This window comes from Pleurodeles waltl, chromosome 2_1 (genome assembly GCF_031143425.1).
Source record: "Pleurodeles waltl isolate 20211129_DDA chromosome 2_1, aPleWal1.hap1.20221129, whole genome shotgun sequence".
Taxonomy (NCBI): domain Eukaryota; kingdom Metazoa; phylum Chordata; class Amphibia; order Caudata; family Salamandridae; genus Pleurodeles; species Pleurodeles waltl.
In genome coordinates, this window is record NC_090438.1 from 880,541,527 (window position 1) to 880,685,705 (window position 144,179).

Below are 144,179 nucleotides of genomic sequence, written 5' to 3' on the forward strand. Positions count from 1 at the left end.
AGGCTATGATGTTTCATGATACATTACCATCCACAGAGGCCAACAGGAGTACAAATGTGGCAATGACACATGCCGGATCCAGACACCTGAGACAGTCTCTCACTCAGCACAAAAATGTAGTTCATTTGAAAGTCTCATTACACGTGTTCAGTGACAGGGTGGGACCATCCATGTGTGCGTGACCATGTCCTCAATGGCATGTATCAATTTTTTATATAAACAATACCCAATTGCAACAAGATTAGCTGCCACTAACTCATGAGGAGACCTTGAAGTTACAGTGACAACACACACCCAGACAGTTGATAGTGGATCCACATTCGCCCACACATATAAACATATGTCATCCAATCAACCAAATATTTGTAAGCAGCCGATCACAGTAGTGTCCCAGTTTGAACCTAGCAGGAAGAATGTAACATGCCACTAAACCAGGTAATGCATAAAGGGCCACATACATCAACAACCTATTTGTCATCAGCACATGAGGAACGCCGAGATTTAGCAAACATAGTCAGTGCAAAATGGTATGTCAGATTGCTCCAAATAATCAATAGGGCAAACGTCAAATGGGCTAATGGGATGATTGAATGGCTAACAGTGAATCATACCCTATGGCCTTCCATTAGCCTGCTGCTGCAGGTTTAGCATAACAGCATAAATGAAAGACCTGGATAAATTAGCAAATCTGGAAGGGCAAAACCTAGGGTGCTGGGGGCCTAAGTCCACCTCTACCGCCCCCCAAATATACAAGAATTAGGTAGATTTGAAGTAAACACATGCATAAGGCGCATGTGTGGCCTACATGTCAAAAGTCAAACACAAATCAGATACACAAAATCATTATTAGGACATGGTTAGCCCCATAAAAAGTGTAAGTGACTATTGCACTCCCTGTTTGGACTATAGATAAATGCATTACTGTGATAAATGTGGACACATTTTTGAGAAGGAATAAATCCTGGTATCCCATTCATCATTTCCAAATAGCCATCAGCAATTACCCAAAATATGTGTACAAATATGGTTAATAAACATTTTGAGCAATCATAAATATTACAGTGTGAATGCCTTCTATACATCCAATAAGGGACATGTGTCATAGCTAACCACAAATGTGTATCACATAGCACGTTTGGCCATGACAAAGTTCCTTTCACAACTTGAAAAAATGTAGACATTTTTGTCAAAAAGCGTCATTTTTTCACGCATACAGCATGGGCGTCATAATTTTGTGATGTACAGGAGTGCACAGAATGCCGAGTCAAAAAATATGATATGAAAAATAATAAAATAATAAGGTACATTACATGTACACCATATTGTCTTTGAAGCGTCATATTTCCACGCATACAGCATGGGTGTCATAATTTTTTGACGTACAGGAGTGCACAGAATGCAAAGTCAAAAAATATTATATGAAAAATAATAAAATAATAAGATATATTACATGTCCACCATATTGTCTCTGAAGCGTCATATTTCCACGCATACAGCAAGGGTGTCATAATTTTTTGACGTACAGGAGTGCACAGAATGCAGAGTCAAAAAAAATTATATGAAAAGTAATAAAATAATAAGGTACATTACATGTCCACCATATTGTCTATGAAGCGTCATATTTCCACGCATACAGCATGGGCGTCATAATTTTTTGACGTACAGGAGTGCACAGAATGCCGAGTCAAAAAATATTATATGAAAAATAATAAAACAATAAGGTACATTACATGTCCACCATATTGTCTATGAAGCGTCATATTTCCACGCATACAGCATGGGCGTCATCATTTTTTGACGTACAGGAGTGCACAGAATGCCGAGTCAAAAAATATTATATGAAAAATAATAAAACAATAAGGTACATTACATGTCCACCATATTGTCTATGAAGCGTCATATTTCCACGCATACAGCATGGGCGTCATAATTTTTTGACGTACAGGAGTGCACAGAATGCCGAGTCAAAAAATATTATATGAAAAATAATAAAACAATAAGGTACATTACATGTCCACCATATTGTCTATGGAGCGTTATATTTCCACGCATACAGCATGGGCGTCATAATTCTTTGACGTACAGGAGTGCACAGAATGCTGAGTCAAAAAATATTATATGAAAAATAATAAATTAATAAGGTACATTACATGTCCACCATATTGTCTATGAAGCGTCATATTTCCACGCATACAGCATGGGCGTCATAATTTTTTGACGTACAGGAGTGCACAGAATGCAGAGTCAAATATAATTTTCATATTTGGTTCTCATATTTGCCAGCAAATTACAATTCTACTGTAGAACTGTAAACTCAGCCTCACACAAATGTAAGGGAACAATGAAGAAATTAGTTTTGACTCTGCATTATGTGCAATGTGATGCGTCAAAAAATATGACGCACAATCTGTATGCGTAAAAATATGACGCATAACGGAAAAATTCAAACGGCGACCATTTTCTGCAGGAAGTGATGTCATAGGATATCCTGTTTACATAATCTGTACTGTGAGTTTACTTTCACTTTCATTTTGCAGTCTCAGATTCTTCTAGACTGTGTGGCTGTGTGAAAAGTGTTGTCCTGTGTTTTATTGCTTTTGTGTCCTGTGTACCTTGTATATTGTGCTTTTGTGATCATAGTCTTGTTGTCTAATATTGTCTTAGTCTGTTTTGTATACTTTTGTCAAATCCTGTGTTTGTTTGTTTTGTCTGTGGGAGTCTGTTCTGGGTAGTTTAAATTTGGGGTTAGTTGGGCTATTTTTCTTAAGTTTTCTTTTTCCTTCACTACTCTACCTTTCCCCATTTCCCACTTTTACTTTTTTGTCTAATTTTTCACCTTTCAATTTGTAAATATGTCAGGTAGGCCTTGGCTTGCCAGGATGGTTGAGGAGGAATTGGGGGGATTCATTTGGCTTGTTTGCCATTTCCTCCCACTCATGCTGGAGGCTGGGGGCCGTGTGATACAGGGGTATCACATGGAGGCACGTAAAGTCCGGTGGGGGAAGGTGCGGCATCACCTGGGCCGGGTCTACGGTAGCATTAGGAATGAGCATCAACTCAAGCACCGCTGGGCCGATCTGATATCCAGGGAGCAGGATCTGCTAGACCACCTGGGAATCAGGATTGGTGGCCATGTTGGTGAGTACAAATCAATTACAAGTGAATAATTGAAAGCTCTGTGGGTACATGTGATGATTGTTACCCAATCTGCTAGATAAGTAGCTGACTGTGTGTAATGCTAGGGAAACCTAATGTGTATTTGTTGCACAATGTGTAGGAAGACCAATGCTAGCAGTCAGATGGCTCATGTTTTCAACACATACCGGATGCCTGTAGCTGTATGTAATGTGTTGTTGCCTTTGTGTCAGACAAGCGACACGTTAATGCCTCTATTTGAACTCTACAGGTCATAATTGCCAGTGAAAAAGTGATGTTGAAACATCATACCTACATATGTAGACGCCATAGCTAGACAGAAAATTGTAAACCCATGATGATGCTATAAATGTGTGGTGCCTTCACGTCACATGAAGTTAGCTATGTTGTCCACACATATGTCACATGTGTGTCTGGTTGGTGTTTGTTGAAAATGTCCACATAGCCTGTTTGAGTATGAGGGGTCATGCAGTCCTCAAGTAACCAGCTTTTGGATGTCTCTCTGGGATGCACATGATGAGATGAATGCAACCCTATATTTTTGGGGTATACTAATGGAGGTGTATCTTTGACACCACATGACTGTCCTGGCCACTGCATGTGTGTAGTAGGGTGTGTAACTGTAGCAGGAGACTCATCCAATGTAAATGTTGCTTAAAAATACATCCATGCAGTATGAGCATGTGTGAAAGTGTATCATTACGCATGTCATATTCACACAGTGTCATAGTAACTGCAATTATTTGTCAGTGCACGGAGTCTGAGTATATTCTTCCTTTCATGCTTTACAGGTGGACCTGCACCGTACAACGTGGGAGAGGTGGCACATTTTGAGGACCCCGATACCTACAGTGAGTGTGGCCTGAGTGCTATTTTTATTGTTTGCTAGTGATGCATGATGGACTACTGTGTGTTCAACAGAATTCAAGATTTGATGCGCTGCCCGTTCATTGCCATTGTTGCTTTAGTGGGATTTCAAATATCACTTCTGTTTCTGTAGACCAATACTTAGCCATCTCTCAGATTTAGGGGCTGTAGGTCATTCCAGTCGTCCCGCTATGGGGAGTGGGATGAGTCATGTGGAATACACTGGTTAATGTAAGAGTTGCTCTGGGACTTGGCTTGGACTGAGTCTGCATATCAGACTGACATTCTCCCAGATAGCTTTGGCAAAAGGCTTGTATAAAATATGCAGCTTCATAGTTGAGGATGGACTGTGTACACTGTAGGTTGGATCTTCCGGGGGCATGTACTTCCACAAGTTGAACTAGAAGTGTGTGTGACTAGAGTGCAATGGCCTAGGTGTTCAGTTGACTCATGATCATGGGTGTTATTGCTCCTCTGTGTGTGTGGTAAAACATGCCTCACTGGTAGTATGTGATGTTGGCCTGAGTCAGTGCATTTTGACATGTGTGGACCTTGGATAGGACAATGTTTGGCTGACTCCAAAGTGTTGCTAGCCCTTCATTGGTGTTGTGTGTGGAGCCAAATACTTGTTGACCTTTCTATACACTCCTGGGTGTGCATTGAATCTGGGATTGTTGGTTGTTCTTCCCACCCCACCCTCAAAGAGTGCCATGTGATTGGGAATAGGGTACCTAGGACTGTAGCAACCAGTATGTTACACATACTTGTGACCTTTTGCAACTTTGTTTAGAACCTAGTGTACACATTCGGTTATGGCCCATGGGTTCAATATTTGCAAACAACAATTTACAAATGGCATTGAGTGAGGGTTGTGATAGTTATCACATAGAGTGACATATGTAGTGAAGTCAGTATGCGGAAGAGGTTCAGCCATAATGTCAGCTGCATTAGGCATTATTTGGATGAGAAGTTGAGGCTGATGTCACCCATCATGTAGAGACATGGATATGCTAGGTGTGAGATGGCCTTATGTATGCAGGCTTCACATGTACTTCCTCTGAGACTTTCAATGAACTATGTTGTGACAATTGCTGGAACAAATACGGTACAAGTAATGTGCAAATGACCCATTGTGCTATTCCACCCAATGCATTTCCCATGGTAAATATTTGCCATATCTCTTCACAGCTGCAAACATGAGTGCCGCAGATAGACACCAGTTTGAGAGGAGTGCCATGCGATACCGGCACATCCTGCAGGTGCAGTCGGGGTACAGGAGGATGGCCCGCAAATACCAAGCAGATCGGGCCTCCGGGGCATGGTGGGCCTCACCACAGGGTGGCCCTACATTGCCCACAACAGCCACCACATCCACCAGGTCTCCCCAAGTGGCCCCAGCAACGGCGGGGACAGTTGACCCTGCCTCATCATCAAGACCTGGACCCAGCCATGTTCAACATCCAGGACAGTCCAGTGGGCATTCAACTACTGGCACAAGGTCCACCTCGGCCAGCACACAGACTGCAGCAGCCCCTCCTTTGGACCAAGCCGCATTCCTGGCATTAAGCCGTAAATTGGACAAAGTTTTTACAAAGGTGGACAAGCTAAGCCAGGATGTGGCATATATCAAGAAAAGGGTTTGTTCCATCAGGCGGACCCTACGGAGGGCCAACCTCTAGGACTTTTGCCATGTTTTACTTTTACCCCTCCCCTCTCTCCTCTTTCCTATTTTGTACTGATAGTTGGGTTTTGGGGATTAGTATTAGGTTAGTATAGGTTGTTAGCTTAGTTAGTGTTAGGGAAGAGGGTGGGGGGTCCTTATTCTTTCTATTTTTCTTTTTTGTGTGGGTGGGTGGGGGTCAATGTTGGGATTCCTGTTTGTTTAAAAAAAAAAAAATAATAATTAAAAAAAAGCATTTAAAAAATACAAAAAAATATATGATTGTTTAGGATAGTATAGTATGTGTGTAGGTTAGTATGTGTTGTCCTGCATGTGTCCTGTCACATAATGGTGGGTGGGGGGTTAATGTTTAGATCGTTTCGTTATATGTGTAGAGTAAGTTTAGCTTAGGTTAGTTAGGGACAGTTGTGGGTTAGTAGTAGTCAGATTAGATTAGTGTAGGTATTACTTTTCCCTTAGTTGCCTCTTGTGTGAATAAATAGTAATAAATATATAGTTAACCCTTTGCATGATGCGTTAGGTGCTACTTTATCATGGCCTTGACATCAGTGTAGGTGGATGTTTTTCTATGACATTAGTGTCCTATGCTACCCACCACAGAAAATTGAGGTTTAACATGCCAGCTACCCGTGTGCTAACTTGGTAAGTATCCACCATTTGGGAGACCCACCATTGGTAGTTTGCATCGATCACCAAGGTTTTGTGTTGATGAGTAGGTATTCTACTTCACAAAGTGTGCTTCCAGACTTGTTATTGTGGGTAATTTAATAGGTCGGACTGCAGTGTGATGTTCAGGGAGATCTTTGTAGATGAGGTGTTGTTAACACTCTTGTCTTGTTGCCTTCATTGCTGACCTAGATCATGTGTGTAATAATTCAGCATGACTTTCCTTCATGGAAGTATACTCAGAAAGGGTGATTGATGCAGTGTTTTCTTTTTTTGTTTGCTTAGATTTTGCTGCATAATTTCATGTTTTAGTATTGCATGGTGCCTACATTTCTCAGCCACCACTAGTTGACTAGAATTGCTATAGATGGAGCATTATTCTGTCCAACACAGCATGATTGTGTGTGGTTTGTCCCTTCATCAGTTATTCTCCTCAGGATGGTAAGGCTATGATGCAATCCTGGCCACTGCACAGATGTATCAGACTACATGATGTCAGGACAGTTGTATTGACAAGCTACATGGTTGCCACACAGGCACTTTAGAGTTATCTACTGCACAGTTGATGTGTCAAATCACACAGAGACATATTGGGTGTGCAAGTGCTATTTATTGATAGGTGCTGTAGTGCAAAATTTCCATTGTCCATGTTTGCTGAGTCCGTTCTGGTGCATTCTTACATGGTGATCCTTCAGAAGGGGTGTGGATGATGCTCCCGACATGCTGGGGTGACATCACAGACAGTGCAGAGGGACAGGAATTGGCAAATAGTAGGAGAGAGAAATTCACTGGCAATGGTGACAAGTCATACAGTGGATTGCAGAACAGTCATTGAGTGTAGTTGTAGTGAGACTGGCATTTGACAAAACGTAGGACCTTGGTCAAAGTAGGCCATGGTGCAGGGACTAGTGCTTCCGGGTACTCTTCCATGAGAATGTGATCTGTTCCATGTCTTCTTCTTCTGATGTGTGTGTTGCCTGGTTTGTCCTTGTTGTTGTTGGTTGTGAAGGGGCAAAACACCCCTCAGTGTTAGAAGACGTGGAGGCAGACATCCCGGGGGCTGCTCCCTGTGAAGTTCTTAAGGGCAGTACTGCTGCAAGGAGGGCCTGCTGGTTTTTGAGAATAGCAGCCACATCACGATGGTAGGCAGCCAGGTCGGCCCTGAGGGGTTCAATGTTGCATTCGTGCAGACGTTGACTGGATTGCAGTTGTAGGTGTTGTGTCAACTGGATGACAGCTTTGCTGATTTCCTTCTGTGTTTTAGCAAGTTCCTGCAAGAGAGATGTTAGGGCTTGCATTGCAGCTTCCTGATCTGCAAATGACGTCATGCACGAACGCATCCCCTCAAGGCTGGCTGCCATGTTTTGCATCCCCACCCGCACCTCCTTGGCCAGCTCCCGCTGGACACCAACTACAGTTCTTTCAAAGCTGGTGCCAGTGTCGTCAGAGTCCTCAGCTGTGTAGGAGCTGGCAGGTCTTACAATTGGGGTGGTGGGTGGGTCTTCTGTAATGGCTGCTTGTTCTCTGCTCCTCCTTGTGACTGAAGGTGGGGTCTGGAGGGTTTCAAGGACCTTTTGGATGGTCTCCTGGGAAATGTTTATGGGCTCGTCATCCATGTCATCAGGGAAATCAGGGACAGGCATATCGGCAGGAGATCCATGTTCCTGTGCAATGAAACAGGGTACAATTAGTGTGTCTGTGTTGTGACAATTTTGCCATAACATGCAAGCCTTTTGTTGAGTTTACTTTGTGCTCTGGTTTGGTTTTGGTATCTGCTGTCCTTCATATGAGCATTGTTATAGGCCTATGGCCCACCTGTGTGTCACACGTATAATATATAGTTATCAGACTTGTCTGCCTAATCGCCTCTAGGTGTTGCTTTGTACCAAATAGGGAATTGCCATCTTTTTTTCCTACTCGTCCCTCCGTGTATATCTATTCTTATGGAGAGACATTTTGTTGCGTGGGCTCTCATTATCCTAAATGAGACTAATGGATTTCTAGGCAGCAGGATCGATAATGGTGTGGGGGCCTGAGTCTGACCCACTTGTAAAGAACTCTGTCACCCTAAATCTTTTTTATGGCTCTGGCTAACTAGCAGTGCCTCATGTCTCCCACGGGGAATAAATGATTAGGCAGCCGAGCGCATGACATTTTTGCAACTTCTCAGGGAAGTGGTGGTCACTCAGATCCAAACCAACTCTCTCATTTCCAGTATGATCTCATATACAAATGACAAAGACAGTATGAGTTTTATATGATGATTTCATTAAACAACTGTATTTTAGATAATAAGGCTTTAGCCGCAATAACCAGAACAATACAACATAGTAGAATTGAAATAGTCACCAGGAGAGTAAAACTTAAGAACAAAGCTATCATAGTGCCTAACAGTTTCTACTCTCCCTCTGCTTGTTCTATTTAGAGCACAGCATGTTCAGCTTCTAGCTTGCCTTTCCGAATCACTGGGGAGACATCAGCCCTCATACCTGAGCAAAGGCCTGTGATCTGGTTCAGCATCTGCAACAAGGCAGGCAGCGTCTAGTTGTGGTTCTCTGTTCGGAAACTCCCTCTTGTGTGTATTGGAACAAGGAAGTGTTTTTATAACTAACATGTCATCGTGATCACAAAATGTCCCTACGTAGGAATGCGACATCTAAACTCCTACCACGTCTATCAGCAATGTACCAGACTGTATCCTTGACTGAAACACAGAGTGAATATGTTATGGAGAACTCCAGTGCTGAAGTAGGCAAAACAGTGTGAAATGAATACAAAACAAGACCGTAGAACTGGCTATTTGAAAATAACAGTACGATGCCTAATAAAAAGCATTTAGTGCAAAGTGCACAGAGGCTCTAAGCTGTCAGCAAATGAATAAAATACATTCAGGACAAAGTGCACAAAGGCCTAAAGCCTGAAGCTAATGCGCAAAGGATAGGTAAAACTTACCACACTACACTTTCACTGGCTGTGGGTGTTGTGATTGCCCTGCCAGCACACCTGCCTCTCAGGACCTGCCCCAAAATCTTTTTATTCACATTGACCTAAATGTAATTGTTATGTGACATATCCTATGCATGGCAATGTTAGGATGTGATATGGATTTAAATATTGTTGATGTTTCCAGCTGATGTTGGGTAATGTGTGTTTAATTGGATTGCCCTGTTTATCGTATCAATGTCCTATTTGGTTCTCAGACTGTGCAGGTGTGTTTCAGTGACCAGTTGCATGTGTCCCCTCCTCAATGTTGTTGTCTGAGCAGTATGACATTAGTGATGTTGCCTTGTTAGCCAGGCACGTGAGGGACCCTGACGTATGCAGCATGTGTGTGTCCTTAGTGCTGTGTGGCTCCTATTGCTGTTTACTTTGGCTGATGTATGTGTCAACTATGGGCATTGGCATTTGAGTGTACTGGTGCCTTTGTCTTATTTCTAGAAATAGTTGCAGAAGTCATCCTCACCCCCTAATTTAGGTAGGTATGTTCCATGGGGAGGTTCCTGCCATTTACTACTATAGCTGCACAGAGATCAGAGGTGTTAGTGTCAACTGTTGTTGCAGTTACATTGCAGTTGTTGTTTTGGCTACTGGATTACTGATAGGGACCTAGTTGATGTAGGATACATTTTGACTGTCGAGTGCCTGGATGTAAGTTTGACGTAGTGGCCTTCCCACCTGTCGCTGCTTTCCCTTAGCTCCATTGTTGTCAGGACAGGAAGGCCCCATGGGACTGGTGTTGGTGCTGTGCTTTGTCGTGCCCCAGCTTCTGTCTGTGCTGGGCATGCCCCCATGCCGTGCCCCTTTACCCATGCCACTTCATATATATGCTGACTTACATGCATTGTGTAGTTGGTATTCCCCACCCCGGTTGCAGTTATCATTATTGCATTATAATTCCCCATGTGACTTACCCTGCATGTGCGTTGTGTCCTGGTAGTCTGCGCTGTCCTGTCCTTGAATCCCTGTGACGATCTCCTCAGGGATGACGGCTGCGACCATCTCCTCCATGTGGTCCAGGGCCTCCTGTTGTGCTGGACTCCCCTCTCCAGTCTGCAGTGCTGCCTTCCTGTTTCTGGCCATTTTTTCCTTTGTCCTACGTTTGCAGTCATACCAGCGTTTCTTACACTCGGTAACTGTTCTGCGTTCTTCAGCCACACTGTTGATCTTGTCCACAATTTGTTTCCATATGGCCTCTCTCCTGCTGATTGGCAACTTAGAGGTGATGAACAGTTGGTGCTGGTGTTCCGTCACCTCTTTAACCAGGATTTCCTGCTCCTCTGCACTGAAGCGACACTTTCTTTTTTTTCTAAAAATGTCCTGGTTCCTGTATGGATTATCCTGGCTGGTTCCTGGTCTGCTGTCATCTTCCTGGGGTATGTTGGGGCATCTGGGATCCATTTTGGCTCTCCTCTGCTGAAAGGGCAGTGTTTGCGGGTCAATTTGACGCTATTGCGTCAAAATTTACGGCACTTTCCGGGTTGCGCTGTCGTAAATCGACCCACAGTCATTTGCGTCGTGTTAACGTTGGTTTCCTTTGCGACTTGACGCCGCTGTGTGCGTCACGAAATAATGACTCCCACCTGTTGGTTGCGCCGCCATGCGTCTAAGTATAAATTTGACACCCGCACAGCGCATCGAAATGGCGTTAGCCGGCGGTAATTGTTTTGATGCAAAACTGCGACGGCGCAGCTTTGCGTCAAAAAGTATAAATATGGCCCCAAGTCTAGAAATGTTCACCTCTACATAAGCGTGCCTTTTCTCCCATCATCGGAACATGTAGGGGGAGATCAGGGGCCATTTCTCAATGTTTTCCGATGGCTCAACTACCTCTATCCAACTAGACTTGTACAAACGAACCTACCCCCAAAGCACACTTCCTCCAACAGAAGTACATCGTTCAAACAAGCATTCAGCAGGGGCATACCACGAAGCACATTTAGGTCCGTGCTTCCTCCTGCAGCCCACTGAGTCTACCAAGCAACCTAGACAACCCACATATATGTTGCTCTCATATACTATAGGTTACACAATAGTCTACATTGATCAGTTAATTTAACAACTGAAAAAATATGAGCAGATTCTCATGATTCAGTATATGTGAAAACATCAACTACTTGAAATGGCTGTACCCCTATGCCTTGACAGTGAGTGTCTAATGCAACACTCTTCTGTTAGCCATTTTTAAGGTCTCTCATACCTACGTGGAAGCCTCCTGTGGAACATACCAAAAATATTCATTGGGCTTAGAGTCCACCCATCACGTGTATTGGTTATTAAGTGTTTTTGTCACCCTCATTTCCTCACTTTTTATTTGGTGTCTGGTGCTTTTTCTCTCCCTTACAGCCGACTTGTATCCTTACAATGCTATCGTTCGGGGAATCTTTTGTCTGTTTTCAATCTGCACTCCATAAGACTGCATATGTTTTCTAACAATCGCCACTGTGTGTTGCTTCTCCCCAAACACTGCTTCCCCACCTGGTGGTTACACCTTCATCCCTCCTCAGTGCTAAATGCACTTTCGTGCCATGATTTTTTATTTTATTTTTTGTTTTACCAATTGAAGTGACATCAGACATCTTGGATTGATAAATGAAAAATTAGAGCCCATGTCATTCCCTAGGGGCTCCCAGGTTTGAAAATGAATGAGCGTGTATAGGTCACACGTGCATGCCTCTGAAATGATGTGGCCATTAGAGAGGCTGTCTTAGTGTGCCTTTTTTCTTTTTTCTTTCTGCTGTTTTGCTGCTGTTGCACAGCGTTGGCAAAAAATATTGGCAACACCAGTGGGTCGGCAAGGCCTATTGGCATTGCCAATGCTTGTTTATAAAGCACATAGCATCACTTTGGAGCACGGTTGGTCTGTGTTTGTGGGTTTGACCGTGAAGAGGGCGCACCGTGGAGCATGTTTTGTGGACAGACCCTTACCCAATGAGTAAGTGTGGTTTAAAGTAGGTGAGGGTTTCTTTCTGCAGAAGGGTTGCGTTCTTGTGACCTGCTGTCCAAACCTGTCTGGAGCTGATCTGGTTGGGAGTTCCCTCCGTAGATACGTCGTAGGAGAAATGAGGGCCTTCCGACCTCACATATAGTGCGTGGGATCATTTTCTACCTGCAAGTTCTCTCATTTCCCCACAGACTGCTGCAAAAATATTCCCAAGCATAATTTTGGCAAACTAGTCCTTGACGCCATTTCCACGTCCAAAGAGTGTAATTATTCCAGTCAGTAGGAGAAAAAGAAAGTGCACTCTATTCTCCAAGTGCCTCTGAAACATGGCGTTGTGCACTGTAGTAATTTCTGCGCCTTAAGAGAGGAATACGCTCCATTACGAAATGTACAGCTTTTTTACTTCAAAGTACAATAGCTTCTCATCAGGCACACATCTAAAAAGCTGCATTAAAGCAAGGGACCATTTTGTAAGGGCCACAGGCCTTGTTTAGAAATAAAAATTACTTCACATTGAGGAGTATGGGCAGCATCTATTACATACTTCTGAGGAGTTACTGTGCTAAGAGGCGGTAGTGAACATGGGCTTCATGATGGAGCTGACCAACCAGCTGGATTATGGACCCACCCAGTAACTCCGAGAGGGAGTGGGAATATGCATGCGGCCACAGAATTAAGGGAGACATGGTGGGAACCGCATAATGAGCACGATTATCGCTTAATTATCAGTGCCAATACAGATATTATCCTTAGTCTATTTAATACCTACTAGCTTGAGACCTCTGCACAGCTTTGGTGCTGGTTCCCAGTGACTCATTCCTACCCTCTCTTTGTCCTTACCCACTTTATTCTACCCTCAAGTCCATGCTGAAGTCTTTCATTGTCAATCTGCAAACATTCATTGTCATGCCAGAAAAGCATTTTTATTAATAATATGAAGACAACCATTTCTTGAGGTATGCGGGTTGAGTAGGTTTTAGTTGAAATCTGGAAGTTGATGCAAAGTCTTACTTATGTTTTGCAATCTTCCAAAAGGCTCTGGGTGGGCCTGCATCATTCTCGCCATCTGAGACACATTGCTGTATTTACTTATTTGTGTTCAAAATTGATGAAATTCCCCACGCCCCCTTCAGTCTGTTTATGATTCTGTCGGGAAACAGAGACTTGCAGGCTAGGAGGGACGGCTGCACTTGGGAACTGGAGAAGCTCCGTCGCAAGTCAGTGACACCTTGTTGTCTCGCATATGTTTTGAGCCGCTGATGAGTTGTTGCTAGGTAACCATGAGATGTCCATGTAAGCCAGGTACCTGGGTTATAACAGCAGCGCCTCTCTCATTAATCCAGCTCAGAAGAATAAAAGTTTAGGTAATACCTTCAGGGCTTGTGATTCATGCCCTAAAAGTTACCTACAGATCTTTGTAAAGACTGCCCAATTCCACCCTGCACTCTGCTGTCTTGTCAGGGGTGGAAGCTTCAGATTTTACTGGGTCATCTGTAGCAAATTCATTAACACTTATAGTTTCCTGGGACATTAAACCCTACATTCAATAGATCGAACACAGCAAAAGCCCTAACTCAATGAACAGAGCAACCCACTTGTGAGCATGCATAGACACCAAATAAAATTGTTAAGGGAGCTCAGTCAGTTAATATTCTTACCACATTGATATTTCAGGTGACTTATATTTGTACATTTATGTGGTCATTTAAGAGTACCATTATATGAGGTAATAGTATCTATTAAAAGTGCTAACACACAGCAAAACTGACAGCCAGGCACCTGTTAAGAATGGATTACAAATATTTATATATTCACAATTGCACAAGTATGTATGACTTCAACATGTCTGAAGCTTAAAGTGCCCTTGTGAGCGGGATTGGATCTCGAGGATTTTCAATTTTAGGCGTAGGCATCTCGTTAGGGCTATAACATGGGGTACACAGGGAGGGGGTTGGTGGAGTGAAGCGAAGCATCTTCTTTCCCTGCAGGCTTTAGGCGTGTGGTGCTGGCCCTCAATGTGGGATAAGGTGATAAGTGGGTTTAGGCAGGTACACCGATTCGCTGGGGGTTATTTCTTAGGTTTAGGTAAGAGAAGCTTCTAGCACTTTCTTGACGGATCGTTCACTCCTATTGGTAGGAAGGTTGGAGGTCTTTTCACCCCCCCATCCCCTTGGTAGTTAGGGCATTCTATTTTCTTTTGGTTAGGCTAACTTTAGTGGGAAGGCAGCTAGTTTATTTTTAGCTTCAGGGGGACAGTGAAACTGATGAAAACTGCTTGGGTTATCCAGCTACTTTTGTAAAGGATGACAGTGGTGTTTTCTCTGCTTCTACGAATTTTTAGGAACAATTGTAGCAAAGTTTTGAATTTTTCACTGAAGTGATATCCTTGTCAGGGGTTCTAAGTGCTATATAAATGCAAATTTAAAAAGGATGCGTTTTAATCGCAACCGCAGAGAGGAGCGCACCTACCAATTATTTTTATTTAAAAATTGCCAAAAAAAACCTTGAAGCACATTTGGTCAAGCACATCATTTACATTACCATGATCTTCAAAGCTAATTCTAGGGTAACTAGAGCAATATTGGTCAATTAATGCTCTAACACCTGACCCTCGCGGGAGAACCCATAATCCATAATAGTAGCTATGCGCACAGATTACCAGGACACACTGCTCTAAGTTATGTATATAAAATATGAAAAATGCTTAATTACCGTAGTAAGGCACATTTTGTCCAGTCTCTACATTTATGAAATAATACATGTCCAGCGACTTCAAGGCTCCTGCAGTATGCACTGTCATCCTAACCTTCATAACGCACAGGATTTCATTGTTTCAACAGTGCTGCACTAATGCACATTTTGTCCAGCTTGCTTTAAGGTTCTTCTTTTTAACCATAGAAGCCTGCAGATACTGAGCATTGTAGTGGAAGTACATTTATTCTAGAGGGTGTCCATCTACGTACAAGAGGTTTGACTTGTGTGCTGTTGGTCCGCAGCAATGCTAGGCCTTACTAGTGGCAGATGTACACTATTCATAGCATCACGCCAATCACTTGGTCAGACCACCATTTGATAACTTTCCGACATACAACTCCACAAATCAACACACCCCACAACTACTTACATACATACACCTAACGACCATGGAGCAAACTCAATTTGGATGACTAAGAAACACAACTAACAGCCAACACAGATCTAGATACAAATAATTCTGTGCCAAAACTTTATGAGTGGCTACAGGAAGCTTTTGATATCCTAATACCACTCAGAAAAACTAAACACAACAAAAGAAAACCAACACCTTGGAGAAACACAGAACTTAAAAAGATAAAGCAACAAATCAGAAAGTTGCAGCGGACCTGGCTCAAAATAAACAACAGTCAAGACAAACTGCAGCTACACAAACTTAACAGGATATACAAATCATCAATCAAAAAATCTAAAAAAGGTACTACTCAGACAGAATTCAAAATGTTCAATCTACAACCAAGGAATTTTATAAAATTCTCAATGAATTTCGAAAACCTACATGCATGGAAGGAAGGCATCCCACTACTCAAGATTTCACAAACAAATTGGCAACTCACTACACAACCAAGGCAGACACATTGGACTCCTATTTAAAACTGAAGAAAACCATCAGCACCAACCCCTTTCCTAAAATACCCTCTAAGAATAAACCAACCCTACCTCTACAGTCCTTCAAATAAATATCCCAGGATGAATTTATGGATTTGGTCAAAGCAAGCAGACCGTTCGGTTGCCCTTCTGACCCTTGCCCACCACAAATCTTCAAGAACATTCTTCTATCTACTTCTGCTGCCACACCTGTAAAAAGAATCATCAACAACTCTTTAACTTCAGGAACCTTTCCTGTAGACCTGAAAAAAGCATACATACGACCATTATTAAAGAAAACAAACCTAAACCCGCAAGACCCCAACAACTACAGACCAATCACAAATGGACCTTTCCTGGGCAAATTGATAGAAAGAGCAGCATTCGCCCAGATGTCACAATTCATTGAAGACAATTCTATACTTTCAGACTTCCAAACTGGTTTCCGCCCAGGAAGAAGCACTGTATCGGCACTCATAGCAATCTGGAATGATCTTAAAAACACAGTCGACCTAAATGGAGTTGCTGCACTACTTATCTTGGACCTCTCAGCTGCCTTTGATACGGTTGACCATGACACCCTAATTCAAAGACTCCACGAAGCCGGCATACAAGGGATTGCTCTCAACAGGATTACTAACTATCTCCAAAAAAGATTTAATATCATCCACTCGCCCCCCTTCTCGTCCGAACCCTACCTCACAAAAGCAGGGGTCCCCCAAGGATCAATCATCTCATCTTTGTTTTTCAACATCTACATGATATCTTTACCAGAACTGATCAATGATTTCCATCTCAACATGCTACAACTATGCAGATGACACACAAATACTACTTAAATTAGAATGCCCCAAAAACATTGAAAACTCAGAAATCTTCAGTTGCCTCAGAGCCGTTGATCAGTGGATGACCTGGAGCCATCTCAAACTAAATACCTCCAAAACAGAAATACTCATATGTGGTGACTGGAAAAATTATGACCCTCTCGCCGTCTGGCCTGACGATCTCGGACCGCCTCCTCAATTATCCAAGGAAGTTAAAAACCTAGGAATCATCATGGATTCCAAGTTAACTATGAATGCCCAAGTGGACAAATTAGCACGAACAAGCCTCATCACCTTGAAAACTTTACAACGCATCTTCCCCCACCTCGAATTTCCACACAAGGTGCAAGCTACTATCTCGCTTGTACTATCCAAACTGGATTATGCCAATGGCCTCTACCATGGATCATCTCTATCTATTATGAAAAAACTACAACGTATCCAGAATTCCTCAGCCAGGCTACTATTACATGTAAAGCCGCAAGCCCACAGCTCCCCTGCCTTGAGAGCACTACACTGGTTACCCATTGCCAGAAGATGCACTTTCAAGCTGCTTTGTATCACGCACAAAGCTATCCAACAAAGAAACCTCCGCTCAGGATTGGCACCCCGCCTTAGAACACCTCCATACAAGAAAAATACTATAGGTGGTACATCCTTCTCCGTTCAAGCAGCCAAACTATGGAATTCATTACCCCCAACTATAAGAGCAACAGATAACTTTCTTGTCTTCAGAAAACTACTCAAGAGTTGGCTCTTTCCTTCATAACCACCATATTCAAACAACTATGGACTGCATATGCCTATGTTGATAAATATTTTTTCAGATTATGTGTATATTTCTAGTTCTGTATATTTCTTTAGAAAATATGTATCGCTACTATGTCATAGCAATAAAATACACACACACTCTTTAAACCTGTTTGACTAAGTATATTTTACCCATGGTTCTAATTATGTATTGTATGTGCATATGTGTGTGTATTCATGTGTGTTTGTATGTGTATGTGTATGTGTATGTGTGTATGTATATGTATATATATATATGTATATGTTGCTTCTGTGCTTGGCATGTTCGTAGGTCATTGCATGGCTCCTGGGTGGGTTGTTATACTAGATATCTATGAATTCCTGCTCTCATCTTATCACACTTATCTACCCATCATCATATGTCATGTCTCTATCAAACTATCCTCCATTCTCATTGACTCATCCCAAATCCTTTCTACTACTTTCATCTCCTAAATAACTCTGCCTAAACTCTTCCCTCCGCTTCCACGTCTAACTCACCAAACCTCACTCTAATACCGTGACCTCCCACACAACCCTACTCAATTCTCCTGCATTTATCTCACCCTGCTACTATGCTCTCCCTAACCCTTCCACATACTCTTCCCTCCTCCATCCCCCTTTACTCATCCCAAGCCTTTGGGTTGAGTAAATTAAGGATATACTCCCAATTAGCACTTCTGGATTTCTTTCCTCCTCCACCCCTCCATTACTCCAGTCAATCTAACTTACAAACTCTCATATCTGTGGCTCAAATTAACTCATAATAATACTAAAACTGTACTCATTATTTCCCGATACGAATCCATCACTAATTCTTGTTGGGTTCCAGAGTAGCGTGCTACTCACCGAAAAGTGCTTCGACGCCTCATCAGGGGTAGTAAGCGCTATATAAATACGATTACAATACAATACAATACAATAAGCATCTGATTTGAACGGTATCTCTGCCCGCCTAGAATTTGGTTAATAGTCGTGAGCACAGAGATTTATCTGACAATGATGTCTACATATTTGAGTCTGATGTTTAATTTGGAATTGAGCTTGTGAATATTATGTGAGGTTTCATAGAAACGGCTATACGATTGAAACATAGTTCACTAAGTGTTCTTTCAATTGCTTTATATGAATGTATAAACATCACATACTTCATATTGTGATATGGCATTTTTGGCCATGGATATTTTTGTATTGTATTGACATTTTGATCTTCTTTTTTTTTGTTGTGAAATTTTAATAGAAAATACTTCAAGATGTAAATTTAGCCTGTTAGTTCTCTTTCTTCTTATACTAATATACAGGTTCAATATTTTACAGTTTTGATATAGGAATTTTCATATGTATCTTGCTGTTTTACAAAGGCATATTTTTGGTATTTTATCGGTAGGGATTATGAAAACAGTTATAATAGAGAAGTAAGTATTTCTTCCATTTCTCTTGTGTGTGAGTTTCATTTGCAGGTCGGACGCATGGTGTTGATCAGGCAGGAGGTTTGACTAAGTATAAATAGATGAGAAAAAATGGCATTAGTTGTTGTTGCGAACAGGAAGTGAGGAGGCTAAATGTAGATGAGCTGATATGGCAGGACAGTTCGTAGGAGGCCCTTAATTTGTAGAGTGTTTTGTGTTTCTGAAGAAGGATTTTGGATTGGATTCTAAATTTGAAGGATATCTTCCTAATATTCAGATACATAAGTATTTCAAAGTTTTCATGTTTACTTTTATTCTTTTTGGGGTGTGTCATAGATGTCTTCTTTTTCTTGATTTTTTTGCTGTTGTGAGGTAGGCATAATTTGAAATCTTTTTAAAAGTGATCTGATTCATGTATATAAATGACAACAATATTATTGGTATACTAATTATACTAGTTGGAAGGAAGAGAATTATTTAGAATTGAAACTATTATTAATATCATTATCATGACTGATTAATAATTGTGTGGAAAGTTGATGTTATATTGGTACCGTGTTATTGTGTCTATAGATACTGGCACTGGACAATTCTTCATAAACTAAAATTGGATTGTGCAACACAATGGATATTTTCTATGCACAATTTGATAAGGTAGTATCAATTCAAGTTGTCTAGTATTTCAAAGAGATAGCTTCCCTCTAAATATTTCATTTTCAAATAGTTATTTTTGAGTAGGACCTTAACAATCGGAAAGACCTTCATGTGTCATAATTTAATTAAATTGGGACAGTTTTCTGAAATTTTATGAATTTTATGTGTATGAAATGAATATGGGGAACGTACCAATATGAAGGATCACTGTGTGTCACCATCTTTACCACTGATTAATGATGTTTACAAATTGACTTTTATGGTGGAATTGTGAAATTTCAAATGATGTTTCATGTTTGAAATAGATATTGACAACTAATATTTTTTAGTGTAGAATTTGAAAGGGTGTATTGCATGATCCCCTGTGTTGCTTGATTTTAACCTTAGACTTTTTAATCATCTCCCTTTTTTTCTTTAAGTGTATGGTTTTCATTTTTGTCTAACTAATGTTACAGCTCTTAAGAAGAGGCTCATACCTTGAAATATGTGTTGGCTGTTTGTATGATGATCTCAATAAAGATTAAGGGCCAAATTTATACTTTATGATGCAAAACTGCCTTTGTGCAGTTTTGCATCAAAAAGTATTGTGCCAGCTTGTGCCATTCCAGGGTGCCAGCTGGCTGACATATTAATGTAATGGCGCAATCAGGCACAAAGGGTGGGCTAGCGTAAAAAAGAAAAAATGATGTTAGCCGGGTGGGGGTGGCGGTATGGGAGAAGAGAATTTTCCACCAAAAAATGATGTTAGGCTGATTAGAGTAAAAAAAAAATATCTCTAACCAGGCTAGCGTCATTTCTTGACACAAAACCATCCATACCATATGCCTCCTGTCTTAGAAAAGATAGGAGTAATGCCCGCCACCCCAATGACCAGCACAGGCGACAAGGGTCCCCTGGGCATGGCCATTGCACCCAGTGGCATTTGGGGGGGCCCATTTCAGGGCACATTGAAATATAAATACAAATACTTACCTCTACTTACCTTTACTTACCTGGGATGGGCTCCCCCACCCTCTGGTGTCCTTCTTGTGTGGGTGGTGGTGTTCCTGGGGCTTGGGGAGGGCACCTGTTGGCTATTTTCATGGTGTTTGACTATGAATATGGGTCCACAGGTCCCCTAACTGCTGCCCCTATCTCAGGCGTTAAATAATAGCACTAAGCAGACTTAGAGACATTATTTAGGCCGCCTCCCTCCTTTGCACAATTTTTGCACAAGAGGATAAAAAAGGCGCTAGGGTCTTAAAGTTACTTTTTGGATGGAAATGCCCACCCTGCCACCATTCATACAAGGTGGGTTCATGCAGCTAAAAAATGACTCTGACTCCAATATTTTGACGTTAGACTGGTTTAGCAGCAAAATATAAATATGGAGTTAAGTTTACGCTGAATTAGCATAAAAAATACTCTAATTCAGCACAAACAGAGCAGAAATCTGGGCCCAATTTTGCTAAAGCACCAGGATTTGGATCAAATTGGACTTAATTTTGCTAGCAGGAAAATAGTTCAATGTTATTTGCACAGCAAACCACATTGGCTTTCTGTGGCTTAGTAAAGATATAAATATTATATTTGGAATGGCCCGCAAACATTACGCAACCCCAATGAAGAACCATAATACATTTTGCTCAATGTCTACATATTTAATATGAAAAGTATTATCATATAATAACACATGCAGGTAGGTTTTACATAGCTTTGCAGTAAAAAACAATATGAAATTATATTAACTGTGGATGTGTGCTTCTCACATCAGCCTTACACTAGAAAACATCATAATGCTTAGTGTTAGTATGTTGGTACTTGTAAATAAGTAATCAACCACTCCTAGTAATAGTGAAATAAAGTCAATAACAGTGATCAAGTAGAACTTAAGAAGAATGAGTTGAAAATTATAATGTATTCATTTTCCTTGCTAAAGTAAATGTGCTTTTATGCCAGTGTTAGGTGCATCTGAATTTGAATGCCTCTCATGTGGTGCCCTGTGTCTGGCTCCCAGACAGTGGACAAAGGGCATGGGTTGAGAAGGTGCTTTTCTCCCTTACAGTATGCCACTCTGGTTTGAGCTAAGGAAGTTAAGTTCTATCTGTGACTATCCTGTAATAGCCATTTGTACTTACACCTGTACCTGCTACCTCTATTGTCCTGCGACCTAGCCTTATGCCGATTCTAGTAAGAGATTGGCTGCTCCCAGGACCGATGTTGATTAAGCAAAATGAGTGCACTGAGCTTTGTACATGGGATGTGATTCAGTGCCTTCTTGGTGTGATGCACAGAAGGTTATAGTGAAAGACATTATTGTAAAACACACAGGAAGTGCTTGAAAATTGTTTAGGGTAACCTGTGTGAATGTTTGGCTCATTAGGTGGTCAGCGGCTGGAGTTCTGAGCCCCCCCAGAGCCTAACATTAGGTAAAAATGTGTCAACTCGTTCCCATTTAAAGAATCTTTAGGACATGTGGAAAACTGAAGAAGGACTGCATCTGCCACTGTAGACTTTAAAGAAACCTCTGGAGTCTGGATAACTTCCCTCTTGCACCCTGGACCGAGAAGTATACCCCATGGGTCACGTGTGTGACCTCCTGTTAATGTTAATATAGAGTAAGACAAATGCTGAAATATAACTTTAGAAAATTCTCTACCTGACCAGCTTCTTCTGGACCTGGCTTAGACCCTGCTGCTAGCTTCTACTGGAACGAGACCAAACCCCTAAGTGGTGTTTCCGAGATCCTGATGTCCCTAAATAACGGTCAGGCTGTACTTCTCATATCCAAACTGCTAAATCTGGAAGATATTAATTGAATGCAAAATGATCTAAGAAGAGCTGATGGGAGACCAGTACTGGTTGTGATACAATTGTTGTTTGCACTTACCTTGCTGCTTTATGACACAGAAGGAGATCTTACTTCCAGATTACTATAATCATCAAAATGTAGAGTGCTTTGCCAACAGTGATGCCAATGCTACGGAAACCAAAGTCAAGAATTTCCATGCATGGAGGCAAGACTTTGTGTGATCTGAGTATTTCACTGTAAATGGCAAATGTATGGTCAGACTGCTCATCATCAATCCAGCATTGTATAATAACATCTAGGATCAAGTGTGCCACTATGGCCACAATCAGTCGTACATTTTCACATTTTCTACTTAAAAGTTTGTATGTCAAAAGGTAAACATTATACCATTACCAACCTCGCCCCTTTATCCAACATGCTTAATAGTAGACTTGGACCTGGTCTAGCATGACCAGTTGTCTTCAGTAGGTGTTTTTTAGGATCTAACACTTCTAAATTAAAATTTTCCTTTGTATGTGTCTCCATGTTGGATTGTGTAGGTTAGCTATATTTTTGCTCATTGAAAATAAGTAGGCTTGTGTGAATTACAGTGGGTTTGTTAGTTGGTTGTGTTATGCATTTGTGAAATGTTTAGGTAGCATACCTAACACCCAGTTAACTTATGAACAATTTAATGTAACTTTAACAGGACCTAACTATCACAGTAAAAAATTACTGTGTGAAGTTCGATTCATCCCCACAACGATATGTCAGTTTTTCACATTAAACATTACTGCTCAAGGGCCTGACAACAAACTAGGACTACACCTGCTCTACCAATGACAGCTGCTACTCTGAATAAGTGTATGTATCCAATGGCCATTTATTAAAATATTCTACTCTGCTCATAATACTACAATCACGTGTCACATTAATTCTATCATTCATACATCTTCTTATGTCCACTAGAGCTTTCTCATATTTTTCACATACTACTGTAATGTATTAAAACACACCATCTCATCCAGTTACAATCTGTTCCAATAACTCTCAAGGACATTCACTATCACAGAGCTACACAGGTACTGGGAGACTTTATTCTACAGTAAACAGCACATACGTTTTGATAATATGATATGCTTATCATCAGCTTTCCAATATGGTACAGTAAGAAAATCATCAACTGTCAACTAAATATGTTAGATTTAATGATGTAAATTATTTGCCTTTTATGAATAGATATTATTACTACTGATGATCAGAAAAACAATACTGAAGGAGCCTCTGAAAATGTCAAAATGTTCTTATCATTTACAGATGCAGAAAACCTGTATGTGCTGCTGCTTATTGCTGAAACCAAAACTTCCATACAACCAACTCTGACTGAGTTTGAAGTAAAGACCCTACAATAAAGCTATCATTTTAGATCTTGGTCTTCAAGAACAAGCAACCAGGAGTCTCATGCTCATGTTTAGTTAGAGGAATTCAAATCATGTATCACAAAACATGGTAGTAAACTGTGGATAGTGAAAGAAGGACTTTCTACACTACATGCTTATATGCAGGAAGCTAATGCATCTTTAAAGGTTATCATGTCACCGCCAGGCAACATAGATGGGCTACATTAATGTTCCCATGGTATGGATTCCTCACTTGCGGGCATTCATGTGAAAATGCTTAAGATAGTAAAACTTAAGGAGAAAAAATGTGTACCTCCTACAGCTTCATTAGGTGATCAAAGGGCACATATCTGTGCTTCTACAAACAATGCAGAAGCTACATATGCATTGCAACAATTATTGGATTCTGTAAATGGCTGAAGAAAATATTTCATAACTATTAACAATTTAATGTTGCATTATCAGGATAGAATTACATCAGTCGTAGAGAATATTGCATTAGCACATGAGTCACACTATGTTACTACCAATATGTCTGAATCCCAATATATACCTATTAATATTGATCACAATAAGTGTATGCTTTCTAATATGGACACAAATGTTTTGTCTGAGGAAGAGGAAGCATCTAATAGAACAGTGCGAAAACTATGAAGAAGAAACCACATTTAATACATATCTTATTTTTCTAGCGTGGATACCATGATTTCATTTCATGTTCCATTGTTTTCACTCACATATCAATTTGCAGCAACTTTGTTTGAATTATTGAGTATAGATGGAATGACACAAAATATGTAGTATGGTGCGTAAAGCAACTTTGTTAATTTACATAATGTGCCAAGTGGGAGTTTATATAACTGAAACAGTGGAAACCATGATTTTGACCCAAAGCTTTCACTTTTGTTAGATACAATGCAGACAAATCAAGGAACAAAACCTTTTTAAAGTCTTGTTACCCATGGCTTGCAAATATTTCTAATTGTTTAATGGTCTGAATATGTAACTGTATAGAGAAATATCATATAAAACTCTCAGTTTTTACAAATATTTACACACATCACACTCAGTGTTTTTTTAATGATTTTCTTAAATATCTTTGGTGCATTCTTATTTTTTTTCAAAATTGTTCAAAACAATTGATTATTTTTTCCATTAAAGCAGACACTTATAATGGTTCAACAGCAGTTCAGGCAGAGGCTGGAGGACACATTTATTCCCTGTTATGCAATACAGTGATTTTTGAAGAATGTGTCTGTGGTTCAGTTTCCATGGCACTTTGTAACATAAGCATCTCCTATTTTTGTTTCTCTTTTCTGTATAATACGGTCAACCATTCCCTGGAAGTGTTTAGCTATTTCCTCCATATACTTGTGCCTTTTCTTCTTTATATGCAGTGTTCTCTTTATAGCAGCATCAATAGTAACATAATGCAAGGTGCACAGTTAAAAAATCTTTCAAAATATGGTCAAAATAATATATACATACACATTTCAAATATCAAAAATCATTGTTGTCTTTTAAAACATTGCTGAATAGTACATGTATTATAGTTTGTTAAAAAACATACATCATTAAAATATAAATACAAACATGTGTAGTTCAACTTTCATTACACACACTCACATACATTGTAAACTAAAATAGCATTCCCGCTTCTTAACTTCCTGAACAATCAAGTCTACAACATAAAAAACATAATGTCAAACTAAATTATATAGGTTCCTTTACAATCTACATGCACATGAGGACCATAGGTATGAAAGGATTTAGCATTTCTTAACATACTGAATCACAATTTTGGTCCGTTAGCAAATGCTCAATTGCTTTTCGAAGGCTGATCAGCAATCACAAAATATGATTTCTACCCTAAATATAACATCACAAATAGGGATTTCCTCTTTGTGATTTCCTAAGGTTATGTACAAAGAATGTGCTAAATACGAAAAGGCCATTCAGGAAATGCTATTACCATCAATTCCAAGTCAATGGTAACCAAGTGCAATTTTGAAAAAATGCACCCAAAATGCATTTATGAAAGTGCTACGTAGTACATACATGCCCTTAGGACATTTGTGTGCTTTACATGTGCACCACTTACTTTTTTGGCATATCAAATGAGGAAGTAGGCCCATAGGCACGATTGGATTTGCATTTCCTAATTTGCGATTTCCTATTAGGAAATCGCAAATTTGGAAACACAAACCCACTCGCATCTGTGGGCCTTTAGGCGCACAGGAAAGAATGGTGTAGCACTTCCTAAACAGCAATTTCCTAATAGCGATTCCTACCCTGTAGGAATCACTATCAGAAAATCTCTATTTTTGTGGATTCCATTTTGCATTTCATAAGTAACGATTTATTAGGATTTGTTATTTAGGACCTTCAAAAACATAATTCCTTACATAGGACCCTTAGATTCTAATATCTATCTAATAACAATAGTGGGTACACATTTTGTTGACACACAGTATTCCCAATGTTGCTCTTTAAGTGGGACTCACAAAGCCTAACTTACATAAATGTGCTATATGCTGATATTGATACATACTGGGATTTTACATGTGTTTGTTTTCAAGCACACCTGTGTGTAAAAATATATAAACATTGTTAGAAATGGGGTTTTTGGTTGGCAGTCAGGTTACCCTCTGTCCAAGCAAGAACCCTCCCTCTAGTCAGGGTAAGTCACACACAATCCAAAATTATCCTGTGCCCACCCTCTGGTAGCTTGGCACAAGCAGTCAGGCTTAACTTAGAAGGCAATGTGTGAAGTATTTGTGCAATAATTCATACAATAACACAATATAGCACTACAAAAATACACCACACAGTGTTTAGAAAAATATATAATATTTATCAGGTTAATTGTAGGTCAAAACGAATAAAGATGCAATGTGAAATTGTAGAGATATCACTGAATAGTGATATAAAGTGTCTTAAGTCTTTAAAAAGCAAACAAAGTCTCTTTCAAGCACAAAGAGTCTCTTTCAAGCACTGGTTTAAAGTGGAAAATCTCCGCAAAGGGCCGCAGAAGAAGAGAAACGTGGAAAAATTGAGTATGCGTCGATTTCTCCTCTACACACACGGACTTGCGTTGTTATTTTTCACGCGGAGAAGTCGGGCGATGTTTTCCGGCCGCTGAAAGTCTCTTTCTGAGGTTCGCAGGATTACCAGATTTTCCGGGGTCTGTGCGTGGATTCTTCGGCTTGTTTTCCGGCTGCACGTCTTTCTGGGAGGCTGTGTGTGGAATTTCCGTTCTCACAGCAGGCGTCGCGGCGATTTCCCCTCTGGAAGTCGGGTGGCGTTGTCCTTGCGTGGCCGTCCGTCGAAGTTCCGGTCGCCCCGAAGGCGTCGCGTCGATCAGCGTCGGTGTGCGGCAATTTTCTCGCCGCGGAGCAAGCTGTGCGTCAAAATTTTTGCCGCACGAAGAGTCCAAATGAAAAAGAGAGTCTTTTTGGTCCTGAGACTTCAGGGAACAGGAGGCAAGCTCTATCCAAGCCCTTGGAGAGCACTTTTACTTCCAGACAAGAGTTCAGCAAGGCAGCAGGACAACAGCAGGGCAGCAGTCCTTTGTAGAAAGCAGACAAGTGAGTCCTTTGAGCAGCCAGGCAGTTCTTCTTGACAGGATGTAGTTTCTGGTTCAGGTTTCTTCTCCAGCAAGTGTCTGATGAGGTAGGGCAGAGGCCCTGTTTTATACCCAAATGTGCCTTTGAAGTGGGGGATACTTCAAAGAGCGGCTTAGAAGTACACCAGGTCCCCTTTCAGTGCAATTCTGTTTGTCAGGGTCCCAGTAGGGGGTGTGGCAGTCCTTTGTGTGAGAGCATGCCCTCCACCCTCCCAGCCCAGGAAGACCCATTCAAAATGCAGATGTATGCAAGTGAGGCTGAGTACCCTGTGTTTGGGGTGTGTCTGAGTGAATGCACAAGGAGCTGTCAACCAAGCCCAGCCAGACGTGGATTGTAAGGCACTGAAAGATTTAAGTGCAAAGAAATGCTCACTTTCTAAAAGTGGCATTTCTAGGATAGTAATATTAAATCCAACTTCACCAGTCAGCAGGACTTGGTATTGACATTCTGGCCATACTAATTATTACCTTCCTACTCCTTTCAGATCAGCAGCTACCACTTCAATACTGTAGGAGGGCAGCCCCAATGTTAGCCTATGAAGGGAGCAGGCCTCACAGTAGTGCAAACACAAATTTAGGAGTTTTACACTACCAGGACATGTAAACTACAAGGTACATGTCCTGCCTTTCACCCACACAGCACCCTGCTCTAGGGGTTACCTAGGGCACACATTAGAGGTGACTTATGTGTGGAGAAAGGGGAGGTTTAGGCTTGGCAAGTACTTTTAAATGCCAAGTCGAGGTGACAGTGAAATTGCACACACAGGCCTTGCAATGGCAGGCCTGAGACAAGGTAAAGGGGCTACTTAAGTGGGTGGCACAACCAGTGCTGCAGGCCCACTAGTAGCATTTAATCTACAGGCCCTAGGCACATATAGTGCACATTACTAGGGACTTATAAGTAAATTAAATAGTCCAATCAGGTATGATCCAAGGTTACCATGTTTAAAGGGAGAGAGCATATGCACTTTAGCACTGGTTAGCAGTGGTAAAGTGCTCAGAGTCCAAAAGCCAGCAAAACAGAGTCCAAAAAGTGGAGGGAGGCAGGCAAAAAGTTAGGGGTGACCGCCCTAAGGCATGTCAGGTCTAACAAACAGATGTTAGAAATTAGGTCTCTGGTTGGCAGGCACTTTGTATTCTGATTGTATTCTGTCAAATCAGGGACCATCACTCTAGTCAGGGTAAAGGAGATAAACACTTGGATATCCCCTGCTGATCCCCCTACTATCTTGGCACATGCAGTCAGGCTTATCCCAGAGGCAATTGGTAAAGTATTTGTATCAACATATTCAGTAATACAGGGCAAACGCTACAAAATGGACAACACACCAGTTTAGGATAGTAGCCAGTATTTAACTAAATCAAACAAAACCAAAATGACAAGAATACAACATATACACGTAAAGTTATGAATTTTTAAAACAATTGAAACATACTCCATATAAAATAATATAAAACAAGCGTGCATCAAAATAGTCAGTGATGTATCGATTCCTTACTCGCGAGTGAAGCCATGTGACATTTCTTCTCCAGTTGGGTACGCAATGAGTCATTTTTTTCTCCTGCAAGAGGGTGATATGTCGATTTTCGGATGGGGCACCTTGGATCCATGCAGGTTCAAATTGATTTTGATGCTCATCAATGATGCCTACAAATTCCAGCCACACAGTGATGGAAAACCACACTGCATTGGGTTTGCATTGTTTTCAGCAGCCAAAAGTGGGCGTTGTGTTGTTTTCCCAGCCGTGATGCAGGTGATGCCCCAGCGTTGACTTCCCAGAGGCAAGGCAGGTAGCGCTTCATTTTCACAGCCGTGTTGGAGGCGGAGCGTCGAACTTTTCCGTGCAAGGCTCCTGTGCGTGGACTTCCACCTGGGTTTCCACCTTGGTTCACCTTCCAAGGGCCCAGGGACTGTATAGGGCACTATTTGGCAGGGGAGGAGTCTCAATAGAGAGTCCAAGTGCTGGCAGAGGAAGTCTTTGATGGCCCTGAGGCTTCAAAAAAGGAGGCAAGCTCAGTCCAAGCCCATGGAGACACTTCACAAGCAGGAATATAACACAATGTCCTCTTTCAGAAAGAAGCAGAAGCAGCAACTGCAGGCCAACCCAGCAAAGCACAGTGACAGGCAAAGGGGCAGTACTCCTTCTCAAGCTCTTCAGCTATTCTCTTTGGCAGAGGTTCCTCTTGAGTCCAGAAGTAATCTTAAAAATCTGGGGTTTTGGGTCCACACTTATACCCCTTTCTGCCTTTAAAGTTGGCAATCTTTAAATGAAAGACTCTCTTGTTGACAAGATCCTGCCTTGTGCAGGCCTGGCTCCAGACTAACACCAGGGGGTTGGAGACTACATTGTGTGAGGGCAAGCACAGTCCTTTCAGGTGTAAGGGACCACTCCTCCCTCCACTCTAGCCCAGATGGCCCATAAGGATGTGCAGGCAACATCCTAGCTCCCTTTGTGACTCTGTCTAGTGGCGACAGCCCAACTGTGAGTCTGACCTAGACAGGGAATACACAAAGAGGCAAAGTCACAGAATGGTTTGAGTCACAAAATGCTCACTTTCTAAAAGGGGCATTTCAAACTGACAATTTAAAAAACAACTGTGCTAAAAGATGTATTTTTAAATTGTGAGTTCAGAGACACCAAACTTCTAATCTCTATCTATTCCCAAAGGGAAGCTACAATTAAAAGTTATTTAAAGGCAGCCCTCATGTAAACCTATAAGAGATAGGCCTTGCAACAATGAAAACCAAATTTAGCAGTATTGCACTGTCAGGACATGGAAACACATCAGGATATGCCCCACTTTAAGATACACTGCACCCTGCCAATGGGGCTACCTAGGACCTACCTTAGGGGTTCTTACATGTGGGGAAGGCTTGGGCCTGGCAAGTGGGCATACTTGCCAGGTTGAATTGGCAGTTTAAAACTGCACACACAGACACTGCAGAGGCAGGTCTGAGACACATTTACAAGGCTACTCATGTGGGGGGCACAATCATTGTTGCAGGCCTACTAGTAGCATGTGATTTACAGGCCCTGGGCACCTCTAGTGCACTTTACTGGGGACTTACTAGTAAATAAAATATGCCAATCATGGAAATGTCACAGACTACTCGTCGTCTATGTCTGTGGCCCACAGGAGCTGCAGAGAGGTCTTGATTTTTGTAGGTTCTGCCTTGACCCAGGTAGGGGCGGCCCTTTCTGGTAGCCACAGTGCTGCCGAAGGAGAGAACGGCAAAAGCAGTCTGTGCCCTCCAGAAGGAGTCCCAGAGGGAAAAAACAAAAAGGGAAAAAACCTCTAAGCAGGAACTCCCTGGAACAAGAACAAAAGTAAAAAGGTAAGTCTTTTCAACAGGACCAAAAATAGTACTGAAAAAAGCTAGAACAGGCTAGAAAAAAATGTAACTGACGAAGAAAGAACCAGGAGCAAAGATCACCACCAAGGGAAGTGTTGCAGCCCAAGGAGAACAGGAATCACTACCCTTATATACCCAAGAACAGGAAGTGACCAACAGGAAGTAAAAAGGCACCATATTGGATTGGGAATACATCATAGAAACATATAGAGAAAGACACCATGTTAAAAATGGTTCCTAAAGCATGCAGGGAAAAGGAAGGCATGCTGGGAAGAAGAAAGAACAACGCAGCTAGAAAAGAGCATAAGTACAGGAGAAAATGAAGAAAGAAGAAAAGAAGAAAAGAAAAAAAGGATAGACTATGAGATAAGTGAGGGTGTGTGGGGGGGAAGTGTTCAAGAAATGAGTGAGGGTGCGCCACACCTGCAACTCGTCGAGGCCCCATGCCCAATTTGGGGCCTCAAGAAAAAGAAAGAATGGCAGGGGCATGGCACGCCCGGCCGCCACTGACCGTGGCCGCCCCCTGAGTTAAATGTTCTGCTCGCACCAGGGTCCGCTGTGGCACAACAGGAATAGCCAATTGCACATGCAATTGACATGGGGAGCACGTGCACTTTAAGACTGAGCAGCAGAGGTAAAGTGCCCAAATTATCAAAAACAGCAAAATCAAAGTTAAGCACACAGTCAGAACATAGGAAGAAGAGGCAGAAAGACATGGTGGACTACACCAATGATGCCAGGTCTAACAACAGATAATATATATCACATTATCTTCTCATGCTGAGTCATTTATTGTGTTTTAAGTAAGTTGTTCCTCAGAAAAACATCCTCATATGCACTTATCCCCATTATTTGTAACGTACGAGGACAATACATGTGGTTGAGATATAAGTAAATGTATGTCATACCCTGAATACACTTCATTTATAGCAAAATGTACAAATGAAGTTGCAGGTTTCTTCATGATAGAATGTGATGGTTATGTCTCTTACAGCATCAGAATTTAGGTAGAAGCCAGGGGGTGCAGCATCATAGCTACTCTTTGTAGATTGAATGCAACAAGTCAACTTGGTTCCTAGGTAACAGGTTATTTTATGTATTGGTGGTGTTGGTGAGAAGTTCTCACAAAGAACAGGGTGCTGGCACAAGTCTTTATACTCATGTGTTTAACATTTAACATGGCTATTGCCATGCTGACAACAGACTGCCCAAAACGACGGATGGGCCACATCAACTGGACATTGACGCAACACATGCCAGCACACAACTTTGCTGTGCTGAGTTGCATGAGAGGACTAAAAAAGAAAATGGTGTTATCTACAGAGATATGCCACTGTCCTGCTTTCTTCCTAGTCCTGGTGTACTAGTAGGCTGCCAATTGCAAATAGAACACCTTGGGCACATTGTTATTTTATTAAGTTATTGGTGCATGTGAATGGCCATGTACCATCAATGGAACAGTCCCTAGGTCCATAGCAGGTTTGTTTTCCTTTCATCCAACTTTCTACAACAAAACAAGGTTTTTATTGGTAAAAATAATATTAACTAGTTTTTGTTGTGCAAGTTGTTGTCACTTCTGTGACACATTCTGTGTGCATTATTTAATTGCAAAATGTGTGGTCATATGACCCTTCATATCTGGGAACACATGTACTACTTTTACTAAGATAACTTATAGCCATCAGTGCCATGCTCAAACACATCCTCACCACCTCTCACAAATCATGCATTATCCAAGACAATTCATAGCACACAACACTCCTCATTTTCTACAATTATCTGCACACAACTCTATATTTGGTACATTTGGTATGGTCAGAAACAGTCCCACCATTCCAAGGCCATAAAGGAACTACAAGAATTGTCAGACAAAGGCCTCACTCACTATTTCAAGCTTCACTAACTCTTTTCCAATATTAGGAGCCAGTGACCAGATGTATGAAAAAAACAGACTGCAATTTCCTAATAGTGAATTTCTGCGATTCGCTATTAGAACATCGGAAACTGCAATGTACAACAGAGTGTTTAACACTGTTTGCGATTCCAAAATGGGTCACAAGAGATCTGCCTCTTCAAAATTCATGAGGAAGGTTGCAATCTTTGACTCATTGGCAACAGCCTGCCATTACACAGATGGTGGCTTGCTGGGGTCAGCTGACAACCATGTCTGTGACTTAATTTTGAATGAAGCAGTTTTAATTATTTTTTTAATGCAGCCCATTTTCGTTTTTAAGATTGAGTAATTTTTTGCATATTTCTATTTGGTAATTGCTATTACAAAGGTACAAAATTAATATCTGTCCAATTAGTGATTCGTAGTGGGTCGTAAATAGACGTACCTCATGATTATTAATTAGGTAGGTCACAATCTGTGATCCATTAGGATTTGCTTCCATAACAGAGATTCTCAAAAGGTACCTCTTCCCATTTGAGAATGGGTTACCATCAACTGTGGGTGGTGGTAAAGTGTGAATGTTTTGCAATTGCATTTTGGTCACAAAACATTCATACATCCTATTCTGATTTGAAATTTGGAAGGGACACCCTAAACACGTCCCTTCCAAATACTTAATCAGTATGTATTCTCATTTCCAAAATTGGGATTCAGTAACATGTCTGTGAATCAGGCCATTTGCTACTACAAAAATGCTTCATACATCTAGCCCAACATCTGCAAGCAGTTCAGCCATTGCCAACTAGGTGCCCTCAATGTCGATATGCACAGGATCAGTATAATCCCGGACAGACGAGGGAAGGCACCTAACATATTTCTATTTGAAGAGTTCTTTGTACTACAGTACACTGTCTCAGACACCAGCATAACGAAACTTGTACACAACATTAGCATCAGACCTCCTGCCCAACAAACGTATCTGTTCTTTTCTGTCTGTCATGACCCAGTCATTCACCCAGCCAACCCCCACATTCGATGTCTGTGTACTAATCAGTGCATAACACTAGGATCCTCACTAGACCGACTCTCTTCACAACTTACAATATCATGGAGGCCAGCATCAAATGTTCTAACATTAATGTCCTTTTCTATGCCAATGAAATACGACTCTTTGGACCAGCTGTATGAAGGTTCACATTTTTACCAAATCACTACCTAGGATTCGCAAAAAGGGATGTAACAACACCATCATAGTGTTTTGTGATTTCTTAAAATATGCAATTGTAAATAGTGAGTCCCAAATAGCGATTCGGTAAAATAGCAAATTGCTATTTAGAAATCAGAAATTGCGATTTCTGTATTCTGGAGCCAGCTTGATGACATCACAACCAGGAAGTGAGTCTGTGCATGCTGTTTCCAGAAGCCTGAGCCACAGAAGCAGGTAGAGAGACCCAGCACAGCACCAGGGAGGCACTCAGGAGAGTCAGCCAGGACCAGAAAACACAATGGGCACTGATGGGAATGGCAAGGACACAATAGGGAGAAAAAGACACTGAAATTTAGGGAGCAGGAATAGGAGGTGCTCACAGAAGAGGTGGTCAAGAACCATGACCATTTATTTGGCAAACACTCACTACAGGTCCCAGAAAGTTGGGAAAGCAAAATGTGGAACGACATCCAGACCAAAAATATGTGCAGTGAGGTGTTGCTCAGCATTCATTTGAGGCGATACACAAGCGCTGGTACGACTAGCGATCATGTGCCAAAGAGAGGGTTGCAAGCAGGCTGAAGGAGCACTGACGGAGGGCCACCCATCCTGACACCGTCCACCCCCTTGGAAGACATGATGGAGTCAACACTGCTGCCTGGAGCAGTAAGTGGTGTTACTGACATTGACACCTCAGGCACACCCGGCACCAGCAAAGGTAAGGGCAGTAATGATTTGAATCACCATATGTGCATGTACAAATGTCCCTCAGAAAATTGCAATGGCACTATGCACTGTGATAATTGGTCCATGCCACGTATTCCATTCAACACAGCAATGCCTTATGGGAGTGGTAGACCATACCCCAAAAGTGAATCTGCCTCATAAACAGCTGTATATTGTAAAACCAAACAGAGAAACTGAACAGACAATTAGAGACATTATGCCAGGGGAAATGTTTATCATGAAAGTAACAGTAAGATTACCAGTGCAAGGTGAACATCATGAATGACATGCTGCACATTGTTGTTGCAGATGTTCTGGGCCCTGACGCAGCAAAAAATGGAAAAGGGGGGAATGAAGTAAGTCAGCCACAGTCAGATTCAAACACCAGTGAGACCATCTCCATTCACTTTGCGTGGCAGGATTGAGATAGGGTGTCAAGATGAAGGACTGTCCTGCATATGCACTGCCCCCTAGAATGACAGGAGTGTTTAACGAGTTATTGTTATCTGTGACATCACATAGAAGTTATGCAACATTGTTCACTGTTACATTACCAAGTAAGTATCCCTTGCCAAACTCTCCAGGAAGAAGTCTTGCATATTTTCGACTGTGCCTGAAGATGTATGAATCATGTGAGCTACCAGGGTATCTGGCCACAAGATCAGTTATTATGCTGAAGGCATTGCAAGTGACCTGGATGTTTATAGAATGTGTTCTTTTCCTATTCCTATATTGATACTCTGTTGCAGATGGTGGACAGATTGCTACATGTGTCTCATCAATGCAGCCAATGACGTGTGGAAATTGGGCTTCCTGGTAGAAAGCAAATGTATTTTTTAACAAATCCTGTGGGGTTTTGTGGAATTTTATGTGCAGATGAAGTTTTGTTAACATAGCATTTAGGAATCCATTAAAAATGTCGTGAAAGCGCACTTTCAGATACACCTCCAGCTGCTGCTATGAACCTCTTGATAGCATCCTGAGGCTAAGAGGTGCAGGGAGCATAATACCTGCACATGAGTGGGTATGGCATTGGTTCTGTGTGTGTATTGCTGCAGTAGGGGATGTAAATCAGCTGTTAAGTGAAATATTATGGCAGAGTTCAACCTGTACATGTCATAAATCTCCTCCTCTGCCTGATTAAATAGGGTAATGCGCGCTCTAAAAATGCACTCCTGTCTCCTCCTCCCTCTCCTCAAACCTGCCAGGATCCTCATCGTCCTCGCCATGACATAGAGTACAGCCATTGTTGAAGAGGGCTGATGCATTCTGAGCTTCTTTATATAGGTTGCATCTATTTACCACCTGATTTCAATTTGTGGTAAATTGCACATGCAAAAACCCATTTTGTGACTAATCGCAATTTGCGAATGCTTAATACATTGAATTGTGATTCGTTATTTGTGGTTCGCAGTCTGCTATTCGCAAAACTTAGTCGCAATTTTAAGGAATCGCTTTTTTAGCGATTCCTTAGTATTGCACTGCGAATGCCTTCTATTCATCGTGAAAGGTGATTTTGCATTCACAAACCATTTGCGAATGCAAAATCCTTTGATAAATCTGGCCCTTTGTCTTCTGCAGGCCCAGCACTCAGAAGTAGTTTACAACATTTATGATTTGGATCACCATCTCTATGATGTGAACCTGTCAGAACACACCACCAACAAAACAGAAGACCCAATATTCTGAAATAACTATGCACATTGGGACTCCACCTGGTGGACATAAGGCAATTACCTATTTAAATATACACAAGTATTCAGTGGTAAAAAAGCAGAGATGCTGAACATTTACAGGTCTCGAGATGAGTACTGCAATATAGTGTTCGCGTATTAATTATGGGGCACAGTACATTTTGAAATAAATAGTGCTTACTTTTAGATAATTAAAATATTTCAATTACATTTAACACAATATGAACCTGCTTAATTATACAGTCTTTACACTTTCATAACAGTTATCAGGATTAAGTCCACATGGTATTAGGTCAAAAAAAGCTTTACTCTGAAAAATTTGTTGTGGGTGACCACATGACATGGAATTGTGATTTTCCAGCATAAAGTATAAATATGGTATGTAGACTGACTGAGAAGAATACAGATTGAAATGTGTACAAATGGCATGATTCATAAAGGTAAACTTAGACTTTTGGGCTAAGACCAAAAGCCTAAGTTTTCAAATTTCACTATTCATAAAGGGCATTTATGAGTAGTAATTTTAAATCCACGCTCAGGGCAGATTCTCCACTCTTGGGGTTGGGTCTCTGCACTCAGGGTGTAATCTCCGCACTCTGGACAGAATCTCCATATTCGGGATGAAAAATCCACACACGGAGTGGAGTGATTATAATTCCACACACTAGCACACTATCAATACCACCTTTTAGCCTGCACAAAAACCAGAGACAAGCAGCACACATCCAAGACTCAGATCTTTCCAAGCCAACACTGCACCTGCCTGCTCGGTGTTTCGAAAAACTGAAGCCATGCTATCACTTAGGAGGAAGAAAAATTATACAGAGGGGGAGACCACCATGATACGTATATTTATAGTGAGTAATTGTAAAAGACTGCATAGTTTCCCCCCTAAAGCAGCAGTGCCACACAGAAGGCAGCCCTATAGCAGCATTTGGCAATCAATGCCACTGCATTGGGGGAGGATGTCCATACAGTCCTAGATATTAAGAAGTGGCAGGATGAGAAGAGGAGGGTTATGGTGAAATACAGCAGGATAGAGGTGGCCAGGATCTGACCTCTCCCCAATTCTTGGGTAGAGTTCAGATCTGCGTCTACCAAGTACTGGTGCAACAAATCAGACACACAGTTGTTCGAAATATGCTCTCTCAGGATTAGATTATACAGGCTTTCATAGTCAGTCACCTTACTGCCATGTAACCATCCCTCCAAGGCCTTCGCTGAACAGTCTACAAAGTCTGTCCAGTCTTGAGAGGACTCTTTTCTGGTGTCTCTGAACTTAATCCTGTATTGTTCAGTGGCTAAGCCAATCCATCCAAGAGTGCATCTTTCAAAACTTGTAATTATTAGCATCACTTTCTCTGACAGTAAGGAGCCTATCACTACCCTTACTAGTGAAAGATAGCCACAAGATAGCAGCCCACTGCCTTTGAGGGACCAACTGTACCATACAGGCCCTCTCAAGAGCAGCAAACCCCTTGTTAATGTCATCCCCCTCATTGTAAGGGGGGACTATCTTATGCAGGCTTCTGGAATCGTGTTCTCTAACAGGATTGCTATCAAAAACACTGCTGCTGCCACCATGGGGGACTAACCCCAACCTCTTCCGTTCCCTCTCTGCATCCAGGGATTACCTGTCTGAGGCCAGCTGCTGCAGTTTTAGCTTCAGCCTGGCCTCTTCCAACCTCAGCTTTCTGAGTTTCCTTTCCATCAGGTTATCCTCAGGGTGGGAGGCTTGGGAATTGTGAGAAACAGAGGAAATGTGGGAATTGGCAGAGATAGACTTGTCCCTAACTGGACGGACTCGAGTAACCTAGCCTTTAGGAGTGAAAGGTGCCCTACTAGTGTGTGATCCCCTCCCACTACCAGTGTCACTAGATGGCCTGTTAGCTGGCAGGTCCTTGGAAGAATCCTCCTCAGCATCCTCAGGGGACTCCTCTGAGTCTGGCTGGGTGCCCCCCTCCCCTACCTCCTGATCCTGGGATGGGCCAGACTAGTTCTGGTCACTTTCTAGGAGAAGGCTAAGGAGAAGATCTTTTGTGGGATTCTTACCAATACTTAAACCCCTTTCAATGCAGAGACCCCTCAAACTTTTAAAGTTCAAACTACCATATGTTGCCTGGGCAACTGTGGGAGTGAATTCTACTGGTGACATGAATGATAGAAAGAGTTTAAGGTAGAGAGAAAAAAGTTTAGAAACTTTTAGGGAAAAGAGAAACACTTTTTAAAACTTTTCAAAACTTTTCAAAACTTTTTAGAAACTTTTTAGAAAGTTTAAAGAAGGAAAGTTAAACTGTGTAGGTTAACTATGTATATTCTAAAGTATTTGGTATATGTTTTTGAAAAGTACCAATGACAAAGTGGTAAAGCAGTTACAAGTACTTATCCCACCGCTGCACCACCTATGTAGGATGCTGGCCTCGTCTATAGTGGGTACCTGAAGATGCTTACACCTTGTGCCAGGTCCACCTATCCCTTATTAGTAGATTAATAGTGTTCTAGCAGCTTAGGCTGATAGAGGTAGCTATAGCAGAGCAGCTTAGGCTGAACTAGGAGACATGCAAAGCTCCTACTATACCACTTATATCATATAGCACTATATCATAAGAATCACAATACTCAGAGTTACTAAAAATAAAGGTACTTTATTTTAGTGACAATATGCCAAAAGTATATGAGAGGATATACTCCCGTAGGAGGTCAGTAAAACACACAAAATATACACATAAACCAAAATCAGGTAAGTAAACAGTTAGAGAAGTAGTGCAAACACTGTAGAATACAATAGGATGTAATAGGACACAACAGGCCTACGGCAACACAAACCATATACTCCAAAAGTGGAATGCGAACTACGAATGGGCCACAGGCCTAGTGTAGGGCCACTGGGAGTGTACAAAAACACTAAAGGTGTCCAAGATACCACACCCCAAGACCCTGAAAAGTAGGAGTAAAATTACCCTACTACCCCAGAAAGTCAGTAAACTCGAGATAGGGGATTCTGCAAAGGCAACAACTGACTGCAAAGCACTGAAGACGGATTCCTGGACCTGAGGACCTGCAAAGGAGGGGGACCAAGTCCAAGAGTCACGCAAGTGTCCAGGGGGGGAGGAGCCCACTAAATCCCGGATGAAGGTGCAACAGGGCTGCCTCTGGGTGGAAGAAGCCAAAGATTCTGCAACAGCGGAAGATGTCAGGAACTTCTCCTTCGGTCAGAAGATGTCCCACGGCGTGCTGGAGGAGAAGATTTGTTTACACACAGAAAGACTGCAAACAAGCCTTGCTAGCTGCAAGGGTCACAGTTGAAGATAATGGGTGCTGCCCGGGCCCAGGAAGGACCAGGAGGTCGCCCCTTGGAGGAGGAGACAGAGGGGGTGCTAAGCAATAGAGAGAGCCCATGCAGAAGAAGGCAACACCTGCAAAAGCACTTTAACAGGGGTTCAAGAAATCTGAGCACGGCGGTCGTCTCAACACAACAAAAGAGGGTCCCACAAAGCCGTTGGGCAACTCAGCGAGTTGAGCAGTGCAGGAAGGAGTGCTGGGGACTTGGGCTGTGCTGTGCACAAAGGAATCCTTCAGAAACCTGTCTGAGAGTTGGTAGCAGCGGTAGCTGCCGCAAAAAAACCCAGAGAGCTAGTTTGGCAGTACCTGGGGTCCATGCTGGAGACCCGGGGGATGCATGGAATTGGAACCCCAATAGCAGATTTGGCATGGGGGGGGCAATTCCATGATCCTAGACATGTTACATGGCCATATTCGGAGTTACCATTGTGAAGTTACATATAGGTGTTGACCTATATGTAGTGCACCCGTGTAATGGTGTCCCCGCACTCACAATGTCTGGGGAAATTGCCCTGAACAATGTGGGGGCACCTTGGCTAGTGCCAGGGTGCCCTCACACTTAGTAACTTTGCACCTAATCTTCACTAAGTGAGGGTTAGACATATAGGTGACTTATAAGTTACCCAAATGCAATGTAAAATGGCTATTCAATAACGTGGACGTTATTTCACTCAGGCTGCAGTGGCAGTCCTGTGTAAGAATTGTCTGAGCTCTATATGGGTGGCAAAAGAAATGCTGCAGCCCATAGGACCTCCTGAAACCCCAATTCCCTGGGTACCTAGGTACCATATACGAGGGAATACTAAGGGTGTTCCAGTGTGCCAATCAGAATTGGTAAAAATGGTGCAGTGACAATTTTAAAAGCAGAGAGAGCATAAACACTGAGGTTCTGATTAGCAGAGCCTCAGTGATACAGTTAGGCACCACATAGGGAACACATATGGGCCAATATATATGAGCACTGGGGTCCTGGCTAGCATGATCCCAGTGACACATATCAAACACACTGACAAATAGGGTTTCCACTATGAGCACTGGGGTCCTGGCTAGCAGGATCCCAGTGAGACAGTAAAAACACCCTAACATATACTCACAAACAGGCCAAAAGTGGGGGTAACAAGGCTAGAAAGAGGCTACCTTCCTACACAAAGCCCGTGGTGATCTGTGCTACATGTATGGGAGTGACATCTGGTCAGGCAGCACACACTGGGTGGATCCATGACCCTAGTAAATATACATTAAAATGATTTGACCAGATGCTCATGCTCCTGAACTGTGGACTAAATGTCAGCAGTATGTGGTGTGTGTCCAATATAATTGCTGTCACTCAGTTCCATATGCTCACATATGTCTCGTATTCCGTTTCATAATATGTTGGCTAATGAAAGTTTGACCCAAAATGTATGTGTACAATATGTACAGTAAGTGCTCATTTTGGCACTCATATATGTGGATTTGGAGTAAGACAGCACACGTTTTCAAGTGCAAATTGTTATGCCTCACCTCAAGAGGTATAAGGTTTTGGTGCATCCCCAGCTTTACATGGTTTTATAAGCTTGGTGAAATGCCAAAATCCATGGGTGTTGTGTGGTAACACCCCCGCAGCGCACATGAAATGCCACCCAAATACTGGGTAAGGCAACACAGCAATTTCCACAGCCTTGCCATACTCCATAGAAATGAGGCCATTCAAAGCCACGCAAAGTGGCTTTGTGTAACCTCATACATATGAATTTGTAGTTTGTGCTGTGGGTGCTGCACAAATAGTGACACTCGGGCTGCTCAGGGTACATAAATATGACCCTAAGGCCCATATTTATACTTTTTTTGCGCAGCATTTGCGTAATTTTTTTATGAAAAAGCGGCACAAACTTACAAAATACAATTTAATTTTGTAAGTTTGCGCCGCTTTTGCATCATGCGGCGCTAAAATAGTATAAATACAGGCCCAAGTCTCTTATGGAGTGGAGTAGCCACAACTGGTTTGAAAGTGCATGATATGGATACTCACTGACCAAATCCCATGGCCCAAAAGGCATAATAATTGATGTGGATGAGGGCTACTCTGATGCCGGCAGGGTCATGGCTGGGGAGGGAGCTGAGGTTTATGAGGTGGGTGTAGAGGACGTATAGCACATATCTGGTGGCTGAACTGTACAACATGAAACCAGTAAAGGTGTGGATCATCCCAGTATCTAAACTTGACCAAATTGTGTGATCCTAGCCAAATGTTGACTTTCATTTTGCCTCCTCTTCTTCCATGAACATATTTAAGTAAACCTTGAAATACAGGACTTCAGGAAATGTGCTGTAGAATACCTTATCCAATATCAGGTAAAAAACAGAACATGATGTTCTTCATGTATAATGGAAACACAGGCAAGCAAAAGAGTGCACATCAGATATGGTTGACCTTCCAGACCACAATGGGAAATGTTGTCCCAGCTGGGTGGTAGAAGAATGAAAGTTTCCCAAATCTTGGTTGATAATTCTACATATCAAATTTATAATTTGCAATCCACTGGCATGTTCTAGTTTGCAAAGGTGGAATATATCTGCATGCTGTGGAAAACTCCTATAGAAATTGGAAGAGACTACATCATATGTATGATGCCTGATGCCTCTAAAAATGAAGGTGTGCCAATAAGTTGTTGGTGCAGGAAACCCTAGTTACTTCCTTCCAGTAACTATCAGTAACCATCAAATACACATTTGTTTCTAAATGTGATATCTCATTGATGTCAGGGTCATGTTGTACTAACAGCTGCCCGGTGCTGTTGTTGACCAGGGGACAGGATGTTGTGATCAGGAGGGCCACATGTGGCCCCCAGCCATAACTTGAAGATGTCTTGTCTATACATATGGCATATACATGTGGAATAATTATCATCATCCTTTGCATTTAAATATGTACATATATGTCCCATTACAGCTGTTGGAAGCACTACCTCGGTGATAGAGATGACATCATCCAGAGGTTTGCAAGACATCCTGGCTGCAGCAGTCAAACCCATTTCCATCCTTCTGTCAGGTAAGTGTGCCATATAGTGTTGTAGACTATCGATTTCCTACTCATGCACAATAACCAAATCCTTGTGGAAGGGCATTATCAGATATAGCCACTTTTGTACTTCATCTGAATTTGGTGTGTAAAATGTCCCCAACTTAATCAGTAATGTGTGTGTCAAGCATTCATGTTCACATATAATTCATGCAGAACATTAAGGCCCCCATTCACAAGTACATTGCGCCACCAGAATGTCACTTTTACCAATGTTCTGGTGGCGCAATGCTCTGCCCCATATTTACAAAGTGGTGTTAAGCCACTTTTTGTAAATACAGCCCTTTTACACACATCACTTTGCATGAATGGGGCGTGCAATAGGTAGTGCTGTGGGTATTCCACTGCAACACCCATTGCATTTTGATGCTGCCCTAGATTTACTTGAATTCGTAAACCTGAGACAGTGCCAAAAGCTAACGCCACCCCAGGGGTGGAGTTAGCATGGCACAACAAGGACAAATACTTTTATTTCTTCTCATATTTTTCTTTGCAAAATGCAGCACACATAGGAAAGGCAAAACACCATAAGTGAATGTCTGTGTGCAGGAAGGTGTCCCTTCCTGCACATAACAAAATCATTAAATAAAGGGGATTTGCTACTCCTATGAGTTCTACATTGTGCAGCACACTTATGACTGGCAAATTGCCATTATTAGTTGTTATGTGCAGGAAGGGACACTTTCCTCCACATAAACAATCATTCCCTTCAACTCAGGCACCCTTGCATTATGGTGCAGGGGTTCCTGCGTTGGCGCTATGTAGCTCATTTAGGCACCAGTACTAGGAAAAACACAGGGGTGCACCATATTGTATTAAATATGCCACATCCCTGCATTTCTGAAGTGATGCAGCATGGCGCTGCCAAATTTGGCACAGCGCCACACTGCGCGGTGCCACTTCTTAGTAAATGAGGACCTACATATGGTGTTACCTCCTTCTTAAGCTGCTCAATCGAGGACCACAACTTCTGCTACACTTGAGGAGCCAGGTCCAGCAGCTGACTTCAAAGGGGGATCTCAATACCACATAGAGCTGTGGTCGGAAATGGTGAGTTTACTTTTGCATTGCACTTCTGCATTGAACACCTCAATGCTACAGTGTGAGCTGCCACGTGTAGGTGCACACAAACCAGGTCACATGTGGAACATCCGATGATGCAAGGATCATTTGACTCAACCCTTGTGTTTCACCACATGATATTCCAAGGCAAAAAATGAGACTGTTGCAACCTCTTTATTTCAGGTGGTGAGGACAATTAGTCTCTTCAGGAAGGACTATCCACCAGTGGTGGGCGACTGGCCAACGAATGGAAGAATCCACTCCTCTTCCAAGCAGCCTTGTCAGCTGTGAGATATGCACAAGAGGAGGAGGTAGTAGAGGAGGATGAAGAAAATCTGGCACTTTTTTCAATGGATGAAGAAGCTGGCCCATGCCCACCATTGCTGACTCACTGGGCAAAACATATAAGCACACACTTGCTCTGACCAGCATAATGCCTCCTACTCCATCCCCAAGGACTGTCCATTTTCAGCAGTCAGCCAACCAGTCACAGCATTCACATAGCCAAACATACCCAACACCTACTCACAGCCCTCACATTCAGGTCAGAAGTTTTGGTTCCCCTAACACTCCCCCATGACAGCGCCTCCCAGGCCTTCAGTCTACCATGTGAGGAACCTTCCAGGCCTGGTGACAAGCAGGTAGCCCCTAAGCTCCAATCTTTTCCCCACAACCTCCCACCTGCCACCCCCGAAGGTGGACCTGACTGTCGTTTCTGATGTCATCCCATGCAGAGGAGGTGGCAGATGTTCATCATAGAGATTGCAAGGAGTATTCTTTCAAGCAGTCTGATGTATGGCAGGGCATTTGTGCCATAGGGTTACTCTGTTTGACATTTCAGACTCACTACAGCCCATGCACCAACTCCCACAGATGATCTTCACAAGGACCCCTGTAGTGAACAGGATGGATACTTCTTGGCAAGACATTAGAGAGAAGATAAATTACATCATGGCCATAGATAGGGAAGAGAGTGCAAGACACTGTGCACTAGGTAGGAAGATGTTGGAGGGCATGCTGAAACTGATATCAAGTCAGCCTTCACAGTCAACGCATAGAGAAGAGTAAACATATCTACCTGTAACATGTCACACCCCTCTCTTGATACCAAAACTTGCACAGGCACCCACTCAATTTTCAAAGACTCCGCTCTCCTTGAGCATGCCCTCCACTGCACAGTCATGTCCCCCACCTGTACAGCCACCATCAGTCCCTGTACAGTCACATCTTCGACCTGTAGAGCCACCATCACCACCTGTCCATGCACCTCTCCCAATTGTCCAGGCACTATCATCCTTGTCCAGGCACCTCCCCCACTTGTACAGCCACCATCACCCACTGTCTAGGCACCTCTCCCACTTGGACAGCCACCATTACCCTCATCCAGGCCCCTCCTACACCTGTACAGGTACCCTCACTTCTCTGCCCAGACACCTCCCCCTTCTGTACATACACAAGCACCATCACCACCCACAACTCAGAACCCTAGGAAATGCACTTACTCACAGCGATCCTCACCACCACACTTGAGAATATGCAAGAGAGATCCCCCATGATCACTGTAATATGTTTTAACCCCACTTTGTCAATAAATTATATATTCCACATTTCAATTGAGTTGAGTAATAGTTGATGATGGTCAATTGGTTAATCTGGTTGTAGATCATATATGTGTTGATAAATGTATGTAAGACGTAAATAGTAGTAGAACCATCTATGTGCAAAGGTATTATGTTGAAACCATAGCCAAAGCCCTACTGACATATACTTCCATAATTTGAATCCAGCATGTACATAGAACACAAGACAGAGAGGTTGGGAAAAAATTACTTTTTATATTATGTAGAAAAAATGAATGCAATTAAATAACCGTCTATTGAAAAAGGAGAATGGAAACCAAATAATGGTCTTCATACAGAATGGGCAAGTGGACTTGGAGGAGTTTGGAAAACATGTCAGGAAACGTCTGGTGAACCAGTCCATATACAAGGGCTAAAAAAGTTGTCCACTGTTTAAACATGGTCAAGTCACTGGTCATGCTGGTCACCCTCCTTTTGTATGATGAGGAGATCATCTGCGTCTGTGGCCTCTTCCTTGCTGGCCAGTGTAGGACCAGACACCCCACTGGAGTGTGAAATATGTGCAAGGGGTATGACGGGTATGGGAGAAACAGTGTGGGTAGAGGAACAGAGAGACACATGGAGGGTGGTTTGGGAGGGATGCTGTGCCACAGCAACCAACATAGCTGCAACCAAGGAAATGATGTTGGCATTGATGGTGGCCATATCACCAGCATGTTCCTCTTGGAACCAAGCAGTTCACCACAGATCCGCCATAGGATCTGAGAGGACATATCTGGCTCCCCATCAGATGCCACCATCACTTCCTGAGATGCATCCATAAGAGTGACAATACAGGGAGGGGTTTGGGTCGCACATGAGGGGTGTGGGGTGTCAGGTGTAGAGATTTTCCTCAGGTCTTCTGGGCAGAACTTGGAAGGGGACTAGAGGCAGGGGCTGCATATGTAGGACCCAATGAAATTGTGCCTCAAGACGTACCAAGGGGTTGGTGGCAGGCCCAGGTGATGATAAAACGTGCTCTGGGGACACCTCAGCTGTGTTTCATGTTCTTGTGTGTCAGGGTAAAGTTACATTTTCCCCAGACCTCTGTGAGAGGTGTCCAGACAGGTGCCCCCTAGAGTATCTTCATCCTCTACCCGGTCTGTTGCAGACATTGTAGGCTCTATCTGGGTGGGCACACTACCACTGCCTGGTTCCAGGTCCCTCCTCCTTCTCTTCTGTAGAGGAAAGAGGTTGTGCCCACTGATGTCACTGAGGATGCCATGCTCTGCTCCTGGTTCTGTTCCTGGTGTTCCTGGCCAGCTGGGTCCAATCAAATAGAAGTAAAAGCATTATGTAGTTGGTGTACAATTCATAACAAAGCACGAAGTATATGAAGTAAACACAGACTTTGTTCTCCTTTCATCTCACTAACCAGTTAGATGTGTCTTGGAGCCAAGATGCATGTGTACTATCACTGTGATGTCCAGAAATAACTCAGACATTGACATCCGTCACAATTGTGGGAAGTATACACTTCTGGACTGACCAACTCTCACCTTCAGCATTATTGTAATCATTGTTTCTTGACCAATCTACGAGTGGAGATGGGACACAACCTGGATGGCTTTGTCCACACCTAAGCATGGATATTTGATCGTCCTGTAATGTGGAGTCTTAAACAGTCTTACAATTACTATTGAATATCATCTGATGTGTAGCATGGTCTGATACCACATACATGCTGGATTGGATGTACATATTCACACAAGGCCTTGGATATGGCCTGTTCTAAGATGTGAATCTAAGTATTGAAATAACTGTGACAACATCAGAAAATCTACATGGCAAGTGCCACAATTAGCATGTCAAGACTGCTTGTTGGTGCTTTATACTAGTTGGTGCTTGTGCATAGTTAGTATAGCTATCTAGATAATACATATGACTTGGAGCCACTGTTGGGAATATGTGTGCATTTGGCCACCCTTGGAAATGTTGGTACCATTTTGAGTGAGACAAATAGCACAAAGTCATTCTTTAATCCAAGGCACACAATATAATATTTTACACTGAAGAAAACACACAAAAAGGCATGTATTATACAGCATCCAATACCCAAAGACTTTGCATACCCTCACTGGACATTATATGGCCCATTCCTTTCCCATTGCACACAGCAGTTATAAGGCCCTTGGTTTACCAGTCATGGTGCTGGAAGTGCATTTATTCATTCAAATGAAACTGTAAGGGTCATTTACCCAGTTGTGTTCAGAACACTACAAGTCCCAGGATATACTCTGGTTAATGCATCCAATGTGATCCAATGAGACAATGGCCTTATGACTACTGCAGCAGTTGCTCAGAATATGTGTAAGGAGACATGAGAAACATACAAAAGGCATGCATGATACAGCATTCAACACCTAGAGGCCTCTCGTACCCACACTGGACATTTTTTGGCCCAATCCTTTCCCATTGCACCCAGCAATTATAAGGCACTTGGCTCACCAGTCATGGTGTTGGCAGTGCATTTATTCATTCAAATGCAACTGTGAGGGTCATTTCCCCAACTGTGTTCAGAACACTACAAGTCCCAGGATGCTCTCTGGTTAGTGAATTTGATATGCTCCAATGAGGCATTGGTCTTGTAATTACTGCAGCAATTGCTCACATTGAATGAACGGTGAAATAAGACACATACAGCCCCGTCACCACTTTCATCATACTATCAGACACATAATGCAGGCCATGCACTTACTAGATCTCTGTTGCTCATACTCCTCCAGGTGGGCATAAAGGGTCAGACAGGTTCCCCTCAGAACCTTCCTGTGCAGTGGAATAAGGCAGGGCATTTGCATATGGGGCCGGGAGGAATGGTCCAATAATTCCTGGGCCTTGAGATGGGCTTGCAGCATGTTCTGTACACAACCACTGCACTGCTGCAATGTCAACCAAGAGTATGGTGCTTACTGCATTGCTCAACTGGTTCTCTGGACCCACATGAAGCTGAGGGTACTTATCAAGCACCACCCCAGCTAATTTGCTCAATTCACCTTCACTGAAGGGGGACCCTTTTCTTCAAGCCTCTCAGCACTGTTGGGGGCAGTTTGGATCAACAGAGCAGCAGGAAGACAGAGGATTTTATTTGGAGGTAAGGTTGACTCAGAATTACCATAAAATGGTTGTCTGCAACTTCCAGTCATGAACTTCCTGCCTTGCATTTCCTCTTTGTTATTTCCTGCATGAAAACATTGGGTTCCGCCCCGTTTTCAAAATCTCCGCCCTGAGTGTGGAGCTTCGCACCCAGGGCTTCCTCTCCACACCAGAGGCATAGACTCTGCACTTGAGATAGAGATTACATACTCAGGGCAGGCAGCAAGGTTTAACAAGTGTAAAATCAGACAAATGTAAAGGAAGGGCAGGAAGTTCAATTCAGGAAGAGAAGAGTGTTTAAGAACACACTACAGCACATCCCAGCACAGTTTGCCCCTTTGCATTATGGTACATGTGGTCCACATTTGGCACTTACCTCAACATAGACTGTAGTGTTCATCCAAAGTTGGAGAAGGCAGTGCTGTTTATCCCTAGACACATTGGGCCTGATTCACAAATGGCCTTCACACTAGTGGTTGAGGCCTCTCAGACATGGGGGAGTCATTTCTCTCAGGGCAGAATCTCCACAATGAGAATTCCAAGCATTAGAACCCATTGTGTATCAAGCCCATACATCTGTTTCTGTATTTGTCCTTCATCAGTAGGGAGCAGAACTCCCAACCCCTTTCAATACATGGAGGACCAGGTATCCACTTTATGGTCATTCTGCATCAGCCTCACCTCCAAGCAGGATCCTCTGCCATCCTGTTTCACTATTGAACGCACCTCACCCAACATGGCTGAGGGACCTGAGGACAATGCACCCACACCTTATTTGATACTGATATGACCATTCTAACTTAGGGAGAGCTTGAGAGGTAGTCTCTGCATTATGCAGGCCCAGAGGAACAGATGATTGCTGCAATGCACAATGAGATCTGGGACCTTATTACATATAGGACACACTTTCTCTGTTTGCACCATAACAGAGCTTAAAACAGGTGTGCCATGAGCACAAGGAGAAAGTGCGCCCTATTACATTTAATGCACTGGCCCCAGGGCAATCGCAAACTACGGCCGCCCTGGGGGCAGCACAACCAAGTGAAAAATGGAGCAGCCTTAAAGCAGCCACTGGTGAGCACTGTGCAGGGGTCAACCTGCATGCATGTGTTTAATGGGGATTAGAGATGCCCCTGTAAGCAGGTGCAGTGAGTGACTGTACCCATCTGCAAGGAGATGTCTGGAAGGTCCGTAGGACCACTTTTCTCCCCTCCAAAGGGCTGCCATCGGGGCACACTGACAGTGCCCTACATTTTCTGTGGCACACTGTCAGTGCACCTCCTAATAGCTTCTGTGCCTCTGCACTCTCATTTAATACATGGCGTGGGTGCAGAGGCAAAAGGTTTCCCTCATTTGCATGGGGCTAGGCCCTCATGCAAATGAGGGGAAACCCACAGGTAATAGTGCAGTAGCTATACTTAAGTTAGCAAAATCTATATTACAGAAAGAGCAGCACAAGCATCTGTGGCCATTTCGGTAATACAGAAATGCCCTGGAGGTGGGCAGAACAACTGCACATGCCTGTTGCACACCTAGGACACTTTGTAGAATACAGCCAATCGAGTTTATTCACTGTGTGCTGCAGTGTAGTGTGTCTTTGTATCTATGATGGGCCTAGATGTGCCATTAGAGCAGGGTGTGTGTTTAGTACAACATTACAAGTTCAGACAGTGGAAGCCACACTATGTCATATATCTCACAATGTATCTGCTAAGTTAATGTGAGAAAGTGACATATCTGCATTTGTGATGCATTCTGCATTACACAAAGTACAAACTGCCTAGCCATTTTTGAATGGGAGCAAGAGGAGTTAGTCGGATTCATGAGGAAGACCATTTTTAATCGTACAGCCCTGCTATGTTTCCCAGGTCTATTCATGATGTGCTGATCCAGGCCAGATATCAGGTTTCATTTTGGACTTGTAGTCTTTTCATTCCATAGATAATCAGGAACGCAAGTCCTAGTTTCCACTAAAACACTGCTTGTGGTGCACTCTGAAATGTGGCTTTTTGAAGGCAAAAACAGGGGATGCAGACAGTTTCTAAACACAATTTAAATCACAGAAACAAATGAAATAGTCTCATAAACACGCTCTGGAAGATGGATGTAGCCTTTTTTACTGAGAAAAGAGAAGAGGGGGGGGGCTTTATACAGTCTTGTGCCACAAAATAGGAGGGAAATCTCAAACAGTCACGGCTAAAAACAGCACTTTAAAAGGCCAAGCTGCCTGAAACGCAGAGAGTCTACATTAAACAGGAATGGGTATCAGTAAAAAAAAAATTTAAACAAATAATAAGATTTTCCAGAAAAGTCTGGGGCGCCTTACCTAGGTCTCTTAGGAATCTTTGATCACTGGGCTGTATTAGGGCACAGGGAAAAGGCTCTCTCACAAAATAGAGGTGGCTGTCCTGGGGTTCCCTCAACAAACTTAAGGGGGCAGAGCAGGTGTGGGAGGAGGGCTCAGGTTGCCTGGGACTCAGAGAGCCAATCAGCTAGGCCCAGCCCCTGTGGGAAGGGAGGAGGGAGCTGCTGCTCTATTCAGAATCTCTTTAGACACAGACAGGATGAATCCACACTTCCAAGCTAGCAGAGTCTACTTTCCAGGTAAGGGAGAGATTGTAAAAAAAATCACTGAAATACTGCTTATCGCGCTTTCTGAAATGTGGCTTTTTGAAGGCAAAAACAGGGGATGCAGGCAGTTTCTAAACACAGTTTAAATCACAGAAACAGATTAAGCAGTCTCCTAAACAGACTCTGGAAGATATATGTAGCCTTTTTACTTAGAATAGAGGGGAGGGGGGTTATACAGACTTGTGCCACAAACTAGGATGGGAATTTCAAACGGTCAGGCTAAAAAACAGCACTCTAAAAGTCCATGCTGCCTGAAACAGAGAGTCTACAGTAAACAGGCACGGGTAGCAGTAAAAAAACACTTTTAAACAAATAATAAGATTTCCCAGAAAAGTCTGGTGCTCCTTACCTAGGTCTCTTTGGAATCCTTGATCACTGGCCTGTATAAGGGCACAGGGAAAATGCTGTGCTCACAAAATGGAGGTGGCTGTCTTGGGGTTCCCTCCCCAGACTTAAGGAGCAAGAGCAGGTAGGGGAGTAGCACTCGGGTTGCCTGGGACTCATAGAGCCAATCAGGTAGGCCCATCCTCTGTGGGAAAGGAGGAGGGAGCTGCTGCTCCATTAAGAATCTCCTTGAATACAGACAGGCTGAATCCACACTTCCAAGCTAGCAGAGTCTAATTTCCAGGTAAGTGAGAGATTGTAAAAAAAAGAAAACACTGAAATACTGCTTGTTGCACACTCTGAAATGTGGCTTTTTGAAGGCAAAAACAGGGGATGCAGGCAGTTTCTAAACACAATTTAAATCACAGAACCAGATTAAGAAGTCTCCTAAGCACACTCTGGAAGATATTCGTACCCTTTTTACTTAGAAAAGAGGGGTGGGGAGGCTTAATACAGTCTTATGCCACAAACTAGGAGGGAAATTGTAAACAGTCACGGCTAAAAAACAACACTTTAAAGGCCAAGCTGCCTGAAACACAGAAAGTCTACAGTAAACAGGCACGGGTAGTAGTAAAAAAACATGTTTAAACAAATAATAAGATTTCACAGAAAAGTCTGAGGCTCCTTACCTAGGTCTCTTAGGAATCATTGATCACTCAGCTGTATTAGGGCACAGGGAAAATGCTGGGCTCACTAAATGGAGGTGGCTGTCTTGGAGTTCCCTCCACAAACTTAAGGGGCCAGAGCAGGTGTGGGAGGAGGGCTCAGGTTGCTTGGGACTCAGACAGCCAATCAGCTAGGCCCAGCCCCTGTGGGAAGGGAGGAGGGAGCTGCTGCTCTATTCAGAATCTCCTTGATAACAGACAGGATGAATCCACACTTCCAAGCTAGCAGAGTCTACTTTCCAGGTAAGGGAGAGATTGTAACAAATCACTGAAATACTGATTGTCGCGCACTCTGAAATGTGGCTTTTTGAAGGCAAAAACAGGGGATGCAGACAGTTTCTAAACACAGTTTAAATCACAGAAACAGATTAAGCAGTCTCCTAAACAGACTCTGGAAGATGTATTTAGCCTTGTTACTTAGAATAGAGGGGGGGGGCTTTATACAGTCTTGTGCTACAAACTAAGAGGGAAATTTCAAACAGTCACGGCTAAAAAACAGCACTTTAAAAGGCAAAGCTTCCTGAAACGTAGGGAGTCTACAGTGAACAGACACGGGTAGCAGTAAAAAAAACACTTTTAAACAAATAATAAGCTTTATCAGAAAAGTCTGGGGCTCCTTACCGAGGTCTCTTAGGAATCCTTGAACACTGGGCTGTATTAGGGCACAGGGGAAAACGCTCTCTCACAAAATAGAGGTGGCTGTCTTGGGGTTCCCTCCACAAACTTAAGGGGCCAGAGCAGGTGTGGGAGGAGGGCTCAGGGTGCCTGGGACTCAGCAAGCCAATCAGCTAGGCCCAGCCCCTGTGGGAAGGAAGGAGGGAGCTGCTGCTCTATTCAGTAAATCTACAGTAAACAGGCACAGGTAGCAGTAAAAAAAACACTTTTAAACAAATAATAAGATTTCCCAGAAAAGTCTGAGGCTCCTTATTTAGGTCTCTTAGGAATCCTTGATCACTGGGCTGTATTTGGGCACAGGGAAAATGCTGGGCTCACAAAATGGAGGTGGCTGTCTTGGGGTTTCCTCCACAAACTTGAGGAGGCAGAGCAGGTGTGGGAGGAGGGCCTCGTTGCCTGGGACTCAGAGAGCCAATCAGCTAGGCCCAGCCCCTATATGCTGGGCTCACAAATGTGTAATGTGTAGAGAGACGCTTGGTGTATTAGAAAACACCAAAGGTAAGGTATAGAACCCACCCCAGAGCCCAGGAAAGCAGGAGTAAATCACACTAACTTTCGTAGAACACACAGAAACATGAGAAAGAAGATAATGCAAGAACCAATAGAGACTGCAAGAAATCAACAGTGGATTCCTGGGCCTGAAGACCTGCGGAAGACCTGTGGAAGAAGGGGACTAAGTTCAAGAAGCACAGAAGAGTCCAGGAAGAATAGGAGCCCCTGATAAGCTGGATGGAAATGCAAAAGAAGAACCGCTGGTGAAGAACAACAGTCAGTACTGCACCCAAAAAGAAGGACACAGGTTCCTGATTGGTGCAGATGATGTCCCACGCCAGATGGAAGACTGCAGTCTAGTTTGCATTGCTGGATTCCACCAAGAAGCCTTGGCACATGCAAATCTTGTGGTTAGTGGAAAATGGCGCTGCCCGGGATCAGGAGGGACCTGGTGAACTAAACCCAGGATGGGTAGTGAGAGGGGACTCTCAGCACCTCAGAGACCCCACAGAAGACCAGGCAGTGAGCACAGGAGTACCACAGCATGGGGACAAAGAATGTGGAAAAGGAGGCCCATGCAGCTCTACAAAAAAGGATCCCACGACACCGGAGAACAGGAAGGTGTGCATGACAGGAGCTGCACGGTGTATGAAGAACTTCGAGGTAGGATGCCAACTAACCTTGGCAACTGCAAAACACACGGTGAATAAGGGGTACTGTCTTCCGTGGCGAAGCAAGCTCTTACCTCCACTAAAGTTGGACAGTAGGTCTTCAGAACCATCCGGACCACGTCAGTCTACCACCCATGATGCAGGATCCACGCTAGTCATCAAGAGAGGAGACCCATGCAGCCGGTCGTCATTGCAGAGAGATGCCTGCTGAAGCAGGGAAGTGACTCCTTCACTCCAAGGGCGATTCCTTCATTCTTCTGGTGCAGGCTGAAGACAGGCTGTCCACTGTGGATGGACGACTGGGAAACAGTTGCAGTTGCTGGCAGGAGCTGAAGGTACAATGTTGCAGAAGTCATCTTTGCTTCTTTGTTGCTTCTTTTTTGTAGTTTGCAGAGTTGGTGGAGGGTCCAGATGCAGTTTCTTTGGTGAGCAGCTGAAGTAAAGAATGCAGAGGATTACTGCTGGAGTCTTGCAATCCGATCTGAAGAACCACCCAAGAGAGAGACCATAAATAGCCCTGAAAGGGGGATTGGTCACTTAACCAGGTAAGCACCTATCACGGGAGGCCTCTGATGTCACCTGCTGACACTGGCCACTCACATGCTCCTAGAGTTAGAGTTCCCTGCCAACTTGGAATCCACAATGGCAAAACCCAAGGACCCTCTGGAGGATCTCTAAGCACCACCCCTGGGGTGGTGATGTTCAGGGAAGTGGTCACTTCCCTTTCCTTTGACAAGTTTCACGCCAAAGCAGGGACTGGGGGTCCCTGAACTGGAGTAGACTGGATCATGGAAGGAGGACATCAAATGTGCCCTTCAAAGCATTTTCAGTCACTTGGGGATGCTACCCCTCCCAATCCTGTAACACCTATTTCCAAAGGGAGATGGTGTAACACCCCTCTCCCAATAGAAATCCTTTTTTCTGCCTTCCTGGGCTCGAGCTTTTCAAACAACAGGAGGGAAGAAACCTGTCGGTGAGGTGGCAGCTGCTGGGTCTGCCTGGAAAACCTCAGAAGGGTGCAATGGCAATAATGGGGGTCCTCTAAGGAGCCCCCAGAGTGCATGGGATCATACAACCAATGCTTGGAAAAGCCTTGGGGTATGATTCCAACATGTTTGATACCAAACATGCCTGTTTTCAGAGTTACCATTATGTAGCTGGACATAGGTAGTGACCTATGTTCAGTACACTTGTAAAATGAAGTCAGGGAAAATGGTCCTGGCTGTCATGGAGGGCCTGTTATAGGGGTGACTTATAAGTGACCTGGTGCAGTGTAAATGGCAGTGAAAGGGTGCTTGCACCTTTTCAAGCAGGCTGCAAAGGCCGTCCCGCGGAAGTCTTTGCATGGGCTCCCTATGGGTGAGAAAATATATGCTACAGCTCATAGGGATCCCCTGAAACCCCCAATGCCCTGGGTACCTAGGTACCATATACTAGGGATTTATAAGGGGATACCAGTATGACAATTGTGGGTGAAATACTGTTTTAACAGTATCCTACAACAAATTTCAAAAGGATAGAGAATGGGGGTCATTCCAACCCTGGCGGTCGGTGTTAAAGCGGCGGCCAACCTGCCAACAGGCAGGCGGTAAAAAAAATGGAATTCTGACCCTGGCGGGAACCGCCAACAGAGACCGCCACTTTAACACTCCGACCGCCACGGCGGGACAAACAAACAGCGCGGCGGTCACCGCCAACAGACAGGCGGGAGCCAATGTACCGCCCACCCTATCACAACCCACCAATCCGCCACCTTTTCTGGGGCGGTAGCCCCGCCGATAAATTCACGGCGGAAACAGACATTACGAACGGAAAACGCTCACCTCTACACACTCCACGAGGAATCTGGACAGCATGGAACCCGAACTACACATCCTACCAGCTATTGTCTTCCTGCTCCTCTACCAGGAGCATGAACGCCGGCCAGAAGACACCGGTGAGTACTGCACCTACGACACAGGGGAGGGGGGAGGCAAAAAATTACGGGCACACACATACGCGACACACCTACCCTCACCCACAACTACATACACATCAATGCAGAGCAACAACTCAGAGTGAAACCCCCTAAACCCCCCGGAAGAATGCAAAGACAAAATAAAATGTTCATGAATTTTGAAGTATATTGAACGGCTAAGTTAAAAAATATATCCAACATCTATAACTATATATACAAATGTAAATTGTCCTGTGCAAATTGGGTATCAGCCATTGTTCGTGGGCCAATGGGCCTAAACACATGGGCAAAGCCCACACACGATACCCGAATCCATTGGAGAGAACACTGCAGGGGCATCAGATAGCAAAACTACAGGCACCTCAGGGGGAAGGGAAGGTGGGGCACCTCAGCCAGTTGAGTCCACGACGCCAGATCCACGAGGGGTCTCCATGCCCACTGTTCAATCCTGGGGAGTGCAAAGCCACAGTCAATCAAGTCCAGACAGTGGGTGGATTGCCCACTGTGCCATACTGGGGAGTGCAAAGCCACAGTCTCACAAGTCTCTACAGTGGGTGGATTGCCCACTGTGCCATCCTGGGGAGTGCAAAGCCACAGTCTCACAAGTCTCTACAGTGGGTGGATTGCCCACTGTGCCATCCTTGGGAGTGCAAAGCCACAGTCAATCAAGTGGATTACAGACTCCACTGGTTCTGGAGGAGGCATGGTGCCCAGAGTGCTTCGTGCAGCCCTGCCTGACACAGATCCGGCCCTGCCCCTTCTGCCAATGGGCCAGCGGTGCATGAGACTGCGGTGCCCTGTCCAGCGGTGCTTGATTTGAAGGGCCCAGCGGAGCGGTGCAGAGACGGCGGGGCCCAGCGGAGCGGTGCTTGACTTGAAGGTCCCAGCGGAGCGGTGCTTGACTTGAAGGGCCCAGTGGAGTGGTGCAGAGACGGCGGTGCCCAGCGGAGCGGTGCTTGACTTGAAGGGCCCAGCGGAGCGGTGCTTGACTTGAAGGGCCCAGTGGAGTGGTGCAGAGACGGCAGTGCAGAGACGGCGGTGCCCAGCGGAGCGGTGCTGGACTTGAAGGTCCCAGCGGAGCGGTGCAGAGACAGCGGGGCCCAGCGGGGCCCAGCGGGGCCCAGCGGAGCGGTGCTTGACTTGAAGGGCCCAACGGAGCAGTGCTTGACTTGAAGGGCCCAGCGGAGCGGTGCAGAGACGGTGGTGCCCAGCGGAGCGGTGCTTGACTTGAAGGGCCCAGCGGAGCGGTGCAGAGACGGCGGGGCCCAGTGGAGCGGTGCTTGACTTGAAGGGCCCAGCGGAGCGGTGCTTGACTTGAAGGGCCCAGCGGAGCGGTGCAGAGACGGCGGTGCCCAGCGGAGCGGTGCTTGACTTGAAGGTCCCAGCAGAGCGGTGCAGAGATGGCGGGGCCCAGCGGAGCGGTGCTTGACTTGAAGGGCCCAGCGGAGCGGTGCAGAGACGGCAGTGCCCAGCTGAGCGGTGCTTGACTTGAAGGGCCCAGTGGAGCGGTGCTTGTATTGAAGGGCCCTGTTCAGCGGTTCTTGAGACGGCTGTGCCCTGTTCAGCGGTGCTTGTCTTGAAGGGCCCTGTTCAGCGGTTCTTGAGACGGCGGTGCCCTGTTCAGCGGTGCTCGTCTTGAAGGGCCCTGGTCAGCGGTTCTTGAGACGGCGGTGCCCTGTTCAGCGGTGTTTGTCTTGAAGGGCCCTGTTCAGCGGTTCTTGAGACAGCGGTGCCCTGTTCAGCGGTGCTTGTCTTGAAGGGCCCTGTTCAGCGGTTCTTGAGACGGCGGTGCCCTGTTCAGCGGTGCTTGACTTGAAGAGCCCTGTTCAGCGGTGCTTGACATGTGTCTCCAGGGCACCAGATCCGGCCATGACATGGATCTCACTCGCCTCCCGACATGTGGCTGCCGTGCCCTTCGTGCACATCTGTCTTCTCGCTTGCGGGGCCCTCCTGTGCTGCCGTCCCGGGCCCGTGGGTGTCCTCCTTCACCCCTGGAATGGGACTGGTGGGGCCCTCTTGGGCAGCTCGCCTGCTGCCGGACTTGTCGGCGTGCTGCCCTTGCCACCCTTCCCTGCTCCTCTGTGGCCCTTTCCTCCCTTTGTCGGTGTGCCAGGTGGCACCCCACTTCCTGACGGTGCCAGGGTAGTGCCCTTGGAGCCTGCTATCTCTGGCCTCTCGCGCCGGGCACTGGCTTTTTTGGCTTTCTTTCCAGGGTGTGGGCTGGCTGTATCTTTACTGCTAGCCGAAGTAGCTGGCCTTGAAGGTGTTGGACTCCAAAATCCTTGGACTATTGTCCTTGTAGGTCCAGGTTTTGTGGTGGCTGAGGTGCTGGTTGGAGTCTTATGAGATGGAGGGGGTGGGTCAGGTGATGGAAAGAGGTTCATTTTGGACAGGAAAAACTTTTTTGGAGCAGTGGGAAGGGTAGGTGTAGTGGGTATGGGAGTGGAGGAAGAGGATGTGGTTGTAGGTGAGTCAAGTCTGGTTTCTTTGGGTGCAGGTGCTTGTGCTGGAGGCTGTCGTGAGGTGGATGGCTGTTGGGTGGGTGGCTGCCTGCGTTTGTGTGGTTTGGAAGAGGGGGTGACAGACACACTGGGAGAGGACACAGGGGACGTGTAAATGGTAGTGGGGGTGGTGACTGCACGTCTGCGGAGTTTTCTGGTGGGTGTGCTGGTGATGGACGTAGTGGCTGATGATGTTGTGCATGCGAGTGTGAGTGGAGACGTCACAAGGAGGGAGGAGGGAGACGAGGAGGAGGGGGACACAGAGGAGGCAGTGGCTGTTGGCATGTCTGCATGTGGCTGTTGCTTGGGTGAATGCTTGTGTGATGTGTGGTGCTTATGTCTGGATGAGCTTCCCTTGGGTGTTGAGATGTGTGCAGGCTGGTCTGTAGGTGTGTCTGGGATAGGCAGAAGTACAGGGGAGTGGGACTGGGTTGAGGAAGTTGGAGGAGGGAGGCAGGAGACAGGGACAATGGCTGCCGTCAGTGCTGAGGCCAGAGCGTTGAACGATCGCTGATGGGCAGCCTGACCCGAATGAACGCCCTCCAGGTATGCATTACTCCGGTGCACCTCCCTTTCTACACCCTGGATGGCATTCAAAAGGGTAGACTGCCCAACAATGAGCGTCCTCAGGAGGTCAATGACCTCCTCACTGAGGGCAGCAGGGGTAACTGGGGCAGGGCCTGAGGTGCCTGGGGCGAAGGAGATGCCCACCTTCCTGGGTGAGCGGGCACGGGGCGAAGGCTGAGGGGCTGCTGGGAGGGCAGAGCTGGTGCGCTGGGTGGCAGCTGTACCTGTTGTTGCCGTGGGCACGGATGTTGCCGCCACCACAAGGGAGCTCCCTTCCAAGGACGTGTCTGTGTCGCTGGTGTCACCACGTGTCCCCGCTGTGGAGCTCCCCTCGCCCTCCGTCTCACTGGTGAACCGCGCACTTGTGGTACACTACTCAATCCGTGGGACATGGCCTACAAGCCTATGGACGACAAATCCACACATAGGTGACACAGGGCCATGATTAGCTGTACTAGGCAACCTACAGAGGTGGGGGGCGGGGGCACAGGGCCATGCCTAACAGAGGGGCCTAGCCTACGGAAATCGCCCTTGCCTAGGGTTAGCCACAGCCCTCCTCCCCCACCCAGACACCTCCACTGCGCGCAAAGTCAGCAGAATGTATTTGTACTCACCCCCTTGTGTCTGCTGTGATGTCCTCACGCGCCCATCCAAATCAGGGTAGGCCACCGCAAGGATCCGGGACATCAGGGGGGTCAATTGACGACTGGCACCCCTCCTACGTTGGGAGGCCATCCCCAGCAGAGCCTCCGCGGTCTTCCTGTTCCCACGGCGGATGTCCTTCCACCTCTTGCGGCAGTGGGTGCCCCGTCTGTTGTGGACCCCCAGGGTCCGGACGTCCTTGGCGATGGCACGCCAAATGACGATTTTCTGATGGGCGCTGACCTACGTGACATGTACAGGGGGAGAAAAATAAACAATCATTTTCTGCATGCTCAATGTGAGTGGCCCCCCATCCCCACCCTTGCATGTGGCACATGCTCTCATCTGTCGTTTGATGCATGCCTCATTCGCTCCCCTCCCCACCATTGTTAGCCACAAAGCATGGTCCCAGTGTACTTACCTGTTGGTCTGGAGGACCGTAGAGTAGCGCATACTGGGGGAGGACCCCATCCACGAGTTTCTCCAATTCTTCAGAAGTGAAGGCAGGGGCCCTTTCCCCAGTCGCAGCAGCCATTGTCTCTTCCAGACCGAGGTCACAGCAGCACTTGCAGTATAGGTCCTCTCCTGTGGATGATCAGGTATCGAGTGATTAAGCAGATAGAAAATGGCGGTCACGCCCGCGGCCCGCCACGGTGTGCCACGCCAGCGCATTAACCTCACATCCCATTGTCGCACTTCACAGGTCAGGCAGCCGCCATTTCAAGGGCCCACATGGCTTAAAATCTACTGCGTCACACATACCTAGGCCTTGCATCAACACTCATACAAGCCATTCAATGCATTGAGAATTGTGTACTGTGCAAGCTGTGGGAACGTACCTGTGGGTTGATTGACTCTGTGCTCCATGTTGTCCTTCCTAGGCACCATCCACTGGGACTTGCGAGGAGATGGAGGAATCTTCCCGTGTACAGACCGCTGGTGGACCTGTCGACAATGGAAGAAAGACATGTCATACTGACATACAGGCTTGACAGAGCAACTATACAGGAACTGTGTGCCCAACTGGAGCCAGACCTGATGTCACCCATCCGCCAACCCACAGGGATTTCCCCTCTAGTGCAGGTTCTGTCAGTACTCCATTTCTTGGCAAGTGGGTCATTCCAAACTACAGTGGCCATTTCATCAGGGATGTCACAGCCTATGTTTTCCAAGGTGTTGTCCAGAGTGTTGTCTGCCCTGTTGAAATACATGCGGAGCTACATTGTTTTCCCTGAGGTGGGCGATTTGGCTACGGTGAAGGGTGATTTCTATGCGCTTGGACATATTCCCAACATCATTGGTGCAATTGATGGGACACATGTTGCTTTGGTCCCCCCCAGCACGAGTGAACAGGTGTACAGGAACAGAAAAAGTTATCATTCCATGAATGTCCAGGTGGTCTGTTTGGCTGACCACTACATCTCCCATGTAAATGCCAAGTTCCCTGGGTCAGTGCATGACGCGTACATCATGCGAAATAGCAGCATCCCTTACCTGATGGAACTACTTCAGAGACACCGTGTGTGGCTAATTGGTGACTCTGGTTACCCTAACCTGTCATGGCTACTGACCCCAGTGAGGAATCCCAGGACAAGGGCAGAGGAACGGTACAATGAGGCCCATGGGCGTACTAGGAGGGTGATCGAGCGGACCTTCGGCCTCCTGAAGGCCAGGTTTAGGTGCCTCCATATGACAGGTGGATCCCTAATGTACTCACCAAAGAAGGTGTGCCATATCATCGTGGCCTGCTGTATGCTTCACAACCTGGCTTTGCGCCGCCAGGTGCCTTTCCTGCAGGAGGATGGTCCAGATGGTGGTGTTGTGGCAGCTGTGGAGCCTGCGGAGAGTGAAGAGGAGGAAGACGAAGAGGACGACACAGACAACAGGGACAGAGTAATACAGCAGTATTTTCAATAACATACAGGTAAGAATCAACACCGGAATTTACATTTACTTAAAGTCTCCTGCCTCTCTAATGTCTGAGTTTCCACCCAGTGTATGTTCACTGAGTTGTGTCTTTCCCTTCCAATTTCAGAGATGTGGGCCCCACTCCGTGACCTCTGCTTTGTTTCCCCATGGACTACAGCTGTGTGACAGTGGTATGTTGTCATCACAATGTAACTGGACATTTTGGCACGGTTCTGTGTAATACAGTTGTTCAAAAATACAGGCAGACTCCAGATTATTTTTGTGCAATAAGTGTGTTTATTAAAGTGTAACATTTTGGGAAATGGTTGCAATTCGGTGATGGGTGATGGTGGAGGAATGTCCATGGCAGAGTCCAGATTTTCAGTCTCACAGGTGCATTGTCCATATGCCTGTGGAAGGTGGAGGAGGGGCAGTTTAAGGTTGGACAGGGTGACAATGTGGGACAGTGGGATGACAATCGGGGGTATCCTTTCCTGGCGGGGGTCTTGGCATCCTACTCTGTCTTCTTCCTAGATCTCAGGCACCGATTGCGGGGTGGTTTCTCCTTCTGTAGGGGGTGGGGTTCTGGTGGCCTGTTGTTCTTGTGTCGGGGCCTCCTGTCCACTAGCGCCGGCGGAGGTGATAGCCTGTTCTTGGTCCATGCTAGTGACAGGGGCCCTTTGTGGTGCCACATGGTCCCGCAATGTGTGTGCTGACAATCTGATTGAGAGCCACAACGATGGTGCCCATTGCGGAACTGATGATTCTGAGTTCTTCCCTGAACCCCATAAACTGTTCCTCCTGTAGTACCTGGATCTCCTGGAACCTGGCCAGGACCGTCGCCATCGTCTCCTGGGAGCGGTGGTATGCTCCCATGATGGAGGAGAGGGCCTTGTGGAGAGTGGGTTCCCTGGGCCTGTCCCCCCCCTGTCGCACAGCAGCCCTCCCAGTTCCCCTGTTTCCCTGGGCCTCTGTCCCCTGGACCGTGTGCCCACTTCCACTGCCCCCAGGTCCCTGTTGTTGTTGGGGTGGTGGGTTAACCTGGGGGCCCTGTAGTGGTGAACGCTGATTGATGTGTCCTGGAGACAGAGGCATGGGCCCGCTGGGTGGGTGCTGTGCTGGTGTTCTCAGAGAGGGGTAGGTCTGCTGTGACCTGTGGCTGTCTGAGGGGAACCGACTGTCCCAAGGTCCCCGATGGGCCGGGCTGGTCATCTGGGTCCAGGGAGACAGAGCTGCTGTCATCACTGTGGGCCTCTTCTGGGGGTGGAATGGACATTTCTGGACCCTCCTGGGCGGTGTCGTGGCGTTCGGGTCCTGCAGGGGTATAAGAGTATGGTTATTGCTTCTGTGTGTGCCATAGCGTGCAATGGGTGGGTGCCCTTGTACCCCAGTGCTGGCATTCCCTTGTGGGGGCTGTTGTGACGGTGGTTTGGGGGGGATGGGTATGTGCAGTGGGCATGCTTAGGTGATGGGTGTCCATGGTTTGTGGTCGCATGCAGGTCTTGGTGTTGGGATGGGTGGGTTGTGATGGTGAGACATTAGCAAGGAGGATGTGTGATGGGGGTGGGGGGAGGGCGGGGGTATGATTTGGCATGAAGTAGTTGAGATTCAACTTACCAGAGTCCATTCCTCCGCCTACTCCTGCGAGGCCCTCAGGATGCAGGATCGCCAAGACCTGTTCCTTCCATGTTGTAAATTCTGGGGGCTGAGGTGGGGGTCCGCCGCCAGTCTTCTGCACCGCGATGTTGTGTCTGGATACCATGGAACGTACCTTCCCCCGTAGGTCGTTCCACCGCTTCCTGATGTCGTCCCGATTTCGTGGATGCTGTCCCACAGCGTTGACCCTGTCCACTATTCTTTGCCATAGCTCCATCTTCCTGGCAATGGTGGTGTGCTGTACCTGTGCTCCGAAGAGCTGGGGCTCTACCTGAGCTATTTCCTCCACCATGACCCTGAGTTCAGCGTCTGAAAACCTGGGGTGTCTTTGGGGTGCCATGGGGTGGTGTGGATGAGGTGTGGGGTGGCGTTTGTGGTGATGAGTGTGGTGCATGTGGTGGTGTGTGGTGTTTTGTGCGTGGATGTTGTGTGAGTGATGGTGTTATGTGCCTGTGAATGCTCTGTACTAGCTGGTGGTGTCTCTCTCTGGCCTTAGTCAATAAATGGTGGTCGTAGGGGTTTGTGGGTGATGTGGGTGTGTGTTTTATATTGTGTTGGGTGTGTGGGAGTGGTGTCAGTATGTGTATCAGGTGTGTGTGTTTCGAAATGACCAATGTGGCAGTGTTTTGGAGCTGTGTGTATATTTTGACACCGGCGGTATGTACCGCCAATGGAATACCGCGGTTGAAAGACCGCCGCGTGGATTCGTGGGTCGGAATGGAATGGGCGTATTTCTGTTGGCGTGACGGTGGAGGTTTGGTCATCGCCAGTTTCTCGCTGGCCGTTGGTGTGGCGAACTTTTGTGGATGTCGGGTTTTTGGCGGTTTGCCTGTTGCAGGTCAGAATGACCGTGGCGGTTTCCCGCGGCAGCAGCAGTGTTATGGCGGTCTTCTGACCGGCTTTAAGCGCCTTTTACCGCCGAGTTCAGAATGACCCCCAATAACTACTGGAGTCTTGATTAGTTAGCAGGATCCCAGTAGACACAGTCAAGCATACTGATATCAGGCAGAAAATGGGGGTAACCATGCCAAGAAAGAGGGTACTTTCCTACTATATATATATATATTTTCTAATTTCCTACTAATGGTCGCAGGTAGGTTGTTATAGTTAACTACCACCAGAGGGTTCAGAGGGTTAGCACATGTAAACTTTTAGAGTGCATCTTACTTGCCAACAGCTGGAGTGGAGTTTGAGCAGGACAAATTGGAAACGTATGCGGTGTCCTATCTCAAAAGTTTCTCCATAGATTTCAAGTGATCTTTTAAAAGCCTTAGTAAAAAGGATGAGCTTCAAAAGGCAATGAGGGCCTTGCTGTCAGCCACGGAAGCAACTGCGTGACCAGGCAGTGTTATAGATGACGAGGAGGATATGTACCTAGAATTGTTGGATAGCCCAGAACTGCCTGAGGGACGAGGGGCCCCTCTAATACAGGCAGCAGTGTTTCCTCCAGTGGTCTGTCTCCAGAGAGCTGGAAGACAGATAGGAAGCCAGGAGGCTCAAGTTGGAGCTGGCAAAGCTCAAAATGGAGAAATGGAGAATGACGGGGCAAAAACTATGGAGGGGAAGAGATTGGCCATTGAGGAAGTGAAAATTATTTTGGCTCAAGAGCTTCTGGGTTAAGAAAGTGCTGAGGCCCACACATGTCAGCCCACCATGGTTACCTGTAGGTGTCTAGTTTTCACAAATGTACAGGTTGGTTACGTTTCTGTAGGGGGCGGCTGAGCTGGGTTCCAAAATTTAGAGCTACCCACAATAAAAAAAAAGGGTCAGTTTTCAGTGGAAAAATGTGATGCGTCCTCTTGTGTTTTGGACCATTTTCTGTCACAGGCACCAAGCCTACCTGCACAAGCAAGGTATCATATTTATGGGAATACATGTGAGATTATAGAATAGTAGAACATTTGTTACTACCAAATAGTATTTTCTGCATTTGTGCCTTTCAAATGTAAGCCAGTGTATAAGAAGGAAGACATTTTGAAATATACCCCCTAAATCATTTGCTAATACAGATACACAAACATTCAGAGATGTACAAATAACCACTGCTTCTAACCTCCATATCTTGTGCAGATTTCAGAAATACATTGTTTTCCTTGATACCCATGTTTCAATCTACCTTTTTTACATAATGAGTTGGTCTATACTTGGTACTCAATGAAAAACAATTGTACATAGCAGCTTAATTATGTTTTTTGGAGAATATACAAACCCTGTATAGCCCCACAACCAGAAAAGTCTGGTAATGGCATATGGCTTTTGTAAATTGGCCATCATGACAAAAAGTTACAGATGAAAATGTTGTCACAAATGGCCCTTTTTTCCTTCTCATTTTAAATATTTCTTTAATTCACCAGTTTGTTTTCCTTGGGAAAACCTTGAGGGACCTACACATACAATCCCTTGCTGAATTTGTAATTCTGTCTACATTTCAGAAATCCATAGCTTCCCTGATCACCCATGGGTTTCTCATTGGTTTCTACCACAAACTATAAGCAGGTGGAGGGCACATGAAATAATAAAATGGGCTTTCTCTTTGAAAAATGCCAAAACTGTGGTACAAAATACGTTTTTTTTTTTATTCAGTTCTACATGTTCCTGAAAGTGGAGATGATGGTGACTTGAATACAGGAAACCATTTGTGGATGTCATTTTTAGGGGAAAAAATAGGGCACTTTTTATCTGGAGCACTATTTTCCTATTTTTCTAAAAAAAAAACTAAACTCCAAATCTTGCTATATTTTGCCTATTTTCTAGGTCCCCTCTAAGAAAATCCACAAACTCCAGTGACCGTTAGAATTCCTAGGATGTTGGAAAAAAAAGGATGCACATTTTGCATAAATACCTTATGTGGAAAAAAAGTTATCGAGCTCTAAGCACGAACCACCCTTAAAAACCCAAAACGGACTCAACACTTGTTGTAGTTATATTCAGATTTTACAGATGCAAAACCAAAGCAATTCAGCAGTTATAGTTATTTTTATCTCAAGAAACTATAGCTCATGCCCTAAGGTAACTATAACTGTCCACCATGCACTGCTAATTGCCCCACATATTACATCAGTCATGAAATCTGCTATGACATTATTGATAATTTCACTGCAACATTTGCAATAAAATTATTGATTATAAAACAGTACATGATGGGGATGTGAGTGATAGTTACCTTAGGGCACAAGTCATAGTTCCGTGAGATATAACTGGTGAATTTCTATGGTTTTGTGTGTGTAAAATCTGAGCCTAACTAGAATGTCCCTGTAAACTCTGTTTTTAGTGAATTTCGAAGGTTCTTTAAATACTAATTCTTAACTATATTCTCTATGTAACCTTTGTTTTTTTCATCTAATTTCAATGTTTTTTTAATGCAGTGAGGGATCGGTCACAGGGCCTGCAGCCAAGGCCCCAAATATATCCTGCCCCACACTGTGCATGGCCTTTGCCAACTCATGATGGGGAGTTGGCCACAGCACTAAACTGCAGCCAGGCCATGCAGTCAAACCTCTCTATGCTGCCAACCCCACGCCATGTAGAGCCTCTTCCATGCACAGCAGGGGGTTGACTGAAGGGCCTGGTTTGTGGAAACGCCCTGCAGCCATCCAACCACATGCACCCAATCCGGGGGGGGCGGATTGGAGGGTGAATGTGTAAATGGGTGTTTTTTTGTTTTTTTTACATTGGGCTCGGAATTTAGGGATCTGTTGAAGCTTTACACAGGGGGTTGAGGTGAGCACCACAGCAGACCCACAGATTTGCCAACAAAAATTGTTTTAGCAAATGTTTGCCAACGAGAGTGCCCCCATGAGGGGTGCCTCCTTAGTTTAGCTTGACTGCTCTGTGCCAAGCTACCAGAGGGTGAGCACAGGTAAACTTTTAGGCCCATATTTATACTCAGTTTGCACTGAATTACCACCATTTGTTTATGGTAATTCAGTGCAAACCTAACTCCATATTTATACTTTGGTGCTAGACATGTCTAGAGTCAAAGTAATGGAGTTAACATTGTTTTCTGGATGTGAAAACCTACCTTGCATCAATGAGATACATGGTAGGTGTTCCCGTCTAGAAAAGGACGATAAAGCCTTAGCGCCATATTTATCTCCCGTGCTAAAATCCAGCGTGGGGGGCTCAAATAATGGCGCTAAGATTGCTTAGCGCCATTGTTGGACTTTTTGCCTTACGCAGGGTCATCCCCAGTCTTTTTGCCTCCTTCCTCCTGGTTTTTCTGACCTCTTGCTGTTGGCTCTAGGACTCTGAGCACTTTATCACTGCTGACCATTGCTGAAGTGTAGGTGTTCTCCCATCTAAAGTTGGTATGATTGGCTTATACCTAATTGGCATATTTAATTTACCTATAAGTCCCTTGTACAGTGGTATCTCTAAACCCAGGGCCTGTAAATTAAATACTACTGGTGGGCCTGCAGCGCTGCTTGCGCCACCCACTGAAGTAGACTTTCAAACCTCTCTCAGGCCTGCTAGCGCAGGGCCTGTGTGCACAGTTTTCTGCCACAGGGACCCGGCATCTAAACTTACTTGCCAGGCCCAGGACTCCCCTTTTACTACATGTAAGTCACCTCTAAGGTACGCCCTAGCTAGCCTTATGGGCAGGGTGCCATGTATGTAGAAAGGCAGGACATGTGCCATATTGCATGGCCTGTCCTGGTAGTGACAAACAGCCTAACTTGGTGTCTCACTGCTGTGAGTTCTGCCTTCTCATAGGATTGCATTAGAAATGCCCTGCCTTATGTGTAAGGGGTATTGTCTGATTTATGAGGGGTAGCGTAGGCGTGTTTGGTATGGTTGTGATGGTGATAATAAATACTGCTTACTGGTGTGGGTGTATTTTTTATTACTATCACAGAAATGCCACTTCTAGAAAGTGTACTTATGACTCTGGTGTTTTGCAGTTTGACTCCAATCCACGTCTGGGCAGAGTGACAGTTGGGGCTTTGTGCATACTTTTCAGACAGCCTGTACACAGGGAGGGTGGAGGTGTCACAGAAGTGCATCTGCATACTGAATAGTCTTCCTGGGCTGAGAGAAGGGAGAGGCGGGGCACACCTACATTTGTAAAGGCTGTGCCCTGGCCTCACACAATAGGGTCATTAACCCCCCACTGATGTTTGGAGCCTGTGCTGAAAGGAGAGAGGGGGCACTCGCAGAACCATTTGTAACTGGCTGGAACCTCCTCTCCCTACCATTGAAAAACACTGTAAGAACTGACTATAAGTACAGGGGAATTTTCCCCACAATTTGGAGACTCTTTGAACATCATGGAACTGGACACAGAAATGCTGGAAGGACTTACCAGGGACCGCCACGGACTGCTGCTGATGTGCTGACCTGTGACCTGCTTGGTCACTATAAAGGACTTGCCACTTGCTGCCTTTCCCTTGTGCTGGCCTGTTGCTAGGGCCCCACCACCTGTGGGCCTTTTCTGGAACCTTGACTCCCCAGGGGCAGGGTGCTGTGGCCTCTGACCCCTGCAGTGACTCTAAAGCACGAGAGGTGCTTCGCTGGATGCTTAAATATAGCGCTTAGGAAAGCGCTCCTTTGGGGATTCCCCTAGCGCTCGAAAGCGCTTCCCCTTGGGCAGTGATTTGGGTTAAAGAAATCACTGCCGCAGCCCGGGGGAAGTTGTGGCCCGAAGTAGCTGTGTTTTTTTAAATTTTTATCGGAGCACAAGTGCTCCTGTTGTGCCCCCGGGGAGAAGCGCGCTCCGTGGAGCACCCCCGGGGCACTGGCAGGCACCGACTTTGGTGCCTGCCTCTTCCTCGACGGCCGGAAGGGCCACACCGACAACTGGATGCCGGGCAGGGGGAAGGAAACCTCATCGGAGGTTCCCTCCGGCCCCAACGAGGCCGTCCTGCTGTTTCTGGGGCTGCTGGTGAGGCGGGAGCCTTACCAGAGGCCCCCTGTGCTGCCAGTCCTTAGCGTGGCCCTGGTGTGGGCCAGCTTGAATCCTTGTGGTTCCCCCCTTTGTGGAGGGCCAGTCCAGGCCCAGGGGGGGCCCTACAAGGTTTGCGGGTCCCAGGAGGGGCCCGCACTCGAATCGGAGGGGGTGTGTGGCGCCCCCCTCCTCACTGAAAGTATTTGGCGACCTTGGCCCCCCCTCGTGAGGGCCGGTGGAGGCCCAGGGGGGCCCCCAGTGATTGCGGGCCCCAGGAGGGGCCCGTCAGTAGTGCAGAGGGGGTGCGTGCCGCCCCCCTCTTCCCCAGGACTTTAAGGAGGCCCCCTCGTTGTGCAGAGGAGCGCTGGGGGCCCCTTTCTTCTTTGTCTTCGAGGCACCTGCTTCATCATTCCCAGGTATTCCTTAAGAGGGCCAATATGTTCCTAATCTTAATTCCTAAAGTTCTTTCAAAAGACTTTGCGAATTAATATATATTGCCTACCTGTTTTATGATGTGTGCTGATGCTTTTACATATATGTGCAGATGTTCCTTTTATGGACATGACTTGCTGATATGTATTCCTATGACTTGCCATATGTTTCTAATGTTCCTCCTATGGGCGTTTTATGATACTCTTATGACAAGTGTTCTAATGTGATAAAGTGTTTCCTGACTACTGCATATGTTGCAGAATACTGAGTAACCTGTGTGTTATGTGTGACTACTGCTAATTTGCAGAGTAACTAATGTGTAACATCCTGACAACTGCTAAGGTGGCAGGATAGTACTGATATGTGAGGTTTGGTCTGATAATTATGTTGTGTACAATACAGTATATTTTCATATATTCTGGTGTTGTGTTTCCTTTGTGGTGGGGATATTGCGTCACATGTGTGTGTGTGTTGTGCAAACGCTTTACACATTGCCTCCGAGTTAAGCCTGACTGCTCGTGCCAAGCTACCAAGGGGGTGAGAAGGGGTTATCTTGGACGTGTAACTCCCTTGCCCTGACTAGAGTGGGTGGGTTCTGCCTGGCTGAGGTGCATACCCTAGCCAACCTGAAACCCCATTTCCAACAGCCATTATTTAATATCTGGGTATGGGCAGGAGTTAGGGGACCTATAGGCATTTTTCAATGGCCCTTCCCTGGCCCTAAGGACACCACCACCTACCCCGACCCACACCAGAGGGACACCACAGGATGGGGGACCCATCCCAGGTAGGTCCTGGTAAATAAATATATATTTACATATATATATATATATATATATATATATATGTATGTATATATATATATATATATATATATATATATATATATATATCCAAGAAAGAAGTGACTCAAACAGATGATCTCACTAAAGAACAAAAATATATTTCTACTACAACTTTTCAGCTTCCGCCTTCCTCAGGTAGTACAAGATTGTTTGCTCAGTGGCTGCACAGCTGACACAGACGGAAGCTGAAACGTTGTAGTAGAAATATATTTTTGTTCTTTAGTGAGATCATCTGTTTGAGTTACTTCTTTCTTGGATATTACATTTTCTTGTGACTCATTGTATCCTTTGGGATCCAGATTTTTGCCCTGGCTGGCTGTTGTTTTCTTGTGATCCTGCTTCTTCCAACATATATATATATTTATAAACATCTCTCTCTTCTCTCTCTCTCTCTCTCTATATATATATATATATATATATATATATATATATATATATATATATATATTTATATATATATATATGTTTGTATATTTTTTTCACACTGGGGGGCCCTGACTTTCGGCCCCCTGCATGGTGCTGGCTCCAATGGCCATGCCCACGGGGTCATTTGTCCCCTGGGAATGGCCAGTGGGGTGGTGGGCATGGCTCCTGTCTTTAATAAGACAGGAGCCATGTCCATGGGCATTGTATGCCAGAAAATGGCGCTACACTGCTTAGAGGCATTTTTTTGCCTCTAAACAGTGTAGCACCATAATTCGGCACACAAGCTCCAGTTTCCCATATGCCTCCCCCAAGTGTTTGCGTCCTTCACAAGGATGCTAACAGGACATTAGCGCTGGCTAACGCCATTCCATAAATATGGCACCCGGCCTGCATCTTGGAATGGCGCTAGCCGGCGATATATTGTTTCACACAAAACTGCGCTAACGCAGTATCCTATATAAAGTATAAATCTGGGCCTTAGTGTGTGTCTTACTTGCCCTGACTACGATTGTAGTTCCTACTTAGAGAGAGTGCAAACCTCTGCCAACTAGAGACCCAATTTCTAAAAGGGGCATTATGGGAAGGAAATAACATTACAAAATATAGCATTGTAATTCACTGAAAAAAACAAAGGCTACATCGATGTTATAGTAAGGAAATAGAATTTTAAAAAGCATTCAAATTCACTGAAAAAAAACAAAGGTTACATGGATATTATAGTTAGTCTCACATTTCACATGACAAAACCAGTGAAATTCAGCAGTTATAGTTACCTCAGCTAATTATAACTTGCACCCCCATAATGCAGTACTGATGACCTCACATATTACATCACTCATGACATAATCAATGACATTTTGTAAATTTCAGCTGAGCAACCACACGCTATAGGTTTCATATCACATAAAGCGAGCAAAGTATCAAATCTTTAAAATCACATATCTATGGAAAAATAAAGCAAATTAGACAGGATCAGCAATTCTCGGTGGCTCGTGAAGTCTATAAATATCTGTAATATGAAATTGCATTAGTTCCAAAAGCACCAAAGTGGATTGGGTGTATAAAGAATTGTGTATTTGATGTTCAAATACTGTTGTGAATTCAAATGTCACTCCACTCATAATCTCAGTACAATGTTCCTTCAACATGGGACTGCTCAAATGCTGAGTCTTTCAATCAAAAGCCAATTAAAAAGTAACACATTGTCCCGGCTCCACCGCTCAACCAAATACCTCCATGGTGCCCAGCTCAGAACACCCCAAATCCACAATTGAGAGGGCTTACCGCAGAACAAAAGTTCCCGCCAAGGGTAGCTCCTAGGCTCCCAGAGCTGAACTCACGCTTCTCCTTCCGCTCCTAATTTTCTCCATTGGTCCAGTTTGGTGTTTGGGGGCTTGCCAAACTTCACAAAGATTTCTCATATTTCTGAGTTCAGTCTTTCTCTTAATGGAAGGGAATAGTGGTGTTTAACGTGTTAGCGGTAGCGCTTCTGTCTGCACCACCAGCTGTCAGGAGGCACGCCATCAGACCACAGATTTTTGGAATACATAAATATATCCAGAACTAAGTTTCCACTCTTCCTCAATATGTGGCGGCTCATGTATCGGGCATGGAAGGGTGATCCATTTCAAAACACACCAGCATTCCCTGTACATAGAACACCAAACACGAGCCCAAGAATGACTTGCAGGTGATTTAATTAGCTGCAACTCAGATTGCCCAGTGAGTTTTGGGGAATACTTCTCCTTGCTTATGTGACACCGGATGTATACAAAAGCAAGACTTTCACAGTATTTATATAGTGCTGGGGATATTTTGACACAACTACAGTCCAAACTTCCAGAGAGAATTACACCCAATTTTGCAGAAAGGTAACTTTTGGTCCAGAAAGTTCACTTTTTGTGAGTTGTTGTAAACCTGTTCAGTAGTTATTAGGATATTAAAATAAAAAGAAATGTGCATACCTGGGTGAAGCCTAAGAACAGATCTCATGATGAGATCTGACTGGCTGTCAGTACTTTGACCAGGAACTGCTGGCAGCTTATTGGGACCAATATACATGATAGCACCCCATTGAAATGTATTGTAGTGAATGGCAGGTTTTGAGGATATTGGAGTGAAAATGTAATGATGATTTAGTGGCTCAGAAGTCTTCACCGGTGACTTTTATAGTCACATTTAAAAGCCTAAACATAAAAAGAAGCTGCATTGATCTGTGTTCTGAAACGTTTCACATTTTAATTAGTGTCAGAGATTGTGCCTACCATGGCAGACATTGTTCCCACCAGAACAGACAAGGTGCTAACATGATTTAAAATAATGATAAGTAGTGAAATAAAGTTGATGTACAACGAGTTATATGATTTATTAGTATAAAGTTATGTGTGCAGAAAAATAAATGCACATCTCTGTCATACTTAATTTGATGCCCTAACAAAGATTCTCATTATTAAACAAAAGATTTAGCGTATTCCAAATATATATTATTAATGATGAACTCATACGTTTGCATTTTATGTGTGTTTTATTATTAAAAATATGAATGGATTGAAGTTCTTGTGTTACCATAACTAGGTTTGACGTCTTCATGTTTGCAGCAGCATATATGTTTGAGTCATCCTTCCCTCTAACATGAATTTTTTCATTAGGTTGTTTCTTGTGAATAGTAAAGAGTCCTATTGTATTATGTATAAGTTTTTCCCCCTTTGGCCTTGAATAAGGTGCATCGAGAGCTGGAGATTGGGAACCAAGACAGACACCATTGTTTTACTGAAACTCTCCCATGAGAAATTCTGGGACTACTGTGTGTAATGGGAAGATGTTGGAATGTATCAAGTGATGTACAGAGTTGTCAGTCATTGCCTGTGTCACATGGAAGGAGACATGACTTCACCCAGACCTAGGAATCTTCATTGTTGTTGCAATTTCAAATTGAGTTCCTATTTTGGTTGGATATTGCTCTTTTGTGTAAGACTCATCAAATGGACCAATCAAACTGTTCAGAGTAATTTAGGGAATGGACTCATATGTGTTATTTTAGAGCCCCTTGAACTGTTAACTTGTACCCCAGATGTTTCTTGATTTCCATGGGCAACTTGTAGAGTGCACTTTCCCCCGATGGTGTTTCTGAATAATTTTGCTGATGATCTACTGCTTTGCTGATGAAACTGAATTGTCTGCTGATCCCAGGAGAGGTATATTAAAATGCAAATTGTCCCCTTAACATGTTTTTCTAAATTAGATTTAGCATGTTTACACAGGCTTATTTAATTTTTATAGTTAGACATACTTAGCCCAAGATAGATGACTGTTCCAAATCAATGTTGTCTTTCTTCTCTGTTTGTTTTTGTCCTGCATGTGTTAGCTTGTCCCCACACATGCTTGTCCTAATTTGTGATAGTTGTAGGTTGTAAAGTTGGCCACCTAAATTGATATATTCATCTGTGAATTTAGCTTGACTAATGTCATCATCAACTGATATGAAATCTATTTCTATTGTGCCAGTCATTTCTTAGCTAGTGTTTGACCTGATATCTTTGGCAAAGTCTCCAGTCACGGCTTGTACAAAGCAGAAGGGGCCGGGCAGTGCGCAGAGAGAGGGATGGGGGATTAAATTAAAAATAATGAACTGATTTAATAATAAAAACGTACCTCCGCAGCCGCTCCTTCTGCTCCTTTGCAGCCACAGGCTCCCAGCCTGCCCTGCGGCAATCCTGACGCTGCTCAGAGCAGTGTCAGGATTGACTGCGAGCGCCCAACAGGGGCACTCCCAGGCAGACTGGAAGCCTGTGTAGGCTCTCTCCAGTCCAGCAACTATGGAGAGAGCCCACTGTGCATGTGTGTTTGGCTGTCCCAAGACGGCTGACTAAACACAGATGTGCTCTGAGGGGGAGTGCTGAGCACTCCCATTCATTGCCCATCACCCCGTAGCCCTGCCCCTTTTCCCAAAAACAATAATAAACAAAAAGGAAAAAGATTGCAGCTGCCACTGCTGGCGGGGAGGAGAATGCTCTTCTGCCCTTATGGAGGAGCCCCCCCTGGTGGTCTCCCCTGTATTTTTTTGCCTCTACTTCCCATTTTTTGACTGTGTGCTGGACTTTGTTTTTGCTGTTTTTGGTACTCTAGGCACTTTACCCCCGCTGACCAGTGCTAAAGTGCAAGTGCTCCTGTGTAAATTGTTAGTGTAAATGGTTTGTCCATGATTAACGTATTTGATTTACTAGTAATTCCTTAGTAAAGTGAATTAGATGTGCCCAGGGCCTGCAACTAAAATGCTACTAGTGCGCCTGCAGCACTGATTGTGCCACCCACATTAGTAGCCCTGAAAACATGGCTCAGATCTGCCACTGCAGTGTCTGAGTGTGCAGTCTTGCACTGCCAATGCAACTGTGCTAGTGTAGCCACTTACCTGGCCTAAACCTTCCTTTTTCGTACATGTCAGGCATCCCTAAGGTAGGCCCTAGGTAGCCCCATGGGTAGGGTACAGTGTATGTTAAAGGTAGGACATGTACTGGTGTGTTTTACAAGTCCTGACTGTGAAATACTGCCAAATTTGGTTTTCACTGTTGCAAGACCTATCTCTCCCGTAGGTTAACATGGGGGTTGCCCTTAAATCATATTTAAGTGCAAATTCCCTTTGGGTGCAGATGGAAATATGGTGTTTGGTGTCCCTTAACTCACAATTAAAAAATAAATCTGTTATTCAAGTTGGTTTTTAGATTGTTAGTTTGAAAATCCCACTTTTAGAAAGTGGGCGTTTTCTTTCTTAAACCATTCTGTGATTTTGCTTGTTTGTGGATTCCCTGTCTGGGTCAGTTTGACAGTTGGGCTGTTTGTGCATCCCCTCTAGACAGTGACACAAAGGGAGCAGGGGATTAGCCTGCATATCCTGATGGGCCATCTGAGCTAGAGTGGAGGAAGGAGTGGTCATTTACGCCTTAATGGGCTTAGCCTGCCCTCACACAATGTAGTCTTCAGCCCCCTGGTGTGAGTCTGCAGCCTGGCCTGGGCAAGGCAGGATCATGAGAATAACAGTGACTTTCACTGGAAGTTTTCCTATTTCAAAGGCAGTAAGGGCTATAAGTAGTGGACCCAAACCCAACATTTTCAGATTGCTTCTGAAATCAAGAGGAACCTCAGTCAAGGAGACGAGCTGAAGAGCTGGAGGAGTAGTACTGCCCCTTTGCCTGTGACTGTTCTTTGCTGGGTTGGCCTGCAGTTGCTGCTTCCGCCTGAAAGAGGAGAAAGGCTTTATTTTGTGGTATGTTCCTGCTCGTGAAGAATCTCCAAGAGCTTGGACTGAGCTTGCCCCCTGATTTGAAGTCTATGAAAGGTGCTCCAGAAGCTAAAATCAGAGCATATTTTCTGTAAATTCATACTATCTTTCTCAGCCTTTTGAGAATGAAGTCTGACATTCTCAGTAAAAAGTACTTCCAATGGGAGCACCCTGTCAGTTAATTCCATTGTGTTCTTCTGCCTCCCAGGGTGTTCTAAAGAACTACTAGAGCGCCAACTATCTCACTTATGACAAAAGTGTGGCACACCTGAAGCCATCTTGATTAAATCAAACTAATTAAAACTTTAAACATTTAATTTAGAAAGAAACATAATGAGGGGGTTCATTTTATCATAGAAATTATGATTAGTGCTGTAGAAAGAAAAATTAGGACACATTTTAAGTGAGTTTTCAAATATTTTCCTCTTCTATTTAAATAAAACAATCTGATGTGCAGACTGAATCATGCACTTTCAACACAAGCAGCAGATGGCCAGTTAACTCACTGTGATCAGCAGCTTTACTACACTATTCTAATGAACAACTAAAGTGCTTTGAATTTATGCCAAAAGTGTGGCACATCTGAACACCGTCTTGATAGAATCAAAGTGGAAAACTGAAAGAATTTTCTACTGAGGGTACTGCAGTCAATGAGGAGTTTCGGATGTTTCATAACAAATAAGTCTCCCAAGATTCCCACCAGAGAAAATGGATTGAGAATGTAGCACAAATGTCACCCAAATGTAGCCGAAGTATGGCCCAGTGACGGAAATGTGCAAAACACTTAGGTCCTGAATGAGATCTGGATGGATGGAATTACTGTCCCCATACAACAATCCCAATGGCATATGATGAAATTGTAATACGGCCGATGGGATATCTATCACATTTGTGATGGAGTATTCCCCTTCACCCAGATCTAAAGTCCATGGTGGGCAAGAGGAAGGGGAAGGGACATGCACAAAGTTTCATGGAGGGCTGGACACAGACGTGAGAGGGCAGAGAAAGGGACTTCACAACAGATTACTTAGGGCAGGCAGCAGGAGTAGTTGCAGCACAACAGAGCATGGAGGGAAGAAGGGTAAGGTGCATTGAACTCAGAAAGGAAGTATGGAGGTGGAAGGGACAGGAGGCAGCTGTCTCACCATGCTTGGCAGGTGGGAGGGACAGTGGCAGCTCAACAAAACACTCAGAGTAGATAGGATGGGTAGTGGCAGGTCCATGGAACTAGGTGGGCAAAAAGGAGGAAACAGGGCCATGCACACAGACATCGGAGGGCAGGGGGAAGGAGAGTAGGAGGAGCAAACTAAGCACAGAGGCTGAGCAGGAGGGCAAGGCTGGAGCACAGAATTGGGCAACAGATGGCAGGAGGAGTGGGACATCAAGCTAAATGAGGGTAGAGGTAGCACATCAGACCATGCAAGGCAGGGGGGTGGGGCTGGTGTATGGACTCAGACAACAGAGTGTAGTAAGGAGGTGGATTGGACAGCAGGCTAACTTTTCAGGGCAGACGGGAAAGGCAGTAGCAGAACAATGGCCCTCAAGGCCGCAATGAGGGAGCAGGGACATAGACTTGACAATGGATTGCAAGGAGCAGGGGGGCATGAGCAGCAAGCTTGGGTGGGAGAAGCACAATGCAAAGGCCAGGCCCTGATTCTAACCAGCCCCCCACCATGCATTGCAATGGGCATCTTACTTAACACTCAGAAAACCCTAGAAATTAATTGAAACAAAACAAAGGTTACAGGGACCTTACAGTTAGGAAAAAGAATTAAAACACATAGGAATTCACTAAAAACTAAAGGTTACAGAAACATTATAGTCAAATACAGATTTTAGGTGCACAAACTATAAAAATTCAGCCGTTATAGTTAGAGTTAGAGTAACTATAGCTCGTGCCCTAAGGTAACTATAACTCAAGCCCTCGCCATGCACTGCTAATTACCCCAGATATTGCATCACTCATGGCATCTTCTACAACATCATTGATAATATCATTGCAACATCTGCAGTAAAATAATTGATGAGAAAACTTTGCATGGTCAGGGTGCGAGTTATAGTTATCTTAGGGCATGTTCTTAGTTTAAAAAAGGGTATTAACCGCCAGATCTGTAGAGTATATCCCATATGACCTTAAATTCCAAGATGAAGCCATTTTAGCACTGTAGTATAGTACTGAATCAGGAATTTGTTAATATATAATTAGACATTTATAGCAATATCTGGTTAAATAAATATTTGAGTTTGCTATTACATATGTTACTTTTAATAACCGAATACTCATATTTACTTACCCACTAATCAATCATCTCCATGCATTCCATGTTCAAAATGATCATTAATTGTAGAGTAGTAGAAGAGATATGATTATTGCACACTTCCCAGAAACTTGCCAACAACATTGGTGAAGCAACACTTGTCACGAGAAATCCCTTACACATTGATGGAGTGTGCATGCTTCCTTTTAAGATATAAATGAGCCGTTTCTGTTGGAGGCATTGAGTTGACATGTGTCAGTGGCACCCAGAACATTAGGAAACTGTGCAATTTGATAAAATCCTTGTTTCACTTGTCCCAGTGTCCATTTGGGAAATCTCAGAGATTAGAGGATAATATGTTATTTGAGAACATATTTCAGTGTAAACTATTGCCAGTACTCTCCCACTCCATTGATCATGATACTGAGGCAAAGAAGGACGCAGACGTTACATTCCCTGAGGGGTCCTGATTGATATTGTTTGAAAATAGTTCATGGGTTTTCGTAATGTAACAAACTACAAGATATTGGATGGAAAACTTAAATTAATCTCGGCCACTGGTGAGCACTGAGGCCTCATGCCAGTCCATATTTTTGTCCACCATGTCACACTAGACAGAGGCCTACCTTATGGGAATTAGTACTGACCTTGTTCCTCCATAAGAACAGTCCATCTGAAATGGCCAGGAAAGGCCAACACCAGAAGGGAACACAAGCATCCCCAGGCTAGTTTTGGTCTATTTTTGCCTCAACAACAGGGTGAAGTTTGTGTATTAGGGCAGAGGCAGCACATCAACCTCACGTGGGCATAACCATCTTACTTAGGTATCAACTGTAACAAAGTGTGATTTTGGTAATGCAATTGATGGGCTCCTTAACTTCCAATATGCATTTTTTTATGAGTGCAAGTGAATGAGTGGAAATTATAAGTTAATTGTCTCTACTGTGACTTTAGCCTTTAGACAATGCCTGAAACCTGTGACTTAAACCGCTGTTCTTAGCCCTTTGGCAGGTATTTCTGTTAGCTTTGCTGAGCCATTTATTCTGAGTTTATAGACCTTTGCTCTTGAGTCATCTGCTCAAGTACACCTTAATCACACTTAAACCCTTAGATTAGGATAACATTACTGACTGCAAAATATTCAGACACGATCTTAGGAACACCTAACAAACAAATAACCAAAAAGGGAATTAGTCTGCTCTTTTGTTCATTAATGATGTTAAGGGAGATTTTGTTTTATTATTGGAAATATTTTCTCATTTAACTGATTTTCCACTAGGAGGAAGAATACTTGCAAATGGTGGGCCCAAAATATCATGGTTGAACAGCTGACCTATAACACAATTGTGGGCATCATTTAAGGGTTGCCAGGATGCAGGTGCGACCCCTGGCTTGCCCTTTGCTACCCCTGGCACAGCCTTTGCGACCCCCGGCATCAGAGTTAGTGAATTCAGTGCCAGGAACATAATGGCAGCTAGTAGTTATGGACGTCAGTTGGGGCCCCACTCTCTTTTTTTCTCTTATTTTTTATGATACTAATAGTGAACACAAATATATAACTTAACATTAGCATAATAAAAATGGAGTCCAGTTAGCTGGAATATACCCTTATATGGCAACTGAGCTAAGTATAAAAATGCTTTTAAATGTGTGCTGTGTACATGCTTGCAGGGAAGAGTGTGTTTGTGTGAGAGTGTATGTAAATGTGAATTTGTGTGTATGTGACATCATCTTAGTGGCAGCATAGGGTAATTTCTTACGCTAAGGCAGCACTATTGTTGCATTTTGCCAGTCCCAGATTACTAAGTGACGCAATGCATCCATTGCCCCACTTTGTAAACCATTGCACCAGATTATGCCTGCACCAGGCATAATGTATGTAAGGGGGGAGTTCCCCCATTAGGGGGGCCGAAAACATGGTGCAAGGAAATCTAAGAGATGCCCTTGCACCATTTTTTTGGCACTTTTAATGCCTACTCAGAGTGGGCATTAAAAGTGTGCTTACCATTATTGATATTGGGCTCCTGTATCCTCTCCAGAAGTAGTGCCAAAATGTTGGCGTTACTCCTGCAGACTACATCGATAGTGTAAAAAAAAATGATGCTGTTGCCCCCTACAGTGTGCCATGGTGCGCCATATTTTAAATACAGTGCACACATGGTGGCAGTAGTGGGATGCTAAGGGGCGCAAGGATGCAGCACTACTTTCCTTAAATGTGCCCCTATATCTTCAGGAGCAGAACTGGCTGCCAGGGAACGCAGAGAATGTGCCCTGCAGCGAAAAAGTCTTTGGGCCATATTTATACTTTTTGACGCCGGCTAACGCCATTCCAACGCGCCATGCGGGTGCTTTATTTGAGGAATTACATTAGCCAGCGCTGAGGACTGGTCTGAGTAAAAAAAATGACACATAACAGGCAGCGCCGGCGTAGGGGAAAATGGGGGTTGTGCGTCAAAAAATGGTGCAAGTCAGGTCTGAGGCAAAAATCAGGCCTCAAACCGGACTTTCGGCATTTTTTGACGCACAATCCCCATTGACATGACTCCTGTCTTAGCAAAGACAGGAGTCATGCCCCCTTGCCCAATGGCCATGCCCAGGAGACTTCTGTCCCCTGGGCATGGTCATTGGGCATAGTGGCATGTAGGGGGGCCCGAATTAGGCCCCCCTATGCCACTTAAAAAAAATATAAAAAATACTTACCTGAACCTACCTTTACTTACCTGGGATGGGTCCCCCCATCCACGGGTGTCCTCCAGGGGTGGGCGAGGGTGGCAAAGGGTGTCCCTGGGGGCAGGGGAGGGCACCTCTGGACTCCTTCCGAGCCCACAGATCCCTTAACGCCTGCCCTGACCCAGGCGGTAAAAAACGGCGCACAACAGGCTGTGCACCGTTTTTTTAGGCCCACCCCCTCCTGTGCGTCAAAATGACACTGTGGTATAAATAAGGCGCACAGACCTTAAAGTCATTTTTTGGAAGGGAACACCTAACTTGCATATGATTACTGCAAGGCAGTTTCCGTCTTCCAAAAAATGACGCACGCAGCTGGATTTTGGCATCCGCGGGCGTCAAAGTTTAAATATGGGGCAAGGTTTGTGCCGAATGTCCGTCAAAATTTTTGATGCACATTTGGCGCAAGTAGAGTACAAATATGCCCCTTTATGTCTCCGATGGATGCACTATGTAATATAAGTAAACAGAAAAAGAATTACATGTCCTCAGGACTCTCATGAGACTTGAAAATGGTGGTGGCCATCTTGAATTCATAGTGTATAAGTTGTGTTAGCTCATCAAACCTTATTAGGTAAACCTACTAGGGAGACGCGTATAGGCAGATGGACCTTTTGACTGCGCTTCGAGTTGCTCCCACCACGTATTCCCGTACCAATACAAATCAATAGCAAGTAACAATCAATAAGCAATAGGCGTCAGTAATTTTCACTCACCATGACCTCTCAGCCATGAATAACCAGACCTTTATGTAAAAGTTAGAATGGTTATTTTCCTATGTTAACAATGGTAATGTCACCTAACTTAGGGTCTCATTACGACCCTGGCGGGCGGTGGTAAGCTGGCGGTAACACCGCCAACAGACTGGCGGTGTTACTCCAACTGCTATGATCCTGGTGCAATAGCCACTGCCATGCCGCCGTCCGACCCCCATACTGCCAGGCTTTTGCCTGGCGGTCATAATCCCCGGGCAGCGGTGCAGGATTATGAGTCCCCGACCGCCAGCCTGGCCATGGCGGTAAACACCGCCATGATAAGGCTGGCGGTAAGGGGGACTTGGGGTGCCCCTAGTGGCCCATGCACTGCTCAAGCAGTTGGCATAGGCAGTGCAGGGGCCCCCAGGCATAGCCCAGTTGCGCATTTCACTGCCAGAATTTTGGGAAGTGAAATGTGCGACGGGTGCTACTGCACCCACTGCACATCAGCATTGCCGCCGGCTCTATTACGAGCCGGCAGCAATGTTGATGTGACTTTTCTGCTGGGCCAGCGGATGGTAACACTATTACCATCCGCTGGCCCAGCGGAAAAGTCATACTAGGGAGCCAAAAATTTCTCCCATAGCCTCGGCGGTCTTTTTGAAAGACCGCCAAGGTTTTAATGAGGGCCTTAGTCTCAATCAAAACAATACTGTCTGACCAAAGAGGCGAAATAATTACAATAAAATCAAAGCTTGACCTACTACACATTCTAAGGTTACAGCACAAATTATTAATATGAATAGCTGTGCAAACAAAATAGTGTACAATTAGATTCAGCAAAGAAAAGACATCAACTGTTATTACATGTAACAAACTTCATCAGTGAGGACCCTAACCGTCATCAGAGTAGAATAGCATGTTTGGGATTCAGGCAAGACAATTTAGTTAACACAAATTTGGAAAACATCTAACTATGGTTCTATCAAAAGCAGAGGTTGGTACCTGGAAAGAAAAGCAAATAGACATAACAATCAGTAACCTCATTTGATAGCTGTCCTCAATACATTTCAGCAAGCCGTGACAGTCTTCGTCAATAGGACATCAGTTTGGTCAGCAAGATATCAGAATTCAGCATCAAAGTTGAGGAAAAGCAGAGTCTCTTCATGTAGTTCAGAAAAGAATAATCGAAAAGTGGGCTATCTGGACAGTCCGAAAGAATAGAGCTAATGGCCTATCCTCTTTCGGTGCAGTTTGGCTGAGTTAGATTTCCTAAAACTACTTCCCACGTCCTTATTAGTCAAAGAATTGCATGTTTACATTTAGTTCAATAAAAATAACCCCCCCCATCTAAATTTTCACTACTACATGGTTCACATGTCGATGATTGGCTCTGCTTCTCCCGTTCCCATTTTCTGGCTAGTCAGGTATCAATATTGTTGCAACTTATACTCCAGTCAGTGCAGTCTCCTGGGAAGGTCGCTTGTACACATACTACAATATACAATCTTTCCCTAGCTAGTACAGCATCTTCTAGCAATCAATTTCTCATAAGAATGAACTTCAGCTACAAGCACATGGTCATTACACTGGAAAATCCCAATTTAATCCTCTCAGCTACCATTTTTGAAAACGCCTAAGAAATGCAGCTTGACATGAGGCCGTGCAGCTAGGCCAAGATCTTGTTAAGTTAAGGCCTAGGATTAATAAAGCTAATACATAATACATACCCTTTAATATGACATATTACTACATTATTCAAACATAAGCTTAACATTTCACATTAATAAGTACACTTTGTGAACACTGGCTTCCACTCGAGTTGGCACACTTCACATGCATGCATTAATTTTCTCTAAGTTAATACATTTTCTACGCAAATCTAACACTCAGAATACATGAATATTCATTAATAAAACTTAGCGTTGACAGTTGCTAGTGGTCCATAGAGTGCCTGCTAGGCAGTTACGTTAAAGCTGCTGCAACCAGAACTTTCTTGTAAAAATTCCAGAACGTTGAATCCTTCTTTTCTTGAAAGTCCATGAAGGGCTGAACTAAAGTCAGAGGAGAATTCTAGCATAGCCCTTGTATTAAACTTTATAGACTTGCACTTGAACACTTGAACGCTATTATTCAGAAGTAATCCATTAAGGTTTTTGAACTCATACTGACACTTGTTTCTTTTTACATTGAGTCGTTCATTAAGGATTGCAAACTTGTATGTTTGCAACTGTTCCTACAAGATGATTATTCCATCATTGATCACATTTATTTTCAGTCGAGATTCATGTTGTGATAAATCTCTCCAGGACTTCAATTATTTGTTTTATGCGTGGAACCAATAAACAACATTCTAAAAATGACATATGTAACATTCTTGACATGGAGGCTACTCCAGGTCAAGCTATTACAATTCACTGCTACCTTCCCTCCCTTCTACTCCATTCTTATCATTCAGACATCCAAATGGTCCTCAAATCTAAGTGCCAAAGCACATAAGAGCAATGCTACGTTGACACTTAGCACAATCTGTGGAAATGTCACCCCTGAATTTCTGCAAAACTGCCAGCTTATTGTTATTCAAAAGGATACACAACTGTTGTCTTTAGTGCAGCCCACCAATGCAGAAACTGACCAACAGCTCTTGATATACATAACAATGAAGCTCTTTCTTTGCCTAATATGAAAAGTGATGGTCATTGTAAACCAGATAACTTGATGCCTGCTCCGTATGACCCTGACTACCTACCTTCCCATATGTTTGTTTCCAGATATCCACATTCAAATGTCATGGTCAGTGTAACCTGGAATGCCAGTCAACACCACTCCAAAGCCAAAAGCAAAGGAATCCACTTGTAACCTACATGCTCACAATGTTACATCACATCACTAGTCTCTATAAAGAGATCATACAAGCAACTAAAATATACAATGTGCTCTGGAATCAAAAATACACCACAGATCGCACCCCAATAAAACATAGTGTCATCTGGTTCTACCTTCAATGTTATCTAAAAAAATGTCACTGAGGATGAACGAGTAAATCTGATCAAATACAAAAGAAGGTTTAAGAAGAAAATTTAAAATATGTGAACTGCAATGCAACTGCAAGTATTTGAAATGTAACTGTACAATGAACACTTATAAGAGTCGCTTGATGTACAATAATTGGTATTGACTCCACATACCTTGATTAATGGGAAGTGTCCTGCTGCTCTCCAGCTATATTTGTACTATAAATAAATACCAACACACAAAGGTACAGCAGGTGTGGCGATGGTAGTGAAGCCTAGCAGTGACATCCACAGAAGTAATTCATGGGAAACATATCCATTAGGTGGAATTCTGCCCTTGAAGAAATAATGCAAACAGTAGATATGTTTAGATTCTGGAGATGAACATGCTGCCACATTGGGGGGGTGAGAATGAGATCAGAGAAGAATACTGGGGGGAAACCGGTTGTAACAACTGTGGGAGGCTGGCCTGGTTTGCAGTGGGTACCTAAGGTACTTACACCTTATACCAGGTCCAGTTATCCCTTATTAGTGAAATGTAGGCAGTGTCTAGAAGCCAGGCTCTCTAGCGGTAGCTGTAGCTGAGCAGCCAAGGCTTATCTAGGAGACATGCAAAGCTCATGCAATACCTGTAGTGACACAGTACTTACATACATGAAAGAAAATACTCAGTTTTACAAAAATAAAGGTACTTTATTTTGGGAACACAAATACCACAAATATCATAGAGACTATTGTTGCAGCTGATATGCTAATATGAGAATATGATAATGAGTTGCGTATATTTACTGATGAGAAAATTTGATATTTGATTAACAGTAAATAAAAATAACGTGTAATGTTCAAAATGTGCCCACTGGGACTGGTCACCATCTGTATTAACAGTACTAAATAATGTGAATGTTTAATAATTGTACTAATGTGCTATAATGAGAGATATAAATGTATGTTATGATGCTTCATATTCTTAAATTAGCTATACCAGAGGCCTAGTCGGCACTGAGCCTTGCTTGCTTAAACGTGGACACGGGATGAGCTGCCGCAGACTGGAACTGGAGAAAAGGGACCTTGAACTGTACACAGTTCACCATGAAACGCTGCTAGAAAAATCTGCAAACTCACCAGCGGACAGGAGACGATCAGAACAAATTGATACAATTATGTGTAGAGTAGGCTAAATGTACTTTCCCAGGACTTGAACAATGGAGCTACAGACTAAGAACTGGGAGCAACAATTGTGTTACCTGAAGAACCGGATGATGTACTCATCGACAAGAGTACCAATCATGTTAATGGAACATGACTCTCAAAATAAAGTAGACAAGTGGTAAACAAAAGCTATGGGTTAGAGTCATAACCCCTGATAAGGTTGACCAATGGGTAAATTGTGGGACGGACTGACAGACCCTAATAAAAAGTCATGACATGAGGGGAGGAATCAGAATGGAGAGGCGAAAGTTAATGACGTCAGGAGATGCTGTCCGAAGTGCTGAAACTTGGGCTTGCTTCTCGTGAGCCCGGGCCTCACTGATGACTGATGACCTGGAGAGGAAGACTGACTCGTTGCTGATCTATCTTGGATAGGTAGCTATACCCTGACTGACTAATGAATGCTTTTTCTTTCTAGGTACCAACTACGCTGTTTTAAAATATTTTTCTCTTCTAGGTAGATTTTTCTAAATTAATGATTTTTGACTAAATTGTTTTCACATGAAGACCCACATGCTGATACTAATTGGAAATAAGTAGACTGACAAGGGCGACTTAGGGTGACTTAGACTGATTGACTTATATTGCTGAATTATTCAATTGATCATGAATTGCTATGTATTTACTTAATGTTGGTTGCATATTAATAAAGTGCTGAGAATTCATTGCTTAGGTTGCTAATAAAGTTTGGAAATCATGATATTGCTGAATAAAAGTTTGGATTAGAATTGTAACTAATAGGGAATAAAACAAACTAACTTCCATATGAGTGATGGTGGTTTCTGATTAGATTAGTTCATGGTATATTTAAGATGATTGGATTGATTTGTTGTAGATGTCCTTCACTCACTATACTTAACTAGAATACCCTATGCAATTCAAAAGATTCATCGACCTATACGCGTCCCTTTTTAAGTTCACTTACTAAGGACAAGGCGCGCTAGCAGTTTTTGGTAGCAGCTTGATGGTTAGTTTCCTTAGGAAACTAGTTAAGTGTTGAGTAAAGGTTATGGTGGTAGTTTAAATTTGAGTATAGTTGTTTAGATTATGAGGTTCGATTTTTGTTTTTCTGAAATGATAATGGTAACAAAGATAATGTTTACTTAGGTCCAGAAATGACTTTCCCAGATCCTGGATCCCGTGAGTAAGGTTGGGTATGTTCCCGGCATATTTGAGATAATATGAGAGTGGTAGAATTACACTTGCCTAAGCTTAAGAAGTCAACAAGTCTGAATGAATGTATGTTGAATAAAAGAAGCTTCGACTGAAATTCAGCGAGTCCTATGTGCACCAGGACAGACCCAAAGATCAGTTGAGAGTAAAGTTTGTGGGTTGAATTTTACTTGCGGACGTGGGGGACTGAGAAAGAAGAATAGCTAAGGTCCCAGAGGGTGCCTTTTAGTAAAAATCTGTAAGGTCCCTGAAGCGATTGTGTCTCTTCCTGTAGTAAACCAGCGGATTTGTTTTAGTTATTATTTGGTGAAGACGCTCGCAACATAATCACATTAGTTGAATGGATTTGAGTTGAGGGCGATGAAGCTGCAAGACTTTGTCAGCTGCTGTGTGTCAGTGTGACGTCAGTGTGGGCCACACTGGGATAGGTCGGTTTCTGAGAAAAGCTGCAACCGGATTGGCAGCCGTCCATGAGAGGCAATTGGTTGAGCGAACGGGTAAAGGGAATCTTGGGAGTTAAAGTCATTTCATTTATTGAATTGTAATACATAAAACAGGCAAAAATGAAGTTTTTCAAGGCATTTAGGAGTGTGATGAAGGGTGAATCTTACATTAAGGCTCCAGTGGGGGAACCAACCCCCCCGGAGGATAGTCCACCACATCTCGTAATGACAGAAAAGGGCATAGCTTCTTGTCTTTGGTTAAAGCAATGGAGCCCATTGACTAAGAATCAAGGAACCCCAGCATTCCCAGAGCATGGAATGTTTAATTTAAGTGTTCTAGACCAATTGCGATTCTCATTGTATGACACGAGACAGTTACCAAGACCAGCACAGTTCGAGGCTTTAGCAGTTTGGGAGCTTGTGGCCAGACAGAAGCATGAGCTAAAGACCAATTGATGGATAAAGAAGATAGAAATATGACTAGCCGAAGCTAGGTGGGATTGGGAACAAAAAAGATAGAGAATGGCAACCATGAAGGAGATTAAGATGATCCCTGCAATCACGGAAGGTGACGATTCAGACAAGGGAGAAGATAACAAGGAAAGGAGAATGAGGAAAAAAGAAAAGGGAAAAAGTTCTATGTAGATGATGACGATTCTATTGTTAAAGATTATATTACGCAGTTACTGAGAGATAGACCTCCGTCTATGATGACTTATGCAGGGAGTCCAGGGAATATTGCTACAGCACCTCCTGCTACTCCTGGGACATCCCAGGGAGCCGTGGGTGCTGAACAAACAGAAGGAGGACAGATACCAGGGGTAGTGCAGAGTACGCCAGTTGCAGGAAGGAGAGCGGAAGCTCAAATGCAGGTGCCTACACCTTCGGCATCAGCGATTTACCCGAATGTACCAACTATTGAGACTGTTTCAAATATTGTGGTTCCAAGGGAGCAGGTGCATCCACAGCCAATACTAGTTCAGAAAGACCCGACACCAATGTTACTGCCGCTAGCACAGATACAGAGTATGCCGAAGTTTAATCAGATAAAAGGGACATCAGTGGATCACGCACCAGTTATGAATCAGGCAATGGGAGTTCCACTTACACAAAGTGTAGGTCCTAGTGCAGCTCCAGATGCAATATTGCTACCGATTACTGTTGGTCCAGCGGTACCTTTATATGCCCAGAAGAAAGCAGAAACAGGAGGACAGGCAGAGATGTCACAGAGTCTGGAGAGAAGGGGAACAGGAGATTTAGTACATTCGACATCATCATCAAGTACTTGCCCGGGTGACCTTAAATCTCCTGTGGGATTTAGCCCTCTTGTGGCATTGCCAGATGCTAATCAAAGTCTGAGACTCTTGTCTCTGCAAGTTTCAGGAACAGAGATACAGCAGCTGCCAGCGACTAATGCGAGTAACATCTCATTACAAGGGTTAACAGCACAGCAGTTAAATAGTGCCTCAAAGGGGGAAGAGCAACTGAATCGAGTAGGGCTAAATATCGAGGCAAATGAATTGGTTGAAGGAACAATGGGATTGAACAGGTTAGAATCCTATGCTGAAGAAGAGCTGAAGTATCTGTGTCCGAGGATTACAAAGGAAGTTGGAAAAATACACCAGAAATTAGCAGAAGTAGCGGAGAAGCAACAACACATTTGAGACAAAGCTACAGATTGGATTTCGAAGCAAAAGATTTTGAACACATGAGGTCAGCAGGAATGAAAGCACATTTTAGAGATTTGCTGCAGAGTGTGCAGATTTGGGGAGCATTAGAGAAGTGGGAAGGCAGATGGGCGAAAAGAAATGATAAACAAAAACAAGATTCAGAAGGGGAAACAGAGGGAGCAGAGAAGGGAGAAGCAGTCAAAATGTTACAGATGAGGGAAATTCCAGGAGGACAGTTTGTTCATGTTCCTTGGCATCGAAGTGACATACTGGTCCTCATTACAACCCTGGTGGTAAATCCCGCTTACCGCCATGCAGAAGACCTCCAACATACCGCTGCTGCCGTGGAATTCCGCTACTGGTATTACGACCCACAGCCCGGAATCCGCCACAATACAGACACCCACACAAGTCCGCCACACCAAAGGTCAGTGATAAACTGGCGAAAACAAAACCGACACCGTCACGCCAACAGGAATACGCCCACAGTATCATGACCCACGAATCAACGCAGTGGTCTTTCAACCGCGGTAATCCATTGGCAGTACACACCGCCGCGCTCAAAATACACACACACTCACAAAACACAACCACATTAGACAATTCCAAATACACACACCTGATACACATACACACACCACACCCACACACCCAATCCAATATGAAGCACACACCCACATCACCCACAAACCCTAACTACCCGAATTTTGAAAGCACCCCAGAGAGAGCCACCACCTAAAACAACACCAGCTTCCACAGACACACAACACCATCACTCACACAACATCCATGCACCTCAAACAACACACACCAACACACCCCCTCACACATCACAACAGACACCACCTCACACATCACCCACACCACATCATGGCACCTCCACAACGCCCCAGGTTTTCTGAGGAGGAGCTCAGGGTCATGGTGGAGGAATTTGTCCTGGTAGAACCACAGCTATTCGGATCACAGGTGCAGCAGGCCTCCATTGCAAGGAAGATGGAGCTATGGCGCAGAATTGTCAACAGGGACAACGCAGTGGGACAGCATCCAAGAACAAGGGATGACATCAGGAAGAGGTCGAACGACCTACGGGGGAAGGTGCGTTCCGTGGTCTCAAGACACCAGATTGCTGTACAGAGGACTGGCGGTGGACCCACACCCCCTCCCCCACAACTAACAACATGGGAGGAGCAAGTCTTGGCAATACTGCATCCTGAGGGCTTCGCAGGAGTAGCAGGAGGACTGGACTCTGGTAAGTCAGATCTTTATTACGATATCCCCCACTCCCCACCTGCATGCCATCAAATATTCCCACCCTTACCCTCACCCATCACCCCAACAACCCACAGATACCCCTCTAACACAACCCACACATCCCAAAACCAAGCCCTGCATGTAACACCAATGCATGGACACCCATCACCCAAGCATGTCCACTACATAGACTCACTCATGCCCCAAAATCACCAATCACACAAGGGCCAAGCCAATAATGCACGCACTGGAATAGAGGGCCAACCACCCATTGCACATGAAGGCACACACAGATACAATAATTATGCATTTACACCCCAACAGGACCCCTACCCAACGTCACCGGACAGGAGGTGCCAGACATATCCAGTCCCCCCATAGAAGAGGCCCACAGTGATGACAGTAGCTCTGCACAACTAGATCAAGATGACCCGCCCGGCCCATCTGGGACCTCGCGACAGTTGGTTCCCCTGACACTGTCACAAGCCAACACAGAGCCTGCCCCCTCAGGAAACACCAGCACAGCACCCACCCAGCGGGCCCATTCCTCTGTCCCCAGGACACGTCAATCATCAGTGTGTCCACCACTACAGGGAACCCAGGCAGACCCACTAACCCAAGAAAATCAGGGACCTGGAGGAAGTGGCAGTGGGCACACGGTTCGGGGGACAGAGGCACAGGATAACAGGGAAACTGGGAGGACTGCTGTGCGACAGTGGGAGGACAGGCCCAAGGAACCCTCGAGGCACTCTCCAACATCATGGGAACTTACCATCATTCCCAGGAGACGATTGCAACGGTACTGGCCAAGTTTCAGGAGACCCAGCGGCTGCAGGAGGAACACTACCCTGGGATCAGGGAGGACTTGAAATCAATTAACAACACCCTGGTCACCATTGCAGGGGTGCTGGCAGACCTTGTCAACACCAGGAGGGTCACAGTGGCACAACAAGGGGCCCCTGACACCAGCCTGGATGATGAACAGCCCTCCACCTCCACCGGCGCTAGTGGACAGGAGGCACCGCCATAGGAACAACAGGACACCAGCACCCCACCCCCTGCAGATGGAGAACCACCCCGCAAACGGTCCCTGAGATCCAGGAACAAGACAGAGAACATTGCCAAGACCCCCGCCAGGAAATGAGAACCCACTGAATGTCACCCTTCTGTCCCACTATGTCACCCTGTCAATCCTTAAACTGCCATTGCGCCACTTCCTATGCCCCTTTGGACAATGCACCTGTGAAACAAATAGACTGGACTCTGCCATGTACATTCCTCCACCATAACCCCAGCCCATTTTACAAACCCCTCCACTTATTAGCACAGGAATAAACACACTTCAATCACAAAACAATCTGGAGTCAGTCTGTGCTTTCACAAATGTGTAATTGCAATAACCATGGAATATAGCAATGTCAATTTACTTGTTCACATACCAATGTAACACAGCTGTAGGCCAGCAGTAAACATAGCAGTTGGCACAAAGTGGGACGCACATCTGTGAAATGGAAAGTCAAAGTGACAAGTCGGGGTCCATACACTAAATGAAAATGACACACTTATGCTAGTTCCAACAATAGAATGAGATGTGGGAGGCAGTGGCATCTTCTTACCTGTGTCCCACTGGAAGTATTGCATGATGATGTTGTTTTGGTTGTCGACATCTTCTTCTTCTGCCTCCTCTTCTTCACTATCCACAGGCTCCACGGCTGCCACAAGACCACCATCTGGCCCATCCTCCTGCAGAAAAGGCACCTGGCGTTGCAAAGCCAGGATGTGCAGCATACAGCAGGCCATGATTATCTGGCACACCTTCTTTAGTGAGTAGTATAGGGAACCACCTGTCAGATGGAGGCACCAGAATCTGGCCTTCAGGAGGCCGAAGATGCGTTCGATCACCCTCCTAGTTCGCCCATGTGCCTCATTGTAGCGTTCCTCTGCCCTTGTCCTGGGATTCCTCACTGGGGTCAGTAGCCATGACAGGTTGGGGTAACCAGAGTCACCTGCAAATGTCGAGGGCCAACTGTTAGACACACACTAACCCTTAGGGACAGCCCCATACCCAGATACCTATGTCAACTGTAACAAAAGAATTGAAAACACTAGGAGAAAGGAACAATGCACATTCCCATAATTCTCTACATGTAATGATAGTTGAAGGTGCTCATACACTAAAGCACATTGTTGCCATAATGTGCATCCTGGAATTCCAAAATTGAAGACCAGTAATAAAGACAAAACAAAAGAAAATAGTGGAGCACACACAGTATTCAGTCATATAAAAGTAGTCAGGGCCAATAAAGGCTTGGGGAAAATGCTGTAGACATTCAAATTATTCCTAAGATAATGTTCCTACATAGTTAGCAACTATATGTAATAGGGTGTAATAGGGTGGGCGGTACTTTGTCTTCCGTCTGTCTGCTGGCGGTGACCACTGCGCTGTTTGTTTCTACCGCCGTGGCGGTCGGAGTGTTAAAGTGGCTGTATATGTTGGCGGTTTCCGCCACGGCCGTAATCCCATTTTGTTTTCCGCCAGCCTGTTTGCGATATTACCGCCGCTTTAACACCGACCGCCAGGGTTGTAATAGGGGCCACTGTCTTTTACCAATGATTATCCTAAATTGAGAGAGAAGCCAGTTGAATGGTACCAACAGACTGAGAGGTTCGTGAAACTCTCCAAGTGTTTGTGGGAAGATTTTAACACCTTGTTTGACATAGTTGTGCCAGCTGACTTATGGGTCAAGTGCAAAGGAGCAGCAGATTGGCCAACAAGAGAACCTGAGAGGCACAAAATTACAGGCACACCGTCACCTGAGTTAATGAAACATTATTACAAGGTGATTGAGTTTTTTAAAACTAGGATTTCACTGAAAAACATTGATTTGTAGAGAATTGACAGGACAGTTCAGGAAACAAGAGTCAATACACACTTATTACGAAAGATTGTTAAAGGCTTTCAAGGAGTACAGTGGTAAGGAAGCAGTTGAACCAAAGGACATGTTACATTGTGTGTTTAGATTTGTTGAAGGGTTGAGACCTGAAGTAGGTCAGATGATTAAGAATCATTTGATTTGTTGGCAAGCAAAGCCGATTGATGAGGTGGTGCAGGATGCTAAATATTGTAGTGATGAGATTGAATTAAAGCAAAAGAAGTTGAAGGAAAAGGCAATGGTGATGCAGATTAAGGCAGCACAATCAGGAGTGCAAGGAGCTTTAGTGCCGTCAATGCTGCCGCAACAGAGAACTATCCGTTTTCAGAGTCAAGTGAGGGGTAGAGGACGTGGTACAGATGTGATGCGTGGTCAGGATCTGAATACAGCTGTTGTTCAGAATGACATGCAGGGGATGAAAATAATGTTGCCATGTCACCTGTGTGGAAACGTGGGACACTGGAAGCGGGAGTACCCGTTGATGGTGCAGGAAGGAATGATTCAGCAAAGTGATGTCAGTACAGTACAAACAGTGAGAGTCCCCAGAGTGAGGAGCCAAGTCCTGAATGTTCAAACTCGAGGTCAAAACTTTTTAACAGTTCAACAGATGCAGGTGCCACAAACACAATTTACTCCTTTAGCACCGGTACAGCAGCAGATTTCTATGGTGCCTGGACAGCAAATGCACATACCTCAAGCCCCGATGGACCAGCAACAAGTTATGCTTACTCAGCAGGTCAATGGTCAGAGATCAGATAACAGTAACAATACAGTGCACCAATTCCCATTTCACAGTGAGATGAAATAAACGATGAATGGATCAGTGACAGTTCAGATGAAGGAGCCTGTATTCTTACCGCATCCCTAGAGGTAGATCAGAGACGGCCTTTTGTGAAGGGAAAGGTAATGGGACATAAAGTGTCATTCTTGGTCTACACTGGAGCCACACGCTCCACAGTAAGGAGTGTAGAAGTACCAGACTTGCCCCTTTCTGGAAAAACAGTACAGGTTGTGGGAGTGGAGAATAGGCAATTAACTAATCCTATCACGGAACCAGTACAGATTAAAATTGGGAACTATACAGGACTGTATAGATTTGTGGTGTGCGACTCAAGTCCTGTATCTTTGTTAGGCAGAGACTTATTATGCAAGACCAAATGTTCCATAAATTGTACAGATGCAGGAATAGAAGTCCAGACAAATAGTGATGATGAGGAAGAGCAAACATCAGCCATGGTTCTTAATGAAGCATCTGAAGAATATCCTTTGATTGAGGTTTTCCCAATGTTCACTTTGAACGAATTGCACACAGATTTACAGGGAACATTGAAGGAGAAGGTTTGGGATTTGACAGGGAAAGAAGTGGGTTTGATCAAAGATGTGGAGCCAATTAAAATCACTTTGAAGTCGAATGTTGAGTTTCCAAAACTTCCACAGTACAATATGCCACAGGATGTGTTGATGAAGGTGGCACAAATAATTGGGGATTTCTTAAAGCAGGGTGTTTTGAAGGAAGTATTGAGCAGTCCATGCAATTCACCGATAATAGGATTGAAAAAGCCCTGTGGGAAAGTGCAAATTGTGCAGGATTTGCAAAATGTGAATGACATGGTGGTTAAGTGTTGCCCGAGTGTGCCCAATCCAGCAGTGATACTGTTTCAGATTCCATGCGAGGCGGAGTGGTTCACAGTAGTCGATTGTCACAAGCTTTCTTTTCAGTACCACTTCACGAGGATAGTCAGTTTCTTTTCAGTTTCAAATTACTATATAAAGTCTACAGCTGGTGTAGGTTTCCACAAGGGTACACGGAGTCACCATCCTTTTTTAACCAGATTCTGAAAAAGAATTTGGAGTGATTGGAATTACCTTGCCAGTCGACTATTGTACAGTACATTGATGACTTATTGATTGCGTCCAGGACAAGGGACGAGTATAAACATGATTCGATTGTCCTACTTAATCATCTGGGAGACTTTGGTCATACGGTTTCACCTGCCAAACTGCAATACTGTCAGAAATCTGTCAAATATTTGGGACATCAGATTGATAAAAGGGTTGATGAGAATTTCCCGAGAGAGAATTACAATGATTTTGCAGAGAAATCCACCGACTTCCCAGAAGGATGTACGCATGTTTTTGGGAATGGTAGGATACTGTAGACAATGGATCCCAAATCTTGCTGAGATTGCCAAACCTTTACAACAATTGACACACAAGGGAGTTAGAGACCCCATCATTCTAGATGAAGATCAGATGAGGGCCTTCACTGAATTAAGAGAGAGTTTGTTCAGAGCTCCAGCGTTGGGAATGCCTGATTACACAAAGCCTTTCACACTGTTTGTCATGAACGTGATGCCTGTTCTTTGTCTGTTTTGACACAGGTCCATGGAGGTGCTTATCGCCCAGTAGCCTATTTTTCAGCTACCTTGGACCCGGTTGCAGCAGCTTTACCAGGTTGTCTGTGAGCAGTAGCCGCAGTTGGTCAAAGTCTTTCCCAATGTGAAGGGGTAGTCATGGGATACCCAGTGATGGTAATGGTGCGACATTCAGTTGAAATTTTGCTGACAAGAACAAAAACACAACCTTTGACGGGGCAAGACTGACAAGGTATGAGACGAGTATACTGGGAGCTCCAAATGTTACTTCGAAAATATGTACAGAGTTGAATCCAGCAATCCAGCAACATTACTGCCAAGTGATACTGTTGAAGTAAAAAAAGAGGAAGACATAGAGCATGATTGTCTTGAAGTTACAGATCTCTGTACAAAGCCTAAACTGGATATTAGAGACACTCGACTGGAAGAAAATGATCAAATTGTTTTTGTTGATGTTTCATGCCTTAGAGATGGAACAGGCACCTTGAGAGCAGGGTATGCTCTGTGTACAATTACAGGGACCCTGGAAGCATCTTGGCTCCCTGGTGTATATTCAGCACAAGTGGCAGAATTGGTGGCTCTCACTAGGGCATGATACGTCTCAACCAGGCTGAGAGTGACAATATACACAGATAGCCAATACGGATTTGGAATTGTTCATGGGTTCATGACTTCCAGCGGAACCCAAGTACGAAATAGTGACAGGATAAAAGAGTTATTGTATGCAATACAGTTACCTGAAGAAATTGCTGTAGTAAAATGCAGTGCACATCAGAAAACACCAGACTACATTTCCTTAGGAAATAGATATACGGATCAGGTAGCTAGATTTTGTGCCCTGAACTGTATATCATTCAAGGATAAGTGGGAACTAATGCAAGAAGAAGAGACCAGTTGTGCAAATTTTGCTCTAAAAGTAATTGACACCCTAGAGGAATTGAAATGGTTGCAAGGAAATGCAGAAAAGAAAGAGAAAAAGCTGTGGGCAAAACTGAAATGTAAACAAAGATCAGATGAAATCTGGGTATCTGAGGAGGGCCAGATGGTGCTACCAAATTGTCTGTTGTCTCAGGTGGCTCGGTATTACCATGGTCAGGCACACATTGGAAGGGATGCCATGATTAGGTTGTTCAAGGTTGATTGGTTCAATCCGAAATTTAGACAAGTAGCTGAGGCAGTGTGCCATAGATGTGTGATTTGCCAGCAGTTGAATGTGGGAAAAGGGACAGTAGTAAATTTGAGCCACATTGGAAGAGCAGGAGGACCATTCAGCAGAATGCAATTGGATTTCATTGAAATGCCTGCATGTGGTGGACTGAAGTATGTGTTGGTGATTGCATTTGTGTTTAGTCGTTGGATTGAAGCATACCCCACACGTAGAAATGACAGTCTCACAGTTGCAAACTACTGCTTAGAGAGCTGATACAGAGGTTCGGATTTCCGATCTCTTTAGAATCAGATAGGGGAATGCACTTCAATAACGAAGTGATTAAACTCTTATGTGCAGCACTGAATATTGAACAGAATCTACATTGCAGCTATCGTCCAGAAGCATCAGGATTGGTAGAACAAATGAATGGTACCCTGAAATCAAGAATCGCCAAAATGTGCACAGCCACAAACTTGAAATGGCCAGATGCATTGCCTTTAATGTTGATGTCAATGAGAAATGTACCTGACAGGAAGACAGGCTTGTCCCCACACAAGATTCTCATGGGAAGAGCAATGAGACTGCCAGCAATACCAGCCAACGCTCTTGTCAATATCACAGATGATATGGTGTTAGACTACTGCAAAGGTCTAGCTGATGTGGTTTAATCTTTTTCTCAGCAGCTACAAGCTGTTACTCTGCCACCTATCCATGATCCAGGTCACAACTTGAGAGCCAGAGACTGGTTCATGATCAAAAAGCATGTGCGGAAAACCTGCTTAGAGCCGTGTTGGAGAGGGCCATATCAAGTGGTGTTGACGACTACCACAGGATCATGAAGAAGTGTTGCTGAGTACACGAGTAGCAGTGAAGCGAGTAATTCTGCCTGAACCAGAGCCAGAACAAATTGAGCCGGAAATAGACCCAGAACTAATGTAAGAAGAATCAATCACCCCAGTTAGAGACGAGGGTGTGGAAAATCAAGAGGCAGAATGTGCAGACAAGGCAGAAAAAATGTTACGAGATCCATGCACAGGAGAAGTGCTTACGCAAACAAAAGGGACTGAAAAACAAAGAGACTCAGTGCCAGAGCCTGAGGGGGAAAGCGTTGAGCCAGGTCAAAGCAAAAGTGATCTGACTCCTCCTGAACCCGTTGCAGGCCCATCAAAAGAGGGCACTTCAGACAAGGTCAAGGAGAAAAGTCCTATCTTAAAGAGTTTGCTGACAGAAGGTGTAAGAAAAGGGGATAATTGGCCTGAATCTCAAATAGGCAAGAAAAAGGACTTGGTAATAAATGAAACATTAGAGGACAAAAAAGATACCACAAAGAAAGATGAACTAAGTGATGGAGAACTGACAGGGGAAAGGAAATTGAAAAGAAAGAGAGTGGCAAGTCAAAAATATGCAGGACCAGAGTGGGCGTGTACGCTACAACAAGTGATTGGCAGAACAAGTTTATGTCCTTTTGTTTTGACAGAGAAGTTCCAGATCAGTATTTTGATGCAACTTGAAGGAAAGAAACAACAGACTATGTTGCTGAATAAGGAAAGAGATTAAGATTACTGATTTATCGGAAAATACATTGACAGCCTGATATCAGACTGAAAACCTGGAGTTGACCAGCTGCTAACCGATTTTGACAAAGCAAGAAGGGGTCTTGTCGTGTGAAGTTAAAAGTGCGAAGAAAGAAGTATATTTTTGATTTTTGATTTTTGTGTTGCATATTAATTAGGAGTTGAAGTCTCTGCTTTCCGATTCTTTACAGATCATGGCTAATCTAGATAATAACGTGAGGCTTATTAGGTATTGTAGATATTTGAGTGTAGGAATGGAGATTGTGTGTGGAATATTGTTTGTGATAATGATTGTGGGTATTTCAATTCATGAGATGAAAGAAGCAAGGGTTACGTTTGTGCATGAAGCTACTACATTAACAGTTACAGAGAAGTTTAAATTAGATGAGCGATATTTGCATGATTATACTAACGCAAGGGGAGAATTGTCTTCTAACGTCTTCTATCGTTTATTGAGTGAGTATGTGGAAACGATGGATGCAAAGGATTGTCTTGTGTGTATACAAATACCTTCCTCTGTGGAAGAAGGGGTCACTTATCATAGTCTACCACTTACTTACGGTATAACTTGCAGTCTGTTACTAACACGCTTCTATAATCAGGAGTACATTCAGTACTTTTATTCAAATTATGATTTAGTATTTTCTTTTGTTCCTACAATTAGATATTTAAGTAAGATAGCTAAAGAGCATGATATAGTATTAGTTAGAGGATTCTTTGAGCCTACAATAACGTTAGGCACAGCTTATGTGCATCATAACAATTTGACTTGCTTATTAACTCCCATGGAAAAGAGCTTTAGTGGGCATATTGATGATAGGAGAAAAGCATTGAAAAAAAGGTTAGAAAAAGGATTAGAGAAAAGGTCATACAAAAATGATTATGCTTACACTGCTATTAAAACACAAGGGAAGCTAGCTTTAGATGCATTACATGTAGGGAAGCTTTGTATCTATAGGCCAAAATCACACACTGACACTTTATTTGTGGGAACAGGTGAATGTAGGCATGTGTTTGTGTTTCAGAGTAAATGGACGTTCATGTTGAATGGTGCTGACCCTGTGACTCCTGGGATCTATTACATTTGTGGACTTAGGCCCTCATTATGACCCTGTCGGGCCGGCGGGCAAAAAAATGGAATTATGGCCATGGCGGTTACCGCCATGGTCATCCGCCACTTCTCCACTCCGACCGCCAGGGTGGTGATGACCGCTGGGCTGGAGATTCCGGTCTCCAGCCCGGCGGCCGTCACCAGACCGCCGGCGGTATCAGGACCCTGCATACTGCCTTGGATTTCGGGTGGTTTGGAAACACCACGAAATCCATGGCGGTAGGTACTATCAGTGCCAGGGAATTCTTTCCCTGGCACTGATAGGGGTCTCCCACATCCCCCTGCCCACCCCCAACCCCAACATGAACATACACACACTCCCTCCCCACCCCACCCCCAACATGAACATACACACACCCCTACACACACACATACACTACAACACATAGCCGCACACATACAAACAGGTATGCAAACAGACCGACCCGCACACATTTTTAAAACACACAATACACCCCCCCCGCATACATACATGGGGGCCGCTCCGCCACCAGATCCCTGTCATCAGAACACCACCACACCGAATCCTGGGTTGGGATTCGGTGGGCGGTGTTCTGATGACGGGGCGGTGGAGGTGGAGCAGCATCCACTTCCCCGCTGACCGCCATTATGGCTGCTGGCAGCTCTCCATCCGAAAAATGACGGAGGACTGCCAGCAGTCATGATTCACTGTACGGAAAACAGTCTGCACTGGCAGTCTTCAGCACAGCGGTACCTCAGCGGTCTTGGAAAAAGACCGCCGAGGTTGAAATGAGGCCCTTAATGCTTATTACCGACTCCATAATGGATGGTATGGGACATGTTATTTGGGAATAGTATTCCCTAAAATCTATTAAATAGATGATTTGAAAAAGATACCGAAAATGACTGAGTTAGACCGAATGAGACAAAGAAGAGGAACAGCCTCTGCAATAATAGGGGATATTTTTGGAGCAGTAATTCCTTCAGTAGCAGTTGTATTGAATGCAAACAAGATACGGAAGTTGTCAACTACAGTAGATAATAATATGTTAACTAATTTTGCAGGAGCTATATTATTATTACTAAACACTGAGTTAGCTGCGGATAGAGCTATGACGCTTCAAAACAGGCTTGCTTTAGACATAATATTAGCGAAAGACGGAGGAGTCTGCAAAATGATTAACGAAAAGCACTGTTGTTCATATATCCCTGCAAATGAGAAAGAAGTAAAAGAATTGCTTACTAATTTAACAAATGCAAGTAAGGATTTGAAAGAGTTGAAGGAACCAGGAGTTTGGGAAAAAGTAGGAAATGGATTTGCAATACTAGGCAATTGGTTTAGTCAAATTGTTCAAAGGATACTGATTGTAATCGTTATTTGGTTTTGATATTTGATTAACAATCATTGAAAATAACGTGTAATGTTCAAAATGTGCCCACGAGGAATAGTCATCATCTGTGTTAACAGTACTAAATTATGTGAATGTTTAATAATTGTACTAATGTGCTATAATGAGAGATATACATTTATGTTATGATGCTTCATATTCTTAAATTAGCTACGCCAGAGGCCTAGTCGGTACTGGGTCTTGCTTGCTTAAAGGTGGAGACGCGATGAGCTGCCGCAGACTGAAACTGGAGAAAAGGGACCTTGAACTGTACTGAGTTCACCATGAAACACTGCTAGAAAAATCTGCAAACTCACCAGCGGACAGGAGACGATCAGAACAAATTGATACAATTATGTGTAGAGTAGGCTAAAGGTACTTTCCCAGGACGTTAACAATGGAGCTACAGACTAAGAGCCGGGAGCAACAATTTTGTTACCTGAAGAACCGGATGATGTACTCATCGACAAGAGGACCAATCATGTTAATGGAACTTGACTCTCAAAATAACGTGGACAAGTGGTAAACAAAAGCTATAGGTTAGAGTCATAACCCCTGATAAGGTTGACCAATGGGTAAATTGTGGCACGGCCTGACAGACCCTAATAAAAAGTCATGACATGAGGGAAGAAATCAGAATGGAGAGGTGAAAGTTGATGACGTCAGGAGACGCTGTCCGAAGTGCTGAAACTTGGGCTTGCTTCCTGTGTGCCTGGGCCTTACTGATGACTGATGACTGATGACCTGGAGACGAAGACTGACTCGTTGCTGATCTATCTTGGATAGGTAGCTATAACCTGACTGACTAATGAATGCTTTTTCTTTCTAGGTACCAACTGCGCTGTTTTAAAATGTTTTTCTCTTCTAGTTAGATTTTTCAAAATTAATGATTTTTGACTAAATTGTTTTTGCATGAAGACCCACATGCTGATGCTAATTGGAAATAAGTAGACTGACAAGGGCGACTTACGGTGACTTAGACTGACTGACTTATATTGCTGAATTATTCAATTGATCATGAATTGCTAAGTATTTACTTAATGTTGGTTCCATATTAATAAAGTGCTGCATATTCATTGCTTAGGTTGCTAATAAAGGTTAGAAATCATGATATTGCTGAATAAAAGTTTTGATTAGAATTGTAACTAATAGGAAATAAAACAAACTAACTTCCATATAAGTCATGGTGGTTTCTGATTAGATTAGTTCATGGTATATTTAAGTTATTTGGATTGATTTGTTGTAGATGTCCTTTATTCACTATACTTAACTAGAATACCCTATGCGATTCAAAAGATTCATCGACCTATACGAGTCCCCTTTTAAGTTCACTTACTAAGGACATGACGCACTAGCACTATACTCCCTGAAGAGGTAAGTAATACACAACTTATGTAGATTAGTATGCAGAAATAGGCATAAAAACAGTTAGAAAACAGTGCAATTAGTGAAAATCACAATAGTTAGAAAATGGCCTAGGGGAAATACAAACCATATACTAAGAAAGTGGAATGTGAATGTCGGTTTCCCACCTAGATAATTGTAGTGTGTAGAAGGTCACTAGGAGTACTAGAAAACCCCAAATGTAAGTACCAGAACCTACCTCAGTGCCCAGGAAGGCAGGAGTAAAACTGGTTATGCAAGAACCAGAAGAGACTGCAAGACACCAACAGTGCATTCCTGGACCTGAAGACCTGTGGAAGAGGGGGACCAAGTCCAAGAAGCACGTAAGAGTCCAGGGAGTACAGGAGCCCCTATTAACCCAAAAGAAGGTGCAAAACAAGAAACAGCTGTGAAGAAAAGCAGTCAGTATTGCACCCAAGAAGACGGAGTCGGGTTCCTGGTTGGTGCAAGTGATGTCCCATGCCAGACGGAAGACTACAGTCTGGTTTGCATTACTGGAGTCCGCTAATAAGCCTTAGCACATGCAAAGTTCGCGGTTAGCGGAAAATGGTGCTGCCGGGGATCAGGAAGGACCAGGTGGACTCTACCCAGAAGGGGAAGTCAGAGGGGGCTCTCAGCAACTCAGAGAGCCCACAAAAGACCAAGCAGCATGCACAGGAGTCCCACAGCATGGGGACAAGGAAGGTGCAAAAGAGGCCCATGCATCACATCGACAAAGGCTCCCACACTGCCGGAGAACCACTCAGGAAGCTCTGTGTCACAAGATAGAGTGCTGGGGGCCAGAGCTGCAAGATGCATGAAGAACTTTGCGGAATGATGCCAACAAGCCTTGGCAACTACAAAACATGTGGTGCACAGGGTACTGTCTTGTATGGTGAGGCAAGTTCTTACCTCCACTGAAGTTGGACAGTAGAATGTCAGGACCATCGGGATCACTTCAGTCCACCACCCGTGATGCGGGATCCACACTGCTCAGCAGGAGAGGGGATCCACGTAGCCGGTCGTCATTGCAGTAGGTGCCTGCTGAAGCAGGTAAGTGACTCCTTCATCCCAAGGGAGATTCCTTTGCTCTTCTGGTGCTGGCTGACAACGGGCTGTCCTCAGAGTATGCACAACCAGGAAACTGTTGCAGTTGCTGGCAGGAGCTGAAGATACATTGTTGCTGAAGGTGTCTTGCTTCTTTGTTGCAGTTTGTAGAGTTCCTGGAGAGTCCAGATGCAGTTTAGTCGGTGAGAAGTTGAAGTGGAGGATGCAGAGGATTCCTGCTGGAGTCTTACAATCCGAATCGGAAGAACCACCCAAAGGAGAGACCCTAAATAGCCCTGAAAGGTGGATTGGTCAGCTAACCAGGTAAGCCCCTATAAGGGGAGGGCTCTGACGTCACCTGCTGGCACTGGCTACTCAGATGCTTCCAGAGTTCCCTGCCAACTTGGAATCCAAGATAGCAAATTCCAGGGACCCTCTGGATTAGCTCTGAGCACCACCCCTGGGGAGGTGATGGACAGGGGAGTGGTTACTCCCCTTTCCTTTGTCCAGTTTTACACCAGAGCAAGGACTGGGGGTCCTTAAACCAGTGTAGACTGGATAATGCAAGGAGGGCACCAAATGTGCCCTTCAAACCATTTCCAGTGGCTTAGGGAGGCTACCCCTCCAAAGACTGTAACACCTATTTCCAAAGGGAGAGGTTGTAACACCCCTCTCCCAAAGGAAATCCTTTGTTCTGCCTTCCTGGCTCGAGCTTTTCAAGCAATAGGAGGGCAGAAACCTGTCTGTGAGGTGGCAGCAGCTGGGGCTGCAATGAAAACCTCAGAAGGTTCTAATGGCAGTACTGAAGGTCCTCTAAGGAGCCCCCAGAGTGCGTGGGATCATACAACCAATGCTTGCAAAAGCATAGAGGTATGATTCCTATATGCCCATATTTGGAGTTACCATTATGTAGCTGGACATAGGTATTGACCTATGTCCAATACACGCGTAAAATGGCATCCCTTCACTCACGAAGTCTGGGAAAATGGTCCTGGATGTCGTGGGGCTCCTCTTGTAGTGCAGGGGTGCCCCCACACACAGGCACTTTGCACCCTGCCCTCAGGGTTACAGGGCCTGCTAAAGGGGTGACTTATAGGTGACCTGGTGCAGTGTTAATGGGAGTGAAAGGGTGCATGCACCCTTTCACACATGCTGCAATGGCAGTTCTTCAGAAGCCTTTGCATGTTCTTCCTATGGGTGTCAAATATATTCGGCAGCCCATAGGGATCCCCTGTAACCCCAATGCCCTGGGTACCTAGGTATGTATACTAGGGGCTTCTAAGGCGGCACCAGTATGCCAATTGTGGGTGAAATACAGTGTGAACAGAATGTAACATCCACATTTAAGGGAGAGATCAAAACTTCTGGGGTCCTGATTAGTAGGATCCCAGTAAACACAGTCAAGCACACTAACAAACTGGCCAAAAGTACGGGTACCCAAGCTAGAAAGAAGCTAGTTTCCTACAATAGCCACATTATTATCAGCATCACTTTGAATATATTTCACTCTCACAGTGGGAAGCTGTGCCATCAGTGACCCAATAGGACAATTTGGGCACTGTCTCTAAGAAGGGCCACAGAAAAACAAAGAAGGAAAAGAGGCCCAGCTAAAAGAACTATCACAAGATGGATAGGAAAACGGATTTTCCTGTTAGAAAAACACTCACCCACCAGGGTTACCCCTTGGTGGCATGCTTCATCATTGGGTTTCTTCCTGTTTCGCTACAGAGCGGGGCATGCTACAATGTACGGGATACATAGGAGCACTGATGTAGTCTCGTCAATGTGAATCACAGGAGGGATAGGAGTGGTGGGGTCTTGGGTGAGTTAAAAATACCTGACTCCTAGTAATTCAAATGGGGAGCTAGCTCCCCTAGTCCATTCTTTTCCCTTCAGTCTCTGGCATGGACCCCTTTGTCCACAGCTCCGTATTTACATCAGCAACTCCACCCCAAAAAATGGACCAAAGTATCCAGGGGTAATGAATCTTTGCATTTTTTGCACTTGACTGGACTGGGCATATATGGCCCAGACTCCAGCAATGGAACGGTACCTGTACAAAGTATTTTTACACATGTCATGCCTATGTGTACATTTTTTGACGAAAATGTACACACCTGCATCAACACATAAGGGAAAATATACCTTGTATTGCTGACCACGTCCACCGCTGTTAGTAACACTGCAGCTGGGCCAGGGGTAACATTGTCATATGGCAGGGTGGTGACACAGCGGTACGGTGGTGTGACCGCTAAACTCGTAATCAGTCCCTTAGGGCCTCACTTGAAAGGGCATTGCGCCACCGGAACATCACTTTTTCAGACTATGACCTGCTCCTTGTTTACAAAGTAGCGGTAAGCCACTTTCTGTATAAAGACGGCCCCTTTAAACACATCACTTTGTGTAAAAGGGGCGTGCAATGGGTGTTGCTGTCGGCATTCCACCTCAACATCCATTTCTTTTTTACGCTGCCCCAGATTTACAAGAAATCATAAACCTAAGGCAGCACTGAAAAGTGGCACAAAAGGAGAATTACTTTTATTTCTCCTCGTTTTTACTTTTTGTATGTGTGCTGTATTCTGAAGTACACATAGAAAGAGCAAAATACTGTTCATGATTGTTTATGTGCAAGAAGGTGTCCCTTCCTGCACATAAACAATCATTAAATAATGATAAACTTCCTTAAATATTTCCGGATCTTTGATTTTTCTTTTCCCCTTATTTAAAGTTTAAAAAATGTGCTTGTCTTTCTTGGAGGGAGTTGTGTTAATCTTGAAAGATCTCTTACTTTGAAAGTTTTCTATAAGCAGTTGCCACTTATAGGGACAAAGTTTTGCCTCTCAAAGGAATCTGGGAAACAGAATGTGCAGTCACATATCTGAGAAGAAGGTTTTATAGTTGCTCCTTCTGATTTATTTTTTCATGTTGATATCTTAATATTAGGATTGTTGTTTCATGTTGTTGACTGATTGGAAGCTCTAGCCGGCTTTTGCATGCAAGACTCAGGTCTTGCCTGTAAAGATGATTTAGGTTCATCGTTGAGGCATTTGCCTTGCCATAATGGTAAGAGTACAAGAGTAAAGGTGCATCAAGCCTCCTACTAGTGGAATGTCTGCAGGGAATGCTAGTTTGGCACTAGAGTGATGCAGTGTGCACCATGGTGTCTGCTACTTAGGGGTTTGCTGGATTGTAAGCTGGTGACTCTTGAGACTTCTAAGAATTACTTCAGTGAATGGGGCCCCTGAAGTTGCCTTGAGGGATATCTTTTATACCCAAACCTTGGTAGTGGAAGGGCGGATCTAGATCTGAGGGGAACAGAGATGCCTGCAGCTTGAGGCTTTTTACCCCACTCTGAAATCAGCAGGAGTTTTGAGATGCCTCAGGATTTTCCACTAGTTCAAGACTTGGAAGAGGAGATCTTTCTCACAATGGGATATGGCAGGAGACAACTGCATGAAACTGAAGGGAGACTTTAGAGAGACCTAGTAAGGCCCTGTTGTGACAAGCAGAGAAAGAAGCATTGTGCTTCACTCCAAAGTTGAAAATTGAGCATTGGTGTCTGTGATTGTTCCAAATGTGAGGGAGCTGTGCCTAGAGACGTCCCGGGGGTAGATAGCTTAGTCAAGGACTCTCAAATCCTGCTGCCCTTGCCTTTTTGCTTCTTTTAAAAATACATATGATCTTATTGCACTGTCTCACATTTTCTATTGTGCTGCAATGGGTATTTTGGTGTAATTGCGCTTATGCTGTTTTGTTTTGATGTTTTTCAGTGCCTATAAAACCATTCCAAAATGGTGCCCACAACTACTTCCTTTTCTAACCCCGGCCTAGTCTGTCTTCAGTTTTTTTTATTTTAAGTGTTTGGTCCCTTTTCTCTTTTGAAAGCCTAAATTAACCAAAATGCTGCACCCTCACTCTCCTCTTTCAGAACTCATTTACTCAAAAGGACTCTATGTTGCCAGTCAGCAATACCAACGAAGCTCCATTTTTGGGCTGATTCGAGCCCAGTGAAGGAATCTGTCACTCGACATTGAGACCCATAAGCATGTGTCTCACAATGGGAATCCAGCATATTTCCAGCTCGGGTCAGTGACACTACTATTACTACAAACTCCCTCCTTCACCAGTATTACCTATTTCAAGGGTTTTAAGCAGCTCTTTCTATTTCTTTTTATTTAGGCCATTCCCACTCACCCTGTTACTGAGGCTTGTCGCCAGGGCTCTCCTCCCTTAGCAACTGTATTACCTTTCATAATATAAGTACGTCTCGTGAGTATTGCCTATGTTTTTTACTAGGTGCCTTTTCTTTTGCTTAGCCTCACTCTGATCACTCTTTCTCTATTATTGTTTCAGCTCCCTCTGGCTTGTCGTGTCACCTGAGTCCTGATTATGATTCTGACATTTTTGTTAGGATCGAAATGCCATAGACTTTAAAATCAATGACCGATCACGATTTATCTCTTGAGTATATTACCTCTAAAGAGAGAAACAAGCACATTTATTTTGCACCAGTGTTCACTGTTCCATTATGTGTCTTTTCAATGTTTTTTTTACAAACTCCTGAATACATTTTATTCACCCTTCGGCTCTTTGCATCTAAAGCACTGTTACCATGGAGCAGTGTGTTTTTGGTATAGTTCTTATCCCAGGTGCCCAGTGCTCCTTGGGTCTCCCTTGTTGAAAAATGATTAGATAGAAAAAGATTTCAGTGGGTCTTTGCTGGAATGGTATCCAACCTCATTGAACACTGTCTTTCTATTGAATTCAGTCTTGCATGATTTTGGACCCCCAAAAAAGTGAATACATCCTATATAATAAGTCTTAATGTGGAAGGTAAATCTGCACACTGAGATAATTTATTGCAGCAGTTTCGTGGCCTCTCTGCCAACAGTTCTCATGTTTAGCCTGTTTGGGGCTTACACTGCTAAAAGTGAAGATATAATTGAAACACTTGATTAGATGGATCTCAGACAGACACTTTCTGTCTGCAATATGCTGCTTTGCCCTACAGGATGGGTATGAGACAAAACAATGACTAAAACCTAGGATAACACTCTTGATTTGTGTTATCCTTTCTGGCCCATACATAGCTCCCACTCCAATAGTAAAACTGAAATCATGCTATGCTCTAAACACCAGCAAAAATGTACTTACATTGGTGCTTTATGTATTTCTTGTGTTGTTTTTTTTTACTTACAAATTGTGGAAATCTCATTTGCTGGCTCCTTGAATTTGATTACCCCCATTTTTTGTATTCTTTTTCTTACATATATTTTAGACCTGGCAGCCATAGGTTGGTCATCTCCCAACTTTTTGCCGCCTCCCTCCTCTTTTCTGACACTGTTTGTGCTTGTTTTAGGACTCTGCCCACTTTACCACTGCTAACCAGTGCTAAAGTGCATATTCTCTCTCCCTTAAACATGGTAACATTGGTTCATACCCAATTGGCTTATTTGACTTACTTGTAAGTCCCTAGTAAAGTGCACTACTTGTGCTCAGGGCCTGTAGATTGAACAGTACTAGTGGGCCGGCAGCACTGGTTGTGCTACCCACATAAGTAGCCCTTTAACCATGTCTCAGGCCTGTCGTTGCAAGGCCTGTGTGTACATTTTCACTGCCACTTTGACTTGGCTTTTAAAAGTACTTGCCAAGCCTTCAACTCCCCTTTTTCTATATATAATTCACCCCTAAGGTAGGCCCTATGTAACTCGTAGAGCTGGGTTCTATGTATGTAAAAGGCAGGACATGTACATGTGTGTTTATAAGTCCTGGTAGTGGAAAACTCCTAAATTCGTTTTCCACTACTGTGAGGCCTGCTCCTTTTATAGGCTAGCATTAGGACTACCCTCATATACTGTTTGAGTGGTAGATTCAGATCAGAAAGGAGTGACATATTTAGTATGACAAGAATGGCAATACAAAATTCTGCTTATTGGTGAAGCTGGATTTTATCTTACTATTTTAGAAATGCTACTTTTAGAAAGTGAGCATTTGTCTGCACTCAAAATCCATCTGTGCCATACAGTCTGTTTCCAATCCACGTCTGGCTAGGCTGGTTGACAGCTCCCTTGTGCATTTCACCCAGACAACCACAAACACAGGATACTCAGTCACACCTGCACTCATCTGCATACTGAACAGGTCTTCCTGATTTGGGAGGGTGGAGGGTCTGACACTACCATTTCAAAGGCTAGTGGCCTGCTCTGACACAATGGACTGCCAAACCCCCTACTGGGACCCTGGAAGACAGACCTGTACTGAAAGGGGACCTTGTGCACTTCAAAACCACTCTTTGAAGTCTCCCCCACTTCAAAGGCATTTTGGGGGATATAAACTGGGTCCCAGAGCCCACCAAATCAGACACTTCTGAACCTGAACCTGCAACCTTCCAAGAGGAACTGCCTGGCTGCCTAAATGACTCATCTGGACTGCTTTGTTGTGAAGGACTTCTGCCCTGCTGTTGCCCTGTTGCCCTGCTGCCCTGTGGCTTTGCTGAAAGTGCTCTCCAAGGGCTTGGATTGAGCTTGCTTCCTGTTTTCTGAAGTCTCCGGGCCAGAAAGGACTTCATGTCTTCAAGGAACGCCTTGTGCGCTGAAAATCATCGCACAGCCTGCCAGAAATAATGCACAGCCTGCCCTGCGGTGAGAAAACATGCAACGAGAAAATCATCGGACAGCTGAACTGGTACGACGCAGCCCTACTTCCAGAGTGAAGATCGATGCAGTACCTGCATTGTGACTGGAAATTCGATGCACAGCCCTACCCGAACCACACATCCCAACTTCCTGAGTAAAGAATCAATGCAGCGCCTGCCGTGCTACAGAAACTCTGATGTATCACCTACCGGATTGACGCAATCCCTGTGACTCCGTCCCACACGCCCAGGTTTCCACACATCATCACTGGGCATCAAAGAGAAAACTGAATTGCAGTGAGGAACCAAGACTGCTTGCCGGAAATCAATGCAAAGCCCCTTGCAGCATGGAAAAAAAAAAAGACACATTGTCTGTGCCGCACTGGAAATTCGGACGCAAACCTTATTTTTCCCTGCATCTCCTCCTTTGCGGGCTCCGTGCATGTAACTTTTGACGCAAACGAGGTACTTTAAGAAACCAAGGCCCATATTTATACTTTTTGACGCAAAACAGCGCCGACTCAGTTTTGCATCAAAAATCTTACCGCCGGCTAACGCTATTTCTGTGCGGCGTGTGGGTGTCAAATTTATACTTTGACGCACGGCGGCGCAAACCACAGGTGTAAGTCATTTTTTTTTTACGCACACCGCAGCGTCACGTCGTAAAGGAAAACCATGTTAACGCAGCAGAAATGACTGTGAGACAATTTATGACACCGCAAACTGGATATGCAGCGTTTGTTGACGCAATAGCGTCAAGATTCCTCGCAAACACAGCCATTTCAGCAGAGGAGAGCCAAAATGGATTCCAGATGCCTGTACAGATCCGAGGAAGATGACAACAGACCAGGAACCAGCCAGGAGGACCCACACAAGAACCAGGACAGGGAGAAGAAGAAAAGAAAGTGTTGCTTCAGTGCAGAGGAGCAGGAAATTCTGGTAAAAGAGGTGACGGAACACTAGCACCAACTGTTTGTCAACTCAAAGTTGCCAATCAGTAAGAAAGAGGCAATATGGCAACAAATTGTTGACAAGATTACCAGTGTGGCAAAAGTACGCAGAACAGTCATCGAGCGCAAGAAACGCTGGCATGATTGCAAGCGCAGGACAAAGGAAAAGATGGCCAGGAACAGGAAGGCAGCACTGCAACTGGAGGTGGGAGTCCAGCACACCAGGAGCCCCTGTACCACATGTAGGAGATGGTTGCAGCCGTCATACCTGAGGAGATCGTCACAGGGATTCAAGGACAGGACAGCGCAGACTACCAGGAGACAACGCACATGCAGGGGAAGTCGCATGGGAAACTAAAATGCACTAATGCTAACTGCAACCTGGGGGGGAATACCGACTACACAATGCATGTAAGTCATCATATACATGGAGTGACATAGGTAAAGGGGTACGGCACGGGGGCACGGCCTGTACAGAGAAAAGCTGGGGCACACCATATCACAACACCAACACCATTTCCATGGGGGTATGCTGCCATGCCAACGATGTTGCAAAGGTAAAGTCACGCCAGGAGGGAAGGGCACAACGTCAAACTGACATCCCGTCACATGTCAGCCACTATACCCCCTACATTAACTAGGGCCCAATTAACAACCTCTAGCCATACCGACAACTGGAATGTAACATTGACAACAGTTGCCACTACCACCTCCGCTGTGTTTGCTGGTCAAGTAGCCAATGGCAGTAACGTCCCCATGGATCATACACACCTAAATTAGAGGGTTTAGGATGACAACATTAACAATCCCCTGAAACAAGACAAATGTTCCAGTCCTGTCAAATGTGAATGCCCATAGTTATGGCAAACATCAGCCAATGTCATCAACATTAGGAGCTACACAGCACTAAGGTCACACCCATGCTGCATATGTCAGGGTCCATCCTGTGCCTGGGTCACAATGCAACATCCTAAATGTCATACTGCTCAGACAACAGCATTGAGGGGGAGGACACATGTAACAGGTCACTGAAATCAGCTGTACACATTACCAATGCTGACATCCATATCGTGCCATAACAATGCTATGCATAGTACACGCTAAATTTCAACTACATATAAGTGGATGTGAAAGATCAGAGACTGGGGCAGGTTCAGATTGTTAAGTGTGCTGCTAGTGCCATCAGAGCACCCACAGCCAGTGAAAGGTCTCACCATGAGAATGGAAGTAGACAGATGGTTGAGTAGGACAAGAAGGTGGCAATTCACTATTTAGCCAAAACAAACGCCTAGAGGATGCGATGCTGACAAGTCTACTAACTGACACAATACATGCAGGTGGGGCATAGGCCTGGGATAATTCCCATCTGAAAGTCTGGATCAATAAACAGGAACCAATATCACAATGTGAAATCATCACAAGGCAGGCATGTCACATCACAAATGCCGCAACACAGACACACTAATTGTACCCTATTTCATTGCAGAGGACGGTGGATCTCCTGTGGATATGCCTGTCCAGGACTACCCTGATGACAAGGATGATGAGCTGACAAACATCAGCCACCAGACCCTCCAAGATGTCCTTGGAACCCTCCAGACCCCACCTTCAGTCACAAGGTGGAGCACAGACCAAGCAGCCATCACAGAGGACCCACCCACAACCCCAATTGTACAACCTGCCAGCTCCAATACAGCTGAGGACTCAGACGACACAGGCACTAGCTTTGAGAGAACTGTAATGGGAGTACAGCGGGAGCTGGCCAAGGCGGTGCGGGTGGGGATTCAAAACTATGGCACCCAGCCTTGAGGGGATGCGTTTGTGTATGATGTCATCTGCAGATCAGGCATCAGCCATGCAAGTGCTAACATCCATCCTGCAAGGACTACAACAAACTGTAAAGGAATTCACCACTGCAGTGAGGGAGTTGCCACAACACCTCGCACCCCAAACCTTCCACTGCATGCACAAATGCAATCATGAACCCCTCAAGGCCGACCTGGCTGGCTACCATTGTGATGTGGCTGCTATTCTTAAGAACCAGCAGATCCTCCTTGCAGCAGTACTACCCTTAAGACCCCCACAGGTAGCAGCTAGCGGGATGTCTGACTCCACGTCTACACACACTGAGGTGTGTGTTGCCCCTTCACAACCACCACCACCAAGAGCAGAGGAGGCAACACACACATCAGAAGATGAAGACATGGAACAGATCACCTTCACACATAAAAGTACCCGGAAGCACTAGTCCCTGCCACATGGCCACCTATTACCAAGGTCCTGCGCTTCATAATATGCCAGTCTTGCAACAACTGTACTCAAGCACTGTTCTCCAAACCACTGTCTATCTTGTCAGCCTGCCTTGTGATTGTTTCTCACTAACTCATTGGCAGATCCTGTCCCTCTGCACTGTCTGACACTTCACCCCAGCATGTCCAATGAAATGTCCTTTTGCACTTTTGTAGGATCACAATGGAAGATGTCACTATAATGGACTCACAATTTTGGACAATGTACATACAGCACTTCAGCACTTTTCAATAAATAGCACTTACACAACCACTTTGTTTCTGTGTAATGTGACACATCAACCGTGCAGTAGACCACTGAATTGTGCCTCCTGTCAAATTACATAGCTTGTCAATATAACTGTTCTGAAATAATGTAGGCTAATAATTATGCACAGGGGGCTGGATTCTACCATACTCTGCCCTTCCTGAGGATAATATCTGAGGAAAAGAGAAACTATACACCATAATGCTGTGTTGGACAGAATAATGCTTCCTCAAGGGATATCTAAACCATAAAATAGTGCCTTCAAAATGTTGCTACAATGCAAAACTAACACATGTAACATTGCCCACAAATATAAGCGAACAGTCACCAAACTTCATGAATGGAGGTGTATGAGTTTACATCCAAATAAGTAATCATGCTGAACAGTGTAACAAATGATCTATGTGAGTTATGTACACTATACTACAAGAGAGCTTACTACCACTCACCTTATAAGGGTTTCCTTGGACATCAGACTGCAGTTAGACATAACACAGTGTCCCCAATCATAAATCAGGAAGCACTGTATGTGACATTGAATACATACATTATGAAAAAAACACGTTGGGATCCATAGTAACTGTGATTGGTGGCCCTGATCTACAAGCATGTCACACATACTGTAAAGGGTTTACTACATATTTATTAAACAGTAAAAACAGAAGTGAAAACACTGGGAAAAGCCTTACCTACCCTAATCTACACTAACTACTCATTACCCACATCTGTCCCTAACTAACCTAAGCTAAACTTACTTATCACATTTAACGAAACGTTCTAAACATCAAACCCCCACCCCCCTTATGAGACGGGACACATGGAGGACAACAGATACTAACCTAAACACATACTATCCTATACTAAACAAATATATATATATATATATATATATATATATTGTTTTTTTAAACACACAAGAACCCCAACATTAACCCCGCCCACCCACCCACACACTCAAAAAGAAACAGTAGAAATATTCAGGACCCCCACCTCCCACCCACTAACACTAACTAAACTAACATCCTATACTAACCGAACACTAAGCATCCTAAACCCACAAAGTATAAGAATCAGGAAAGAGGAGGGAGGGGAGAGAATCATGTCCGTCAACACTGCTACAGGTTGGCCCTCCGGAGGGTCCTTTTGATTGACCGCACCCGCCGGTTGACATATCGCACCTCCTGCCGCAGTCGACTCATCTTACGCAGGACACGGTCCAATTTACGCTGCATATGTACAAAAGCAGCAGGGTCAATGGCTGCAGCTTGGATGGTCTGGGTGCCAGCCAAGGAAGTGTGGGACCGTGTAGTGTCCATGGCTGTGGGCTGCCCTGCCGGTGGTGCTGTGCTTGGGCCTGGAGCACTTGCTGAGGTGGTTGCCGCAACGGTCCCAGCTGCTGGTGGTGCCACCTGGGTGGTAGTGGTGGTGGTGCTGGCGGTGGCTGTGGTGAGCAAAGAAGGGGCGCCTTGTGGAAATGCCCTCCAGGCTCCGGAGGCCCGTTCGTGCCGGTATCTGCAGGCCATTTTTCGGTACCCAGACTCTACTTGAAGTATGTGCTGATACCTCATTGCCCGCCGTTGAAACTCCCTGACCTGAATGGGTGTCATATTTGCAGCTGTGAAGACAAATAGAAAATCTAACATTAGGAACTGCATTGTGTTAAATGGCACAAGAAGTAAATCAGACAATACATCAATTGTACTTGTAACAGCTCATATCATCATACAGATCATTGATTGTCCCTGAGGAAGTACATGGCAAGCCAGCCTACAAAGGTTCGATCACACATAGCGCAACCAAACCCTACAAGATGGGTAACAACTGGCATGATTTTGGCATCTATGCTCTGCCAGTTGTCAGCTAACAATCATGCAGCACATCCTCCGCCAATGCCAGGGCTACAAATGACATTGTATGGGATGGAAATCTAGGGCCACATGATCTGCAAGTTGTAAATGGACTTGCTAGTATAGTACTCATCTGCGAAACATGAGTGTGTATACTAGGTTCAGACAAAGGATTCACTGATTTACATGTCTGTGTACCAAACTTGTATCATCAGTCCTAGGTACACTATTCACAAACCCATGCCTGTGTTTGAGGGTGGGGGGGTGGACTAACAACTAACAATTTCAAACAACCAGGACACCCAGGAAGCTTAGGGAAGCTGGACATGTGTTTGGCTCAACACACACACCACCGGTAAGGAGTATCTCCAAATAGGAGACAGCAAACCCTTGACCAATCCCAGCACACACATGTCTGGAAATGCAGACCTTTGTCCACATCATTTACTACCAGTAAGCCATGACTTACAACAAACACAGAGATGCAAGAACACCCCTGGCCATGAGTTGCATGCACACCTAGGCCATTGCAATCAAGTGCCACATACTCATAGCACTACATGTGGAGCTACATGCTGCTAGGAAGTTCAACCTACAGTTTAATCAGTACATTAGTGAATTGGGAAGCAGAAGTCTGTGGGTAAACATTTTGCAGCTCCATTCTGGGAGAATTTGGGTCTGACTGGCTGACAAGACAACATCACAAATTAGGTCCAGTGTGACTCTTTCTGATACAAGTGTTATACACATGACTCATTCCTATTCACATTGCGAGGCCTACAGGACTGACCTAGAGTCCCTAAATAAAACAATAGGATAAGGATTGGCCAACTCAAAGATGGTGATAAAATGAAATTCCACTCATGGAACAAAACAAAAGATTGGCCAGCGCATCACACCTTGTTGTGTGTTCAACACACAGGAGTCCATCACACATCACCAGCAAACACAACACATAACAGACATATCAACACTTACTGGAGTTGTCTGGGTCCTTGAATCTAGCCACCTCGCCAACAGTGTAGGGTGCCGGTCCACCTGTAATGCAGGGAAGGGAGAAATGTGCTCAAATTCTGTGCACTGTACAACAATTCCAAAGACAAATACTCTGTGTAAGATTACATAAGTAAATAAAGCCACTCAGTCATGATGATACTGCATCCGATATAGCACGCATAACATGTACATACCATGGGTCTCCATTGAGTGTTACACACATATCTGCACACATGCAGTGTCCCTAACTGTCATGTGGTGTCAAACATGCTCCTTCATGAGTGAGCAGACATAATAATGGAGTGTATTCGTCTCATCATGTGAATCCAAGAGAGACATCCAAAGCCAATTTCCGTGAGGAATGCATTACCAGTCAACCAGCCAGACAAATTTATGAAACACAGGTACAATGTACAGAGGGGCAGGGACAGTTGTTAGCCCTCATGTTGTTACAGTTTCTTCATTTGATGTGGCCCAGCTATGATGAGTTGCAGCAGCCATGGAGATATGAACCCATGTGCATACCTTTGCCCAGCCATCCCTAAACGAAAGGTGGAACAACAAACTCCAAATACCAGTCTAAGATGTTAGCTGAGCGCAGCTAGAACTTGTTCCCTATGTGTCCAAATCCAGATCTGACATGTATCCGAAATGAAGGAGGGCCACAATAATCCCTAAGATTTTGGGAATTTCCGTGATCGGTTTCCTTGCACACTCACCAGACACACATGAGACATATGTTTGGGCCACATTGCTATCATCAATTAACGTGCAGCCTGCACTCATTTTCAGCCTCATGTAGTGTTTCAAAAGTCAGTCTAGCTGTTGCGTCAACAAATGTCGGTAATGAATTGGAAATTTCTATACCTCACAGGCAAATGTGAACTATATCTATGCATAATTGGCTCCCGATTTGTATTGCTGTTTGACACAAAGGTGGCACTAACTTACATAATGCAAAAGTATTCAGTAAGTTTGCAGAGCTCTTTCTTCCTAACAGCTAGCAATTATGGTCCTTAACAAAGTCGATATATGACCCTGTATGTTTCAGAAGCATTCCACACACTCAATAATATTGCCATCAGATATAGTACAAATCATCTGATGTCACTACAGAGCATTTAATCGTGCACATTTACATGATTTGTACTCACCAACAGGGCCACCAATCACAATCCCCAGGTGGTCCAGCAGATCTTGCTCCCTGGAGATAAGGTCAGCCCAGCGGTGCTTCAGCTGGTAGTCATTCCATGATGTCCGATAAATGCGTTGCAGGTGATGCAAGACCTTTGCCCACCGGAGCCTCCGTGCCTCAGTGTGATGCCCCTGTATCACCCGCCCACCTGCCTCAATCATATGGGGTAGGAAATGGCACACCAGCCATATAAAACCACCCAGATCCTCCTCACCCATCTTGCCAAGACGAGGCCTTCCCAACATCTTAGCAGCAAAAGATAAATAGGGATAAAGAGGAACAAAGGAGAATAGGGGAAAAATAGAATAGGAAAAACTTAAACTAAACAACTAACACAGCCCAACTAGACCCAAACTAACACTACCCACAACAGACTCCCAACAAAACAAAGACAATACTATACAACACAATTGTACACAAAAAACACTCAGACAGGATACAACAACAATTTTTTATTCACAAAAAGACAATAAATAGACCACACAGGAGACAAAAGCACAATTTGACCAGACAAAACTCTAAACACAGTCACACAGTCAGGAAGTATCACAGACTGCAAAGTGAAAGTGAAAGTACACCCACTGTACATAACTTGTAAACAGGATATCCTATTACATCACTTCCTGCCTAAAATGGTGGCCGTTTTTATCGGTATGCATCAAAAAATGTTGACGCATACAGTCTGGGAGTCATTTTTTTCCACGCACAGGAGTAGAAATGAGCCCGCATCCATATGTTTGGAAATAGTTTTACACTTAACCAGTTTTCTGAGGTACAGTGTGGAAGAGGCAATGCGTCATTTTTTTACACGCATGCGTCAAAATTTCAGGTCATTAACTGGGTTTGGGTGATTTTACCATTTTAATGTTATATTACATTTGTGACAAAACTGAGATAGGCTGATTGCACCCACTTTGGTCATGACGGTGTATGGGCACATGTGAGACATCATACTACTGCGGACCATGATCCGCTACTTCATTTACAGGATTTTCACTCTTGACTGAGGCACTAGATGGCCAAACGTGTGGCCTAGCTATCTGTATTGAACAAATTGGGCATGTTTGGCATCAGGAGAGGAAAGCAAGGTGATGCACATAAATACAATGCCTCAATGCCTATGGCTCAATGTGTTTGCATTGGCTACTAATGTAGTTGTTGACCCACTGTGTGTGCATCACAAGAGGCATCATTGCAAATATGCTTGTATGAATGTGAAGTCAATGTGTCCAACCCTCAAATGCAAGTCGGTTTGGAAATGAGAGAGAACATGTGTTAGTCATACATGTAGCAACATCTGTTGTGTGCACTTCCTAGTTTTTGGGTAACGAAAACACCACAAATGACAAAGCATGCACCGGATAGATGGCAGACGCTTGTTCATGTCAATGGTCCTAAACTTGCCCATCACATGTCCTGGAAAATTGGATAGTGCTTCCTAGGCACTTGTTGGTGAACCCACCATGAGTCAGGCACATGTACAGACTAAGTGGGTACCATGTTATTGACACAGAAAGCCAAAGGTGAACCACAGATGTAATATCACGCCACAGTTGTGGTCATATGACTGAGCCATAACTCTCCTCTGGCAGTGGTGGACCAGCAGATTAAGCAGCACGTGGCCACATATTTCCAGTGATCAATTGCACAGAGGTGTCTGGTTCATGTGTGTGGTCCAATGTTGATCCTGTATATTTTTATGGGTCTATATTGTCACAGTTACGTCCAGGTCTCATCATGAGTCAGTGGCGGCTATTCCTGTATCTACTGAGTATCCTTCGGAGATCAATGAAAGTAAAGCCAATGAGGACATGAGAACCTACATGGGGATGGTCCCACCCTGTCACTGCAGACGTGTTATGAGACTGTCAACAGGTCAACCTTGATGTGCTGAGTGAGGTCATATCTCAGGACTCATGTTCCGGCAGGTGTCATTACAACATTTGTACACAGGTTGGCCTGTAAAGTTCCCACTGCATCTGGGAACATCATAGCCTCTGTGTGGATTAATCTTGCAGCTATTCAGCACGCACAGCCCATCAATATGTTGTCAGCAATGTGATTCTGCATGTGAACTGTCAGGGTCCTAACATGTGTGGACTTTTCATGCACATTCTCTGACATTGCTGGTTCTGCTGGAGGCACCATACCCAATCCCTGCATACGGCCATGGTACATTGTCACACTTTGTCGCTCATGCATATATGAGACCCAGACAAGGGATAGGCCATGATTTGGGTATTTGGAGACAAGTTCCCAATTATGGTACGATAAATAAGCAGATTATGCTAAGTAACTTATTTGAGTATGCATTGATGAACGACCTGACAAAATACCCCCGAAGGAATGTGAGGGTTGGGAAAGCACGTATGATACATATTTAGCCACAAGGAACCTTTAGGGTAACGCACAGACAGGTGCCAGTCAGGCTGACAGGATGCAGGGTCAATCAGGATCCAGCAATTTCGCAAGGTACATACTCAGTGGTCTGACTAAGACTGGTTGGAGGAAGAACAACACAGTTGACATGGAAAACTGTGTTTGTCCTGTGTTTTGGAAGGTGACACATAAACCCAAGGGCTGTGTTACACAGCTTATTTTTCTAGCAATGCATAGCAGTGTAATCGACAAAATGGCAGCTTCTATGCTGTTCCAAGCATCTGCAAGGGCAGTGCATGTTCAAATGGGTGGTCTGCATGGAGGTGCTCCCAGGTGTGTGCTGCATCAGTTTCTCACAAGTCCTGTAGGTGAGATTTGAGTTCAGATGGCCAACAGTAACTTTCACATGGGAAGCAAACTACAGGTGAGAACAGGCCTTAGAGACTACAAACCAGTGCATTATTTAACCTGACATCCATGCAGTCAGATGTACTATGACTATGGCATACCATACAAAAGGGTGAAGCACACTGGATTACTATAGTTAGTCTGTGGGTGTGTGTAGAGGAGGAAACATCTGGGTATACATATTACCATTCCAGGGACCTTTTAAGACAGGTGGGGTGAGACCAGAACATGGGTGTGTCAGGAGTTAGGACATGGGCTGACATGTACATGGAATGTAATGTGCGCAATGCTTGTCATAGGTGTGGCACTTGTGCTGTCTATGTTCTGCTTATATGGAACTCTAGTCATAGATAGTCCTTGCAAAGATAGGTGCTGTACGACTTACTGCTGTCAAGGGTCTGGTCATACATTCCTCTTACCAATGCAATAGCACATCCAATGCCTCATTGTAGGAAAGTACCATCTTGCCTGGCATGTTACCCCCATATTGCACTGTATATATGTTGTTTTAGTGTATGTGTCACTGGGACCCGGCCAGCCAGGGCCCCAGTGCTCATAAGTGTGCCCTGTATGTGTTCCCTGTGTGATGACTAACTGTCTCACTGAGGCTCTGCTAACCAGAACCTCAGTGGTTATGCTCTCTCTGCTTTCCAAATTGTCACTAACAGGCTAGTGACCAATTTCACCAATTCACATTGGCATACCGGAACACCCTTATAATTCCCTAGTATATGGTACTGAGGTACTCAGGGTATTGGGGTTCCAGGAGATCCCTATGGGCTGCAGCATTTCTTTTGCCACCCATAGGGAGCTCTGACAGTTCTTACACAGGCCTGCCACTGCAGTCTGAGTGAAATCACGTCCACGTTATTTCACAGCCATTTACCACTGCACTTAAGTAACTTATAAGTCACCTATATGTCTATCCTTCACCTGGTGAAGGTTGGGTGCAAGTTACTTAGTGTGTGGGCACCCTGGCACTAGCCAAGGTGCCCCCACATCATTCAGGGCAAATTCCCTGGACTTTGTGAGTGCGGGGACACCATTTCACACGTGCACTATAAATAGGTCACTACCTATGTATAGCGTCACAATGGTAACTCCGAACACGGCCATGTAACATGTCTAAGATCATGGAATTGTCACCCCAATGCCATTCTGGCATTGGGGAGACAATTCCATGATCCCCCGAGTCTCTAGCACAGACCCGGGTACTGCCAAACTGCCTTTCCCGGGGCTTCACTGCATCTGCTGCTGCTGCCAACCCCTCAGACAGGTTTCTGCCCTCCTGGGGTCCAGCCAGGCCTGTCCCAGGAAGGCAGAATAAAGGACTTCCTCAGAGAGAGTGTGTTACACCCTCTCCCTTTGGAAAAAGGTGTCACGGCTGGGGAGGAGTAGCCTCCCCCAGCCTCTGGAAATGCTTTGATGGGCACAGATGGTGCCCATCTCTGCATAAGCCAGTCTACACTGGTTCAGGGATCCCCCAGCCTTGCTCCTGCGTGAAACTGGACAAAGGAAAGGGGAGTGAGCACTCCCCTGACCTGCACCTCCCAGGGGAGGTGCCCAGACCTCCTCCAGCGTGCCCCAGACCTCTGCCATCTTGGATTCAGAGGTGTGCTGTCACACTGGACTGCTCTGAGTGGCCAGGGCCAGAAGGTGACATCAGAGACTCATTCTGATAGGCTCTTACCTGTGTTACTAGCCTATCCGCCTTCCTAGGTAGCCAAACCTCCTTTTCTGGCTATTTAGGGTCTCTGCTTTGGGGAATTCTTCAGATACCGAATGCAAGAGCTCACCAGAGTTCCTCTGTATCTCCCTCTTCACCTTCTGCCAAAGGTTCGACCGCTGACTGCTCAGGACACCTGCAAAACCGCAACAAAGTAGCAAAGATGACTACTGCAACCTTGTATTGCTTCATCCTGCCGGCTTTCTCGACTGTTTCTTGGTGGTGCATGCTCTGGGGGTAGCCTGCCTCCTTTCTGCACCAGGAGCTCTGAAGAAATCTCCTGTGGGTCGACGGAATCTTCCCCCTGCAACCGCAGGCAACAAAAGACTGCATCACCGGTCCTCTGGGTCCCCTCTCAGCACGACAAGCGTGGTCCCTGGAACTCAGCAACTCTGTCCAAGTGACACCCACAGTCCAGTGACTCTTCAGTCCAAGTTTGGTGGAGGTAAGTCCTTGCCTCCCCAAGCTAGACTGCATTGCTGGGTACCGCGTGATTTGCAGCTGCTCTGGCTCCTGTGCATTTCCTTCATGCACAGCCAAGCCTAGGTCCTCGACACTCTAACCTGCAGTGCACAACCTTCTGAGTTGTCCTCCGGCGTTGTGGGACTCCCTTTTCTGACTTCGGGTGGACTCCGGTTCACTCATCTGTCAAGTGCCTGTTCCGGTACTTCTGCGGGTGCTGCCTGCTTCTGTGAGGGCTCCCTGACTTGCTGGGCGCCCCCTCTGTGTCCTCATCCAAGTGGTGACATCCTGGTCCCTCCTGGGCCACAGCAGCATCCAAAAACCCTAACCACGACCCTTGCAGCTAGCAAGGCTTGTTTGCGGTCTTTCTGTGTGTGAACACCTTTGCAAGCTTGTTCACGGCTTGTGACATCCGTCCTCCAAAGGAGAAGTTCCTAGTCCTCTTCGTTCTTGCAGAACACAAAGCTTCTTCCATCCGGTGGCAGCTTCCTTGCACCCTCAGCTGGCATTTCCTGGGCATCTGCCCACTCTCAACACTGTCGCGACTCCTGGACTTGGTCCCCTTGTCTTACAGGTACTCAGGTCCGGAAATCCACTGTTGTTGCTTTGCTGGTGTTTTTCTTCCTTGCAGAAACCCCCTATCACGACTTCTGTGCTCTCTGGGGGTTATAGGGGCACTTTACACCTACTTTTCAGGGTCTTGGGGTGGGCTATTTTTCTAACCCTCACTGTTTTCTTACAGTCCCAGCGACCCTCTACAAGCTCACATAGGTTTGGGGTCCATTCGTGGTTCGCATTCCACTTTTGGAGTATATGGTTTATGTTGCCCCTATACCTATGTGCTCCTATTGCAACCTATTGTAACTTTACACTGCTTGCATTACTTCCTTTTGCTATTACTGCATATTTTTGGTATTGTGTACATATATCTTGTGTATATTTGGCATCCTCATACTGAGGGTACTCACTGAGATACTTTTGGCATATTGTCATAAAAATAAAGTACCTTTATTTTTAGTATATCTGTGTATTGTGTTTTCTTATGATATTGTGCATATGACACCAGTGGTATAGTGGGAGCTTTACATGTCTCCTAGTTCAGCCTAAGCTGCTCTGCTATAGCTACCTTCTATCAGCCTAAGCTGCTAGAAACACCTCTTCTACACTGATAAGGGATAACTGGACCTGGTACAGAGTGTAAGTACCCCTTGGTACCCACTACAAGCCAGGCCAGCCTCCTACATTGGTTGTGCAGTGGTGGGATAAGTACTTGCAACTACTTACCACTTTGTCATTGTGTACTTTTCATAAGAGAATAATATACAAAACAAGTTCAGTGTATGTACACCTAACCAGAAAGTTGTGCTTTTCTTCTCTTACACTATCTGCTAAGTGCTGAAAAGTACTCCTAAACTTTCAAAAAGTTTGAAAAAGTTTTTTTTTCCTGTTCTTTAAAAAGTCCTGAAACGTTTTCTACCTTTTATCTGTCTCTAAACCTTTATCTATCATGTCTGGTGTAGGAACTCCCCTTAATTTGGTCAGTACAACTTATGACAATCTTAACTTTAAGAGCCTAAGGAGTCTCTGCATTGATAGAGGTTTAGTGGTAGGAAAGAACCCTTCTAGAGAGTTACTGTCTAATATGCTTATTGAGAATGATAAGGCCCAGGTTGGCACCTCATCTGAAAAGTTGATAGATAGCTCACACTCTGACTCAGGGGAGCCCCTTGAGAGAGTGTTACAGGGTTCCCTTCTTAATCTGCCCCTTAGCAGACCACCAAGGAATGCTGGTAGTAATAGAAGCTCCCATCACAGTAGGGATGTTTTTGTTCCTGTAGGCCAGGTTATTAGGGTGCCAACTGTTAGGGACAGGTCTCCCTCTGCTCATTCAAATCTTTCTTCTGTGTCAAAACATTCCCAATCCACCCACCCTGATGACAAGATGTTAGAAAGGGAACTCAATAAGTTGAGAGTGGAAGAGACCAGGCTGAAGCTTAAACAGCAACAGCTGGCTCTAGACAGGGAATCCTTAGACTTAGAAAAAGAGAGACAGAGGTTGGGGTTTGGACCCCATGGTGGCAGCAGAAGTATTCCTGATAGCAATTCTGTGAAAGAGCATGATTCTAGGAATCTGCACAAGATAGTTCCCCCTTACAAGGAGGGGGATGACATTAACAAGTGGTTTGCTGCACTTGAGAGGGCCTGTATGGTACAGGGGGTCCCTCAAAGGCATTGGGCTGCTATCCTATGGCTGTCTTTCAGTAGAAAGGGTAGGGATAGGCTCCTTACTGTTAAGGAAAGTGATGCCAATCATTTTACAGTTTTGAAGAATGCACTCTTGGATGGATTTGGCTTAACCACTGAACAATACAGGATTAAGTTCAGAGAAACCAGAAAAGAGTCCTCACAAGACTGGGTAGACTTTGCTGACTATTCAGTGAAGGCCTTGGAGGGGTGGTTACATGGCAGTAAAGTTTCTGACTACGAAAGCCTGTACAATCTAATCTTGAGAGAGCATATTCTGAATAACTGTGTGTCTGATTTGTTACACCAATATCTAGTGGACTCAGATCTTACCTCTCCCCAAGAACTGGGAAAGAAGGCAGACAAATGGGTCAGAACAACAGTGAACAGAAAAGTTCATACACGGGGTGACAAGGATGGCAAGAAGAAGTATGGTAAGTCTTCGGACAAGGGTGGGGACAAATCTAAAAATGAGTCTTCATCAGGCCCACAAAAACACTATTCCAAATCCTCTTCTAATCAAGTAAAGAAACCATGGTGCTATTTATGTAAAGTAAAAGGCCATTGGACAACTGATGCCAGTTGTTCAAAGAAAAGCACCAAGCCTCCCATTACCACAACTCCCACTGCAACCTCTAGTGCCCCTAGTAATAGCAGTGGTGGTGGAAGCAAACCTACTAATAGCCAATCCAAGGGAGTAGCTGGGCTCACTTTTGGTAATTTAGTTGGGGTTGGTCTTGTTAGGGAGACCACAGAGGCTGTGTTAGTCTCTGAAGGTGCCATTGATTTGGCCATCTTGGTTGCTTGTCCCCTTAATATGGATAAGTACAAGCAACTTCCCATAATACATGGTGTTGAGGTTCAGGCCTACAGGGACACAGGTGCCAGTGTTACCATGGTAATAGAAAAACTGGTACACCCTGAACAACACCTACTTGGTCACCAGTACCAAGTGACAGACGCTCATAACAACACTCTTAGCCACCCCATGGCTGTTGTGAATCTCATCTGGGGGGGGTTACTGGTCCAAAGAAAGTTGTAGTTGCTTCAGATTTACCTGTAGGCTGTCTACTGGGAAATGATTTAGAGACATCAGCTTGGGCAGAAGTGGAATTGGAGGCTCATGCAGCAATGCTGGGCATTCCTCGTCATATTTTTGCTTTGACAAGGGCTCAGGCCAAAAAGCAAAAAGGACAGAGTGACTTGGATCCTGGAACAATGGACCAAGTGCTCCCTAAAGCTAGGTTTAGTAAGGGTAAATCCCTACCCACTACCCCTCCCTCTACAGATGATTCAACTTCTGAGGAAGAAGACTTTCCACCCTGTGCAGAACCTTCACCAGAGGAGCTGGCAGCAGACACTGCAGAGCTTTTGGGTGGAGGGGGGCCTGCCAGAGAGGAGCTGAGTGTGGCACAGCAATCCTGTCCCATATTAGAGGGTCTCAGACAGCAAGCTGTCGAACAGCAAAATGGGGATGTCAGAGACTCACATAGAGTTTACTGGGAGGACAACCTCTTGTACACAGAGGCAAGGGACCCAAATCCTGGAGCAGCCAGGAGATTGGTCATTCCCCTGCAGTACAGAGAGTTCCTCCTAACTCTGGCACATGACATTCCTTTGGCTGGACATTTGGGTCAGATTAAAACATGTTAAAGACTTGTCCCCCTGTTTCACTGGCCTAGGATGTCAGAGGACACAAAAGACTTTTGACCTTGCCAGTGGCAAGACTGGTGGCACTCCCAAGGCTCCCCTTATTCCACTGCCTGTGGTCGGGGTTCCCTTTGAAAGGGTAGGGGTTGACATAGTTGGCCCGCTTGACCCTCCTACTGCTTCAGGCAATAGGTTTATCTTGGTGGTAGTGGACCATGCCACAAGATATCCTGAAGCAATTCCTCTAAGGACCACTACAGCACCTACAGTGGCAAAAGCCCTCCTGGGAATCTTTTCCAGGGTGGGTTTCCCAAAAGAGGTTGTATCAGACAGGGGTAGCAACTTTAGACCATCTGGAAGACCATGTGGAAGGAATGTGGTGTAACATACAAATTCACCACACCTTATCATCCACAAACAAATGGACTGGTAGAGAGGTTTGATAAAACTCTCAAAGGAATGATAATGGGACTCCCTGAAAAACTCAGGAGGAGACGGGATGTCTTGCTACCTTGCCTCCTTTTTGCTTACAGGGAGGTACCCCAGAAAGGAGTGGGCTTCAGCCCCTTTGAACTCATATTTGGGCACCCTGTAAGAGGTCCTCTAACACTTGTGAAGGAGGGTTGGGAACAACCTTTAAAAGCTCCCAAGCAAGACATAGTGGACTATGTACTCGGCCTAAGATCCAGAATGGCTGAGTCCATGAAAAAGGCCAGTAAAAACCTTCAGGCCAGCCAAGAGCTCCAAAAGATCCAGAATGGCTGAGTACATGAAAAAGGCCAGTAAAAACCTTCAGGCCAGCCAAGAGCTCCAAAAGCAATGGCATGACCAGAAGGCTGTTCTGATTCAGTACCAACCAGGACAGAAGGTGTGGGTATTGGAGCCTGTGGCCCCAAGAGCACTCCAAGACAAATGGAGTGGACCCCATCTCATTGTTGAAAAGAAGGGAGAGGTCACCTATTTGGTTGACCTGGGCACTGCCAGGAGTCCCCTTAGGGTGCTCAATGTCAATCGCCTAAAACCCTACTATGACAGGGCTGATCTCACCCTACTCATGGCAACAGATGAAAGACAGGAAGAAGAGAGTGACCCTCTCCCTGATCTCTTCTCTTCCACAGAACAGGATGCTCTAGTGGAAGGTGTAGTATTGGCAGACTGTCTTACTGCTGAGCAGAAAGACAACTGCATAAACCTCCTAGGTCAGTTTTCTGAACTCTTTTCAACTGTGCCAGGCACCACATCTTGGTGTGAGCACACAATAGATATTGGAGACAGCATGCCTGTCAAAAGTAAAATCTATAGGCAGCCTGACCATGTCAGGGACTGCATAAAACAAGAAGTTCAGAAAATGCTTGAACTAGGAGTGGTTGAACATTCTGAAATCCCATGTGCCTCTCCTGTGGTGCTTGTACCAAAACCTCACTCCAAAGATGGAAAAAGGGAAATGAGGTTTTGTGTAGATTACAGAGGTCTCAACCAGGTAACAAAAACTGATGCTCACCCTATACCCAGGGCAGATGAGCTCATAGATACACTGGCATCTGCCAGGTATCTAAGCACCTTTGACTTGACCGCAGGGTATTGGCAGATCAAGTTGTCAGAGGATGCTAAAGCAAAAACTGCATTTTCGACTATTAGAGGGCACTACCAATTCACAGTAATGCCCTTTGGTTTGAAAAATGCACCTGCCACTTTTCAGAGGTTGGTGAATAAAGTCCTGCAAGGGTTGGAGGCTTTTAGTGCAGCATAGCTGGACGATATAGCTGTCTTTAGCTCCACGTGGGATGATCACCTGGTCCACCTGTGGAAAGATTTGGAGGCTGTGTAGAAGGCAGGCCTCACTATCAAGGCTTCAAAGTGCCAGATAGGGCAGGGGAAAGTGGTTTATCTGGGACACCTGGTAGTTGGAGAACAGGTTGCACCACTTCAAGGGAAAATCCAGACAATCATAGATTGGGTTCCCCCTACAACTCAGACCCAAGTGAGAGCCTTCTTAGGCCTCACTGGGTATTACAGGAGGTTCATTAAGAACTATGGCTCCATTGCAGCCCCACTTAATGATCTCACTTCCAAGAAAATGCCTAAAAAGGTATTGTGGACAGCTAGCTGTCAGAAAGCTTTTGAGGAGCTGAAACAGGCCATGTGCACTGCACCTGTCCTAAAAAGCCCATGTTACTCCAAGAAATTCATTGTTCAAACTGATGCATCTGAATTAGGAGTAGGGGCAGTCTTATCACAACTCAATTCTGAGGGCCAGGATCAACCTGTTGCTTTTATCAGCAGGAGGTTGACCCCTAGAGAAAAGCGTTGGTCTGCCATAGAGAGGGAGGCCTTTGCTGTGGTCGGGGCACTGAAGAAGTTGAGGCCATACCTGTTTGGCTCTCACTTCATTGTTCAGACAGACCACAAACCTCTATTGTGGCTAAAACAAATGAAAGGTGAAAACCCTAAATTGTTGAAGTGGTCCATATCTCTACAGGGAATGGACTATACAGTGGAATATAGACCTGGGAGTACCCACTCCAATGCAGATGGACTCTCCAGATATTTCCACTTAGACAATGAAGACTCATCAGGTCATGGCTAGTCTTATTGTCCTTCGTTTGGGGGGGGGGGGTTGTGTAGGAAAGTACCATCTTGCCTGGCATGTTACCCCCATATTGCACTGTATATATGTTGTTTTAGTGTATGTGTCACTGGGACCCTGCCAGCCAGGGCCCCAGTGCTCATAAGTGTGCCCTGTATGTGTTCCCTGTGTGATGACTAACTGTCTCACTGGTTCAGGGATCCCCCAGCCCTGCTCTAGCGTGAAACTGGACAAAGGAAAGGGGAGTGAGCACTCCCCTGACCTGCACCTCCCAGGGGAGGTGCCCAGAGCTCCTCCAGCATGCCCCAGATCTCTGCCATCTTGGATTCAGAGGTGTGCTGGCACACTGGACTGCTCTGAGTGGCCAGGGCCAGCAGATGACGTCAGAGACTCCTTCTGATAGGCTCTTACCTGTGTTACTAGCCTATCCGCCTTCCTAGGTAGCCAAACCTCCTTTTCTGGCTATTTAGGGTCTCTGCTTTGGAGAATTCTTCAGATACCGAATCCAGGAGCTCACCAGAGTTCCTCTGCATCTCCCTCTTCACCTTCTGCCAAAGGATCGACCGCTGCTCAGGATGCCTGCAAAACCGCAACAAAGTAGCAAAGACGACTACTGCAACCTTGTATCGCTTCATCCTGCCGGCTTTCTCAACTGTTTCCAGGTGGTGCATGCTCTGGGGGTAGCCTGCCTCCTTTCTGCACCAGGAGCTCTGAAGAAATCTCCCGTGGGTCGACGGAATCTTCCCCCTGCAACCGCAGGCAACATAAGACTGCATCACCAGTCCTCTGGATCCCCTCTCAGCACGACGAGCGTGGTCCCTGGAACTCAGCAACTGTCTCCAAGTGACTCCCACAGTCCAGTGACTCTTCAGTCCAAGTTTGGTGGAGGTAAGTCCTTGCCTCTCCATGCTAGACGGCATTGCTGGGTACCGTGTGATTTGCAGCTGCTCCGGCTCCTGTGCACTCTTCCAGGATTTCCTTCGTGCACAGCCAAGCCTGGGTCCCCGACACTCTAACCTGCAGTGCACAACCTTCTGAGTTGTCCTCCGGCGTCGTGGGACTCCCTTCTCTGACTTTGGGTGGACTCCAGTTCACTCCTCTTCCAAGTGCCTGTTCCGGTACTTCTGCGGGTGCTGCCTGCTTCTGTGAAGGCTCCCTAACTTGATGGGCGCACCCTTTGTCTCCTCATCCAAGTGGCGACATCCTGGTCCCTCCTGGGCCACAGCAGCATCCAAAAACCCTAACCGCGACCCTTGCAGCTAACAAGGCTTGTTTGCGGCCTTTCTGCATGGGAACACCTCTGCAAGCTTCTTCACGACGTGGGACATCCATCCGCCAAAGGGGAATTTCCTAGTCCTCTTCGTTCTTTCAGAACACAAAGCTTCTTCCATCCAGTGGCAGCTTCCTTGCACCCTCAGCTGGCATTTCCTGGGCATCTGCCCACTCTCGACACCGTTGCGACTCTTGGACTTGGTTCCCTTGTCTTACAGGTACTCAGGTCCGGAAATCCACTGTTGTTGCTTTGCTGGTGTTGGTCTTCCTTGCAGAAACCCCCTATCACGACTTCTGTGCTCTCTGGGGGTTATAGGTGCACTTTACACCTACTTTTCAGGGTCTTGGGGTGGACTATTTTTCTAACCCTCACTGTTTTCTTACAGTCCCAGCGACCCTCTACAAGCTCACATAGGTTTGGGGTCCATTCGTGGTTCACATTCCACTTTTGGAGTGTATGGTTTGTGTTGCCCCTATACCTATGTGCTCCTATTGCAACCTATTGTAACTTTGCACTGCTTGCATTACTTCCTTTTGCGATTACTGCATATTTTTGGTATTGTATACATATATCTTGTGTATATTTGGCATCCTCATACTGAGGGTACTCACTGAGATACTTTTGGCATATTGTCATAAAAATAAAGGGGCATATTTATACTTTTTGACGCACAACTGCGCCAACGCAGTTGTGCGTCAAAAAATGTAACGCCGGCTAACGCCATTCCAAAGCGCCATGCGGGCGCCTTATTTATGGAATGACGTTAGCCGGCGCAGCTGACTGGTGTGCGTCCAAAAAAATGACCGACACCAGGCAGCACCGGCGTAGGGGAAAATGGAGCTTGGGCATCAAAAAATGGGGCAAGTCAGGTCTGACGCAAAATATTGGCCTCAACCCGATTTGCGTCATTTTGTTTTACTCCCAACCCCCATTGAAATGACTCCTGTCTTAGCACAGACAGGAGTCATGCCCCCTTGCCCAATGGCCATGCTCAGGGGACTTATGTCCCCTGGGCATGGTCATTGGGCATAGTGGCATGTAGGGGGGCACAAATCAGGCACCCCTATGCCACAATTTTTTTTTTACAAAAATTACTTACCTGAACATACCTTAAGTTCCCTGGGATGGGTCCCTCCATCCTTGGGCGTCCTCCTGGGGTGGGCAAGGGTGGCAGGGGGTGTCCCTGGGGGCATGGGAGGGCACCTCTGGGCTCCTTCCGAGACCACAGGTCCCTTAACGCCTGCCCTGACCAGGCATTAAAAAATTATGCAAAAGCGGCTGGACATCATTTTTTTTGACCCGCCCACTCCCGTGCGTAATTTTTCCACAGGAGTTTAAATAAGGCGCAGATGCCTTGGAGTCATTTTTTAGACGGGAACGCCTACCTTGCATATCATTAACGCAAGGTAGGTGTGCACGCTAAAAAATGACGCAAACTCCAAGATCTTTGGCGCTAGACGGGTCTAACGACAAAGTATAAATATGGAGTTAGCTTTGCGTCGGATTTGCGTAAAAAAAAAACACGCAATTCCGGCGCAAACAGAGTATAAATATGCCCCAAAGTACCTTTATTTTTAGTATATCTGTGTATTGTGTTTTCTTATGATATTGTGCATATGACACCAGTGGTATAGTGGGAGCTTTGCATGTCTCCTAGTTCAGCCTAAGCTGCTCTGCTATAGCTACCTTCTATCAGCCTAAGCTGCTAGAAACACCTCTTCTACACTGATAAGGGATAACTGGACCTGGTACAGAGTGTAAGTACCCCTTGGTACCCACTACAAGCCAGGCCAGCCTCCTACACTCATGTGTGAGGCTCTTTTTCCCTTATTGACTGATGGTGTCTTAGTTGTGTGCCATATGCTACGATGAACCATGTTGCCAACATGTATGTGTGAAATAGGTGTGGTCCTCTGCTATTGCCCTTCAAAGGTGAAATGTACAAGATATATGTCATTTACAGTGTGTGTGAATGTGACTGTTATATAATACACATCACAATTTCTGTGTCCTGATCGGTATGTCAGCAATGCTCCATGAGGCTACACTCTTATTCTGATAGTTAGAGATAAAGGTGAGCAAAAATGATTACCCTGACCATGATATGGTGATTATTATCTGTGTTTATTTACATATGTTGATACAGTGGTGATGGTGAGTTGTTTCCAAAGAAATTGTTCACAATATGTTGGCGCCTACGCAATCCAGCAGCTGTGTTTTGTTGGCCCCCCTCATGTTGCAGGCCAGCATCCTCCCCTTCCTCCTCTTCAGGCATTTGTGGCTCTAGTTCTAATAGGGGAATGTTCCTTCGTACACAAATGTTGTGCAGGATGGCATATGTTAAAATGATCTTGCAGACCATTTCTCGTGAGTATAGGAGGCTGCCACCAGTGATGTGTAGGCACCTGAATCTCGACTTGAGGATGCAGAAGGTCCTCTCGACTATGGTGCATGTCCTCCTATGTGCCTCATTGTAGGCACTCTCTGCTGCAGTGCTTGCGTTGCCAAATGGTGTCATAATCCATGGCTGTATCCCATACCCCTGATCAGCTGAAAGAGAAAATGATTGGGATCATGTTGATGTAGCTTGCCCCATTAATATCACCTTGCATGGCAGTAGTTGTCTTGTGTTGTCTGTGACTCTTTTGTGTTATTGTGTTGATTCCTAGGCTTCTAGGATGTACCATCTGCATTGGGTTGTTTCCTTGGCTGAACGAGTGTTTGCCTGCTGACCGGTTGTCAGCAGTATGTTTTGGGATTTGCAGTACAGTGTGCACTCCCTAGCATTGTGACTTGTGATACAGGTGTTCCTGTGTCTTCACTGGGGGTGAGATGATAGTTCCATACACAAATTCAGTTTGACAGTGGTGATAACACGTTACCATCTATGTACTCTGGACATCTCATACTTTTAGACATATGCAATGGATTAATTTAAACATCAGTGAGACGCTTACATTTTGCAAGGTGACAATTAGCCAAACCTCACCATACGTTGTGATCATTGACGTCTTGACATTAGACAGTACACTAATTTCAGATGTGTGACAGGTTCACTGCAGACCTATCAAACATGCCTAGCGGTGTCACGCCCTCAGTGTGTTCTTGTTCACATGTTTCTGTTGTGGTGTATGTGTTGTTTGTCCTAGAGGGTTGCTGTGCAGTGTGTATATAAGTAGGTTTCTGTACTTATCATCAAGTAGTCCATTGCCATATCGTCCATCCTAGAAGTGTTGATTGATGGTACATTGATGGAAGATGAATGAATCATGGACACTCCCAGGATACTTTGCCACGATATTGGTGATCAATCCTTAGTGATCCACAATGGCCTGCACATTGATGGAATGTGTGTGCTTCCTGTTGCAGTATAGGTGTTCAGTTGCAGGAGGTGGCACAAGGCGTACATGTGTGCAGTCAATGGCACCAAGGACGTGTGGGAATCCATTAATGAGGTAAAACCCTTGTTTTCTCTCCTGCTGCTTTTGCTGTGTGTTTGGGAAGCAGATGTGGTGGGGTGTGAGTCTGATGATGGCATCCAGTACTTTGGGCAGGAAGTCGGAGAATAATGGCTGTTATATCCCAGCCACCAGGGCGCCAGTGGTTTGAAAGGAGCCACTTGCCAACATGTGTAGTACAGCTAGCAGCTTGGTTTCTGTTATGATGGTACGGGGTGTCAGAAAGCTGGGTGCCAACTGTGGCTCAATGTTGCGCAGCAGCTGCTGAATGGCTTGCCAGTTCAACCTGTACCTCTGGATGATGTCATGTTCCCTGAGGCCATGAAGGGTTGACCTGGTGTGGAATATCTTCTCCTGCCTTCTGCGTTGCCTTTGGGGGTCCCTGCTGGTGTTGTGGTAGCTGCTGTTGTTGTTGCTGTGCTCTGCGTCTGCGTGCACACTGGATAAGAAGCACCTCCATGTCTCCCTTTTGCTGCTCTGCTGTTGCTTCTGTGTGTTCTGATTAAATACAGGTGTGTCTGCCCCATTTTAACACCTGCCCTGACCCAGGCGTTAATTTGTGATGCAAATCGGGCTGTGCGTCATTTTCCGCCTCCGCCTCCCGGACGTACGGGATTTTTGCCCAGTAGCATAAATCCGACGCACGGGCGTTTAAGTCATTTTTTGGACGACATCCATAAAATGACTCACACAGCGGGATTTTGATGTCTGCGGGCTCCGGCATCAAAGTTTAAATATTGGGCAAGGCTTGTGCCAAATGTGCGTCAAACGTTTTGATGCACATTTGGCGCAGACACAGTATAAATATGCCCCCAAGAGACAACCACTTGATTTCTAAGATTTAAGACTCTTTTTAATCTTGCAAAAGTGATATCTCAACTTGTGCTTATTGAGTCTTTATCATTTTGACCTTGATTTAACAAGATAATATCTTATATTTTTCTAAACCTGCGTGGTGTATTTTTGTGGTGTTTTCATTGTGTTACTCTATGATTTATTGCACAAATACTTTACACTTTTTTTCTAAGTTAAGCCTGACTGCTCAGTGCCAAGCTACCAGAGTGTGGGCACAGGATGATTTGGATTGTGTGTGACTTACCCTGCCTAGGACTGTGGTCCCTATTTGGACAAGGATGTATACCTCTGCCAACTAGAGACCCCATTTCTAACAATATATTTACTCCTTATTGCTAAATTGGCTTTGCAATAGTAATGTATTTTTTCTTTGCTTTTGCAAAGCAACACACTAGATTGCTACTTTGTGAGCTCTTCATCCAAATAAGAAATCCAGAAATTCACAAAACCCATTGCCATTGTACATGGAAATGGATACACATGCATAATGTTTTGCATCAAACTCTAAAAACCTGCCCCAACTAATATCGGCTGACAAAAACTGATTATTAGTTTTCAACTCCTAATGTTGTAGGAAGGAAAACCAATAAGTTCTAATAGATAAACCAACACTGAGAAACTCTCTTTCCCTCTCCTAAAACTGAAGAACACTAGATACCACCTAGCCTTTAGAAAATAAATAAAATCGAATGTTTTTTTCACGATTTTCAGACCCTGTCTGGCATACACTTTTGTAATCCTCTCATGCATCAGATGTCTGTCTGTTCTGTAACTGATGACATTTTCAGGCTTTGGTGACTGAACAACACATAAACAATAAACAAATAAAAAATAAAGAATATATTATATATATATTTATATATATATATATTCAGTTATTGAAGGTTTCACTGTTAATAATTGGAAGCTGGGGTTCTATTGCCATTTTTCTGTAAGCACTAAAAAGTAAAAACTGTTCTTTATAACGAATCATGGGCCAGATGTAGGAAGGCTTTTGCACCTCGCAAACAGCGAAAAACGCAGTTTGCGAGGCACAAAAGCCCTTACGCGATGCAGAAACATATTTTGCGAGTCGGTACCGACTCGCAAAATGTGTTTCCGACTCGCAAATAGGAAGGGGTGTTCCCTTCCTATTTGCGATACGCACCGCGATGTAGAGTTGATTTGTGACCGCGAAAGCGGTCGCAAATCAACTCGCAGTTACCATCCACTTGAAGTGGATGGAAACTCATTCGCAAACGGGAAGGGGCCCCCATGGGACCCCTTCCCCTTTGTGAATGCTCACAAAATTATTTTTTCAGAGCAATGGACCACTGCCTACTCTGAAAAAAACCGAAACAAAAAGGTTTCGGTATTTTTTCTATTTGCAGCTCGTTTTCCTTTAAGCAAAACGGGCTGCAAAGAGAAAAAAAATAACTGCTTTATTCAGAAAGCAGTCACGGACATGGTGGTCTGCTGTCTCCAGCAGGACACCATCCCAGTGAGTGTCTAGACTCGCTATGGGGTCGCAAACTGTGACCCACCTCATAAATATTTATGAGGTGGGTCTTTGCGACCCCATAGCGAGTCGCAGAAGTTGTCTGAGACACCTTTCTGCATCGCGAATTGCGAGTTGCAATTTGCGAGTCGCTATGACTCGCAAATTGCAAGTCGCAATTTGTCACTTACCTACATCTGGCCCCATGTGGCTGAAGCACAGATCTATTCCAGTTCATCTAGCAATGGGCCTCTATGCATCCTGGTGGCTATCTACACAACTTTATCCCAAACTAAAGGATTTAACTGACCAGCTCCTGTCAGACTTCAGCACCTGCAGTGATAAACAACTGGCACTGAAACGGCGCCCTACTAGCCTTATACTCATGTTCATAATTTACAAGTAAAAGCACTTATCCCTTCCTAAATATTATGTGTAAACACAGCTTTCACCACCCATCGTCAAAGCCAGCTCTGCCAAGGACAGTACCAACACAACTTCAGACCATCACACGTCAACAAATGTGACACTTAAGACTCTTTTAGGCCCCCAAAGTTATAAGTATGGCATGGGCGGCAGGTATTAATCATTTTTAATGTCAATAAATGTAATAAACTACCGTTATTGTGCTCATTTCTAAAGTAGACAAACACCACCACCATGGTGCAGACTGTCGTAAGTGCTGGAGTCTATGGTTACTGGTTCAAATTAAGCATTGCAGCTCACGTGTTTTACTTCAAATCGCATGGTGTACCCGTCCCTATTACTAAGAACATCTCCTTTTCACAGATGTTGTGTTTTTTGCAGTTTTGTTTCCCAAGCAACATAGGTGCGTTGCATAGCACCCTCTAAATTGAGTCATTGCTGTCATATTCATTGCATGGCACAAGTGAGAGGTCTGCTGTTGAAGATGGAGACAGTGCAGATTTCTCACAGTGACTCTTACTAGATCATAAAAGTTTTAAAATTACACGCTCATCCAGCGCTTGGCTTTCCTGGAAAACACAGCTGGGTGGTCACACGTGTCACCAAAGGAAGAGAAAAGACATTGTTTACAGGTGTGTGGATGGATAAATGGCGACGTGGGAAAGATTAAAGAATGTAAAAGCAGAAGAAGAGATGGAAACGACCACGTTAAACAGGGTCAATCTAAGCTGTGAGACCTGCAGGTGGAGGGATTTAAAAATAATGCAGGTATAAGAAATGACTTAATTGACTAATGCAGATGGTTATATCTGAGGGGAGAGTGATGTGAAGGGGAGAACAGGAGTGACTGAGACACTCCCCTTATACAAACACTTCGTAATATGTAATTCAAAATCTCATTTTCAGAATGTTAGAGATTCTCATATTTTCCGAATAGAAACCATTTTGATTTTAATTAATTACAACAAACTCTGTATTGCTAATTAATCTGCTACTGATTAAATATCAGTGATAACAGTCAAAGGCAATGGGTGGCTTGGTTAGGTGTACGTGTTAGAAAGTGCATAATATTTTTAAACGCAATAGCCACCAATAAAAGTAACATACCCGTCTTGTGTCAAGGGCCAACCGTTCGAACGGCCAGTTTTCAGGACACAGATAACACAATCAGAGCTATGGAACCCCAAGGAGGAGACGAACGGAATGGTGCCAGACGTATTCTGCAAATTACTTCACCTTCAGCAGTCCCTAATCAGCAGTAAAATAAATCAGGCCCAACTGCCTAACTCTGGTCCTCCCGCTGTGAACAAGCCTACTGCTGCCTCTGCTCGGGGTCATTAGGGATGTAATGGACTCTTAAAAAGGAGAGCCCAAGGAGCGAATCAAATTGTCATAATGTACCAGTTAATGATGCCTTTGTACCAGCAATTACCAGAAACGGGCACATCTTAAAAACATTTTTTTTTTAAAGATTAAGGTTAGCGCACTTATACAAATAAAGATGTGCGTTTGCTTATTCATGCAGGCACATTGACATGATGTTTATATGAATTTATAATTGTTTTGTTTTGCTGTAAATTGCTTTTGGATCATGGAGCATCACATTCTTGTCCATTCATTAGGAACTTTGGGGAGGCTGTGTTAAAGGCGCAGAGACATCTTGCTGGATTTACTGTAACAGGACCATATTTAGATTACAAAAGGATACATATTTCGTGATTTAATGCATGATTCAGTTCCCCGAAGAATGGGAAGCAGTGATTTTTAATTCACATAGACTTTAGAGTAGGTAGGTGCTGGTTTCTATAATGACTAGACCAGGCAATGTTGTCTTGTTTCTGTTTTTATATTCAGTAAATGGCATTTGTTTTCAGAGGCTCATAATTTCACCTGCCTGTCCCAGAGCCGTGTCTCAAGGGTGACGGGTTGTGCTCTTTGTACTTTATTAAAGGAAACCTGCGTGGAACATTTTTTGGCGTCCAGTGCTTTCTGCAGACTTGAAGATTGTCACATAGGCTGGCCTCATGAGATTTTTCTCTGTTAAGTCAGACTGACCTTTTTATAAATCATGTACGATGACACATTCTTAACAAAAAGTTTGTGATTTGTGATTTTGAAACTAATGACCTCCGATGAAAAGGTGAGAACATACAGTGATGGAGCAGGTTCAGAAGAAACCGGTTGTTAGAATGTCAACCTATTGTGTCACAAAGAAGTAGACTGCTACTTTGTCGGAAAACTGAAACATACGTTCACCTTGCACAAAGTGCTGCCTATCCTTCCACACAAATAGATCATTTGGATGGACTACTAGTCTAAAAACAAGCACGCCTGTAAGACTCAAAGACTGACATTTAATCAAGCTCCACTATTGTTAGAATATGAAGACACAAACAAAGATGGGGCTTTACAAAACACTCTTCATTTAGCAAAACAAATGTCACCCAAAAAACATGTACACCAAAATTAAAAAAAACAGACGAGTAAGCAAGATAAAATAGATTTTTTTTTAAATCACAATTTGAAGGAATCTGTGAAAGGAGGCTATACCTGCACATATATCCAAAATAATTTCTATACAAAAGTGAATCAGTTCAAGACCCAAGTAATTCGACTTGCGATTACAATTCTCTAATTACAAATATACATTTGTGACAGCACAGAAATAGAATTATACCATGCACAATGCACAGAATGTTCCCACAGCCCTGAGGTATGAATCAAAACTGCTGATTTTCACCACGAGACGCGCGAAACTGACTAGCCCTCCTTATGTCAGATGAAAGAGAAACCTGCAGTGATATGTTATACTGAAGCACAATTGTGGTTGATGACCTGTTGCTATAAAGTACTAATTTGAAGCTTATGCAGTATGGTACAGAACAGGCAGGTACAGTATCGTGCACTCATTCCTTTCAATAGGAACAAAGAAAATATTTTGTTGCTAATTTTCATACCTCTCAACAAATGTAAACAGATCCAAAGGGTGGCTGATGGCTGAATATTAGGCAATGAAGTTTCATAATTAAAATTAAGATTCTCACGTACCAAGTTTTTATAGTCAAAGCATGTTGGTGAATGTTTTTATATTCCGTATCCATTCTATGATCTGTTAAAAGGGAATTCAGTACACAAACAGAATAGAAACATAAATATTTTTCAGGGTATAGCACCCTGTTCCCCAAATGATTGTAAATAACATGGACTTATTTACATAGAAACAATGTTTGATATTTTCACGTGTCGATCTGTCAGTTCCATATTGTTTTTGAAGACTTGGTCGAAACTGAAACTCAACTTTTACCCAAAGTACGAAAAAAGTTTGAGACACATGTCTAATGTTTTCTTTTTACTCAAATATCAGTTTGAATTGTGTTTCGTTGCTGTATAAATGGACCATGGGTTTGTAAGACACCAACACTGCTTAACAATGGATCTTAAGGTTAAGCCAGGTGACGTTTTTTACAGGATGAAGACAGCTGGCAGAAAAGGTCCCGTCTAAGTTGGGCGTTGGACCCGGGAGCAACCAAATTAATGCCCCTCTCTTCAATATATAAGTTGCACATTTTGACTCCCATCGAGAGGACATGTCTTGTTTATTGGGAGGCAAGAGTAAGTGATGTGTATTTTTCCAGATTCTCTAAATGAAGGAGAATGCTACTAGGAGATTCCAGAGATTAACAGGTAACAATTCTTTTTTCATTAAAAAAACTCGCTCAGGGAGACCCTGAAGTTACCAACCATCTCTAAAAAAATCTGCATTTTCAATGCTTTTGTTACCCTATACACAGTCATATTTTTAAGCCTCTCGTGTCTTAGTTGACCGACCCCCAAACACATGTGGGGTACTGTTTCTATTGAGAGTTGTGTGGGAACATTCAGTGGTAGTACTTTTGCCATTTGCTACACAGTTCCGAGATTTCTATCACACCTAAAGGGAGGGGAGTTATTGGTCATCAACTCCACTCTCCTCTAAAGGTAAATAATAATTGGACCACGGAAAAGGGAAGAATGAAAAAAGGGAGATACACATTGCTTCACTCCCCTAACCAATTTTATTAAATATTTCAAAAATCAGCATTTCTGCTAGGTTGAAGAAAGATATCCATTTTGTGAATTGATTTAATTGATTGCAACCATCCCTTTCTGGCGGGAGCTGTAAATTTCAAAGTTTTAAAGTTTATTGGCAAATCGAAATAGATGATTCCATTGTCATACAATACAGTAATGGTATAAAAACATTCATAGTGATAACACATCTGTATTGCAATCTACACATTTAGCAATTAAAAAACTTTTACAATAGCAAACAGTCTAATAATTCTATAAAAACATTGTATTGAAAGATCATCTATATTGCAGTATATACATTCACAGTTAACAAGTTTTGGAATGGTGGGCACAGAGGGTATATTGCACACACAAAACTCTCATCTTTTTAAACCCTAGCTACAATTAGTAAAAATCAGTGGCAAAATTTGAGGGTACTCAAAGGCACATGAAATAAATTAATTGCATTACCAAGAGCGCCATGTCTGATGGTCCAAGCTTCAAATAAGAATTTAGAGACTGCAACCACTATCATTAATGAGGAATCACTTTTGCAAATTCTTAGAGGAGTCACTCAGTCCATTATGGAAAGGTTCCTACATAAGAGAACAAATCACCTATGCCAAAGCCCAGCAAGTTTAGGGCAAAAGAAAAGTAGGTCCTCAGCTGTTTCATCAGCAGTGATGCAGAATTTGCAATTTTGGGCACCATCTGCAGAGGGAACCAAGTGTGCAGTAAAGGCTGCAAGTGGCAAAGTTCCATACCTAAACTGCAAAAACAGAGTGCGAGCATGTGCTGGTTTGATGACAGCCAAAAAAGGCTCTATCAAGGGTAAAGTTTTAAACTGCAATGATCCTTTGTCACTAGACTGTTCGATCTGAGAGGATTTCCTCTTCCAAAATGTCAGCTTAACTATTGGGGTGGCATTCTGTGGGATTGCAGCTGGTGTATCGCAGAATTCTTGAAGCCCTGACACAACACATGAATTCCTCAAATTCCTCAACTAGTCAATCTTCAGCAGTACTCGCATATGCCCCAATCCATCAATAAGACCACCCTATAGTTTTGCAGTTGGATGGTTGACCATATACAGGTCCAATACAGTAAACATCTTAAAGTAGCAAGCTCTGTGATGATGTGGATATCAAGATCTAATTTGAGAGGAAACAGGGGGGTCCCTTTCCCCACCCCAGTGATGGTTCTGAGAAAAGCATTCTCCTTTACACCAAGAATATTCAAATTGCTCTGTCCCCAGAGATCTGCCCAGTACAGGGCTGCATCCCTTGCCTGCATTTTATTGATATCAACCGCAGGGTTGACTGGAAAGTATTGTGCTTTCTTAGCCATCCTGACAATGGCCCCTCCTCTGTGGCTGATATCCTGCAAGCTTTAGATAATTTTCGGGGCCTGTGATCCTGAGTCCGTCAGTCTAACACCTAGGTAGTTGAACTCAGTAACCCTTTCCAGTCACTTGGTATTCATGGTGACCACACCACTCAACATACTCATCCTGGCAAATATCATCAATTTTGTTTTAGCAACACTTACCTCCAGCCCAAAGTCCTCGCAAAAGGCACAGATGTCAAGAACAATATTGCCAGTGTTGTTAAGTTCTTCCCTCAGCATAAACGTTTCCCTTTTTTCCTTGTACCCACGTTGGTTGCAACGGCGTCCTCACTCCCGGTGGCTCTTGCGGAGGCTGTTCTTAAAACTAGCTTCTTCAGGTTTAACTGCCACTCAAGATGGTGGCCTCAAATCTTTGTGAGGTCAGCATTTTAGTCTTTCTACCTTAGTCTCGTGCTGCAGCTTCCCTCCAGCTGTTTCTCTCTGGAAGCTGTGCACTTCAACTGTTATCTTGAGAAAAATTAGTAGTGTTCCTGATGCGCTTAGTTTCATAGAGAATTCTTCCAGTTTTGAGTAATTCTTTTTCTTGTTACGGTGTGCACACCAGCTACTTTTTCACTTCTGGAGAAGCTGAATTTCTTCCTTCTTCCAACAGCTGGCTATTGGCTTTCTGAGGAGAATTTGTTTTGGCTTAGCAGAACTTCAAGCAACTGCAGTAAGGAATCCTTTTGTATGATTTCCAGGCTTGACAATATATATATATGTACATATATATTAAAACACTCTTCGCCTTGCAGACTTCCCAGTCTTAGATACAAACCTCAGTGCTCAGACTAATTGCTAGAGACTGTGATTGAGAAAACTGAACCTTGAGAAGGAGTTTTCGTTTCCTATAAAATATATTAGTAGATGGTATATTTATGAACCTTTGAACTGTTCTCCAGAGAACCTTGTATACTCTGATTCCTGGAGAAAAGAAGATATTAAGTTAACGTTGTTCTATTAGAGAGAGGCTAGTGTCTCAAAAGATCCAGGTTAGGAGAACAATAGAATTGGCTGAACACTTGAATGCACAGTAGGAATGTACTTATCTATGCTCTTATCACCCAACTGCAGGTCTTTCCTTTAAAGAAATCCCAATAAGAAGAAAGGTGCAGGTTACAGAAGCACACACTGAATATCCTATGTTCAAGTGGGAAACACAGGCTGGAACTAGATCTGGAGGTGGTCTTTCTTTTTCTCTTCCCATTCCCCTTTCTCCCTAGCGGATGCAGGGTTCAGATAATCAGTAAAGTCTGATCACGCATCTGTTGGAGGGAGTTGGGGAAAATGCATCTGCTCCTGTGGAAGTTTGATTTAATTTGTAATCTCCTGACCGAAGATATTCACTAAGTTTTGAAGGCCCACCCTGCTTTTAGCTGATAGATGGGTGTTGGTTGAAACAACCCCAGAACCTTCTGCCCAGTTAATAAGGGGGAATCATTTGCAGTTAGTTAAATAACCTATGCAATTCTTTATATACCAAAGTAAAAGTGTAGGTACCAGGACACAGCCTTGGCAAAACCCCTTGTAAATTCTAACTGGATCTGATATCTCACCCTTGTTACCGTACCTGATTCGAACACAATTTACCTCATTCAAGCAGGCAATGAGTCTTAGTAATTCAAGTGGGACTCCCATTTCTTGAAGGCTGGCCCATAGCGTCCCTCTTGGAACCAGATCAAAGGCCACACGTTGACTTATAAAAGCTACAAATAGGTCATCTCCGACGATATCCACGGTCTTCCACTTAATCTGCAAGAATCTAAAAGCTTGATCGATGGCACAGGTTGATGGTCTAAATCCTGCTTGCAGATTTGAAATTGCACTACTCTCATCAATCCACTACACTAGCCGATCTAGGATTTGCTTACAAAAAAAAGTCTGTAAATTATCCAATAATCTGGTTGGACGAAAATTTGATGGGTTGCTCGGGCTGACTTTTTTAATATGTTACAAATAAACAGGGTAACCCAATATTCCCTACAGAACTGAATATTCTAAACTGTAAAGCACACAATGTTCATGGAGGAATCATTTGCATACAAATATTTCAGTGATATTAAATATTGTTAATGTTGTAGTTAACCATAGATTAAATTCCATAAATGAATAAATCTTCAAACAGCTTTTAATTTGTTGACCCCTCTTATCCACAATCCCTTTACATCCAAGGGACAGAAGGAGCGCACCA